A 116,842-nucleotide genomic window follows, 5' to 3' on the forward strand; every position below is an offset into this window, starting at 1 on the left:
GAAGGTAAACTTGGATGTCAATTTAGAAATTGAGGTGATTATATAGATTTTCTGTGCTGTCAGGATTGAAGTTGTGTGTGAATAGCTTCTTTGCAGCATTATCTATACTAGCGGACCAGTTGCTGCGGGAGCCAGAATTAAAACTTCTTAGTGATGATCAGGAACATAAAATCTGATTGATCTCTGTATACTTTCATTAAAAAAAATGGCAAAAAGCAAATTGAACAATCTTGAGTAATACCTATACGTTACCGTGTGTGTGTGCGCGTGTGTGCGTGTGTGTGTGTGCGTGTGCGTGTGTGTGTGTGTGTGTGTGTGTGTGTGTGTGTGTGTGTGTTCTCCTCAGGTGTGACGCTCACAGCAGACAGTCTGATGGAGAGGTTGGATAACGACGTTCTCCTCTGTCAGCTGGCACAGCTGCTCCAGGAGAAGATGATTTACACCAACAACAGCAAGGTGCTACAACAACATACAGTAACGCACACACACACACACGCACACACACGCACACACATGCATTAAGAGAGGATTAATGCTAATGTTACAAAAACACAAACTAACTTAACTTAAATCTACCAAAGGAAAAAACTAAAACTCTGTTGTTCCACTGTATGTCATAATAAAGCTGAAATATTCAAAATACTTTTTTTTTAAATGTCAGTTTTGTCCTAATCAATTTACTATATCTTAAAAAAAACAAAAAACTGTTTCCACCTAGTTGTCAAGAATAATTGAATTGTAGGATAGTGGTGTCATTGAAACTTCAGAGGTAAAAGCCAGGTCAGGTCTGAGTTTGGCAGTTATCAGGTGGTGCATTCAGTAGTTGTCTTTGCCTGTTCATGTTTTCTTTTACTAAGCCTCACCTCGCTACAGTTGTGTTTTGAAAAGATCATGTTGCTGATATGTCCTCCGTGCACACAAAAAAAAAGCGTGGTGTAATTGAAGAGGATGTCAGTTTGTTTATATTTAAACAGTGCTGTAATTTGAATCTGTATTGTTTCTCTTTACACGGAGGCTCCTGCCCTGAAATACCGACCAACACATGAACCAGCATTCATCCATTAATGTGGTACTGCAGAAACAGTTACTTTTTTTTAATATATTTTGGATGACATGCTGTACTCTGACTTTTTTGCCATATTTTGGACGACATGCTATTGTATGACTTATTTTTCATTTTCTGTGAAGTTTTTGTAAGCAGCTCGCTGGCTCCCCGACTCGCAGCATGCGAGGGCTGCATATCACTGCTTGCAGTTTTAATTGTATCTTGTCATGCTATTTTATATTTTTTCCCTCTGGTTAAGTCTGCATACATGCTGTTAGGCATAACTGGAGGTGTCATGTTTACGGTTTGCCTGTCCATCTGTCCGTCCGTCCGTCCGTCCGTCCATTGTGGAAATTTGGACTCACAGATGGACTGATTAGAATTTGGTCAGAGCTCAAAGGTCACTGTAACCTCAAAGAAACACGTTTGTGGCCCTAAATCATGCACTAATCATGATAACGTTTCACTCAAAATGAAATTTGAGAAAATGGTAAGTGATTATATTTTATGTCCAAAAAGCTTCTCTGTGACATCATCTTTCTGTGACATCACTTTTCTGACCATTATTAAACAAATCGAGTTAATTCCAGGAATTATTTTTACTACTGGGCACATACTCTTTAACATAACACTCTAACACAACTTTTTTCATGCGAAACTTGTAACAACATTTTTAATGCGACATTTAACACATTTCTAACAGAACATTTACGACAACATTTAAGACATAAAACACAATTATAACAACATTTAACATAACATTTCTTAAAGACAACATTTAAGACAACATTAACACAACATTTAAGACAACATGTCTTAAAGACAACATTTAAGACAACACTGAACATCACATGAAAGAGGACAGATCTGTTGTCAGTGGGCGGCTCTTGTCTTCCCACTTCTTCTGGATGGAAGAGAGAATCTACTTCTGATGAGGCAGAAAGTCTTCGTCTTGCAGAGTCTTGTTTTTTGTTGTTCTATTTTCTTTTGAAGATCTTCCACGTTCTCCACGGCCTCCGTTTCATCGTCCTCCGCCTGGATCCTCAACTCTTTTTCTTTGTGAAGGATCTTGGTGAGCTCCTCCATGTCTCCAACCAGACCGTCATGCTTCTCTTTCTCCACTTTCAGTTTGTCAGCGAGCGTCTTGCTTTCAGCTGACAGCTTCTCTGTAATTGTTCGGGCCTCCTCCGATCTTTGGAAGAGAGCCTCGTTGATTTCATCGGCCTCCAGTTTCTTCCTCTCTGCCTCTGCTCTCAGCTCCTTCTCTTTCTGGATCTGCTGGTCCAACTCTTCCCTGACGTCCTCTATTATAGTGAAGTGCAGGAGGTTTTCAGCCTCGGCCTCGTCCCTCCGGTCTCGTCCCTTCAGTTCTCAGGAGCTCCTTCAGTTCCTGGATTTCCAGGATCATGGGCTCTTGTTCCTTCCTCTCAGCTGGTATCTGACTTTCATAGTTCCATTTCAGCTCCTGGTTCTCCAGCTGAATGGTCTCGTTGTCTCTGGAAAGGACACTCACCTCCCCCTCATAGATGGTACAGAGGTCAACCTGCAGATGTTTGGCACTCAGTTTCTCCAAAAAGACTGAAGAACATTGTGTCTTTTGAACATTGTAGAATTCATAGCTGCACTGCAGCCTGCTGAATGAGAAGAGGTTTCACATGTCAATGCTAAAATAAATGTTTGACTGCAGTGATTACACAGCATCATCACTATTCCTCTTCATTATGCCGAACCTCATCACAACCCTACAACTGGAACCTTCTGTTGTGAGAATCCTGAGAAGAACATCAAATACGGTGTGTGTGTGTGTGTGTGTGTGTGTGTGTGTGTGTGTGTGTGTGTGTGTGTATACACACTATGGTGAACATTGTAAACAGTGCTTGATTAAACTCATCAGTAAGTGCTGCATGCTATCAACATGGAGGTCAAAGTTCAGCCTCACAGAGCAACTACTGTGGCTGTAGTCCCTCGGCCTTGTTATACAATGGGTCATTGAACACAAGAAGAAAACCCCTTGTAATTGCTATGTGTTTCTGGTCTCTTGGAACACCTCATCTTTAAAAAGGGCTTTCTCAATGAAAGGTAATCAGACACGGCTGCAACTCATGTTTTGCACTCTGAGCCAACAACAGTGCTTGGACAGGATGATGATGGATGTCTCACTTGCCAGCAATGAATATGCGACTGGGCAAGAGCCCCAGCTCAGGCCTGGTGGCGCCTGGTTGGCGGTGCTGAACAGGACTCCTGCGGTCCTTCGAAGGTGTGTCTCTAAGAGGAAGCAGAGGTCAGAGGAAGAGCAGACTTTCCGTAGGGAGGCGGAGGGTGTTTGTCCCTCGGTACAATGTCCCAGCTGGCTTGTACTGGGAGCAGGTGCAGAGCTGCAGCAGGCCAACATCTGGGCAGAGCCTCTGGCACTTTCTCTCCATATTTAGCCTTTTGCTCTGGGTACGGAGATTAGGACCTCTGCCTGTGAACAGAGGGATGCAGCGGAAGTTATCCAGCAAGATTGTGGGGAATGGCATCTTAGGAATCATTTTCTCCAGAGATAAAATTGGCACTTTTACTGGACAGCCATTTTTGTTCCATTAACAACTCCACATAACTGTGTTCCTGTGTGATCCCACCATATTCATGTAAACTAGTTAGTAATTAGTATGAATGTTTTTGGAGATGAAAAATCCCTGCTGTTACATAAGCATAACATAAGTCAGGGTTCATTACTGCCTACTCTAGTTATTTCCTCGCTGTAGATGGATTCCTGATGAAAGCCTCCATCATCCTGAAGAACAGCAGTGTTTTCAACGCATTTCTGTGTTAGAGTTATCTTGTGTAACTTGGCGACATGTTTCTTGTGAGTTCAGTGCGATTAGTCTTTGTTTGCTGGACGCGTGCTGCTCTCAAATGAAAAGACAAATCAAATCAAAAGCAGTGATTGAGCAGTCTATAAAGTCAAGAGTGCTCGTATCTGTTGGTTTTAGATCCGGTGCTCTTCATATGCAGTCACAGCTGCAGTAAATGTTGATTGGCCCCCAAAATACTCCAATGACAGATGATACTGATTTATTTTACCGGTCAACCAAATCCTTTTATCCATGTAGCCCTGCGGCTGCAATGAATGCAAGCTGTGTTGCAGTTTCCATTTCCTTGGTGCCTCTGCAATGTGGGTAATGCGAGGGCTGACCCACTGCTGCTGGGGGCCCCTCTGCCTCAGACTCACGTGGCCCCTCAGTGAGCACCTGCTCCAGAATTCAACAAAACACCTCCAAACGCTGATCTCACAGGCTCGACACACTTCATCGAGTCCCACCCTCGAAATCAGGGTGATGTCAGCTGCCGGCAGCACATAGCGGTCTACGTGGGAGACTATCACATGCATGAATCAAGGGAGCTCCAGATGATCTTATCCCGACTCGGCCCGCTCATCCAGGAACAGAAAAGCACAATTAAACATTTGGTTTGTACCTTTAAGGGATAAAAGTTTGCATTAGTGTCTGTTTCTTTGGCCCACTTTGAGTTACTTATCTGAGGCCCTGATGTTTCTCACTTGCCGGTGTCAGTGACCAACAATTCCAGAGACCCAGAGTCCCTTCAACCATGTGAAACACTCGGAGCTGTGAGGTCACTGTGGAAAGTCATCTGACCCAGAAAACAGGCATCTGCCAGGCATTTGTTCACCAGCAGACAATCCCTTAAAACGGTCCAGTTTCAAATTGGTTTGGATGAGGATGTTTTGGACGGGAATCAGATGAATTGGTTCTGGGCATTAGGGTACTTCTCGGACACATGGGGTGAGGGTGAGACAGCCTTAAACGTGGAATGTCGAGGGCTTTTGCAATTTAGCTACGGAGATAAGAAACTCCTAATTCTGAGAATAATCTTTGCAGTAAATAAAAAAATTTTAAAAAGGCGCCACATTTTTCTCAGATTCTGGGATATAAATACCTCTTATAAAAGAAATGGGAACAGCAGATCTGTTTATCGTACATCAACTTTTCACAAACACTGCAATGAGAAGGAATCAGTTCTAAGAAGAAGTGGCTGTTTTTGGAAAACTTCTTCATTGTATTAAAAGCTATCTTGGTACTTGAAAGGAGAGTCTGTGTTGACGACATTATATGTTTTCATGGTAAACCACATCCCTAGTTACAGTGTTAGCTCAGAGATTTTAGGCGATCTGCCTCTACATCTGATCGTATCAGTAACCTGCTGGTATAAAGAGATGTGCCGACTGTTAGATCAGAGCATGAATGCAGCTTCTTATCTCATCTCCTACTCTGACAACTCTGAACTCAAGTGAACTCTCTCTGACCTCCCAGTTCCTCTCTCTCTCAAAGGATAAACTAAGGTGGACTGAGAGTTTTTTACATCAGAAGGTAAAAACATCCAAAAACATGCACCTCAGGTCAGGTTACCTGGCGCCGCGCTAGTGGCAGCCTGCTGCAGCAGCTCCCCCGAGAGCCCCCCTGCTGTAGTGAAGAAATTTCCCCTCGGGGATTAATAAAGTGTATAAAATCAAAATAAAATCAAATAAAGACACTCATTGTGCAGGCAGGTTGGCAGACGTGAGACAAGCAAGCACCCAGTTTCACCCAGTTTCACTGTTTCTGTAATATCGTCTCTCTCTGTTGAAACATGAAGACGAAGGCGAGGCGTGTGAGAACACTGGTCCTTTGTTGCAAGGAATGATTTGTTTTGACACCGACACCTCACTGCTTCATGTCGCGTGCATCAGGTGATTGATCTTGTTTTGCGATTACTGGAAGAATGAGGTCATATTGTCAGACACCTACAGGCCTACAGACCAGATTAGGCAGGTAACTAGGGAACGCACTGATGTAATGTTTTCTCTCTACAATATTGATTCAAGAGTCTTGCTATGAGGACGGTAATGATGTGGCTGATCCTCGAGCCACTTAATCAGGTTATCATTAACGTTATCAATCTGGCAAATCTGATCAGTGCATTCATACTGAAATTATTTTAAAATATACATATATATATATTTATTTATTTATTTTTTAAATGAGTCAACCCTCCTGACTGACAGGATAAAGTCTGAAAATAGTCCCTCACGAAACTGATAAAAACAACAATGTCCTGCTGCTTTACAAAATAATTTAGCCCATCTTAAAAGTTCATTCATGTACCCTGCATGTGACCTGTTTTGATGCTTTTTTACATCTTCAGTTTGAACAATAAGCTTTGAGGTTGAGTCCCACTAACACGTTAGATAACAGTATTGACATCTAACACTCAGCATCCTCCTCTTTTAAGTCTGGCGCCACCATCAGTGCAGGTGATAAAATGAGGCTCCTCTAACATCCGGAAATATTATTTTCTTGTTCTCATGTTTGTTGGTGTTTTGGGATTTTGCTGTTGGAAGCTGCCACATGAGCCTAAAACGGCAGCAGAGACTCCTGTTGCTAACTGTCCCTGTGGTGACACCTGGTGGACACTGTGTTCACATGCGTCGTGATGACTGGAAAGTCTACACAAACCAATAACACAGGAAAGGTGAAGCTTGATGGATTCTTCAGCCACAGTTAGATGTCTGTATTTAGAAAAACACTCTCCTCAAATTATGAAATGATAATAGCCATCCACTTTCAGAAAAAGGTTTTTACTTTGTATTATGTTGGTTATTCAATCATCTTGAGATAATAAACTGAGGCAATACAGAACACTCATAATCTGCTAAATATCAGTAAAAATCAACGTTTTCCTTCATTTAAGTTACAGTAAGTTCATATCAAAAATCAAAAACGTGAAAAAACTGCAAAGTAGTAACATTAAACACGGGAAAAAGGAAAAATTCAAATAAATCAAATAAAAAGTGAATGAGAATATTAACTCATGGACACTTACTAGCCTTTTTTCTTTGGCTTTCAACTTCACCTTTTCTTAACATTAAATTCATTAGTGGGTGAAGTTTGCTTAGTTGACATAGTTCACGGCTCAAAATCACCATCTCCATGGCAACTGAGTAAACTCTGTATGTGTTGAATAAGACGAAAAGCGCCAGGAAAAAGCAAATAAGTGGACCTTGATTTGTTAGATTGTTAGAGAACAAACTTCTAACACCTGAATGAGATCATTTTTGTTAGAGAAGAAACAGATAAAATGCATTCAATTCAAACTGTAATCCAAATAAAATCAGTGCAGCAGTTTGTGCAGCCGTCATGTCGCTCAGTTCATGTTGTTAAACTTCTTCAGACCTTGAACATTTCTTTACAGTCGGTGTTCGAAATCGTTGCTTATCCACAAGGAATATAGAGTGTAACTAAGTGCATGTAAGTACTGTACTTAAGAACAAATCCAGTATTGGTACTTCATCTGAAAATATCCATGTGATACTACTTTGTGTTTCTACTCCACTAAATCTCAGAGGCAAATACTGACAGCTTTAGGTACTTTTCAGATTACAGTTAGTAATCCTGTGCAGTGAAAACCATAGAACTCCAAAATTTGTGATTAGGATTTTGAATTTTTCTGATAATATGTAGAATCAAATGCTTTTTTTTATGATTAGAAAAAAAAATCTCCTACTTCCTCATTTAAATAAACAATTTAAAAACCCTCTTGGATTAGAGGAGAAAACCATTTTTTTCACAAAGCTGAAAAAACGATACTTTTTAGAGATGCATGGTTCTCACAGGACAGTGACACGACAAACATATGATGAATTTATAGATATGATGCAAAACTGTAGATTAAGCTACCCAACAGTATATGAATATTAATCCAAATACAACATATATAATTGTAAGACAGTAACATTTTCTGCAGAGATGACTTTTAGTTTTGATATTTTAAGTAAATATTGCTGATAATACTAGCATGCATAGCATTTCTGCTAACAATGCCACAATGCAATGCGCCACATTTCACTAATGACTGACAGTGTTGGAGCAAAAATGATGACAAACAGGATGTGTCCCAACTGTTAATTGTGATTTGGGACACAGCCAGAGTCTTCCTGATCCATTATGTTCACTGAGCCTGAGCTCCCTTGTTCTTACTCTCCTGCCATATCTGCTTCCTCAGCTCCAGCTCAGTGTCGGTGAATGACGCTGGACCCCAGTTAGTCATATGCTGAGGTCCTTTATGACCTAAGAGAGAGACGGTCAAAAGACAAGAGATGAATTACTTTTACCAAGAGGGATTCACAAACAAATCACTGACACAAAACTGTTGACGCAGAAGGACACGGCTCTCTTTGTACGCCGACCTAATCCAGTTTCAGGATTGACTGAGATGGTTCATTAATCTGAGGCAGGACATGAGACTGAGATTGGGCTAAATTTCTTTGTTTATTTAGATCCCCATTAGCTTTTGCATAGCAGCAGCTATTCTTCTAAATGAGCTAAATTAGTCAGTGTGCGTGCGTTGCTGCAGGTTTGGATATAAAGATCATTTTGTGAAAAGACCTTTATTCAGATTGTGTAACACCCCAGCTTCATAAACACTCCAAGAAGCCCAGATGTTATGAACATAAATGTACCACCTGTGGTTAAAAGCCTGTCCAGACATACCAGTAGCTATCTCACTATATGAGGGAAAATCAAACAAGAGTAAGCATTCCAGGTTTCATCAGCACCTGAGTTACACACATTTCAGTGGCCGCTGGTCTTGGCCCAGCTGTGATTTCTCCAAGCAGCTAAAACTTGAAATAAGAGTGCACATCAAATACAAATTTTGGGGAACACAAAGAAGCAGCAGGAAGCCAAATCCAGGAGTATGGGTGGTGGGAAAGACAGTCTGTGCTGCTGTGGGTGAGAAACCTGTACGTTTTCATCGCGCTACAGTTCAGGTTGTTTTCCTTTAGCAGCTGACACGGTCTCAGTAGGACTCGGTGTTGACAGTCTGATCCTGGTCGACAAATTCACGGAGCACAACTCAGTGAATGCCAAACAAATCCCACCTGGTTACACTCCTGACCTTTTGCACCTTTTTCAGTCTTAAACATTGACGTTCTGCCCCTCTTAAACACAAATGTCACTCAAAACAAAGCAAAAGCTCCTCCCTGACCATGTGCTCAGCCCTTTAGTGTTGGAAGCTGGACAACAATCGCACACCGTTTTCTTCTTTATTTTACAATCTCAATATCAGTTGCTAGCGGCAGAATTATACTTGGCCTTAGAGTTAAATTTATTGGTTTAATAAAAACATGTTAAAAGTCATTATGTACTAAAAAGCCATCACTTGTTATTTAAAATGTTCAGCATCTGTTGATCTACTGTATGGATTGAAGCATAGTTGGAAGTGTTTTGATAAAATAATGTGTTTTTGTTGTTAAATTTCTCAACTCTGATCAAGTGTTTTGATCTGATAGGTCAGATTGAAATGGGGAGGCAGGCCCAGTGCTTTATATATATATATATATATATATATATATATATATATATTTATATAGGAAGAAAGAAGGGGGAGGAGCCTGGTCTGTAGGAAGCACAACAAAGCACTTAACTATGTGACATGTTGCGAGTAACGGTTTGAAAGTTTGACCTCCAGTTTTTCCCTTTTGTTTGATTTTGGAGGCTGTAATTTCTGTAAATAAATGGCTACCTAATTTTTCAGCTGCCTTCTTCCAGCGTGATGTTTTGTCCTCCTCATAAAATCTCATACCTTTCTTTGCAACAAAAACACCTCACAGGTTTGACACAAACTTTGCCATGCACCCTCTTGGAGATTACATATGTGCACGTACCAGTGGTCACAAAAGCATGTATAGTTCGGGTGCTGATGTTGATCAAGTGACAAAGCTTCATTATATCTAATAACAAAGGCTATAGCTTCCTGCTCCATGCACACATCTGTGCTGCGTACTGTTCACACGCAACAGGAGCAATCCTGGAACCTTTTGATCATACATTTGTAAGTTAACTAATAACCTGATTAGCGTCCATCGGCGTCACCTACCTGGCTGGATGAGTCGCACCAGCCCCTCATGTTTGGCCACTTTGTCTTTCCAAGTCTTGGTCTTGTTAGATGCTCGCACAAGTTTCCTCGACACCTCCTATATCCGAGGAAGAAAGACAGAGACAGAGTCGGATCATAAGAACTTTGAGGAGATGTGAGGGCAAGACTTGTTCAAACATTTTTAAAGATTTTCTTAAATGTTTTAACTACAATGAACTGATCAGATTTTATAGATCCTGGTGACTCAATATTTTTGGAAGACTTTATGGATCGACAGTGTTTGTCAATGTAAGAGATAAATTGTATGGCTTTAGTCTAAAGTTAGCACAGCTTTGCCAGGCAGAGCTGGCTGATATGATTGGTTCAGGATGGTGGAAGGCCAAATACTGTAATAAACTTGATTCAATGGAAAGGAAAAAATACCAGGTATTAAAAACTACATGACCGTTCCCTTCAAACAAAAAGAAAGAGTAGAATGAAACCATTTCTGATTCAAACGTTAGATTCCAAAGTAAAGTTACTCTCAGTGTTTTAGGTCAGTGAACCACTGTAAGCCTCCACATGTGTGCCCGGACCTCATACTGCTCCAGCGCTCCCTCCCGCTCCCTCTCCAGTCTCTCCAGCTGCAGCGTGGCTGCCTGCAGCTCTTTCTCCTTGACCAGCTGCTCAGCCATCAGCTCCTGCTTCTCTTCCTCGGTCTGGGACAGCGCCCTCTGCTGCTCCAGGTGGATTTGCTCCAGCTCTGCCCTCTTTGTCGCCTCCTCCTCCAGCAGCCTGCCAGTGAACACACAGCAAGGAAACTTAACATTTCTCTCAGTCGCTCTCTTTCCTCACTCAGGATGTGGACAAGTGTGGAGAAATGTGTGGACAGTTCAAAACAGGAAAAGACAATCACATTTAAAACTGACAAATTTAGTGTTGTAGTTTGGAGACTCTGTGTTATTAATTTAGTTTTTCTCCTGCTAACCAAGCTGGCCTTGTGTTGCTGATACAACACTCAAAGTGGCTGTTAATTTAATATTTAGTTCATGTTGGTCTGAGCAGATCAGATCCTGGGTGCGTGCGCACCTGCTGCTAACAAACATGTTAATGACAGGTCTGAACAAGCTCAAAGTGCCCGCTTGGAAAAGACTGCAGGTCTGTTAATCTGTTGTTCATTATCTCAAACAGGGGCTAATGTTTCAGAGACCTGCCCTGCAGCTTCCGCATGGCCTCCTCATCCTGCTTGGCCTTCCTCTCGTCATCTAAGGCCTCCTCCAGCCAGTGGTACATTTCCTCCAGCTCTCGGACACGCTGCAGGTACTGCTCCAGTTCACTGGACTTCTGAGCCACCTGCTCCTCCATCTGCTGACGCACCTGAACGAGTCCACACACACACATCTGCAGTGTCACACTCGATAGCCTCTTTCACACAAGATTTGACCTACAAATCAACAGTAAATCCACATTTTATTGTCTATTATGACTTTATTTTAGCTTGCCTACATCTGCTAAAGTGTTGCTGCAATGATGGAATCTCACTGGAGCAAACAATAACATCTTTCTAATTGTATGAAAGCATTTATCTGTGCAGCCATTCAGCTAAAAGGAGGATTAATACACGTCAGCTCATCTGACACTCAGAACAAAGATGATTCAACATCATGGGATGTATCATTTTAACTGTTTTTAGCCTGTGTTTCCTGAAAGGACGACGACACAGACAGGTCATGGTGACGTTATCTAAAACAAAAAATGAGTCGCGGTTTTAAAGGCGCATTATTTTCCTTTCTGTACTTATGAGAAACCCATGTATCACCACATGATCTGGACAAAGGAGCAGAGCTGTGGGAGGCAGCCTCCGGCACAGTGGTTACCATTTTCTCTCTCTCCAGGTCCAGTCTGTAGCGATCCTGCAGTTCTAACTGAGACTTCTTCCTCCTTTGCTCCTCTAGTGCTGCTTCAGCTGCCGCCTCTTCCATTTTCTGTGAAGCACAAAAGAGGAAAGAGCTGTTACTTGTCTGCTTGACTGTCCCCCACTTCATGCTGCGAGGAAATCCTCTGAAGACAAACCAGACTACGTAAAGAAACGTAGGTTTGGTTGAGGAGGAATCTGTGGGTTCTTTAGGGGAGTAATTTCAGCCTGTGCTTTTTCCTTAAAAGCTCTGTGATAAAACATTTTAATTTGTAACACCAGGGTGTAAAGTGACTTTTCACATGATTAGTAACTGATCTTAAAGACATACACTATCTTTTGGCTTTAAAAAAAACATCTGTCAGGGTAAAAAAGAGAAGTAAGACCTTATCAATAAACTGCTGCAGCAGTAAAAGAAGTTCATTTGGCTGGCAGGTGTCCCTGACTAACACATGGTGTCCTTTGCATTGCTAGTTTCATTTCTCCTTTCGGTGTAAGTGGTCTCCTGCTGTGAGCTATTTTGAAACAGAATATGTGAAAGTAGACAGAAGTAGACAATGAGCAACTGACTTGTCTTACTGGTAACTGTCCCACTTCATGACCGATTGCCAAACTTCATGACTATCATCATCTATAAAAACACATTTGAATACATTATTCTACCATCTGAAATAGAAAATGTAAAACTGTGGATGAAATTGAGGCTGTTTCCAAAACTACACATGCTGACCGACTATAGCTCCGCTTTTGCATCTCTTATTTATAATAAAGCAAATATTCCCCTCGTTTTCAAGCTTGTTCCAAGTAATCTATCTAGTAAAAAAAACAAAACAAAAACACAATAAGGAACATGTTTGTTACGTTTATGTTGTTCGTAGAGGCTGCATCAGAGAGGCCTGGATTTCCATTGCATTGTTATGCACAAAAAAATTAAAAACATTTAAATAATTGAAAGTGGGTTGGATATTCCTGCAACTGATTGGCCCCAGTGGAGCACTATTGCTCTGTGAGGGTCAAAAGTTCAGGTATCTGATTAGGATGCCCCCTGGCCACCTTCCATTGGAGGTTTTCTGGCCATGTCCAGCTGGTAGGAGATCCTGGGGTCGACAATATGCTGAAGAGATTATATATCTAATCTGACCTAGGAATGCCTCGGGATCCCCAGAAGGAGCTGAAAAATGTTACTGAGGAGAGCAATGTTTTGGCTAACTTGCTAATGTGACCTGACTCCAGATAAACCATAGAAAATGGATGGATGGATGGATGGATGGAAGGATGAATGGATGGTAAAACAGAAATAACAAAGTTTAATGTAATATATCTGAGACTAAAATGTTCACTGAAGGCAGTGTGACTTAATAACAGACTCTACCAGTCAGTTTTAGTAGAGTTAAGTACAAACCATCCTCATGGCCTCCAGCTGTCTCTGTTTGCTCTCATTGACCGCCTGGAGCTGCTTCATCCTCTCTGCCAGGTCCTCTTCTTCTACATGCTGCCTCTGCCGGAGCTCCCGGCGCCTCAGCCGAGCCTCATGGTGAGGAGACGACTGCCCTAACCTCAGCAGCTGGATGCACGTTTGAATGGCTGCCACAAGACAGAGTGAGAGGAGTCATTCACTGATTTACCTCCACAATAATCTGGGTTTAATTGTGCTGCTGAGTCAGAAACTGGTATTCAAAAGTTCAAGACACAACGATAAAAAAAATAAAAGATGGTGATGACGCGACTCTTTATGATGAGGAAGTCGGTACCTTGCATCCATTCCTGCTTCTTCTTTTTATCTGACACACTGATTTCAAAGCTTTTATCAGTGCACTTGATAATAAAAAGGCACTTCTTCCCATCTTTATCCAGCAGATTCTGCAGCAAAGAAAAATGTCATGGCACGCTTAGTCACATAAATGCACAAAACCATACAAGTTTAGCAACTTTTAAAAGTCAAACAGTATGACGTCATATAAGAAGATATCACAGCGTAACGTAAAACTACACACAGTAGGACAGTTTACCTCCACACAGCAGCTTTGGTCCAGGATTATGTCTCCCTTCATTTCCTCGAGATCCTCACAGATGTAGTACGACAGCGAGGCGGGCCGGAGGACAAACCAGCGCTCCGTCCAGTTCTTCCTCTTGTGGCCCTTTTTCATCATGTATCCCTTCAAAAAACAACGTGGACGTAAACAAAGACACTTGTGTTATCAGTCTGCCATAGTCAGTGTCATTCATTAAACAGGACAAGTGAAATACTTAATGAGACAATCATTGATTCATTTTCAAAAACACATGGGATATATCAACATCACACACTGCTGATATGACACATACTGAGTTATAATGTGCGTTACAGTTCGGCAGGCCTGACTAAATATAAATACGTATCGAATAGGATTACAAGCAAAAATCCTGCTTTGAAAATTCAAAATGCAAAAGTATCACAATTCAAATGTACTTATTATGGAGAGTGGCCAACTTTAAAATCATATATATCATATTACTGGGTTATAATTATGGATTCATTAATGTGCACATCACTTTAATGTTGCAGCTGTAGCCTGTTTTGATTACTTGATAAACTGCTGGGTAGCTTAATCTATAATAATACAACATTCTACAACATAATTCTATTTCATATTAATAATCTGAATCTGCAAAATAACTAGTAAAATAAATAAATGTAGTGAAGTACAAAGTACAATAGCTGCCTCCAAAATATAGTAGAAGCCAAAAGTAGAATAACAAGGAAATCACGTAGAGTACTTGAGTGAATGTAGTTGGTTATCATCCACCTCTGACTGTATTTACAGGCATGTAAAGCATTTTGCTGTGAGTGCAGTTTAAGACATGAAGCATTCTCCATTTTCTTACAGTTCAGGGCTTTCTTTCTCAATAGCAGCGATACAGTGAGAGTAAACAGTCCAGAGAGAATAATGCCGATGAATCAAACTGAAACTGTAAAAATGTGGGGATTAAATGTGAGAAATCCACAGATCAACAAACAAGATCCGCATACTGTTCTGTCAGACCTGCTTGAGCACATCCAGTATGAGCTCCATGTAGACCTCATTGATGCCCATGGAAAGGGTCTGGCGGTCCGTGGTCCTGCTGAAGTAACTCATCCCCACGAGCTCAATCAGCTCCCACACAGTCAGGAAGTTCTTTGTGTTGAGCTGCAGCTTGTAACCTGCAAACTTCTCCTCGCTCCATCTACTCGCCATGGCCTCTGTCAGCTTTCGCAGGAAGTACTCGATCTAATGACATGAACATACATAAAAGTCGTGATAGAGAGGACGGTTACACGTTTTCCAGATGATTTAGTCTGCCAGAGAGAAAGCGGCTGCAGAGATCTTCCTCACCTCTTCAGTGAGAATGACTAGTGGGTATTTTTCCTCTGACAGAAAGTTGAAAATGCACCAGACTTTGAAAGCATGGTTATCTGAGATGAGTAGGTGTTTGGTGAATATATTTTTCTTGTAACACAGTGTCCAGCACATCCTGTCGATCTCCCGTACGTCAAAATCCTCCTGTACCTGTGAACAAAACAAAAACAAAAAACCTTCAGTCAGAGTCAGAGTGAAGCCTGCCAGCACCAGTGAGCGCCGTGTTTACAAACGCTAAGCAGGAGACTGGTGTTTGTCTCCTTTCAAAACCTTAAGTCTGCAGAATGCGAGGTACAAACGTGATGCAATTAAATGCCTCATTTTTATTCAAGTCAGATCCCACGAGAGAAAGGCGAGAAAACAGCTACCAAGTGTAAAGAGTGAAACTCAAGCAGCTCACTGACTGACATGAGAGTTTGTTTTATAAAACTTCAGCAGACGTGTTCGCTGTGTGTTACACTGTTACACTGTGTTACACTGTGTTACACTGTTACACTGTTACACTGTGCCTGCTGCGCTGCAGGGCCAAGAAACACAAAGACACTTTGGTAAAGAGTGTACAAGGATGCAGCCAATTTTATCGACAAATATCAGTAACAATAGTAGACAAAACACACATTATTACACTGATCACAAAAGAAAAGTGATAGCAGACATTCATTCTAAACAGGTCATTAGTCATCCTAATGACAGCGAGGAAGTCCTGAACACTGAAGAAATGTTTGTTCGTGAGTTTTTTATTTTTAGGTTGTGTGTGTAACTGATTACTTTTTAAGCTTTACAAAAAGGTTTTGAGAAGCGTTGCTGGCAAAGTGAGAAATTCAGTATAAATACGACCTGGCACTTTTTGGTGACTGACTGCAAAGAGTCGCAGCACCATCTATCTCTGATTTTTAATAAGAAATTGGATCATTTGAACAAATATTGAAATAAAACTATGAGAAGTTTAGAGGGGAAAATCATTATTTGATTGAGGTGTTGACAACTCAGATATCTGAAGTATGACCCCGACTACTCACTGCTGTTTATACAGTTGTAAGACGTCAGAGGACAAACAGGTTGGAAACCACAGGTGGAATCTTTCATCTTTAACAATGGGTTGTATTTATAAGCTTGTTATATTGTCTATTGTGTCAAAACTTTATCTGAAAAGAAACCAGTGGTGGAAACGAAGTAAGTTTACTCAAGTACTGTACATTAATTTAGAGGTATTTGTACTTCACTTGAGTATTTCCATTTAATGTAACTTTATACTTCTTTTCAGATCAATATTTAATACCAAAAACATATGATCAGTTGCTTTTTATGCATTAATATACAGTGGTGTGAAAAAGTGTTTGCCCCCTTCCTGATTTCCAATTTTTTTGCATGTCTGTCACACTTAAATGTTTCAGATCATCAAACAAATTGAAATATTAGTCAAAGATAACACAAAATGCAGTTTTTAAATGAAGGTTTTTATTATTAAGGGAGAAAAAAAAATCCAAACCCACATGGCCCTGTGTGAAAAAGTGTTTGCCCCCTCCTGTTAAAACATAACTTAACTGTGGTTTATCACACCTGAGTTCAATTTCTCTAGCCACACCCAGGCCTGATTACTGCCACACCTGTTCTCAATCAAGAAATCACTTAAATAGGATCTGCCTGACAAAGTGAAGTAGACCAAAAGATCCTCAAAAAATAGACATCATGCCGACATCCAAAGAAATTCAGGAACAAATGAGAAAGAAAGTAATTGAGCTCTATCAGTCTGGAAAAGGTCATAAAGCCATTTCTAAAGCTTTGGGACTCCAGCGAACCACAGTGAGAGCCATTATCCACAAATGGAGAAAACATGGAACAGTGGTGAACCTTCCCAGGGGTGGCCGGCCAACCAAAATTACCCCAAGAGCGCAGCGACGACTCATCCGAGAGCTCACAAAAGACCCCACAACAACATCCAAAGAACTGCAGGCCTCACTTGCCTCAGTTAAGGTCAGTGTTCATGACTCCACCATAAGAAAGAGACTGGGCAAAAATGGCCCGCATGGCAGAGTTCCAAGACCAAAACCACCGCTGAGCAAAAAGAACATTAAGGCTCGTCTCATTTTTGCCAGAAAACATCTTGATGATCCCCAAGACTTTTGGGAAAATACTCTGTGGACTGACGAGACAAAAGTTTAACTTTTTGGAAGGTGTGTGTCCCATTACATCTGGCATAAAAGTAACACCACATTTTAGAAAAAGAACATCATACCAACAGTAAAATATGGTGGTGGTAGTGTGATGGTCTGGGGCTGTTTTGCTGCTTCAGGACCTGGAAGACTTGCTGTGATAAATGGAACCATGAATTCTATTGTCTACCAAAAAATCCTGAAGGAGAATGTCCGGCCATCTGTTTGTGACCTCAAGCTGAAGAAAAACTTGGGTTCTGCAGCAGGACAATGATCCAAAACACACCAGCAAGTCCACCTCTGAATGGCTGAAGAAAAACAAAATGAAGACTTTGGAGTGGCCTAGTCAAAGTCCTGACCTGAATCCTATTGAGATGCTGTGGCATGACCTTAAAAAGGAGGTTGGTGCTGGAAAACCCTCCAATGTGGCTGAATTACAACAACTCTGCAAAGATGAGTGGGCCAAAATTCCTCCACAGCTGTAAAAGACTCATTGCAAGTTATCGCAAACGCTTGATTGCAGTTGTTGCTGCTAAGGGTGGCCCAACCAGTTATTAGGTTTAGGGGGCAAACACTTTTTCACACAGGGCCATGTGGGTTTGGATTTTTTTTTTTCTCCCTTAATAATAAAAACCTTCATTAAAAAACTGCATTTTGTGTTTACTTGTGTTATCTTTGACTAATATTTAAATTTGTTTGATGATCTGAAACATTTAAGTGACAGTCATGCAAAAAAATAAGAAATCAGGAAGGGAGCAGTCACTTTTTCACACCACTTTACAGATTGGACGCTTCACCAGTGATGATAATCATCTCATTGACTGTTACAGATGCAGGTGTGAATATTGTCTGTGTGTCTGTGCCATTTTAAAATGTGTTACTTGTTTACTATTTCCCTTGGGTTTGTACAACGACGTGTTGTGTTTGTGTATTCTGATGAGTTGAATGAAAGTGTATCTTCATATTGTCACTATGTAAATTGTGAGGACCCCAAAAACAATAGCTGCTGTGATGCAAAGGCTCATAGGGATCTAAACAAACAAACAAACAAACAAACAGTATTGTGTTTCAATTAGCTACACCATGACAACATTAAATGTTGCTCACATGTATATTTCAATTAAGTAATATTCCAGTAATTTATATATGATAAATATAACACTAAACTGGGCCATTTTTGTATTGAGTGCTTTTACTTTTGATACATTTGTTCCCACCTTGTCCAGAATGAACCGTTTGAGGTAAGGCATGTAGCCCTGGTTGGACAGAGGCCCTTTATCATCGTCTTTGAAATGCTCCTCCAGGGTCACGGGGTCAATAGGGATCTTCATCACTGTGCACAGGTTGTGAGACAGCACCTACACAAACACAATCAGTGAAATAGATATCACCATCAAACATGAGTGAAGGTACCTACATTCACTGAAGACACATTATCATTAAGTTCCTGTTAAATGACATGCATGAGTGTGCGATAAGGGTGAAGCTCAAATTCAGTCTCAGTTTCCAGGTTTTGCTGCCAAGCATTACTGGCCAAGCATTACTTTCATTCTTCAAAGTGAACATTCACCCCTTACACTAAAGGTTCAACCAAGTTCAGCCGGAATAATGCATGGACTAAAAGTGTTTCCATTAAATTGTACAGCATTGAAGCTTACAGGTTCAAATAAACCTCCAATTAAGCCTCTGACAGGCGAACAGTGATGTCACCGTGATATATAGGGACTGTTACAGTTTTCCTGGCCCCTCTGCAGTGTTGAGAGATGACCAACCCTGCAGGAGCCTTAAAGTCAGACTGCGTCTTTGTCAGGCTGGGCACACACACACATCAGAACCAGCAGGCCACCAGACATACAGAAACACCACCTCTCTCTCTGCAAACAGCCGGGAACCACTTTCTCCCTCCGACAACAACAGACCTCAATAAAACATAAACCTTTGGATAAGCAGCAATATGAGTTAATAAGTGGTGCAAAAATATTCTTACTACCATAGTACATTTTAATGTTCTAAACCTATTTCATACTGTATGTAAAATCACCAGTGCAACTTCTTTACAAGCAAAAGTCCTTCAATCAAATTTGACAAAAGTAAAAGTATCAGCAGAAAAATTACTTCCGTTTTTTTTTTTTTTTAAAGAACAGAACTTATAGTTCTGGGTCATTAGCGAGATTCATGTTTAAACAGTATTGTAATGAAAGTGACGCTAAACTAGCGGTACTTTATATAACTTCGCTGCTGTAACATAGGCTGCATGATATTTCATTACCCTGTATTTTTTTTATGTTTGGGTAATAACAAGTGTGTGTACTTCTGTTGGTTGATGTAACTGTCGTTTACACCAACTAACGCAGTGTTAAGTACAGTGAGTGTGTGTTCTTCAGGGCGTCTAAACTTTAAGAAAAAAACAGAAGTGAAACGCACCTTTAACTGGGATTTGGAAACTTTTCCCCGATGGTCCACGTCCAGGGCCGTGAATGCGTGCCATATGGCCTTCAAAATCTCCTCTCGAAGCCACATATTGTCCCTCAGCAGCAGCACAGCAGCTCTGCGTGTCTGTCAGCGCGTCTGTGGTTTAAAACTATCCACCTCTGACATGGGCTGGGGTGGGGGTGGAGGGGGGGCGGGGCTGGGGGGAGCGCCACCTGACGGTTATTTTACTTCTGCTTGTTGTGGGCTTCAAATGTAAAAGGGGAAAAAAAAAAAAAAAAAAAAAAAAACAACAACAACTATACAGACGATTTAAAAGCTCCCTATCTCTTTACTTAAATTGTTATCAGTGTCTAAATATGGATGAACAAGTAACTTTGTGGAGTGAAAACTGAATGAGACCATCAACTGATAAAAACGAGCTGCTGAGCTCTGCTTACTGTCTAATGTGTGCAATATTTCTAAGCTACAAACCTACCTGAACCACTCATTACTTTGTTGTCATTAAACTGAAGATGAACCATAGACTTTATACAAATACGGTTGCTGCTTGTATAGAACACATATATTTAGAAAGATTCAAAAACACGTGCATGAAGCTCTTAAAACTACTTTTGGACTCTTTAAAGATGTGACCTCATAGGTAACACAACACAATCTAACTTGTTTGTCCTAAAAACTCAAATAAATGCTTTTCACACTGAATTTAAATCGGTTTAGTTTTCTTTTAGGAGTGTATTTTTAATTAGAGTGAACATTACCTGTTCATAATTAAGGCCGTTGTTACACTTAGAATATACACATATGTAAATCCAAATATATTTTCCAAGTTTTTAATATATATTTGGATTCAGTGAGTAAAACTACATACCAGTTTTTTTTTAAACGGAACATTTGTTAACCAGTGTTAGCAGAACATTCCTGCAAAGACCCCGATCATTGTCAGTCGATGCCGAGCTGTAGTAATGTAGTGAGTTGTTCCCACACAATTTCAGTGAAACTAGTACAATCCAGTTTGTAATCTTTGATTTTGGCCTTATTCATGTTATATTAAGTTTGCTGGACAGCTCACTGGACTGACCCTGTTAAAGGGAAGGATGGAAGAATCAATAATCAAAAGGACTTGGTGTTCATGAATAAGCACCACCACACCTAAACTAGACATTAGCCAGTCCCTTATTGTTATGAGACACTGTCAAAGAGTTCCTGCTAATTACACTGATTCAGATTTGATCTGAAGTTGTTGTAGAGGTCTAACAAAGTATCTGTGGACATTCTCCATGTGGTGTCTAACAAAGCAAGAGTCTGATTGTGTGTCTAAAACAAGTGAAGTTATTTACCAGATGCTTATAAAATCGTCACTAAGCAGGAAAAGATGTGTGCCTCTACAAGTAAACACTCATGGTCATGAAATCCCTTAGCTTTTTTTTTTTTTTTTTTAATATGTTGTTGTATATATAGATGGTTCATCCATACACCAACCAAAAGCTTGAGACCTTCACGATAAGTCCAATTGTACATGCTTCAATGATGTATCCAATTGCACTTTCAGTGCTCACAAACACTTGTCCTGTAGCCATACTGAACACCAAGAGCATCCTCTTTTCCTGAAATTGATGTTTCCGAGTTGCCCACCGATCCACTCTGTAACCAGATGCATTACGACCAGCCATTACAGAAGTCACTTGCAAAGTAACAAAGTTACAGCTGTTTTCATTTTAAATAGTCTTCAATTTAAAAAATTTGCAGTCTGATACAGAAGGCTAGGAGACCTGAACAATATGAAAGTGCTAGTCATTAATTTACAGAGATCAGGCATCACATAGTGCTATGAATTATCCAATATGCTACATATGAATACAGCTGTTGATACCTTACAAATGCCTCTGGTTGTTTTTCAAGGCTACTTGAAAAAGCAATAACCTTGGCTTGAAAATACATAAACAGGTGTTTGTTTATGTAGAAAATAATGTAGATTTCACCACTACCAGAGGTATAATCTTATTACGACCACTTGGCCACAACAGTGATAATGAAATATTTAGTCCCATTATCAATTCTATCTGTTAATCCCCCAATTTTGTTTAAGTGGGAAAAAAAACGATAAACAAAAGAGTTGCTGTCATGGTATCCCCTCCGCTCTGGGCTCCAGAAGACAGCGTTGTTCAGAGCTTCTTCTCTTGCATCGTGCTCAAGTTCTTGGTTTGTTTTCCCCAGCCATTGGTTGCATTTTGGTTGCTTTCCCACATCTTCTGGTGCTATTTCCCATTTGACAGATTGAAGAATGACTGAGAAGAACCAGTTCTGGAACCACTACTTAAGGGAACAACACAAGCTTTGTTTTCACTTCACTACAATCAGTCACAGAGTAATAAAAAGTAGAACAGATGACTCAATTCATCCCTGGAGCAGTGCCTCCAAAGTTGAAAGTAGATGGCACCACTGGCGCTGTGAACTTGTACCCGCCGTGTTTCTCGATCATCTTGGATTCTGCAATCAGACAATAAGCAACAGTACTTAGCCAAATAAGCAGTAAACCAGGGTTTACTTAAGATTTACTGCTGCTCACTGTTCGTTTGTCATTTTAATAAGTTAGTGTGGAGCTCCAAGACAACTCTCATTTTGTCATGTGAAAAATAACGCTCTTGCATTTTTATTCCCTGTATTATTATCATCATCATCCACAGAACAACACAGGATGTAGGTATATAATGTTAAGGCAAGAAAATTTATTGTTAATCCAACAGGGAAAACAGAAAAATACAATGGAAAGAGGGACAAGCATGATTAAAAGATTAAGTAACCCCAACATACACTCATCTGCTTTCTTCACCCTCTGATGCTCAGCTGCTGAAGTTTTTTTTTTTGTTTTTTTTGTTGTTCGTTGATAATGAAGACGAAATGATGAGATAGAAATGAGGACCAACATGCAACAAAAGATTCCACAGGGACAGCAGGGACAGTTTGGTTCATTAAATCCAGGGACCACTGCTCTGCTCAACGAGCAGTCAGAAATCATACAGGCAGGTTGGGCTACAGTGTACACAATGTTTACTGTTGAACTGGGAGTGCACACCTATCGTCTTATATGGAGGTGCAAATCTATATTTTCATAATCATGTAGATTGGTTGTATAATGGAGTTTTTATTTCACGTAGAACTACATCAATAAACAAAACAAAACAAAAAAGCAGTAAATGGTACAAAGTAGAAAAATTGCTTTATTGTCAGCCTGAAGTGAAGCGTCAGCATTTAATTGGAAAATTGAGGAGCCGTCTTAGCTGGCGCTCACCGTGTGCTGCCCGTCTCTGGTCTGCAAGTGTGCCAATGTCCTGAAGCTGTTTGCCCTGTTCCTCGTCGAGGGCTTGTGTTAGTGCCTGGTACCATGCCGGGTCACGGGTCTGGATATCTGCATCACAGTGACGTGACATCAGTACAACAGGGACACATTTATTTGACTGAAACATTCATTTCGGATTTGCAAGACAGTGATAAAAAGTTTGTTGCCTTACTCTGTAGTATGGCTTTGAAGATCTGATACTCGTCCACCAAGTTATCTTCGTCGTCTACAGCTGTAGTGTAGCCCTCGAGTGCCGTCTCCTCAGCATCGTCCTCCTCCCAGTCTTCATCATCTCCGTCCTCCCCTGCATGCTTTGCCAGCATCTCCAGGTACTCCTGACCCTCTTCATCGATGTCGTCCTCATCACTGCCAAGTTCGGCTACTTTCAGAGTGAAGACAAGTCCTTTCAAAAACAGTTCACGTCTTGACTTGCAGCGTGACACTAAATGTAGCAGGAGTGACACTTAATACATCAAATATTTATGTCTTACCGTTGTCATCCTCATCTTCCCCGTCTTCATCGTCGTCCTCGTCCTCATTCTCATGCTCTGCTCGACAGGCGTACGCCCTCTTCAGGCCACTGAACAGTAGGATGGCTGCTGGGAGAAGCTGACCGGCCACCTGGTTGACAGCCTGAGGCCTGTGGTCGAGGTCGATGAGAGCGCAGAGTCCCAGAATGCACATCTTCCTGTCGTGGAGGCTGTGAGCAGAGCAAGGGGAACAAAACGTTAGTCGCAGTTCAGTGAACACCAGATTAAAAAATAGCAACGACTGATTAATGAAGATTTAAAGTCAGCTGTCTTTTAGGGAAAGGCACAACATATTTGTGCTGTGGTTGGGCAAGATGACATCAGTCAACACCTGACACCTGCAGCTCTAGCAAGGTTGGACAGTCATCAGTATTTTAATAATGTAATATTGTCATTACCAGCTATTACAGACAGACTGTCGTCCATCATTCCATTTTAAATGTCAGTATGTCTACTCTCACAGCAAAGTGCTCTTAAGTTGTATTTTGGTTCATTTTAAATCCAACAATACATCATACAATTTTTTTTTAAAGTTTGTCTGCACCAAAAGCTCGATCTCCTGAATTTCTTCCTCCCTCCTCTGCCTCTGGAGTGCGTGACTCTAATTACACACTAAAAACCAATTCTGCTGCACGCGTATTAAGACATTAAATGGAAAATTCATCAGCATTTTTGTCTCCGATGGTCAATAGTTCATCTTTAGCTGGAACATGCATTAATAAAAACTTGAGTCTTACCCAAGGAAGCAATCGACATCTTTCAGCCACTGGCTTATGAAGTGGTTAGTGATTGGCTCAGTGTTGTTGGGAAAGCGAAGATTCTCCAAAGTGTTGAGGAGAAGAGGGGGGCTGTAGTAAAGTGCAGCGATGGCCACCTGCAGGCACATAGTCCTCAGCTCACTCGTCTTCACCTCCCGCGTCAAACGCTCCAATGCAGCAGCCACGAACAAGGGCACAACCTGCAACAGCAGCAGGGTGAGATAGCACACATCTCATCAGGATGACAAACATGATTTTTAAAAAAAAATACTACACAACTGCAGGCCTTCGTGCATCCTGTACATGTTTGAATAGTCACTGCGAGGTAGGAGTTACCGCTTTATCTGAGTGGCTCACTTCTGTTAAATGGAAAATAGGATTAACTTCATTCACCACTGACCTGATCAATGCCACGGCCTTTGCACTGCAGAATGATCACCTCTAAGAGCTTAGCTGCATGGCACTCTGGATCCTCACCTGGATCACCTGTCAGGACCTGTGTAAAGTAACAGGCCATGGTAAACCTCCTAAAGAGCACTCCACAAATAATTCAGCCTGAATACATAGACACTCTTGCAACATGTTTCGTCATGCTCGCTGTTACCTTCTTGCACATGCTATAGATAATCTCTAGGTATTTGGTGTCAGATAGGAGGGTGTCTGTGTCGACTGTGACATAGTTGTGAAGGAGAGGCATCATATCTGAAACAGAAACAGTTGTTATTCCCACTTGTTCCTCTTTCAATGTCTAAACTCAGGAAACTGGCTGATTTAAGAGTACAGGCCTGGATTTCATTGAAAAGTCTACACCCCTCACTGAAGCATCCCAACATCAGCGTGAAGAGTTTTCCTTTCATGCTCGTACCTGTGAAGTAATCAAATCCATCCTGCTGGAAGACTTCATACACAAGTGGAAGAAGCTGCCACATCTGTGGTGACACCTGCTGGCAGGTCAGACTGTGAGCCAAGGACAGGATCTCCTCATAGAATTCTGGGAAGCAAGTGAAAGACAAGAGAGTCACTCTAGGTAAATCTGGTCTGTAAATAATCAGTAGGTCAGACAGAAACAGTGTTAGTGCAACATGCAGGTGGAATGTGGAAGATCAGGAAGAGGCGGTCGTACTTACCCAGTACGTGTTGTTGCAGCACAGTGCCAATCACCTGCAGACAGATGCCCTCCAGCTGCTGGGTGATCTGAAACAGCAGCAGGGTTAAAGGTAATGAGGATTTCATCAATATATAATAAAGCTGTCAAATCCAAAGTGTGTAGTTTAATCTTAACAGCATGTTCCTGACACTTCGACTGTCAGGGAGAATCATTCAATATTTTCTGGTTCCTTTAGTCCTTCATGATATTATACCAACTATCTTCAGGCTGTGGACTGTTGCTCGGGCAAAACAAGACATTTTATGCTGCACCTTCATCTTTAGGAAACACTGGTTGACATTTTTCATTACTTTCTGACATTTAAAAGATCAAACAGCTGATTGATTATTCAAGAAAATAATCACCAGATTTATGGATTATGAAAATCATGATTTCTGCAGCCCTTCTTTTAATTGTGTAAAACAGATTATGCAGGGATATTTAAATGTAAATCATAATTTCAGAAGGGATTTTTTTTTTTTTTTAAACTGCAGAATGATTCTGTAATTACTCACCTGACAACAGGATTAAAGATCAGTGTAAAATATGGACAGTGTCAAACTAGAAGCAAAGAGTACAAGCAATTCATCATCCAGTTGAAATTCACACTTCAAATAAAAGTACTTCCACTTCTGAGCAGCTAAGCGACGTACATTAAAATTAAAAAAAAAATCTTTAAAAAAAAAATAAAAATATTTTTTTAAAGACTGAAACCTAAACTACTGAACCATTACGCAATCAAAAATCCAAAAGGCTTGGTCAAATCTAATAGCTTCTTGGCTTCAGGCAGCAGTAGTCCTATGTTTCAGCAGACATGGTGGCAGCATGCCCCGGCACTATTTCTAGCGTCTGCCTCAGCCTGACTCATTTTGAACATGGCGAGTACAGAGCGTGTTCCCAGGAGTTGGTGGGTGGCTCAAGTGTGTTGGCAGGAAGGCTGCAGCAGACCAGAGCTGCTTCTACAGAGGAAGTGGCTCCGAGATGAGTGATCAGCCAGGAGACTGTGTCTGTGCGTGTGTGCAGCGCACTTAATAGCTATGCTGCTTACCTCTTTGTGGTCCTCCACCACACTTAGCAAGGTGTCAATGGTGTTGAGGATGCCCATTGCCGTCACAGCCTTGTCATCCCCTCCCTCCTCGTCAGGCCCCGTCTGAATCACCTGATTGAACGTCATCGCCTGTCAAAGAGCGAAGACATGGTTGTGTTTCTATTAGTTTCCAAATATCTTAACGGTCATTGTCGGGCTGGAGATCTGATAGATTTCCCCTATCAGGACTCCTACACAATATGAAAAGGAAAAGTTACCAAGCAAATTTGACTGGATGTTTCTCTTAAAAGTAACAGAGGGTTCAAACATACAAGCATTTGGGAACTATTCACGTAGGAAAAAAAAAAAAAAAAAAGGACAACTTTGATGTTGGATAATAGTTGATGATGCCAGCAAATTTGATGAAGCAATCACAATCCTGGTACCTTAAAGTGGATTTGCAGTTGTCTTTTTGTCAGGCACATCACAGTTTTGGATAAAAATCTGCCCAGTAATACTTTTATTTATTTTGCCTGCTTTCTATTAGAATAAAGTCAGTTTGGAAATAACACAGATCATCTTCAAATAGTTATTGTCCTCTTGGAAATCACAGTTCTCCTCATTCATAGCAACCTTAGGGAGAGAGCTTATTTGGCCAATCTGATGGTATCATATCAAAATCATGACACCAACAGATAGCCTTCACACGGATTGCACTCACCAAGTGCTGTGTCATCTCCACTGCAATTGGAGTGACCTCCTCGCTATATTCACAGATCATCTTCTGGATGACATTGGTGAGGTCATCATTCTCTGTCTCTCTGACAATGTGCAGGAGTGCCTGCATCACTGGCCGGATGAAGGGGGTGATGTATTCTTTGGCTAAACAACAAAATACAAAACTTTAGACATGACTATTAAATTACACTATTGAATAAACAAAAGACCCAGACAATTACTGTATGTGGTGCAGTCAGCAAACCATGAGCTGCATGACTTTACTTGCACACCTTTCTCCTGGTTGCTGATGAGAACCTGCAGGGCAATAGCAGCCTCTACCTTTACTGGCATCTCATTGTCATTGATTAGACAGAGGCGGGTCAGCTCAAGAGCTGTCTGCAGGTTCTGGTCACTTTTGAACTTCACCTCACAGAAGTAATGCAGGACCCAGCAAGCCTATATGAAAACAAGAGGGGTTGAGAGAATGAGACAGGACAGATTAAAAAGGTCCTAAACTAAAGATACATGCCAACATTGTAAGTCACTTCATTCAGTGCTGTTATCACAGAAGTCTGAGGTCTGCTGGTTGGGTGATTATCACTCACTCTGGCTCTCATGTAGCCCAGTTCACTGCGGAACAGGGGGAAGACATGATTCTGCAGCATGAACTCCATCTGGTCCTTGTATACCTTTTTCTGTGTAAAGACATAAAGGAAAAACTGTGAAGACCATCAAACACAATTTACACAACACTTTTCCTGTATGTGCAGTTTGTACTTTACCAAAAATTCATGAATGACTAGTTTGGAACTTACTAGAAAAAAGGCTGTTCAAACTGAGTTTAGGTAAATGGCTAATTTCAACTCTACAGTTTTGGCAATATTTGGACCACAGCTATGAAATATTAAAATGGACTTCAACTAAACAATTCCAATCTAAAACCAAGTAGGCACAGTAGTTTTCATCATCTCCAATAATAGATATCTAAATCACTTCCTGCAAAATCATCTCGTGTTAAAAACGGGGGCTGTCAGAGCAGTAGTGCAAATAAAGCCGCTGGGAGCAGCTTACCTTCAGCAGGATTTCAGCCAAAGAACCGATCATGTGCAGAGCACCATCCTTTTTCCTGGGGTCCGAGCTGGGATCAGTGAGAATCTGGTAACAGAAGCCCATGGTCTTTTGCAGCACCTAAACAAAGAATGAACAACACACTGTATTATTCTTTAGTGAGAACTATATTTGAATTATGGGACAGAGACAACATCTGTTTCTTGCACACAATTGTGGAAAATTCCCAAGAACCTAATGTCAACTCACCTCTTTCCTCTTGTTGCAGGCAGTGAAGAGGAGCGTTTGAGCTGCTGTTGTTGGGGAGATGAAGTCCTCGAACACGTCTAAGGGACATGGCACAAATTGAAGGGACAGTTAGTCATTACACATGCACTCGATTCATTTTAGAGTCCAGGCAAAAACTTTGTCTGCTTACCAAACTTCATGCGGATGTACTCATATGGATCCTCCTGCCACAGTTCCTCATCGCTATCTGTGTAACACATGAGGGGGAACACCACATCCTGAATGATGCCCTGAAAAGCAAAGGTTACAATTAGGAAAGGTTAACACAGTAGACATCAGGAACTCGACGCGAGAGCTGTTGTTGTCGCGGAACAGGTTCTACACGCTTTCCAATTATTCCAAATACTAAGCTCCCACTGCAGACTGTTAAATCTATAAACAAAAACACTATTTGGTTTATTATTTTGTTAGCCAAACAGCATCCTCTCCATGAGGTGGTAACATGATAAAATAGGAGACAGTATTGCTTATTTTAGCTGCAGATGAACTAGGACTGATTAGCAGCCTGCACTTAAATCTTCTGCCAGTGACCAGTCCATCAAAACAAAAAGGGTTTCACAATTTTGTTGATGCACAGTTAAACATCTGTCATATACAGAACTGTGAAATGTTTACTGGCCATTCAAACATGTTGTATGTTTACCTGGATGTGTGGTTTGAGGTTTTTCCACGTCAGAGCGTGTGCTATGCCCTGGTTGATGTAGTTGAGTGTCTGTTGGAGTACTCTGGGAGCCACGTATTGCTTTTCCTTGTACTGGTATAAGACTTTCAGCAGCACCTAGGAGACAAAGGCACAAAAAAACTCAATTTATTTGTGATGTTCTCTCAAAACAAAGTACACTTTGGTCTGACTGGAGGGCCACTGTAAATACTTTTTGTCTTTTAAACGTCTTACCTGCTGTGCAGGAACTGCATATTCTTTTAGGAAAAGTTCAGCAAACTCTGCGTACTCTTTGGTTGTGTTGCCTGGACTTCCATACCTGCAAACAGGATTTAATATAGTGAATGATCATTTTAAACATGTTTGTACGATTTATTCAGCGAGTCAAAAGATGTTTTACGGGACTTTTACCTCTCAAACAGCCGAGCCAAGATGTGAAGGGCCCACTTCTTACACTTCCACCACGGCAGCTCAGGCCGCTCATCTTCATCTATCTGCATCGTCTCCTGCACAAACAAAAGCATTGTTAGGACAGTCTGCTTGTGGAGAAGTAAAATGTGCACACCTTGTAAATCTTTTTTTTAAAGTTTTGCCATTATAAAAGCGATACAAATGAATTTTGTCTTCTTACCGGAGGTACATCTCTGTCCACTACTGTCTTCAGGATCTCCATCCACTCTGTCAGGTTCTGTCTGTTGATGAGCTCCAGAGGGAGGTTGTACTGTGGGGACAGACAAGACAGTCAGGTTTTCTCTAAAAACTGAAATCCTACTACAACGACAGCACATATTTCTATTATGTTCATGTTTTCTATATATTTAAGAATAAACATTGATTTCAATGAAAAACATGTATTTTAATACTGCTTGTTCTTTTTTTAACACGGGTCACTCAGAGCTTTAGGAGTTGTGACATCACCTGGAAGAGGGCATAGAGGATTTTGAAGATCTGTTTCTGTATGAGGACAGAGTCACTGGAGTGGTCAGGCAGCAGCTGGATGAAGCGTTCTTTCAGCATGGGCATGAAGATGTGCATGGCAGCCACAAGAGGTTGACGCTCTTCTGGTTTCTTGTATCTGTTTCAGACAAAGTTTACATCAGCACCACGAACACAATGTTTACCTCCCACTTCATGTTTTATACGAAAATATAAAGTATTGAAGATTGAAAACTGGAACTTACTCATAGTTTTTGACAAGCTGGTAAAGACAGAGCAAGATGCCCAGCCATCCTGCACTGTTGTCTGACTGCAGGTAGAAGCCAATCTTGTCCACGATGGTCGTCCACTTGCCGGGGTAGTCATGCTTGATCATGTGGTGGATACATGTTGTCAGCTGAACCCTGTCAAGTTTAAAAGGGCAGTTTTAGAACAAGGAGATTCAAAAAGTGACAACACATTAAGTGGAGTGGACATGAGGGATTGGAAGGAAACATGGATGGATGAAAAAAAAAAAAAAAAAAAAAAAAAAAAAAAAAATCCCCTGTGGTCCTATCGCTCCGATCAGCCAGCAGGGTTTGCGTTACCTGATGCGCTCGGGGGAGTGGATGATGGCCTCCACTATGTTGTCTCGAATGAACTGCCTGTCCTCATCCGGGATGTTATTAACAGGCGTCTCTGTGCCTGAACCGTCTCCATCACTCCAGTGCTGGGTTATCATGTTCTTAAGGTAAATCACACCTACACAGAGAGAGAATACAAAAGGTCAGCCATTTAAAGCTCTTTCAGAGCACATCCCAAACTTCAAAGACCCAAAAACCTGATGGATAAATGTGTCCTAAAAATATTAGTATTATATTATGTTTCCCCACATTAACATAGTGGTTCAGTTACTTACCAAAGTAACTGAACCACTATGTATGGGTTAAAAAAAAATAAATTAAAAAAAACCCCACCATTATGCAAGTCCCAAACTTGCACCCATCACACTGACTGCATTTACATCTTTATAGCTGTGTACAGCACAGCAGTGTGAATTTAGAGCCACCTAAAGCCTAAGCTACAGAAATAAATTCTTCCATCTGTAGTTCAGTAGTTTTGAATGTGGCACCAGGGTGTCAGCTCGGTTCATATCGACAGTGTGGGGCCCCACTGAGTTCAGTGGCTCGCTGGGAGAGGCATCTGAGGCAGCGGAGGAGTGAGGGCTGGGAGGCAGACGTCAGACTGCTGACACAAATGTCTACACTGCTGGCGAGGCAATCATAATCCAGCCTATCAATGCTGACGGAGCATTAACCCCCACTCCCCTCCACCTATGACCACCAAACCACACAGCATTGCAAAGCCACCAAGTCCGTCATATAAATGAGATTCATGGACATGAGGGAAATTACATCTCGAAAATGTGTAGATTAATGAAACTACTGCAAGCTTAAATATATGACCAAAAATGGCAACTAAAATAACATGAAGCCATTCTCTAACATCACAGCCTTCTTCTTCATAAAAGTTGAAATAGTCCGAAATTCAATATTAGAAATAATATGAACAAGGCCAAAGGGGTACAACTATGATGACTCAAAACTATCATTTCACATCACAGAAATTCTCAATTTCCCCTTGAAGCATTGAGCTGAGAAGGATTCAGTGTGCTTTATATGTTGAGCTTTTTAGTTGCTAACACACAAACACATTTGAGGTGAATGAAATTTCATTTGTGGTACTAAAAATAAATAAGATTTAAAAACAAATATCACATCTAAAAACTCAAGAACAATATTATTTTAACATGCTTTGAGCACCACATATGAAATCTTATTTACCTGTGTTGTCTTAATTTGGTAGCAGGAACCTCAAGAACACAGCATCATACTGCCAACTCTGATTCAAATACAACTCAAACCCACATTCAATCGTGCTTTCCAGGGACGTGAGGGGCTGTGAAACAACTACTATAATTTGATCAATCTAGTCACACAAAATGATGCAAGAACTGTCAATCACAAAGTGATCACAAAAGAAGCTGTGTATTTTTCCATAAAAAAGAAAAAAAACTAAACAAAACATGACAAGTGTTTTTATGTTGGACTGCCTCCCAGCTTCAAACCAGACAGCCTCTAAACAAATAACAATCTGGCCAGCCTAAGTGATTGACTAAGTGCCAGCATATAAATTTAGACGTATGTACGTTTGTAATCTACTTTTCTAATCTAATTTGAAATTATTCCAAGATCTTCAGTGCAGTCTGGAGGAGCTTTGCCTCTATTCTGCTCTCAACACTGTCAGACATTTCTTTTCTACAGCTGGAAAAGTAATTTATTGCACCAAAGCCCATCTCTATAGCAGCTCAATTTGCTAGTAGAGCTGTGAATACTTGAGAGGTGGACACACAATGATTCAGATACTGTCTGTGTACTTTCTGTAACAACTTTGGTCAAGACTTTAACTCTGAAAACAGATTCCCCCCCCCCCCTCGATTAAGACCTTCCTCACTGAGCTGCATTTGACTGAAGCAAAACAAGCTATATTTAACCAACTCCACGTGTACACTGCACTTGAGCGTGGCACTTTAGCCTCACAAAAACACAAGTGTGAATCACGTATCGCAGCTAAATTATCCTTTTTTAAAACCATTATGTAAGTGACCTGTTTAACTTGGGATCATGGAGAACCTCTCGTCGATTTCTCATCTAATGCAATCCAACAAATTTAGTCAGATGCAGGATAAAGTGGTAAAGTCATAAAGTCACACAGTAGCAGGGTTTTTCAGTAACCGTGTGTGGTTCCAGTTTATACAAGAGGATAAAAGCATTGACTGCATGTCATAACATTGTGTTAAAATAACACTTCTTAACGAGAAACAAAAGTGTTGAAAATTGTATTTCCTGAGGAACTGTTATTTTTCTACTGCCCAGAAAGACTGAAATAAATAGCTATCAAAGTGAAAAACAGATTTACATATGCAGAGCAACTGCAGAACCATTCTTTACATGTCAAAGTTTAGACTCACCTGCTTGCCTGACAGGCAAATCCAGCTGATCGGTCATGGTGACACGCAGCAGGGTGGACACAAAGTTTACCTGGGTGTGACCCTGTAAATCACAATAGAAAAGCTGAATGTAAACTGTTCATAAAAACACATAACATTTGGAATCTCCTATTTTTGTATATCATAAATTGTAAATTATATATGGTATTTTGTGTGCAATAGGTTTTGTGCCATTTTTTTTTTTTGTATTTGTTTCATAAAAAACTATTTTGAGCTTTCACAGCAAACTTGGGTCTATTTTTTGGACAAGGTAAGTTGAGTACACATTAAGTTTGGCATTAACATGCTTTAAGTCATACTGGCACATCAACAGTGTTGCTAGGCAACTGACAAGGACAGACAATTACTTGTCGGTTCACAAATATTAATGAGCAATTTGGAGCATTTTTACATAATGTACAATAAACTGTGTTATTTTCCAACATCAGCATTTGTCACAAGTCAAAACCCGAGTTATGAAAAAAATGTCCAAATCTGTAAATATCATGAGTCTTCCATTAAAAACTAGTTTCATAACAAACCGATGCTCACAATAACCAGCTGCGACCCAAAATATGATTAAGTGGTCAAGTAACTAAGGTTGAATTCTGGGTAATTCCCTCCACCAGAAAAAAAAAAAGGAGCATTTGGCTGGTCCCGGTGAACTTGTAAACCTGATAAATAAGGAGGTATCAGATATCTGCATGGGTCAGACTCAAATATGCTGCCATTTACAGATATCAAACTTGTGAGAAGTGCTCCACATCAAACAGCATTTTCTGTATATCAGTATATGCTTTCATCCAACATATCAATATATGTTCAAAACATGCATTATATTACATTTTCATCAGGCCTTATTCAATGTTTATCTAGCAAATTTCCATGAGTCAGTTTATGACTAAGGAAGGAACTGTATTTAGAAACTACAGATTTACTCCATCCTCCTCCAGAAGACATGATTTCTTTTGTTCAATACAGAACTCAAATAAGTCCAGCCAGCTGTGTCAGAATACTCTCCAAGACCATTCAAGTCAATGCATATGTGGGTGTGAACAAAAAAAAAACAAAAAAAAAGCTCCTACTGCCAAGAACAAAACAGATGAAGTTCTTCTTGACTGGAGCATTACAAACTGAATGTTTCTGCCGTGGCTGAATGAATATCACCTGAATATCAGACAGAAATAGGCCTGTGATTGTGGTAAATGTCAGTGACTTACATTAACACGGGCACAAAGGACAGTGGAGCTTTTATCACAGCGTTGTGATCTAACTGTTCAGCGTAACTTCATCAAACACAAACTGGCTTCTAAACCATTTTAAAGACGTCATTCCTGCATATAATCTACATAACAAATGCAGCTCAGTGAGCTCCAAATGTATCCTGGATAAATCATCTGAAGCTATGATTTAAAGGCTCCGGGTTGTTAAAAGGAGGAGAGAGAGCCGTGTATCCTATCCAACTAGGAAACGCACAACTATTTCCTCGGACCTGCACATCAGACTGGCCTCAAATAAATCAAGACTTCATGGTCTTCAAGTTACAGTGAAAGTTAAACGCAATCACAGTCATGTAATTAATGTATCTCAGTCTTGTATACCCGTTAATTCGATTTGATAAACATAATTACAGATACACGCACAATTTAAAAGGCCCGAAGTGAAACTGATACGTGACGTACAAACACAACTTTTTTTTTTTTAAACTACACAGCCCGGCTGCTGCTAACTTTAGCTTACACGAAACTGCTAGCCGACAACTCTTTTATTTTAATGTACGTGTTAAAAAAAACAAAAACAAAACAAAACTAGATTTACAGACACCGGTAAGATATCAAGTAAAGGTGAGACAACCGGCAGTAAAAGGCTGGATAACGTAAATCCCGCTGCGGTGTTAAACATTGTGCTCAGTTCAGGGCTTGTCACAGTGACACGTGAGCAGCTATGTAGCGCAGCTCAAGCCAACAAGTAAGCTAAGTCGGCTAGCTGACGTTAGCCGCGCAGCTTGACATCAATATCCAGCTGTTAAATACCCCAACTAGCACCGTGCCCCACGTCCACCCAGGTTCACCCGAGGTTTAAAACCCGCCGCCGGTGTTAGTCTGATGTCGTGTCAGCGCCGAAATGACTCCTACTCTCAGCTAGGGAAGAACGTGCTAGCTCGTTTAGCATTTTTAGCGACACAGCTGGCTCGAGATGAAGCTAACGTTGACGTTGGTTTTTTTTTTTTTTTTTTTTTTTTTCCTGGTTTTTTTTTTAATGGCACGAGAGAGAAAGAGAGAAAGATGACGGGATTCACCTTTATAAGAGTAACGGCCGAAACAACTGCGACAAGGGACGAGGGCGGTAAGACGCGGAGTACGGAGCCGAGCGGAATAATCCACCGAGTGGATTTGTCGAGGTAAAAAAAAAAAAGCCAAGCGGAGTCCGGTTGGCGTGATCGCACCGTCTCGGTGTTGTGAACGGCCGAGGCCCGGTGCCCGGACCGCGCCACAACTGCCATCACCGTTAACGGCTAATCTCAAACGTTTTTTACCTCGTTCAGCTGTCGCTCCGCGGCCTCCCGCAGGTTGGGGTCCATCGTCCCCCGAAGGGCCTCGACCAAAGACTCGGGATCCATCGCGAAAAACTCTGTTTGCGGCTCGGATTTTAATATTTCAAAAAAAAAAGGGGGTCTTTCAGTTCCCAGTCACTGCGCACATGGACGCACGGCTCTCCGGTTACCCGGCGCGAAAGGAAGCAGTGGACGAAGTACCCGGATAGATCAGCGCCAAATTTGTGCAGCACGAACTTCCGCGCGGCGATGGGAGTTGTAGTTTCCGGCGCAATCTGCGCGTGTACATGTGATTCACTGAGATAGTGAAGGTGACCCACCTACTGGTTGTCTTCATTACAACAACCAAAACAACAACAAAAAAATCCGTTATTTTGGATGATTTCATTTCTTGGTATTCTTCTAATAACAAAAGGACTTTTTTTTTTTTTTTTTTTAAGTTTTAAAGACTTTCCGTTGTATAGCCTGTGATACAGTTCAATTATCGTTTCATCATAATCCAAAATATATACTGTGATCCTTCCACAAACTACTGTAATCTGACCTTCAACTACATCAGAACATGTTACAGATAATAACTATCGCCTGCGGACTTCTGTTGACCATTATACATGTCGTGCAAATTGTTGAATAGAGGGTAATAATACAGTAAGTGTTTTAGCACCATTAAGGACAAAACAATGGATATCAGCAGTGGTGGAAGAAGTATTGAGATCATTTACTTATGGGTAAAACTACTACAAATACATCAACATGAATAATGAATATACTGCATTACAAGGCATTCACAGCTAAAATGTAGTTAAAATATTAAAGTACTGGTTTGGTCCCTCTGACTGGTATATCATTATATAAATGACATCAAGATTAATAGTGAATCATTAGTGTGTGAGCAGCATGTTACTGTTGTAGCTGCTGCAGGTGGAGCTAGTGTGAACTACTAAATATCCAGTTTTATAAACAGGCACAGAAGATAAATCTGAGGCTTCGTCAGATGATTACTGGTAGAGGAAAGAAGAACAACATTCGTACATTAACATGAAAGAAACATTCTCTTCAATATAATTCAATAATACTAAACACCACTACTCCAACATTTTATTAGACTGCGGGTCCAGATAGAAAAAAAAATCGCATAAAACAAAATGATTAGTATCCCATTAAGAGACAGCTGGGTCTCCGTAGCTGTGATTGGTGGTGTACAATAGTTACTAAAGGGTACGTGTGATAAACCTAAGATCATTTTATTTTCAGAGTCATTCAGTCAAAATACTAATTTATCAGATTGTAAAGTGTTCATTCCTGCAGCCACAAACATTTCACTCCCACACCATCCTCATTATGAGCTACTTAAAGTATCTGTTTCTGTAGTTGGCCAACAAATAAAATGTTGATGTTGATTTAATTTTTGGTAAAGTTTACCACACACCTAGTGTTTGCCAGTTTAATCTATATATCATCATCTTTGTACCTTTGTCTGTAAAACCAAAAATATTTACACAGATACTGTCAGATGAGGTGTATAAAATGTAAAATACTACAAGATCATATTTTCATTTCATTGAGGTCCTTTTTATAATCCCTGAAAATGGGATAAATTCATCCAAACAAATGAACTCTGGCAGTGGAGACAGAACGTCGCTGGAGGGCGTTTTCTGAAGCTGCCGCTGGGGGCGCTGTTGTGGATGGTGCTCGGTGGGCTGCTGGATCGGAAGGTTAAAGGTCAGCCGGTGTAACGAGTCAGCAGACGATCACCAGCACACCGGTGTCACTCCACCCGCCGGCTGTTGCGGTTACTTACACACACACACACACACACACACACACAAACGCGGTACCGTAGTGAACCTCAAACGTCGTCCTAGAAAATGGCCAAAAAGCGGAGAGAAAAACGAGAGACGGACGGTTTGTCTTCGACGCAGGAGGACATGAAGGCGAATACGACCGACTCTCCGTTACTGAAAGGTGGGTTCACGGTGGCGGCTTACTGTTAACCTGAAGGGGAAAGAAGAGGAAACCAAACACCCGTTGGTGGTACAGAATGATGACGCAATAGATCCATTTGGCAACGTCGACTTTTTTATTTATTTATTTATTTATTTATTAATTAATTAACTTTGAAGTACCGAGCAGGAGCTAATGTTAGCAGGATCCAGCTAGCTTAAATTAGCCGACGACCGTTAGCTTCACAACGCTAAAGCTCATGAAAATTTACAACGCAGAGTCATCTGAAATATGTCCCTGGTCTATTTAGTGTTCAGAGACAGACTGGTCACTATTATGAAGGTGAAACCGAGAGAAAAACCTTAAATCTCTGAACGTTTTATTACCAAGTGAGGTCAACGAAGAGTGCTGACTGCGACCACACCGCGTGGGAAGCGTTCAAATCCTCTAAACTAAGCTGTACAACACAACAGAGAAACTCCCTGTAAACATGATGTTAAAGGTCACCAAGCATTAAAAGTAACATATAAGTAACGGTACTCCTTTATAATAAAATAACTCTTGTGATTGTTATACATGATTGGATCGTTATTGCTGATAGAGAAGTATGTAATCAGTGTTTTATTGTTGTTGGTGGACGTGGAGCTGTTTTAAATTAAAATTAGCAATGGTCTATATTTCACAAGAGTGTCGTATGTTTGTATGTGACAGTCTTAAGTTGTAAATTAACTACTAACCGCAGCTGTCTGATAAATGTAGTGGAGTAAACGGTACAGTATTTGCCTCAGAAAAATTATGTAATAGATGTGTTTAAGGGGCATGAAATGGAAATACTCAAATAAAATACAAATACCTAAAAACTCCTTCAAGTACAATACTTGAGTACATGTACTTAATTACTTTTGATCACTTTGTCCTGGACATTCCTGTCTAAAGTGGCTAAGTTTGAATAAGGATAACGGAGAGTATTACACTTTAAAGATCCCTTTTATTTTGCCCTACGACTGGGCTGGACATTGTTATTTTATTCATACTGTGATATGAGATCACATTGTCTTTAGAGTTTGAACTTCATATTATTGATATGTCATCATCTCCTGTTTTTAAAAGCTGCATTGCAGTAAGTCATTTTGTGAATTTACCACTTTTTGTTGTGTTATTTGGCTTTATCTCCACATTACTGATGATTATTAGTCCAAAAATTGTTTTGAACGTACCAAGAGTCATCCCAACAATATTGTAGCAATAAACATCAACAAATCAATATTGAGATGTTTGTTCAAAAATATATATGGTGATATCTGATTTTGACCATCTCGCCTAGCCCTAATCAAAGGTAGCATACAGCATTTAAAAATAGACACATCTGTTTAAAGATAAAACCATGAACAACTAAATTAAAAGAAATCTGTTAACTTTTCAAATACATTTAAATCAATTATTTTGACACGTAATGTTAGACCTCCATTAACTTCCACTGCACATAAAACATCTAGAGCCCATTTATACCCGAGTATCTCCATACATCCAACCTTCAACCTTCCTCCAGCCCTGTGTCAAAGTGTGGTTCCTCCCAAACTTTACTCTTTCTTGTTGTCCAAACCACCAGCTCAACAACCCTAGATAAGAAGTTTACCAGAACTCGTATATCCATTTTTTTCTGTAAAAACAAAACAAAACACAGAACGCTGCTTGATATAAAATAATGCGATGTGGGTGAGCATGATGACAGTGGTGTAACAGAGCCAGAAAAACCCTCCAAGCTGATGACAATACCGTGTTATGAAGTTGTGCTCCTTCGTGTTACCAGCATGATGACACGAAGCCCAAACTAGAATTTGTTATCTAAACCATCCAGTAAGTCATTGAAATATCTTAGATTTTACTCTCAGCTGCCAGTTTATCAGGAATACATTGCTAAAACTAATACTGTAAATTCTAACTTCACAATGGTTACAATCACTATTTATTTACCCAGGATCAATACCAAATAATAAAGTGGCATGTCAGTTTTATATTGTTATAACAGTGTCACTTTTGCTTGACTTGACTGGACCAGGTCCAACCTGAGCCAGAACTATAAGCTTTGGAAATATTTTTCAGTGTCAGCAGCAGTGTAATGAATATGTGTGGTTGGGATGTGCTTTCCGTGTCAGTTTGTTAATCAGTCATAAATAGTGTTAAGTTGTTATTCATAATTTGCTATTGCCTACCAGGTTCTCCCAACATATTTCTGAAGTGCTGCAGTTGGTTTGACAAATAAACAAACAAACAAAACAGTTCACTGCTAAATGATTAAAATGTTCTGTTAAATATTGCAGAATATCTTTAGCTGACATTTTAAATGAATAAATGTTACACTGTTTCCTTGTTATTATGTGTTTATTGAAAGCATTATGAAACAGACGGTCTTAGCAACAGTCTGTCTCACTGGGGAGACTCAGTGCCCTGTAGGGCTTGAACAAGTGATGCAAAACACAGAACAAATTACACAAGGCTCCCTGTTGGCTCGTTTGGTTAAATGGTAAACTTTTCATTTTTGGGATAAATTTCTTTCTTTTCCCTCAGAAGCTGAATATAGTGTAGGAGGCTCAGCACGCATGTCTCTACTGATTCTGGTGTCCATCTTCGCCTGCTCGGCCTCAGCCATGTACCTGGTATACATGAACTTCCCAGAGCTTCCTGAGTAAGTTGCTTTATCAATTATTAAACTTGATTAAAAGTGAGGCATGACAATGTCCATATTTAGAAAATTTTTGACCTATTATGTATTAACAATAATTGTGTTTAAAATTTAAAAAGATAATTTACATTTTTTTTTTAATATATATTAATAATAATATAATGATCTAAGAAAACTTTTACAGTTACAAAATGCTTTGCACAGTGCAGTGAAGTCAGGGTGAATTATCTGGTTTGCTTGTTTTAGTATTAGGTGTAGTAATGAAAGCTGTAACCTGTTTTCTTACCTAAAAACACTATAATGATCAGAGGGAATTTCTTTTCGGGAGACTTTTATTTTCACAGTTCTGCTGTGTGGGATACATGACTTTGTGATGTTCAGCATCAGCAAGGCTCGAAAAATAAGTGGTGATGACAGAGTCACGTGTAAATGACACTTAATACAAAAGGAGTATAACACAGACTATTTGTGTGCAGATGGGTTTGACTGTGCATGGAAAGTATTGTCTGTAAAAAAGTAAGTCAAAGAGTTAATAGGTCACCAAACAAAGAGAGGTAGATGCTGTTCCTTGTTAGATAGGCATGACGTTGTTAGCCAGGAGGCTTGTGGGGCTCTGGACCAGTCTGAGTTTGTTTCTGGCAAACTGGCTGAGACTGGTAAACGCACCAAAGGAGACAGGACAGCAGTGGGAGGAGCTTTTTCCAAGTCTTTCAGTTGAATACTGTGAGAATGACAGTGTTATTTTTCAGGGGAGGTAAAACTGAGCTACTAATTTTGGCATACTGCTGTTGGACTTGGGCTCCTGCTAGTACAAAGACAATATGTGTCAGCCCCCAGTCCTGCGTATTCTTTCAATGAGGCAATAGGAGAAGATGTCAGGCTTCAAGGTATTTATTTAACAGCCGCAGAATAATCAGTTTACAGAGCTCTGGGTCCAGACTATGTTTCCCTGACCGCAACAGAGTATGTGTCAGTTCACGAAGTCTGACCTCCTGACTTTCCCTGACCCAGTCTTCTTATAGTACAGGAACCAAAAAGTCATGTGTGATGATGTCCTTTGTTGATTGGTCGAGGTGGTGGTTGTCTTCCTTCACACCCTGGAGTTCTCGTGACAGCAGTTTGTTCCTGTTTATGACTCAAAGAACAACAGTATGTGACCCCAAAGGTCACAGACATCCCCCTGTGACCTTTTGGTTTTACACAGCACTTCAAAGAGAAACAGAATATGACCCTAAAGGTTGCAGACCTCCCCCTGTGACCTTTTGGTTTGGCCCAGCAGTATCACTCTCATTCACAAACACAGCCTTTTGTCTACACCTTAGGATTAATAGTTGATAATACGACTTTATATATAAGTAATATGATATGGCATACATATATGTTGTATTATTGTAAACATAGCCTAGCACAGAATAGCACACTGCTCAAAATGCAGAACTGAAGGAATACAATTCACAGTGGTATTGTATCTGATTGAAACAGTATATAGGCCAATACTTATAAATATCTGTTTCCTCATAGATGTTAGAGAACATTTTAAAATTTAATGTATATGTGTGCATCTGCCAAAACAATCAATTATGTAATTTTTTTTTTAAAATATGTATCTGAATTAGAGCAAGCATTAACTGCTGGGGCACATTATATGTTCAACAGGTCAGCCTCTACACTCACCCTCCCTTTATTTGGAACAAACCTGTCGCGAACCATATTATTCTAACCAATGTCAAATGAAGCGTGGATGTTGAGCAGCAGTGGTACAAATTAATTAAAAAAAAAAAAAACCCGTTCTGCTTGCTATATTTCTATGCTACATTTGAACATGTCAAAAAACATGGAAATATTAACAGAATTATTGTTTTTTTTTTTTCAGTGATGAAATGGAGAAAATCAAGATCCCTAAAGACATGGATGATGCCAAAGCATTGGGAACGGTGCTGTCCAAATACAAAGACACCTACTATACCCAGGTGTTGGTGGCCTACTTTGCAACATATATTTTGTATCCTTTGAGAAAATGTGTGCACCTTTTGGAAAAATATATCTCCGCTCTTTCTGTTGAGAATGTTGTCAAAATTGCCTTGTTTACTTCAGGCCGTGGTCGACAGTCTGGTTTGCAGCGATAGTTTGTGGCAGCAGTTAATTTATCGTTAACTGAGGTCAGCATTTTACTTTTTTTTTTTTTTTTTATGGATTCCTTGTCTCAAAATAGTTTTTGGGCTGCAAGTTCATGATCATTGGATGCCACCATGACAAACCGTGTTTACAGCTCCATCAGTTATTTCCTTGATTGAATCTTCTGGTCTGTACTCCTGACACGTTATAAATATCTGTGGGTTAACAAAACCTGCCCAGGAGCATCTCTGCCACCTAAAACGCTTTTTTTTTTTTTTCTTCACTTAAATGTACAGTATGAAATCAAAGATTCAACAGAGGGACTGCAGGACAGAGAGGAATATACCTTAGTCGTATTTATTATTGTTAATCGGTTTACATGGCTACACCTGTGTGTTCACTGTATGTTTTTGCAAAGTCGTTCACCTTGACGATTTTATCAGCCTTCAGACATTTGCAATCCCTGGATCGATCTTCCTCAGCATCCTGTCTGGATATCTTTACCCTTTCCCCCTGGCTCTTTCCTTAGTCTGCTTGGTGAGTAAGAACAGGATCAAACATATATGATTGAAAACAAATAATGTGTTGTTATATGATTAACTGGGGACTTGGTTGGGAAATTAAAGATTTGAATACTCATCTGTTTTCCAAAGATGGATTTTTCCTCTGTAAACTTCAGATTTCAGTGAAATTACGGTTGACAATTTAAAGCTGGTCAACACAAACAGCAGTGTAAATTTTTTTTTTCTAAATCGGTATTGGCTGTGCTTATGTTTTTGTAAAGAACTAAATACTATTTGGGAATTGTTGAACATGCTCAGCAAGAGTTCCATTTAGATTTCATAAAAGTTACCAGTTTGACAGCAGGACTTCAATTTCTAGCAAGTAATGTGGCTGCGTTGCATCATAGTCAGCGTTATGGCCATTCTAGGTTGGACTTTTTTCTTTTCTGCAACAGCTGTGGTCCCATGTTTGTTTAATGCTGGTAAGATTACAATGTGTGCAGTTTTTCTTCAGACTAAAACATGATGCTTTTGCAGTTTCAACCAGGAAGAGTTGTGGTAAAAGTGTAAAACCACCAAAACCCTCAACCTCTTCTTTGAAATAGTTGCCTGTGTTTTTAACACATCTACAGTGGTGTGAAAAAGTGTCTGCTCCCTTCCTGATTTCTTATTTTTTTGCATGACTGTCACTTAAATGTTTCAGATCATCAAACAAATTTAAATATTAGTCAAAGATGGCACAAGTAAACACAAAATGCAGTTTTTAAATGAAGGTTTTTATTATTAAGGGAGAAACAAAAAAATCCAAACCCACATGGCCCTGTGTGAAAAAGTGTTTGCCCCCTAAACCTAATAACTAGTTGGGCCACCCTTAGCAGCAACAACTGCAATCAAGCGTTTGTGATAACTTGCAATGAGTCTTTTACAGCTGTGGAGGAATTTTGACCGACTCATCTTTGCAGAGTTGTTGTAATTCAGCCACATTGGAGGGTTTTCCAGCACCAACCTCCTTTTTAAGGTCATGCCACTGCATCTCAATAGGATTCAGGTCAGGACTTTGACTAGGCCACTCCAAAGTCTTCATTTTGTTTTTCTTCAGCCATTCAGAGGTGGACTTGCTGGTGTGTTTTGGATCATTGTCCTGCTGCAGAACCCAAGTTGGCTTCAGCTTGAGGTCACAAACAGATGGTCAGACATTCTCCTTCAGGATTTTTTGGTAGACAATAGAATTCATGGTTCCATTTATCACAGCAAGTCTTCCAGGTCCTGAAGCAGCAAAACAGCCCCAGACCATCACACTACCACCACCATATTTTACTGTTGGTATGATGTTCTTTTTCTAAAATGTGGTGTTACTTTTATGCCAGATGTAATGGGACACACCCCTTCCAAAAAGTTCAACTTTTGTCTCGTCAGTCCACAGAGTATTTTCCCAAAAGTCTTGGGGATCATCAAGATGTTTTCTGGCAAAAATGAGACGAGCCTTAATGTTCTTTTTGCTCAGCGGTGGTTTTGGTCTTGGAACTCTGCCATGCGGGCCATTTTTGCCGAGTCTCTTTCTTATGGTGGAGTCATGAACACTGACCTTAACTGAGGCAAGTGAGGCCTGCAGTTCTTTGGATGTTGTTGTGGGGTCTTTTGTGAGCTCTCGGATGAGTCGTCGCTGCGCTCTTGGGGTAATTTTGGTCGGCCGGCCACCCCTGGGAAGGTTCACCACTGTTCCATGTTTTCTCCATTTGTGGATAATGGCTCTCACTGTGGTTCGCTGGAGTCCCAAAGCTTTAGAAATGGCTTTATAACCTTTTCCAGACTGATAGAGCTCAATTACTTTCTTTCTCATTTGTTCCTGAATTTCTTTGGATCTCGACATGATGTCTATCTTTTGAGGATCTTTTGGTCTACTTCACTTTGTCAGGCAGGTCCTATTTAAGTGATTTCTTGATTGAGAACAGGTGTGGCAGTAATCAGGCCTGGGTGTGGCTAGAGAAATTGAACTCAGGTGTGATAAACCACAGTTAAGTTATGTTTTAACAGGAGGGGGCAAACACTTTTTCACACAGGGCCATGTGGGTTTGGATTTTTTTTTCTCCCTTAATAATAAAAACCTTCATTTAAAAACTGCATTTTGTGTTTACTTGTGTTATATTTGACTAATATTTAAATTTGTTTGATGATCTGAAACATTTAAGTGTGACAGACATGCAAAAAAATTGGAAATCAGGAAGGGGGCAAACACTTTTTCACACCACTGTATACATCACTGCTGCTAAAATTTTAAATAGCAGTCACAGAGATTTACATAATGAGACACACTTTTAGGTCAACTTGCAGTTATATGTTTGTGGAAGTAAGCAATGATTTTTTATTAATTGCAGCCATGAGATTGTTGTGGGTTTTTTGTGATCCTGTGCTTCATGCAGTAATGGTGTTTTGTGTGTCGGCAGTGTTCTGGCCTCGGTGCTTCTTTCTGCTATATGCTGTCATATCTGGTGGGCAGACCCATGGTCTACAAATATCTCACGGAGAGAGCGCAGAAATGGTCCCAGCAGGTAAGAGCGTTCACAGTAAATGAGAAATCTTTTCTTTGAGATGTTTGTTTTCAGCAGGTTTTTATTTTTTTTAAAGTTATATGTAATCACCAGTACAACTGTGCTGTACTCCGATTTTATTGATACTTTGAGAGTAATTCTATATGGGAATTTTGGGGGCTAAAGTATGTTTTTCCAAAAAGAAGTACTGTAAAATGACTATAATGACAAAGGTTGGGCTTCAACTAATAATATTCTTTATTGACTATTCTAATGATTATTTATGTGATTTAATAGTGAATGAGTTTCCCAAAGCACAAGATTATTTATTAAAATTAGCTTCCAAAATCCTTATATGACAAAGAAAAGTTGCAAAGCAGCAAATGGTCACACATGAGAAACGGATGATTACAATTTTGTTTTGAAAATGGTCAAAAACAATTAATTGATTAAAATGGTTGCCAAATAATCTTCTGTCAATAGACTAACTGATTAATTGACTGATTGTTGCAGCTCCACACAAAGACACTGAAGCTGTTTAATGCCATTGTTAATGGATGCATCAATCTGACTTTTTCCATCCCTGTACTGATAGCTGGGCTTTGTGAATCAGCCGGTACCGAATCCCGATGCAATACCAGAGTTTAATGATTAGCTGTCAGCCTCCCTATGTGGAAGAGATGTCTTTTAGGCAACGTCCGGCTTGACCTCACAGTGTGAAATGCCTTCAAACAGCTGCCACTTTGTGGTTGGCTCCCTTCATGCGTGTAGCTCCCGCCCTCTTCCTTTCAGCAAAATGGCTCGGTCTATTGGCTGACTGCTGATGCATGACATTGAACGAGCACGTAGACGTAAACTTAGAATTGTATTGATCAGCCCCATTGTCACTGATACTGACCCAGCTAAATGAGTCAGTATGGACTGATATACTGTTCAATATCAGTATTGGAACGGTGCATCCTTAGTTAATGGTGGTGTTGTATTGTAGTCTGAAATGTAATCTTAATATTCCACATGACAATACAAACCTCCCAGAGAGGATTTATTGCAGAGCTGTTGTATTGGATCACAATGTTTTGCACCAGTGTAACTTGGTTCTGCTCATGACTTTTTGCTGGCAGGTTGACAAGCATAGAGATCATTTGATCAATTACATCATCTTTCTGAGGATAACCCCCTTTCTTCCCAACTGGTTCATCAACATCACCTCGCCCGTCATCAATGTGCCTTTGGGGGTTTTCTTCATTGGTACCTTTCTCGGTAAGAATGTCTATCCCTGCTGTTTCATTTTATTTTCATATTATTAATGTCACTGTCTCACCCTTTTTTTTTGCTCTGGCTGATTGACAGGAGTGGCACCCCCATCCTTTGTAGCGATCAATGCTGGTACAACACTGTACAAGCTGACAACAGCTGGCGAGGCTGTGTCCTGGAACTCCCTGGCTGTACTTGGTGTTCTCGCTGTGCTCTCGATCTTGCCAGTCTGCTTCCAGAAAAAGCTGCAGCAGAAACTAGAGTAGAGCACTAAACACTGCAGCACCTCATCTGCTGGCTGATCCCAACATCCCCTTCCCTCGGCTCAGGAACATGCAGCTGTCACTCAAGGTGCTCTGCATCGGTCTCATACACAGCTGCAGGTGTGAATCTCTGTGCACAACAAGCACTCACTGAACACAAAATGCATGCAGTGGTGGGTTGTTCCTGATGTTAGGTAAAGTATAAACTGGCCGCTGCTTGCACAAGTTTGCTTTTGGTTTCTGTGACTCATGTTGTTGATTGTGGCACATCTTGTAAATAAGGGAAATTGTGTGGGGGGTTTTTGTTGGATTTTTTTTTTTCAGTTTAAGGCATTGATCATTACTTTATATTTCTTGTCAGACAGTTAAAGGTGCTACATGTAGGATGCTTTATTTGATTGCAAGTACCAATTGCTCCATATAGTCAACTTTTTCTTATTTTTTAAGAAACTCATCAATACCTTGTTGATGCTCTTGTAAACATCTTACATTACTGCAACAAAAGTTTGCTTTGGCAGTAGCATATCAATTACTGCATCCTTTTGGTAGCACCTTTAACTCCCATTCCCTTTTTGATATTTATTTTAACATGCTTGTGTTTAATTTCTACCTATTGAAGTGTACCATCACAGCAATAACTGTCACTAGTGTTGAAAGGGGATGTTTGTTTTTTTGTGAAATTGTGGTACCTGGTTCTTGCCTTGGTAAACATATGCAGTAAGAAAAAATGAAAATTGTGGAGAAGAAACAAGTTCATCATTTGTTGACATGTTCTTCCTCAAAAGGTGCCTGGACCCACCGCCACACAATATACCCTTTTGTTTTCATCCATCTCTGTCCATATTAGTAGCCTAAAGCAGCACTTTGTTACTGCAACTTGTAAATAACAGACAAAACTGATGTAATATTTTCTCACAGGTCTAAACTGCAGAATGGCAAACTCCAAGTTGGATTTTTTTTTTTTTTTAATCAAGTAGTGAATTTAATGCACATTGATTTGTGTGTGGAAACTTGCCTGCAACCCAGAAAGGGTTGTGAAAAGAAAAACTGGTTTGTCTTTGTTTGTAAATTTGAAAAATCAAAGGGTCAGATGGGTTCTCAAGTTTTGGATGAAGTGCTAGTAATGCACTTCCGTGTGTCTACTGTGATTATATGTGTTCATCTCTGCCCCCATGATGTTTGCTATGCCAGTATAGAACTGGTGATGTTGTCCATACCAGAGGTGACACACCGATGACCTCGAACAGACTGTGTGGTATCCAAGCCTTACCTTGCTTTTACTGCTTTTAGTTACTCCATTCTTCACCTGGGGAAAAATATTATGAAGCCTGATTTATGTTGCTAGTTTGTGTTCTTCAAATTTTTTTTTTGATGGCTAATTGTGTCCTCTGATAGCAAACCTTACAGATTTTTTTTTGTGTTTTTTTTTTTTTTTTCGGTATTTAGATGTGTTGCCTGTGTACAGGGGGTAACTTATTGCTGCTGCTTAAAACCTTTCTGGATGGATACCAGAGACATTAATGCAGTGAATGTACATGCAGGTAACAGTTCTTATACAACAGACGTATCCATAATTTCTTAAAATTGCACATCTAGAGGTAGTTGTGCATTTTGAGGTGTTCTGTTTTTTCTTTAATGTCTTAATACACAACGGACTTACTGAACTACTGTAAAATCATTAACCTCTCAAACGCACATTACAAATGACTACATAAACATTCATTGATTTAAACACAAAAACAATACTACATTATCTGTGTTGTTTTTATGGTTCTTACTGTTTTATGAGAGCTGCAATTGTACACCTGAATTACACTGTTGTCTTGGAAAATGGACATTGAGTAAATGGTTCAGTAAAGCAGTAAAATGTTAGAAACTGATTCCTAAAAATGTTAATTTTTTTTCTTCATATTTAAATAGAAGCTATGATTCATTTGTGTTATGTTTTCCTTGATACTAAATCTGCCAAGAAATATAAACTTGTAGATTTGAAATTATTTTGTTTCTTCTTTCCTAAATTATTAAAACATTTACCTATTCTAAACTTCATGCTGAACATATCCTCAAATTGGACATGTTATTGGTGGTTTTCATCCAGCTACCCAATCAAAGTTTTAAGCTCATTCTTGTGTGACCTCCTGTTAAAATTTCTAAAGGCAGTATTATTTTGTACTGAGAAGTAATGTATTGTAGTATGAAGTGTTTACAGATTGCAGCTTTCTGTCCTATCTAATCTGTTTTTATATTTATTTAATCATTAAAATTATCTTTATAGAATGTAATTGAGTTCTGAGAATCATCTGTATAGAGAACCTGTTTAATTATTGATGATAAATATCGAATTCTTCAAATTTGGGGTTTCCTAGCCAATATGTATCAAGCTGGTAGATAAATCTTCTGCTTTTTTTGAATGTCATAACATGCAGTGAATTTATATGATTCTATATGATATGATGCAAACAAAAGCATTAACTGCTGTCGCCCATACAATTGTTAAGTGTAGCTGAAAACTTAGTGTGCTAATTGAACTGCAAACACATGTTAATGTAAATACCGTACTTGACACAGTAGCTGCTCTCACAAAACTAAAGTGAGAGTTTAGTGCCACCCGGTGGTGACATTGTAACAAACCTGCTGTGCAGTGGTCTGCTAGCATGATACGACTTTCACCTATTCACAGTAACGTACTGTAGTGTGTGCTGCAGTGTAAATGTTTTATAAAATGTGTTAATCAGAGGAAGTTTAGTTTAATTTAATAGTAAAAGTAAACATTAAAAACACGTCCCTGCATTAAAAGAGATGACAACACCATGATTTTTCTTGATGGAAAAAGAAGAAAAACTGGATCAGTGTGTAGATTTGTAAGCAGGTTACTATATTTTTCTTTGATTACATGCTGGTGAAATGGCTTATCTAATGATAAAATAAAATATACTTTATGGTGGCAAATAGATTTTCTTTAACATTAAATTCAGATTAGCAGCATAGATTTTAAAACATTTGAGCTCATCAATCCATTTTTTGTTGTCGAGAACCTTAAAAATATGTTAAATGTGAAGTTGCTGTTTTATAAAAAAAAAAAAAAATCAGCCCAGTATGATTTTGCAAACACAAGATCAAAAGAAATTAACCAAAAAAACCCAACCAAAAAACATGTCACTTTAAGTCCTATCAGCACCCAACTTTTTCCAACAATGTTCACAACATAAAGACTTATCTGAATAATGTATGCAAAGAACAAATGAAAAACCTTTCCAACACATAAAATCAAAGCATGAAATTCGGATGTTTTTCTGGTAATAAAGAATCACCACCTTGCGGTTGTTTGCCTTCGGCGATCAGTCAAGTTGCACTTTACATCCGTGGCTGTACAGACGCATATGATGGTATGTAGGGTACTTAAATGTGTTCACATGCTTGCATTGCATCAATTTGGCAGGACAGAAGATCAATGCAATCAGCACAGATTCAAGATGACACCCAAGATTAGCGCCACCAACTCAGTGTCTGGCATAAATATAAAATATGGTCACAGTCTCCTCTTCTGTTCCTCAGTTATGGTGTTGAATAATGGCCGAAAAAGACATAAGATCACAGTGACCTTTGACCACCAAAATCTTACCAGTTCAACCCTTATAAAATTGAATGTTTTTTCCAAATATAAAGAAATTCCCTGCAGTTGTTCCTGAGATATCCTGTTCACTAGAAAGGGGTGGGCGGATGGGACGGACATGAGGTGACTTCTTTCGTAAGCAACGGATGTAGAATCAGGTCAGCCTTGTATAACAACATCTTTTGTGGGACATATATCAATCTCTCTCTAAACTTTTCTGCCACTTGGGCTGACAATTGGGAAACCCGGTCCCCCCCATTTAAAGGTTTTCCAAATGTATCCTCTCTGCCCTCCTCTCCTTTCCCACTTTCCCCTTCCCTTTGTCTCACCTACAAAAGATGGTCAGTCGTTGGGTCCATTACTCAAACTGTGTTAATGAAAGAAGAAAAGAGTCCAGGACTTTCATTACTGTGCAACTAGAGCTCACTTTTTAGACTTAAACCACTGCAGATTAGTTGACAATTTAGATTATAAATTGAAGGTGAAGTGTGACAACTTGGTGTCAGTTTTGATCCTCAAATGTAACTGTTGTAAAGTAAGTTTGACTTAAATTGACTTATATTTCTTCAAAATACTTCTAAATTTATAACAAATTGGTAGTATATACTTTCCCTTAACTCAAAGTCATTCGATATATTGTTTCTACATATTAATCATTTCCAATAGATGAAAACTATTTATATTTTTATTCTTTTTTATTTATAAATTGTAATTTGTTATATGTATTCTGTTGTGTATTTCTCCTTTGAATTGGTCTTTTTAAAAGCCTTGTACAGAGATTAAATGACAGGCAGGAATTATTTCTGGTGATTTTGTGAAGTTTGACATCAAATTAAAGTTTATAGTGTTTTTGGATTGGTGGAGTTGACGTTTTATTCTGAAGGACGCTTTCTTCTTCCGGACGCTTTATTATGAAGGCTCGGGCCGGATGCGTCATGGCCGTTGCTGTGAGCTAACTGAACAGGTTAGCCGAGTATCGGTAGTGATTTTCAGGCTCCGCAGTGAACGCATCATCCGTAATGGCAGGGAGAAATCACTTCTCAGAGTTCCTTTAATATGCTCCCTGTTGAGGGGATAAGGGTACCACCGGACCAGTCTCAAAATGACCACCGGCTTCAGCTCGTGTTCCTGCCGGTTCGCAGATTATTTGGTGATCTGCGGACTCGACACCGAAAGCGGGCTGGAACCCGACGAACTGTCCGGTAAGCACGTTAGCTGTTGGGGGTAAATGTCGGGCTGACGCTGGAACAAACAAGGGACGAAGCGGGTGTCGTAACGATGTTATTCAGCCTTTACTGTGTCTTAACGTGCTCGTGTTTTATTAACTGGTAGGGCATACGGTGCTGGTCACGGAGATGAATACCCAGCGAGCGTACCGTCCGGCCTAGCCCATCTCCTCTCATCCTGGTTGTTTGTAATGCTCGATGAGCGGCGAGGGGGATTACTGCCTTGTTTTTCTACTTGAACGCACTGACATTCATTTTAAGGTCGTCCCTTCTCATTTTTATTCTCCATGTTTGCTCAGTGATCGGATGTTAGTGCTGCGCAGCGACACGTATTTTGATGTGGGCAACACTTTATCGTCGGTTGTGGTATAACCCTGATGTAACGTATGATGAGGATGTCACACCGGCTCCTCGCTGTCAGTGTTATGTGGAGGAGATCAGGTATCGAGGTAGCAACACGCGCGGGCAGATTAACCTGTCAGATGCCCCAGGCCCAAAAAAAAAAAAAAAAAGCCCCCCCTCCCACTCCCCCATCCACCAGAGACCCCCACTGTGCATGTAACCCTCCTCTTCATGTAAGCCCCTCAGAGGGCACACCCTTCCCTCCACAAACAATTATACAAACAGCTGAAACATCTAACAAGAGTACAATAGGTCGTGACACAGCCTGGATGCTGTTTGTTTCAGGGACTTCGACTCAGTCATTGTGATTTTTTTTTTTTTTTTTTACCCCCCATGAGCATGGCATGTGATTAAATGAGAGGGAATCAGCAAATATCTGCATGTGATACTGTGGCCTGAAGGTCCCTGGTACAGTCTGAGCCCTGGTGTTATGTTGACAGCATCTTTCATTCGGGTTGGGCAACACATGACACGGTGAGGTAATATCAGTTGGTCTACACCCAGAGCTTTTACCAGATTGTATATACTTTAGATGGACGACATGGATATTTCTGTGATAATGATATTATTGAAGATATGACAAAATACTGAAAATGTGTTCAGTTTCAAAGACATACAACACTCGACCAAATAAGTGTTCTAGTTTTATATGCCTGCATAAACCTACATATCAGTGAATCATGAATTATCTTAAAGCTTGTTGATGACTGTGTTGAGTTGTTGATCAGGTCTCTGCTCTTTACAGCTTCAGATAGCAGTCTGATTAGTTCAGACATTTTTTTTACTGTTATTTAGTCTTATCAAAAACAAAAAAAAATCTTTAACAACACAGTTGACTTCAGCGAAGAGTTAATTTGATCTCCTTTCTTTTTATTTTCTGTCCCACATCAGTGATTTATTGTGACTCGGCAGGTAGTGAGAGGCCTGATGTTGTAGCTGAACGAAAGTGTTTTTTTTCTTCTTTAAGGAATGACTAAAATCAAAAAAATCCTTTTTAGTTTCCAAAGACTCAACCTCTCTACTTTCTATTTTTATTTCCTATAATTAACTTCCTGTTTTCCACTTTTATTTATGAAATGAACGGAAGCCCCAAAACATGCACTATTCTGTTTAGTTATTGAGAACTACCATGAGCAGAACCAAAGTATGTGAAATTACCCAGACTAAATAACTGCCTATAATAATGCAATTAAATCTGCTTTCCATTCACAGTAAGCCTGAATTTTTTACTTCGAGAGCGTTTCCTAAATGTTCAAGAGAGCGAACATAATGTTTGTTTTTGACATGTATATAGATTTAATAGAAAATAGTGTTCTCAAATGACCTGTCAAGTTGGCTTTGTGGCTTAGAAATGCATATTTCTTCCTGGGTGAGATAAGATTTCTTTTAAAACACTCTGACATGACAGAAATGTAACCACCTGAAACTGCACAGACGAACAAACTGGGGTTCTGAGGTCAAACAACACTGAAGCTGTGCTACTTACTGCAGGTTGCTGCTCTTTACTGTAGAAAGAGGTTAGGGGCTTGCCCCTATCGTCTGTTTCAGTTTTGAGTTGAAGAGAGGAAGTGCTATGGAAATTCCATTTTTACACGCTAAATATGATTAAATCAGCTTAACGTCTGCTGTAGGTTAGTGTACGTTAAAGTCTACCCTTTTATTATGTTATTCAGAAATAATAAAAGAAAATGATGAGAAGCTTCTCATCTTATACTTTCTTATACTTGTGATGGATTCTTTTTTCTTCTTTTTTTTTTTTTTAACCAAGAGCTCCCACACCTTTTCACTGTGAAACCAAATACTCTCGCTATTGCAAACTCCCATAATGTTTCTGTTGTCATTTATGAGGCCATCTGGATATTTTGGTAGAAAATGTAGAAGGTGGGAAATTCTGCAACAATTTGATTGTCAAAAATGGGAAAAAAAATGTTCACATTTTCAGTTGGTAGACAGAAATTTAAACTATATCTATTGGTTCAACGATAAAGTAATTGAAAAATGGTCAGTGTAAATTGGCTCCACCTGCTCAGTAGTTAAAATTTTCCTTTGGTCTTTGTCATAGGATGGTCAAATTTATATCTTTGGGTGTTGGACTGATCGGTGGACAAAATGAGACATTGGTAAACAAGACCTTCGGCTTGAGGAAATTGTGGCAGTCATTTTTTAGACCAAACAATTAATCATGTAAATTTAAAAGACGAAATATGTTAAGAACTTAGTTGTTAATTGCAGCGTTTCATTTTGTATTATATCTTGACTTCCATAGATGATGCCAGATATTAATTGCCAGAGCTAGAAAAACAGCCAGCAGGTTAATTCATGTAAAAAATAATCATCAGTTGCAGCCCGATTAAATACTGTTAGAACTGTTATTTCTAAATAAATGCCTGTAATCTAAGATCAGTTTTGGTCATCATAAAACATCTCTTAGTAATTATTGTAATTACTGATCAGATGCCTGTGTATTCAGACACACATAATGATTTAAATGTTTTCAATGAATTAAAGCCTCAAACTTTGCTGGCAAAACCGTTGTTAGATAACAGGTGCCATGAATGAAATGGGTCTAATCAGATTCTCTGGTGGTTTCCTTCAGGGATATAACACAACCGATGTATGTATATTTTTTAATATGACGCAGTGGTGATTCGTGTACAGTGAAACACAAAGAAATGACCCAAACTTTCTCTAAGCACAGTGTTTGTCAGCACAGTGAGGATCAGATTAGAATATGTATGACCCTGCTGCCTCACAGGCGACACTGGAAGCACAGGGAGCGGAGGGACAGAAGTACACTTGCAGACGGCCTCCACTTATTCAAATGCTAAACATGCTTTTGAATCTCCCAGGCAGCCTCGCTCTCCCCCAATCCCACTCAGCAAACAAATGAGGATGAATGGCTCAACATGAAAGCTGGCTTTAAATGCATAATGTGTGCTTTCATATTTTCACCCGGAGTTGTTTATTTACGGGCCTGTAACGGGTCTGTGTTTTAAAAATCTGTTTGAAAATGTATCGGTATAATTTTGGATGCAGTTTGAAGATTGATTAGATATCTCACAGCCCTTTGAGGGCCAAGTGTATCATGATCTTTACATCCAGACTCATTCACAAACGGAGGACCTGGCCGCACGTTACCTCATTGAAGTTCTGGCTTATAGGTTTGTGATTTGGTGATCAGTGACTTGTTTCATTATAGATACAACTATCAGTCTTTTCACTAATCAATTTATAAAGTAGTTGCGAGTTGACAAGTTGTTTGTCGTTCTAATTCATTTGTACCATGTAAGGCTACATGGCTCACAGCTGGAGGCGTATGAAACTCTCCCAGTTAAATCATCAGTACCAACGCTAAAAAAAAAGAAAAAAACTGCATTTGAAAATATTTGGTTCTTTGATAAAAAGTTGTCGGTACAAGCCTGCGTACATAAATACTCTGGGGAGATGTTAACGATGACTCCCATCGCGCAATTTGGCAAGAAACATCCAATCTTAGAGTTTAAAATTAGTGACATGCACCGTTAGCAACAGTCAAGAGCGAAGGATTACAGGGCTGAGAAAACTGACTGCAGAATCTACAGCTTCAATCAATTCACTTTTCCATTCTGGTTCAATTTGGGATTAATTCAGTCTCTGGGGCTTTTTCTCCATGGCAACAGCAGCCAAGGCTCATGGGTATTGTAGTGTCTACTCCCTCCACCATGCCAAATGATGAACAAAACACAATCTCTTAGGAACTAAATTGAAATAATGAAAACTGGTGGAGTAAAATTTCAAGCTGTTGGATTGGTATTCTACTTCTTTCTTATTTATTTCATGTTCAGTAAAATTTTGGGTATCATTAAAATACATATTTGCAATGGGAATTCAAAATGGGGACAGCTACTCCCTATTGAACATAATATTACCTCGTGATCTGGTTTTACTTTGGTGCTTTTAATCTTTTTCCACATAACACAAACCCCAATAACAGATTTTATTTTCACAATAATCTTGATTTAGGTACCAAATACATTCAAATGTTGGTCATAAAACTACTTCCACTGAGTGTTGTGTTGGGAAAACCTTGACTGAGGGATTTTCAGGGGTTGAACGTTCTCTCGAATGGTGAATGTTTACATTCTTGCCCGACAAGGCAGAGTAATTAAACCTGCACAGTTTTGTCTCGGAGACATACAGTGTTTTCTGCAGGTCAAGGTTCTCTGCAGTCCAATCCTGTGAGCTTCATTTTCAGACTGCTCAGTTATGTCAAAACACTTCATGATGTAGAGATTTCTACTTGACAACAACTTCCTGTTAGCTGCAGATAAGATGTAGACATTGCTTTGGCACAAATTTATGTTTCATATTTCAACATCATTCATTATTAAAGCTCTAATCTGTTTTGAACATGTTTGAACTGATGTTTACCAGCATTTGAAAATGTTAACTTGGATGTGTAACTTGGGATGTTGGGCTGCAGCATGTGAACGTCACAGGGCTTTATAGGTGAACTGTTTTTACAGCAGACATCGTGACCTGTCAAAGTGGAAGAAGCACAGGTACAATTTATACAGAGATTATTACTGCGTGATGTTTGGACGAGACAGTTCCTGGCTCCTGGATTTGGTTTAATCATGAAAACACACATCAAGGAAATAGTTTGATAATGCTGCTATACACAAGTGTAATTTGCATGAAGTATATAAATGTTTAGTGATGGTTGTTTTACTGTACAGTTTGACTTGAGGGTTAAGTACAAAGACATATCAGAAGAAAACAGTTGTTTGGATACAATGATGTTTTTAACCTGAACACTGTTTACAAGTAGAAAGCTGGTAATTACACTAACTCCAATATGACATTAACTGAAACTGTAATCAATCTAGCATGGATATGTGGGTAAAATTTTAATACTTGGAAATAAAATGATATATTTCTTGGTATAAAGTGAGATTCAGAAAAGCAGCTGGCATTGTTGGTGGTGTTGATGTAATCTAGTTATAAAAAAGATAGATTTATTGACTTTTACTTTTGATCTTGTACCCTTTCCTTTACGTTGTCTGCAAGGTGTTTTGTTGCAGGTTGTCTGGCCAGAAAATGATCTCCAAGATTCTGCCTATTTGTATTTCTAAATGAGGAGAGGAGAGCAAGATAAGCATGTAAAGCTCCTGTAGTGTGCCAGTATGTTGGTTTCCATCAAGTCCAGTGTAGTCAAATTAATTCTTTGACATTTAAGCACATTTTGTCCAAAACCGAACCAGGAAACAGCGTGCCGGTGTTAACCATCGATTTGAATTAGGAAAGACACCGATGTCCGTGTGTTTGTTTTCAGTAAGCTGCCAGTTTAGAAATCTTGCCACACTGTAACAAAAAAAAAAAAAAAGAACATTTATCCTTAAAAAAAACCAACCCTCATTGTCTCAGTGGGGACTATGAGCTGTGAAGGCGGTGAGTTTAAGCTGTGAGTGAGCTATCATGTTCCGTCAGAGCTGCGTCCTCGAGGTGAATAAGTGTTGATGTTTTTGCTGCTGAGCTATTCTGAAGCGTCAGCAGTCTGTACACCACATTCTGCTGCGGGAGGTCGAGTCGTGCTCGACTATAGCTTTGAGCCACTTCCCTTTTATGTGTAGCGTAGTGGGCCATGTTACAGTAGGTGTTCGGGTGTCTGAGCTGTGGGTGGTCCCTGGCTCACGGGACGAGGAGCCACAGCTCAGTGACGCTCTACTCCCACTACAGCTCCACACTCTCACGGCATCACGGCCCGTTTGTTGGAAAAATGTTCAAAATGCAGAGGATGTTTACACTGTTAAGCCTGTGAGAGCTCACGTCCATGAAGTGTCCTCTCCAGGTGAGGCGGGTAGCTTGTAGTTAGCACTAATTGTCAGATGAAGGTGTTGGTTCAAGAGAACACCTGTGTTGCACCGTAGTAGAGAGATTAATAAGGTCTTCCTATTTAAAGTCAAAAGGAAATGTTTACATTTTAATTTGTAATGCTGAGACAAACAGGCAGGAGGATAAATTTACCAGGTTTACAATCCTCACAGGAAGTGAGGATGTTGGTCGACTAAAGCAGCATGTCATCTCTAATTTACTCCACAGCCAGCTGCTTCCAGAAGTTTGTTGTATTACTGAAAGAGTTTACAAAAAGCCTAAAATCCCATCATTGCGCTCCATGTCTGCTACCTCTTGAGAATTGACCCACATTTACAAGCACACAATGGAAATCAGGTTGTTATTTCAGCTATGCAGTATTTAATCAAATAATAATTCTTTTAAAAATGGTGGTTTAACATTCAAAACATCATCATAGTAGAATAAAAAAAAATTATAAGAGAATGAATGATTTTGCCCATCCCTACTATATATGATAATCTCACTGTCTGACTGGTCTTTGGTTGGTGACATTTTTGTCACTGTCATTCCTGGCCTGGTTTCTCCCCTGTGGGCAGTTTGGATATGAAAGTAACCCACAGATTAAACCACTTAATCCTTAAGACTTTTAGTCCAGTGCCAGGATTAGTTTATTTGGTCTGAAGACGCTGATGTGAACATGTTTGTTGCTTTGAATTACTGTTGGATTTGTGAAGAATAAGAAAATAACATAAAGGGAGTACATTCGTGGCCCGATATTGTCAACAATTTACCTGATAAAAGGATTCTCAGTTAGTGCTTACTAATATAAGCACTGACAGAAGGTTTCATTGTAATGACCTGGTTTGAGAGAGGTGATCATTTCTTATCTGTGGATGTGTGTCAGCACTGAGTCATATTATAAATGAGATGAAAATGGACTTTCCTAACCCCTGACTACATTGTCCACAAAAAGTCCAGCGAGGAAAGTCCTGGTTTCACATCTCATAGATCACATTAGGCTGAGAGCAGCTTTAGTTTGAAGCTGACGTGGTGTAGCTAACAGAAAAGAGTAGATGGCATGGCCTTTGACATGCTGCATGAATGTGTTTTTGTGCTGGCAGGGCGGTTTCATTGGGGCTTGGCAAATGTCATGCTCGAAGAACACGGCAAATAGCATTGCCTGGCTGCAAAGGGTACAAAGGGTCTTTTTTATGTAAAATGTTAGATAACCTTACTCTGCTCCAGGGCTGCAATACAAGAGCAGTCATTCACTGGAATCTAACTCATGACTGTCTACTGATGGGATCCACATATTATATCTATTTGTCAAACCTTGAAATGTTTTTTCAGCATTCAATTAAAATGTTGAAATTTATTTCATTATATTTCTCTCCAAATATTTGTGCATTACATGCTTCAATATGTTTTCAATATTTTGCAGCCTCCTTCCCCTGTCAGCAAACCTACAAATAAAAAATTTTTTTTTTGTCTTACAAATTCTCAGTAATTTCCTAAAGAAATTGGATACTGCAGTTTTTTTGCAAAAGCTATTAAAAAAAGAGTAGAGATTTTTTTTTTTTTTTTATAGCTGCAGATTAATACACATTCAGTGTGCTTGGTGAGTAATTACAGCAGCATTAGGGCATATTTAAGATCGAGTCCAAATAAACTACAGTAACTGTGTGCAACAGTAATGAAGGAACGTGTCTCCCAATTCAAAGCTTTGGCTTGTTAAAGTGTTTATTTATTGTTTTTGGACAACAGTGGAACTCTATGACACGAAGGATGAGCTGTAACCAGGTTGTGGCTATAGACAGTCATTTTTTTTTAGTTAGATAAATTAATTGTTCATTGATTTTGGTCACTTATTGGATTTATTAACATTAAGAAAGATATGACTGCTGCTTAAATAGCAACATTTATGATGACAAAAAACGATATCGATATCGTAAACATCACACCAGTTTAACAGCAGCATATTAGCATGGTTCATATGGTACATGTTAGCCTGCTAAGATTAGCATTTAGCTCATATCTGCTGTGCCTATTTACAGCCTAACAGAGCTGCTAGCATGGCTCACTGTTACAGTGTGTTTGTGTTGAATATAATTCATGGCAGAGCGATGGATTTGCATTATCTCTAAAAGAAGAGGAAACTATGACAGAGAAATGATGTGTGTGTGTGTGTGTGCGTGCGTGCGTGCGTGTGCGCGCTGCTGATTCTCAGAGCAGAGCTGCAAGGACGTGTTTGCACAAACTGAGAAGTGATGCCCTACCCATTGCGAACCAGGCTTTTAATTATATTTTTGTTTTATTTGTTGTGTAGCTTTATGCCAGTATATAGAGGCTACTAAATTCAGAGATGGGGCCAGAGGAAAATTGGCGGGGGAAAATGAAGGTAACCCTCCAACCACACACACTCCTCTCCCTCCTAACCTGAGCTCAGCTTTAACCCTTCAACCTTAAGCCTGGTGCACTTTGTGTTTTATATTTTTCTTAGCAGCCCTGTCTTTTTGAAAATCTTGAGTTTTCACAGTTATTTTCTGCACAGGTCTGGGGACTTGCCCTTTTTGTTTTGTGCACTCTTGACTTCTCCTGGTTTCATGTTTCCCCTCCTCCGTCTCCCTCACCTCCTTCAGCAGCAGCTGAACAATGATCTGATGTTTGACAATCACTGCTTCTGTTTCTCACACACACACACACAAATCCAGAGCTGCCTGCGCTGGCATCGCTTGGTCCATGTTTACTCTCCCCCTACACTCTGAATGACTGTTCAGTACTGCCTTGGTGTGTGCATCACTTCTGCTTTACTCTGGGTTTAAATCAACTCAATTTGTGCTTCTGTGACTGATTATTTTGTGTATCCCTCTGTATTGCCATTAAAGCTGTCTAGAAGCATTAAGATCTGTAAAGTTAGGGTCATTTTTTCACTTGATAAAACATCTATTTTCGAGTATTAGATTCTGCTATTTGAGTGTAATATTTTAATAACTTTCTGGAGCAAGATGCAGATGACAGCTTTATATGATGCAATACAATCTTCCGCTAAAGACAAATATGCTGATTTGCTTTTTCCTCTGGAGTTGTGCCTGGCACTTAAAGCCTGCTTCTGATCAGACTATTCTCCTGCTCCTTTGTTTATACCTGGAAACCCCTGCTAACTGTTTGTCTCTACTTTGTTTTGCATCGTCTCTCATTGTTTGACTTACAGGTGAGAATTTTGAGCAGAGTCCACTGAGGAGAACCTTTAAATCCAAAGTCCTAGCACACTATCCAGACAATGTGGAGTGGAATCCATTTGACCAGGATGCAGTTGGCATGGTATGATCTTTACACATTTCTAATATAACGACCTCATATCCTCTAATGATAATAATATAACTGGATTAAAGGGGTGGAAATTGGTCTTACTAAATTACAATTTCTGCTTTGCAAATGCATGCAAAACCACAGATAAAGTTGGTGCTAACTGCACAACTAAGTTAAAGGCATCTCCCTTTAGTTTCAGTCTTTATGATGATTCCTTTTGTGTGTGTCCTCCCACAGCTGTGTATGCCGAAGGGTCTGTCGTTCAGGACGCAGATGGACTCTCGAGAGCCACAGTTCCACTCCTTTATTATCACCAGAGAGGACGGCTCTCGGACCTATGGCTTTGCCCTCACCTTCTTTGAGGAGGTGACCAGTAAGCAGATCTGCAGTGCCATGCAGACTCTTTACCACATGCACAACGCAGAGCAGTATGACATCTTGCACACTCCCACGTCCCCGCAAGGACCCGAGGACCAGCGGCACCAACGCTCCCAGCCTCGCCCGGTGCTGCACGCTGCACCCGCCATCTCCCGTCTGCAGCGCTTCAACTCTTACGACATCAGCCGTGACACGCTGTATGTGTCGAAGTGCATCTGCCTGATAACACCCATGGCCTTCGCTCAGGCCTGCAGGAAGGTGCTGCAGCAGCTTCACCAGGCTGTCACTTCCCCACAGCCCCCACCCCTCCCGCTGGAGAGCTACATCTACAACATCCTCTATGAGGTGCCCCTGCCACCCTCTGGGCGTTCCCTCAAGTTCTCAGGCGTCTACGGCCCTGTGGTGTGCCAGAGGCCGAGCACATCTGAGCTCCCGCTCTTTGACTTTGCCATCGGTGAAATGTTTTATCTGCTCGGGGTGGAGAACGTTCTTCAGCTGTTCACCTGTGCCCTGCTCGAGATGCAGATACTGCTCTACTCTCAGCGTAAGTAGTGGTCTGCTACTGTTACACTCTGTTCAACCCAGTCCCATTACGGTGCATTGATTAAAGGTACACAAGCATCTGGCTCACATTGCAACCATCTTAAAAACATAAAGACAAGTTGCAAAGCTTTCATTGAAACCCTAATTAGTATGGGAACATATACATGTTTTTCTAAAGAGCTGGAAGCAGTAACAAATCACAGATTATCTCTGAGAATTGTGAGGTCATGTGATCCTGTTTGTAAAGGTGAGATCTCTCTGGAGCTGGGAGACGTATCATTGTCGTGACATGAGACTAGATATTGTCAGAGGACCTGGTTATCGCACAGCTTTAAGACTTCATGGTTTTTGAATGCTCCCCGTCCAATCTGACATTTGAAGAAGTTTGGTTGTCGGGGGTTTCCATGGCTGTTGGACTGTCGGGCACGCTCCTCTGATGGAGTGTACCGGCTCATTAGGGATAAGGTTCTTCGTCCTTCAGGAGCTTAGAAAAGTGACATCCTTGAGAAGGGTATTCATTCAATAATTTTTTTTTCTAGTGGTAATCTTTTGATTTTGAACAAAAATGACCTTTTTGGTGACATTAATTTGTCTGGTTATGCTTTTTATTCCTTTAGCAAAACACACTACAAGAATCTGACAAGTCATTTCCTGTTTTCAGTGGAGCTTTGATGAAAAATACCCTCTAGCACTTCTAAAATGCAGGAGCTCAGTCCCTGTTAGCACCTATTGATTAGCAGGAATTCTTCAGTAAAGACTCAATTCATTCATATTAACCTTTGCTGAGCAGAGGTAGGTTTTTTTTTGTGGAGAGAATGTGTGTTTTTTTGGAGAGAATGTGTGTTTTTTTGAAGAGAATGTGTGTGTGCTGCGAAACAAGAAGATCACGTAAGGATGCTCTCTGGTGTGTTGATTGGATCCATTACAATGGCAAGAGAAGGCAAATGGTTTACAAAACGGCAGGGGCCGGGGGGGGAGGGAGCTCTTAAGGGGGAGAGCTGTGGTGTTGCTAGGCAACCTGGAGACTGGGAGGATAGCAGTGATCCAGCATGATTATTATTGGCTGGGAATGACATCATGCCTCTTTTCAGCCCCATGAGGCTCATCACTGCAGAACATGTGAAGGGAGTTGTGTAGAATTAAGCCCTGGCAATCTTCCACTGAGAAGAAGCGAGGGATTGTTACGAAGAGACACCACACACCGAGGAGAGGGATGCTCAGCAAATACGAAGAGGACTGTGTGCCGTGCGCTAAAAATAGCACAGGAATTCATAACTCTGATTAAAGAAAACAAGAAAGGCCCCAGCCAGCATCTTTTCCGAGAAGCCATAAAAGAAAAGATGCTCAAAAGCTTTCTGTTCCTTCTGCCGTCATTGTCAAACAGGAAGCTCGTCATGTGTCAACATGCTATAATTAAGCCATCATTTGTTATTATTATTCATGGGCATTTTCTATCTTTCTGTGATTTGTGCAGTTCAGAGTGACAGGACAGGCAATTACACATATACACATAGTTGAGGCACAGAGATGGAAATGAAGTTAAGAAGCACAGCTTTGAAGCTTTATCTCTGACAGCACAGTTTGTTCAGCTGTGGCCTTAAGATATACAATCAAGCACATCTTTCAGCCATCCACAGATGACCATTATGGAATAATATTATATTCTGGCAACTTTCAGATGCATCTTCTTGATGGTCAAACTTTACATGGACCTGATGCTTTAGTTTTTTCTTTAGGCTGCAATATCAGTTAGTCTAATTTATGTAGTGTAAGACGGAGCTAAAAGACTTAATTGGTTGGCATGATTCATTTTTTCATTATTTATCAAGGAAAATGCAGAACAGCTTCTGGTTCCAGCTTCTTCAATATGAAGATTTACTGATTTATTTTTATTTTGTATAATTTTCCATTGGAAAATTATATCTTGAGCTCTCTGATAGCATCATTCAGTATTTTCAATGTTAAAGATAAATCTCTTCATTGATTAATGAATAAAGTTTTTAGCAGCTTATTGAATAATTAAAATAGTCATTCCTTGCATGTGTGTCAGGCTGTTATATGCAAGAACTGGACATCTGAACTAACATAAAGACAAGTCAACGTCAGAAGAACCACATCTCTGCAAGAAGCACAAAATACAGTTTACGACTCAGGCTTCTTTATTCACTTCTCACAGATTGAAAATATGAATGTATCAAAATCAATAAATATCTGCCATCACAGTCATGGTACCAACTGAGGATGTTGCAAGTAAAGCAGATCATAAATATACGAAACAAGCTGTGTGAGGAGATTAATTCTCAGATGTCAGACCTGCAACAGTTTCACTTCTCTGTCACGTGTATTTTTAACCTGCTGTACTACATAATTTCCATTCAGTATGTAAACCGAGTAGATAAAGCATCGCTTATCCAAACTGCTACCAGCTCTAAATGTTCTAAAAATATTCATGCCATGCAGCTGTGTGCATAATGAGCAATACTTGACTCTTTGTTTAAGTAGCTTCTTGTTATGGTGGCCTAGTTTAAAAGGAGACGGGTGATGTTAGTATTCCTGTCCCCATCCTGGGAGAGGAAGCCTGGTGAGAAGAGGGATGGGGGGGGGAGGAGGGGCATTCTCAGTCTCAGTCTCAGTCTCTTCCCATGGACCCGCACATGACCAAATGAAGGAATGGTATTTATTTTGGCACCATAAGGGGAGAGGCAGAGCTGCTGCTGAATGTGCAGTAGGTGTCAACGGGATAGAGCAGGAATGCAGATGAGGAGGGCTGGTCACATATTTGCATGTATACCAGTTGACTCAAGTGTGAAACCCTGAACGTGAAGGAGTGTTGCTGTGTGGAGTCATGATAAAGGAATTTAACGTTAGCCAGAAAGCCAGCTGGCTGCACCTGTGCGTCACGTTAGAGTCTGGATCCTTTATCGGACCACAACGGCCCGTCAGAGGTCTTCCTCCACAAATTACATGGTCGAACCTCACGGAGACAAAATCTAATGGTGTGATCAGCCAGTCAAGAATTTAAAAAATGTGCAGCCTTATCACTGCTATGGTGCTCTCAAAATGCCATCAGTGTCAAACAAGGGCATGTTTAATGCTACTAAAGTACAGCATCAGGTTAAAGAGTTTACAGTGTAAGTTATGACATTTACGGTGGAAACATTGCAATGTAAAAATGCTATTTTTGCAAGAAATACTCTTTATACTAGAGCACTAGGGGACGCAAAAGATATACAAGCATTTTTTGACCCATGTCTTGGTCTTGGGACGGGCCCTGTCATCATGGAGCAATGATTCACAGGATCCACTTTCTAAATTTGGACACAGCTTTTGTGTCGACAGCTTTTGTGTCGTCACAGCTAATTCCTTTTATCAATCCAATTCCACTCCTACGATTAAAGAACACTGAGTAACAAAGAAAATGGTCTTAAAGAGCTGCATTGGGGTTGGGTGCTTCCTTTTGTATTTCTTGTTAGTCCACTTTGTTTTCACTGGGTAAAGTCTGTGCTCTCAATACTGAATCTTGAATCCCACGGGGCAGCAAACTGTTACTGTACTGTTTCCTGTATCAGTCGTTTCGTATTTGCATCCAGACAATCAGTGGTCTTGCAGCAGGTGGTTTCTAGCAGCAGGTTATGTCTGAGCAAAGTCATAAATCACAAGATACCATCAGCTACGTTCGCTAACAAAGCAAGTGCTAATGTTTTAGATGAATCTGTGTGGTTACGCTCCTGAAACTGCAAACATAGCAGGATTAGCTATCATGTCATGTGCTGCAGCTGATAGACCTCAAAATAAGAGCAAACAGAGGAGCTGGCTATCAACAAGGTCATCCCATTAGAACAACAGACAAACTGCTCTGCTGTTTACAGGTTCAAGTGTTGTGTGTGGGAAGTGAAATGCAGGGACAGAGTTGTGCAACCTGCTTACTTGTTTGGTAAATTTAGCATGCCACATCATCGAAAGAGCAGTTCATGTAGTTAACCTCTGGATGGCGCTCTCGAAATCAGTCCAGAAAAAAAGTATTGGAACTCAAAATCATTACAATCACCAACTTTTTTTAAAAAGTGGGTTTGTAAAGCACACCAGGAAATGAACCTGAACACAGAATTGTTCATGCTGCTGGTCCATATCTTTTATATAGGAGTAGTGTTTCCTTCACCACAGTTTACTCTTGTGTGTGTGAAACAGATTACCAGAGGCTGATGACCGTGGCGGAGAGCATCACGGCCTTAATGTTCCCCTTCCAGTGGCAGCATGTGTACGTTCCCATTCTGCCTGCCTCCCTCCTCCACTTCCTGGACGCTCCTGTGCCGTATCTCATGGGCCTCCACTCCAATGGACAGGATGACCGCACCAAACTAGAGCTGCCACAAGAGGTACAAACTCACGACCTAATGATTACAAATCAACATTTACTTCTTATAATTTAGTTTAACTCTTAATGGAGTTTGAAAACTTGTGTCAGCACCGATAACGTAATTTCTACAAGTTGTTTGTGCATTAGGATTAATATTATTATGTTCTTACGTCACTGTCGTCTGTTCCTTGTCTTCTTCCAGGCTAACTTGTGTTTTGTGGACATTGATAATCACTTCATCGAACTGCCAGAGGAGTTGCCCCAGTTTCCCAACAAACTAGAGTTCATTCAGGAGATCTCAGAGGTGTTCATGTCCTTCGGCGTGTCTCCAGAGGGAAATATTCACTCCAGCGACAGCCAGGCCAAATACCACAGCTTCCGATCTGTTGACATGGTCTCTGACAAGCGTAACGGGAACCTGGCCTCGCCCCTCAACTCCTTCCTGCTGAGAGAGAACGAAACGATCGCCAGACTGCAGGCTCTGGTCAAGAGGACAGGTGTCAGCCTGGAGAAAGTGAGAAATGAGCTCATCTCATCAGTTGAAATTGGGCTGCATGAATGATCGCATATCATGTTCTGGGGTTTGACTTTTAACAGAAAATGATATAGTTACTATAGTGATGACAAAACTGCAATATGACAATGATGCAATTAATTAAATATGCTTCATTATATCACCAAGACTGATAATTCAGTGGTATCTCAATATTAGCCATCAGGTCATCGGGCTTCTCATAAACATGCAGAGTTCATTAAAACACAGATGTAGACTGTATGAAAAGCCAACTGAAAATTAATAAAGAGAATTTGAATTTGCAAGTAGAAATAATATTCAAGGACATGATGTGTAATGAATATGTATTAGACCTGTTTATGCCTGGAGCTCATTTTTATTCCTAAATTTTGCGCGTTGACTTGTTTATATATAAATATTGTCACACAAATACATTTTCACCTGGTATTAATGTGTTCATAATTTTTTGCCAATTTTTAAAGGAGGTCGTGAACAACAGTGTTAAGAGGTGCAAAATAATGAATTGAAATGAGTCATTAATCGATACTCATGACCTAATAGAGCATAAAGGTTTATTGCATCCTCAGTTATTACTGTCATTATTGGAGTAAAGGACCATTAACAAATGGGGGAGCTCCTCTTATACCACTAACTGAACTCACACATGATACATCAACGCAGAACAGGAGGAAGCAGATGTTTGTACATTATTTGATATTTTTCATAAAAGAAACTGCGTTCAAATGGGAAACAGTATTATTTAATGTTTGGCCAAAAGAATCTTACAGGAGAGATACCTTTGTAATCAGGTTATGCACTTGTGGCCAGCATTAGCTTTCCGTGAATGGATGAGTGCGTCATCTCTGTAGTTTTGCAGCTATGCGGTCTGACTTTTCCTATAATTATTCTTAACTAAACACACTGCTGAGTCTGTATTAAAGAAACAAGGCAGTGATTAAATCCATTCCTGGGTCATGTCAGTGGACTGCTACATTTCTTTTTTTAAGCGCAGATACAGTGGTTGGCCTGCTCTGTGTTGTTTTAGCCCCCCAGTGCAGGAATCTGTCCAGCTGACCTGCTGACATGCTAAAAAAAAGAACTTGTGTTTCAGTTTGATTTGGGTCATAAATCAACACGCGTCCTTGACTTCCTTTCCCATAACCCCGCTGCTTCATCAGTAGCCTGTGATAACAGTCGGATAAAAGCTCATGAAAAATAGATGGTGTTCCGCTTCTTTTCATCTGCTTTCTCACACGCTTTTCCCTTTTCTCAGGCCTTTCTTTGTTGTGGTATTTTGTGTTGTAATTTATCAAAATCAGCCATTCCAGAGTGCTTTAATGGGTGTTTGTGCTCCTCAGCTGGAGGTGAGAGAGGATGCCAGCGGCCCTAGGGACGGGCGCGTTCAGTGTGACGATGAGGAGCTAAAGATGCACCAACTCAACATCCATGTGCGCGAGGTCTTCGCCAACCGTTTCACCCAGATGTTCGCGGACTATGAGGTGTTTGTCATCCAGCCGAGCCAAGACAAAGAGTCCTGGTTCACCAATCGAGACCAGATGCAGAATTTTGACAAGGTACGGTGCTGTTTGTTAATATCAAAGCATAGTGAAGGCTATTATTTTCCATAATGTACGAGATTGAATTCCCTCCTGTATGTGTGTGCAGGCCTCCTTCCTGTCTGACCAACCAGAACCCTACCTGCCCTTCCTGTCACGTTTCTTGGAGACTCAGATGTTCGCCTCCTTCATCGATAGTAAGATCCTCTGTCATGATGATGAGGAGAAGGAGCACACACTGAGGGTGTTTGACTCCCGTGTGGACAAGATTCGAATGCTGAACGTCCGCACACCCACACTGCGTACCTCCATGTACCAGAAATGCACCAACATCGAAGAAGCGGGTAAGGATAAAGGATAAGTCCTGAAAACTTTGTGGATTTCAGAAAAATAAAAAGGGCAGTAGGAAGTTTTGGTACCCAAGTGGTTTCTTTTCAAAGCTCCAATATTGTGTGCTGCTTGAGCTCTCTGGACTCGTCTGTAACACCTCTCCACCTGAGGAAAACTCTGTGGCTGGTGTATTCTAGTAAAGCTGCAGGTTTTACTTTGAAAAGGAATGGAATCACCATATAGGCAATAAAAAGACAATAAAGGTGGACCTCTGTACGGTTTAATTATGACCCTGAGTAAAGCCAAAATACTTGCAGTTTTGTGAATGTAAATAAAGAAAGCCTTAAAAATCCTAAAGAAGTCGTTTCATTAGAAGTCCAAAGGACCCTGAATTAATCTGAAGGTGTCAGCTGACGGACCTGAAGGTCGACTCTCTTAGGTTAGCTGACTGGTAATTGCTGTCTTGTTTGCAGACAACCTGTTTAAAAAAATGCTCACAGAGGATGGATTGGCTTCCTTTGACCTTGTGTTCATAATAACTCATGATAACAGAGTTTAAGAGTTTAATGCAGAAAATCTTCTATCTTAGAGATGCTAAATTGGTTTTGTTTGTACATATTAATGTAAATTTGAAGATTCCTCTGTGCAATTGCATTTTTGACTGTAATGATCATGTTCGCCAAGCCTGGTTCAGTATTAAATGCTCTCTCATTGATCTTTATTAAGGTGATCGGATAATTTCCAGCATGCAGGTGAATGGGTGATGAGGAATTCTTCTCTGTGGATGAAATTTCTGTGAATTGCAGCTTCAGCCAGTCTGTACTTATCCACCATTTTCACATTGCTTTTTTTAAACCCTTTATATATCTTGTGTTTTGTGGCCTTTCATGAAGTACTTTCCTTATTATCAATCTACATTGTTATTCTCATCTCGTGGGTGCTTTTGTTAACACAACCCATGTGTGGGTGTGTTTTTGATCAGGCATCAGAAAATCACAGTCTAAAGCGGCTTTCACTGATGACTTCTTTTGAAGAAAAAGAACATCTATTCTGGGCCTTTTTCCTCACTTCTTTTGTTTTTGTTGGTGTTTGGGTGAAAATGTTTGTTTTTATTTCTTTTAAACTTTCTGTTAAACTCGTTGCTCAATTTGAATTTAATGGTTCTTTGTCATAGTTATCCTGATTTCTCAATAAAATTTTGCTCCAGAAAATATGACAACATTAGTAAGATGATTGGTGAGAAGATATTTCAAGTCAGGATAGACCCCTATATATTATTTTTTTTTTTATCTCTTATTGATTGATGCTTAATTTGTATAGATGGCTCCAATATTTATTTTTATGGTGGTTATGGGATTCTTTTACGTGAGAACAAAATATTTACCTGGTAAAGTAAGAGTACAGAATTTCTTCCTGATAATCATTCCTCTAAAGTCTCCCCTCCTCAATCCTAAAAGTTGACTTGTTTGTGTGGATGCTCAGAACACATGCAGAATTCAATTGTAATGCTTAATGTTTAGATTTAGCCTAAAACCAGAGACATGCTGTCATGCTAAGGACACGCGTCTTAATAATGAGAGCACTGGGACTTTTGGAAAATCAACAAAATGAAAAGGATGAATGCGTCTCGTCATCTCAGTCCCACATCTCCTCCACAGAGAAAGCCATTGAGATGAGAGTCACTAAGATCGACCACACTGCCCTGCACCCCCACCTGCTGGACATGAAGATCGGTCAGGGGCGCTACGAGCAGGGCTTCTTCCCCCGACTGCAGTCTGATGTGCTCTCAACTGGGCCGACCAGCAACAAGTGAATATTGCACATTATTGCCACCTTGTGCTCTATGTTTATTTTAATTTAACATTTATTTTCTGTATTCGATATGTGTTTGACGGCTGTTGTACGTTGTTTTCCTATGAAACTGATCAAAGGTATGTGGTTTTGTGCTACAGATGGGCCAAGAGGAGCGCTCCTGCCCAGTGGAGGAGGAGGGATCGACAGAAGCAGCACGCTGAGCATCTTTATTTGGACAACGACCAGCGAGAGGTGAGAGGTCCTCACTGTGTTTTCTTTTCTCAGCTCATTCATACAGACTGACCGCCTGAGCTTTGTTGTCTTTGTTCATTTTGCATGACCTGCGCTCTGTTTGCTTTATTTTGAACTCTGCTCTCATCATCTTGTCTGCTCTCCCACCTCCCTCTCACATATCTGGTCACTGTTTTTTTTTTTTCTCTCTTTCTCTCTGTTTCTCTGCCTCTTGCACTCATGCTCGCTCACTCTCAGCATGTAGAGTGTTTGTTTCCGGAGCTGCAGCTCCTGCTGTTTCTTGACTACTACTGGCTCTCGCAGTCCTTCAAGCCCTGTCTAAAGTCGGTGACTGTGGACGTGGTATGTGTTGGTAGTCCACAGACCACATGACCTGTCCATGCATGTGGTCTTTACCTGTCTCTGCCTCCTCAATCATCAGTAGCTCAGCTTAATCTGATAATCCATGTCACTTTCTAGGCCATGTCATGTTTGAGATAAGGATAGGTGCAACTAATAAATTTAAAGTTCATTGAAAGTACAATTTCATCCATAGAATTTCTCCAAATTCTTAACTTGTTTTGTTGAATATCGATAAGATTTGAGGTTTTATTTGATGAACAGTTTTATCGCCATCATCTAACTAGTTTTTATTTCAGTTACTTCATCACTTCTGTGTCAGTTTTTTTCTTCTTGACAATAATTAAAATTAAAAAGATTATTTTGTCAAAAGTAAATCCATTACTTTTTACTGTTGAACAAACAAACACTCAAGTTGTTCTGCTGTTCCTTTTATCTGTACAAGTGTTGTGCTGTAACCTTCATGAGTGACACGAGCGCACCAATTTACTGAGATGATTTCTCTGACAGCGTTTGTTGTTTTTGCTAAATTAATTCTCTGTCTTTCATCAGAAGTACATCCAGGAAGCCCGAAACCTGGGCACGACCATCAGACAGCCAAAACTGTCCAACCTGTCACCGTCTGTCATCGCACAGACCAACTGGAAGTTTGTTGAGGGATTGCTGAAGGAGTGCAGAAACAAGGTTTGTGTGTGAGCAAGCTCCGGTTGATTGGAGCTGATTGGTTTTGCTGTATTTGCTGCGATCTCTGCCTCTGCCGTAGTACTAAGTACTAAGTACTAAGTACTAAGTGCTAAGTACTGTAGTGGAACAGAGTTAACAAAGAATCAGAGGGATTTGGTGCTTTGGCAAACTTTCTTATGTGTACATTTACTTTTCAATCATCAATTGTCCATTATTAATTTTAAAAATGAATTTTATGGTGATAACACGTGAAAGTTCCTGCCATCTTAGAATTTAAAATGAATGAATTTGTTTGACTGTTTCCTGGCTAAGGTTTAAATGTTTCCCTCTATTTGACAGTAGACTCGCTGAGCAAACTGGGCACGAAATAAAACTCCAGTAATATGAGTTTGATTTCTTTGTAACAGTATGGATGTGTGTGCGTGTTGTGTTTCTCTGCAGACGAAGCGTATGCTGGTAGAGAAGATGGGCCGGGAGGCTGTGGAGTTGGGTCACGGAGAGGTCAGCATCACCGGTGTCGAGGAGAACACTCTGATTGCGAGCCTCTGCGACCTGCTAGAGAGGATCTGGAGCCACGGGCTGCAGGTTAAACAGGTCAGGAAAAAAAACAAATCACTGCAGTCGCTGTGCACCTGATTCATGACCCAACAGCTGGGCAGTAATGGCACTCGTGTGTTCCCTTTTTCAGGGTAAATCTGCCTTGTGGTCCCACCTGCTGCACTACCAGGACAGCAAAGAGAAGAAGAATGCGACTCCAGCTGGTTTGGGACCTCCAGGTAAATGCTGTAGTCACTTCACCCAGTGAACAAAATCAATTAACAAACACTTGACGTTTTAATTACACTTCTTTTATTTTATACCAGGTTTCATTCATGACGCTGAGAGACGGAAATCTGATGGGGGGGTGTCGGCCATGCCCCCTCTGAAAGTCTCCCTGATCCAGGACATGAGGTGAGGAAGACTGAGATAATGTGCACGTCAATGGAAGAATAAAGGAGGAATTCCCTTGATTTCATCCTGTGTTCCTCAGACTGTTTTACAAATATATGGCTGCTGGTCACTAACAGAACAATGTATGTAATATAAATACTGCCCCCTTGTGGTAGACCTTCAAACAAAACCTGCCACAGTACTATGTTCCTCTGATTGATAGTAAGTTGGGTCCATGGATTGTCACAGGATCAGAATGAGTAGTAATTTACATTACCTCAATGAAGTCACACATAAAACTGACTGATAATATTGTGGGTTACATTCCTACACCAGTGTCTCCACAAGAAAAAAATTCCAGGTCAAATACAATTTTCACATCAATTTTCTTCCAGAGAAAATGCCCCAAAATTCTTTGGTTTGTGACTACTGTGATTCACTCTTCTGTATGCCCGAGCTATTGGCCACAATTTCATCAATTAAACTAATGTATTGTTACAGAAACAACAAAAGCACCACAACAACCAAAGAAAACAAGTATTACAGACCATTAGTATTTTAAGGACAATCATTTTTCTTTATTGTACAGGCTTAACATTTTCAAAACAAGCACACATACCTGGATACAGCTTCTCTTAATACAGCTTTAACATTACTTACATAAAAAAATAAAGCTTAAAGTGTGACTGACATTTTTCTAGTCGTATTTCTGTAATTGTTTATCTGAATTGAACATCTAAGTAAACCACCGCTATACATTTTATGAGCTCAATATTTTTTAATAGTAATAGAATTGAGTTTATCTACAGGCAATGATCAAAGTCATGAATTACAATGTGCTTTACAAGGGCTAAATACAATGTAGTAAAAAAGGATCAAATAAAGGACAAAATAAAATAACAACTACTCATATACATACACATGCATCCCCAATAAATATGTAGTGTATGTATTCATGCACAGATATTCACATTAAATATGATTATGAGGAAGCCTTACAATGAAAGGGAGTTTCAAGTACAACTTAAAAGATACAAATTTTGCAAGTCTGACATTCTTGGGCTGTTCATTCTTTAGCAGTGATGTTGTTACAGAAAACGCTCTGACCCCTTTTTACAGTATTTGTCAGCACTTTGACCTTCATTAAATTGTGGACAGGGAGCTACATTTACTGCAAATTAGGGGAAGAGAGAGAAGGGAGAGAGCGACTTGCAGCAAAAGTCTGTCCAATTACATGACCACCATCCCAGAGTGCCCCAATTTACTCACAAGGTTTTACTTTAGTTTATTTTTATTCACATAACACCAAGTCTTTTAACGGCACCGACAGCTCCTGCATGCCTCAACACCTGTGTGTGTGTGTGTGTGTGTGTGTGTGTGTGTGTGTGTGTGTGTGTGTGTGTGCGTGTGTGTGTGCGTGTGCGTGCGTGAGTAAGTGTGAATGGCAGCCATCACTGTCATCATGTTATCTACTATAACCAGTCAGACTTGAGGAGTCTGGGCTTGTGTTGCGTGGAGAAGACGCAGAGTGAGTCTGTGTACCAGCATGTTACTTCCAGCCTAATTACCAGACCCCCCGCCAGCCGGACTCAGAGGAGAGGAGGGGTCCGCTTGGAGTACAAACACACTGCTCTACCCTGACTTGATAGTCGGACCCTCCTCCACACTCCTGTAAACGTCTGACAGCACGATTAAACACACAGAAGCAGCCCTCAGTAATGACTTTAATAATTGATCCTAGTCTGAACAGGCAGTTTGTGTGTTACAGTTATATTAGAATGTATTACATTTTAAAACGTATTACAGATGATAGCGGTAATGCAAATGTGTTACCCTGTGGGGTTTTTTTAGGTAAGAGGTAACAATAATATTGCATGTAGCGGATGTTTTACACTGTTGCCATGGAGATAACGAGCAAAGAAAACTGGGTTACTCGGAAAGGGTGGAGACGGGGGGGATGGAAGGTGGAGGAGGAGATGTGAAGCGCGTATGGCACAGGTGGAGTGGAAGGGAATGTGTCTCGACATGAGACATGATGGTGGCTGGGAGCGATGACACGAGAGTGAGTGCTCTGTGGTCCAGGGCGGACTGAGACTTGTGTCTAGCCATAACAGTGACAGACACCGAAGTAATGAACTCCCAAGTCAGAGTAGCACTGGCACCACTGACATGATTAATCACATATCATTAATCGAATGACACAGATTGCACATTTGTCAAGTGTAAATTTTGAAAATTTATAAATCTTTTAGGTAATTTGTGAAGCAAAAAATATTTACTGTTTAAAATGTTTCGAATGTGAGAATTTTCACATTTTGCTGATTTCTTTGTTTGATAATCTCTGACATTAAGTATCGTCCTGTTTTGAACTGTTTTGTCAGTTAAACAATCTAAAAACTTGTGATCGGATTTTTTTCAATTTGTTTAATAATTATGTACACGTGAAATTATACATTTCTTATGAACAATTTAGACTTAGACAACAGACTTGCGCAACAATCTGTGTGAATGCATTCATATCACTGCGCTGGTTCCTCCAAGAGACAATAAACAAAAGGTGCATTCATGCCAGATATCCATTTAGGTGCTCCTTGAATGACGTTATATTTAATTATTGCCCATCCCCCATTTCCATATTAATAACAGAACATAACAATTGCCCCCATCTTTCCTCTTGTATTCATTCATTACTTCTTGTCCCCTGCTGATCCCTCAAACTGTCATTTTATTTTCAGACACATTCAAAATATAAGCGAGATCAAGACAGACGTGGGCAAGGCCAGAGCCTGGGTTCGCCTCTCTATGGAGAAGAAACTGCTGTCCAGACACCTGAAGCAGCTGCTGTCGGACCACGAGCTTACAAAGTGAGCAAAGCAACACACTGCCACAGTTCATACGCTTCTGTCTATTACAGTTTCAGTATTTATTAGAAACAGAACGGTGACATTTTGAAGATCACCCAGCGACTTTTCCCACCATTTTGTTGGTTCTCGTCTGACCTTGTTTCTTTGCTTGTGGAGGAATGTCTGTCTCATATGAAATGAAGATGATGTGTGATCCAGCCATTTATAATACATTAGCTCTTTTGAAATTGCAGTGCATCATACTGGAGTCCACTGCTGCATAAATAATCTACAGCCTTTTTAATAAATGATATCTAAGTGGTGAAGTGGGTCAGGAGGATTTCTGTCTGCTTTTATGACCTTACAGCACACTTTCTACCAGCTGAAGCTCAACACTGTGCACTTTGTTATCCCTTTGCCCCAAAACTGCCCATCTCTCATGCTTATGCTGCTGAGGAATATTCATGTGTTGGGTAACAGAAATCATTTCATATTTGGGTCTAAGCATGAGTCTTTATTTCTTTCTTTTAGGAAACTGTATAAGCGCTACGCCTTCCTGCGCTGCGATGATGAGAAGGAGCAGTTTCTTTACCACCTGCTGTCCTTTAATGCTGTGGATTACTTCTGTTTCACCAACGTCTTCACAACCATCAGTGAGTGCTGTTTTGATTCCTGGCACAGCACAGCCCATCAACTACCAGTTCTGTATTGATGTGAGTTCACTGGGTAACATCTCTTCTCTCTCCCAGTGATCCCCTACCATGTGGTGGTTGTTCCCAGTAAGAAGCTGGGTGGCTCCATGTTCACAGCCAACCCTTGGGTGTGTGTTTCTGGTGAGCTGGCCGAGACCGGAGTTCTGCAGGTCCCCAGAAATACTCTGGAGATCACTTTTGAGGTTCGTGTCAATTCTCAGATAAAGGACAATTCCGCTGTATTACAACGTGGGTTTTAATTTTGTAGTTTAGTTTCTGAGGGTAACAGTGTTCTCACCAAAGTGAATGCTGCAACCAGGGAACATGACAAAGTCTTAACCCCCGTGTCTACGCAGGAAGCGTTCCAACTGCATGTTTGAGTTGTTATTGTGTCTGACAGAACAACAGGCTTCTATGTTAACATGTACAGTTGTCTACACTGCCGTTGTAACAGCTAAATAAAACTGTGCTGGATGTCCATATTTGCGACCTGTGGTGTATTTATAAGCTTCAAGTGTATTGGTCTTCATTTTACTCGTGTAACTACAGTCATTATGTTTTGGACTCTGAGCACCTCCAATTGGTGGATGACCTACGCTCAACGCTGTACCTGAACGCCTCCTGTGTAGACACAGGCTGCGCTTGATACCGTGTAACAGGGCAAGAAACACGATTGACTAAAAGATCAAAATGAGCAAACTGTTTAGCCAGATTATCTAAACTACTTTATTTGACTTTGAAATGGAAACTCTCAAAAATTACTAATATCACCGAAAATGGTGCATCTAGGAACTGTCCAAGTTGTAAACTGTATTGGATGTTTCAAATGGACAGTTTGGTAATCATTTCACTGGTCACCATCGTTTTCTCATCCATAAAAGTTTGGTGAGGTGTTGATTTGCTTAAAAACTTGTCTCGTTATCTGACTCCTTATGTTCCTTTTCCTTTGTGGTTTCTTTTTTTTAGTAAAAATGATGACCAAAACTGTAATAACTGTAATTGTCCTTTAACAGTAGGATTTGATGTCTTGTGTTGTGAATGTAATTGTTGGTTTGAGTGTTTGACATCATGTGGTTTCCTCTATGTCAGTGCCAGAACCTGGGCAAACTCACCACGGTGCAGATGGGTCATGATAACACGGGGCTCTACGCGAAATGGCTCGTGGAGTACGTTATGGTTCGCAACGAGATCACAGGGCACACGTACAAGTAAGCTTACTTCATGAGGAAAACTGACCTAATATTGTGTTGACCAGACGGTTGTCAAAAGATGAACTTAATGTGCTTGTCTAATAGGTTTCCATGCGGCCGGTGGTTGGGGAAGGGCGTGGATGACGGCAGTCTGGAGAGGATCCTGGTGGGAGAACTGATGACCCCCAGCACGGAGAATGATGAGAGGATGTGCCGCACACCCCCGATGCAGCAGTCACCAGGGATGATGAGGAGATTCGTTACCATCTCGCCAAACAGCAAACCAAGTAAGTCTCTCAGCTGCATAACCATTTATTCATCTGTACAAGCTCCTAATGTACACGTTTTGTTATATTCTATCTCTCTGTTGTCTTAAAAGCAACTGCTTGTATTGTCTCACAGCATCCGTGTTTGACTTTTGTTTTTCCCTCATCCAGAGTTAAACACAGGTCAGATCCAGGAGGGAGTGGGAGAGGCCATCAACGGGATTGTGAAGCACTTCCACAAACCGGAGAAGGAGGTGAGAGACTGCAGTCTAGACAGGCCCAAACATGTAGTTCTATTATTTATCACAAATGAAGAAAAGCAGCTGTCTGCTCTGGTGGGCCCTGAACAACCCCACCCCCCCTGTAACGGTACACTACGTGGTACAATTCAGACATAATAAAGAAGAATTTATGCTGTTTTTTGAAAACTGACCTCATTTCCTGATCATTTTTTGTGGCGTACTTGTTTTTTCTCGTGTTACAGAGACTAATATAACATATCACTGATAATAATTACACACTAAGGCAGGTGGAGTTATAACTGCAATTCAGAGGAGATGCCTATTAAGGATTTATAGATGAAACTTAACCGTTTATTATAGGCTTTAATAGTCACTCATTGTAGTTCAAGCACAAAGAATGTCTACAGGGAAATCCCCTTCACTCCTCCTCCTTAATGGACTGTGTGAACAATGGAGGGAGGCTGCTAAGGACAAAACATGTTTTTTTTAAATTGAAATGTGCTCCGTATTGTGTTTTGTGTCTGTTACTATCTATAGAATCACGTATAGTGTTCCTGTCATGTCACACATGATGGCCGGCTTCTCTCAATCACTTTTACGCACAATTTCAAAAATCAACACTCAATGAAATTCTTGTATCTTTTATCACAAATTGAAATGCAGTTTTCTCTCCTCATGATGATTTTTATTTGAAGGTTGTTGTTTTCCCTTGAATTGAAATATAACCTGTGAGAAAGCTGCAAGATAGTTGTTAGCTGGTTTGGTATGTTTTGGATTTTTAGATGAGTGCAGAAAAGTGATCCATTAAATTCTCATTTGCAACAAAACAACAGCTTTTATTTAACATAAAATGAACTAACTGCATGTATGTGTGTCTCCACAGAGAGGCAGTCTGACCCTTCTTCTCTGTGGGGAGTACGGCCTCGTCTGGGCTCTGGAGCAAGTTTTCCAGCACGGTTTTAAATCCCCCCGACTCTTTAAGAATGTCTTCATCTGGGACTTCTTGGGTAAGGGCTCTGAACTCTTACACCATGCAAACTCGAAGGGTAAACAGGAAAAACTATGTGTCTTCATGAAGGACAGAAGCTTTAATGGAATGCAGATGGAGTCATGTTTTAATGGTTTAAAAAAAACAAAACTTCCATTAAAACTTTCACCAGCAGCACGTTGTAGTTCCTGATCAACCAGTCCATACGGGCCCGTATGGACTGGTTGATCAGGAACTATATCGCTGCCTGTGAGCAGGTGTGCTGTGATGCACGACTGGTTTTGGACATCATATTGATACCGGTTTTTTTACCTCTCAAAGAGGGAAACAACAGTGTAAACAATGTAATTTTAACATCTAAACCATATTCGTGTCAGCTGGACAATGTCAGTGGAGGAATGCCTTGAGGTCAGATTAAAAACCTCAGGGAAGTCAAATAAGTTAGACTTTGTGTTGAGATCTTTTGTCAGGCAATACAAACATTTGAAGATCACCTTTTATGGATGAATTATTGCCCCGAGTTGTCTTTTAATTATCTTGTGGTTTAACAGAAAAGGCACAAGTGTACTTTGAAAGTGCCGAGCAGCGGGAGGTGATTCCAGATGAAAACTGGCAAACCAGAGTGCACCACTTCTGCCGCTTTATGCGCGCCATCAACAACACGTCCAGAAACATCGGCAAGGACGGGAAGTTCCAGATGCTCGTCTGTCTGGGTGCAAGGTGGGCCGGCAGCACGCACTCACACTGAAAGCACCTTCAAATGTAATGAACTTTGTGAACATTGGTTGTGGTTTGCATAAGAAACTGATACAGCTGTGGATGCACTGCTCTGTATGCCACCCTGTATCATAGCCTGAACAGGTCAAGTGACAATGATCCTTGAAGCATCTGATTTGATTAGTTCTTCCTTCCTGTTCAAGAGTGTTTGCCTCTTCAACAGGGAACATGTGTTTTTTTTTTATCTTTTTCAACTCATGACTCTTCTTTTCAAAACTAATAATACGGCCAGTAAAGAATCAAAAATGTATAATATTATCAACAGTTTTGATAATTGAATGTTAATGTTATTTATCAACCACATAAAAGGCCAAAAAAACGTATTCCAGCTTCTCAAATGAAAACATTTGCTGCTTTTCTTTGTTTCATACACTGGATGTGTTTGAGATTTTGACTTTTGGTCAGACAAAAAGTAATTTTAAGACATCATCTTGGCCACTGAGACATTGTGATGATATAAGACGGAGACATTTCATTATTTTCTGACATTTTGTCAACAACTATCCATCAGTTAATAAAAAAAAAACAACAACTAGATAATGAATAAATAATTAAAATATTTACAGTGTAACCTGGTCTTCTCTCACTGCAAGTTTTAAATCATTTTAAAACTGTCAGACTCTAGTGTTAAGCTGCCCTGTTGTCTCTAAATGTGTGTGTCTTCTCTCAGGGATCATTTGCTGCATCACTGGATCGCTCTGCTCGCAGACTGTCCAATCACTGCTCAGATGTACGAGGACGCCGCACTGATTAAGGACCGCTCGTTGGTGAACTCCCTGATCAGAGTACTACAGACTCTGCAGGAGTTCAACATCACCCTGGAGGCTTCGCTTGTCAAAGGTGTTGGTATTTAAAACAAACCAACTGCCCACCAGTTATACTTGACCAGGAAGATCACTGGGGACCACTAAAAAGAATAACTGAACCTTTTATATGCAGGAACAAAGGACACTTTCTGGCTTATATTAAAGCTACTGTTACATTTGCCATATATTAAGTGCAATGAGCCTTTCAAGATATGTTGTTATTTTTATCCTCAATGATGTTGCCATTAGATGTTAAAAATATGTTTTCTATTATGAACCATGATTTTCACATTACTGATGATGACCTACTTGTGCTATAATGTTTTATTGAAAGCTAAATATTTTCATTGTTATCGTGAACTGCTGACAATGGCTATATTTAAGGGAAAACAAGGATCAAAACTGTTAATATATTTTCAGAGAAAAACAGTATTATTTTGTTAAGTCAGTCAAGTTGCTTGCTCTGTTGTCAACTCCGATTTCAATGTCATAACGCAGAGCTTGAAGCAAATGATGTAGAAGTATGCTTTATAAGTATGTGTATGGCAAGGAGGTTTGTAGAGTGGAAGATGATTCACCCACATAGGAATAAAAAGGCTGTTACATTTGGGCCTTTCCCTGACAAAAGAACAAGTATGCAAATCTTTTACTTGGAACACCTTCAGTGGAGAAAATGATCCTTCCTGCATGATATTAAAGACTCTGTGGCTTAAGCCTGCATCCAGTGATAGACAGTATATTCAGTGGGATAAAGGACAATACTCCAAGTCTTGTGTTCAGGACACAAGTGTTCCAAGAGATGCTTGACCCAGCTTTCTGTGCAAAGTGGATCACAATGACAGCCTTCATGTAAATACCTGCAACTATCCCTTTGCCCTACCATTATTCCAGCCCTCACACTACATCTGCCCTCTTCTCTGAACAGTGTGATCTCAGTAGAGTCCTCGTGATAAAGGATGATCTCCTGCTTCCTGTTGAGGAGCAGAAAGGACTGCTTTTCCCCCCTCTCCAGATTTTGTCATCATGGTTTCTTGCTATGCAATATCCACAAGAGAAAAATCTAGATATCCCTGGACCCTCCTCTGTTATATACATTGAACTTTCCTGTGCAGAACAACAGATTTGATATGTGATGGACTTCTTTTCTGTGCCAACAATGTCTGGAATGACTGTGTTGTACTCGTTGGTGTACGACCCACACATGAGCATCTTGGGAGATATATATTTTTGTTTTCCAATACAGTTGTACATTTATTGACATAGCTGTGTAATGTAGTGTTTACTAAGTGAGCAACAGTGTACAGTGTAAAAATATATTAAGAATAAAGCATCTGTAATGCATTCAAGTGGACTTTCTTGTATTAGTTGTTCATGAACAAGTTTATGTTATGTGCTGAATGAGCTGCAACATGTCGTGCAGTAAAAATATTGTCTTACACTTTATGGAGCAAATGATTCCATGATGATAAAGATATTTCGACTAATTGTCGATACAACATTGTTCGTTGCAGCCCATGTCTGATCTAAAGTGGCTGTTGGTCAGCTCTTGCTACTTAATAGTAGAAAATATTTTTTTTATATAAAACGTAATAAAATACTTAAAAGTAGCATTTAAAGTAATATATCACGTTAATACAGTCGTAATTTAAGTGCAGTAGCGTTAAAAAAGAAAGAAAAAAAGAAGCTCTTTATTAGTACCTGAATGTGCTTTCTCAGCTGAGAAAATGTAAACAAACTCGTTCGCGCCATGTCAAATGGCCGTTTGTCTTTCAGGCCTCAGTCACGGTGGTTTGTGGGATTTTGAGTTTAAAAACAGGCCGTTAACACTTAACTTGCGACACAGTCTCCCGCTTCTTGACTTCGCTTCCCGTCATGCATGTCTTCCGAAGTGTACGCGAGGACCGCAGTGATTGGTTGAATCCAGGTTCAAACCCAACGGCTGCATCCCTTATATGGTCATCCCACGCTCCATCTTTCATTCCGGCTTTTTATGCAAATGATATTCTAATATCCAGCTGTATGCAGTAGTAGTAAGAGCATGCGCAGTGGGCGAAAAGAACACGGCGAAGATTCAAAGTTTTTGTTCAGTAAGTGCGCTGTTATTTCTCTTGTACAGACGTAACATTTATGCCGATTTTTACTCATTTGTTACGAGCGCCGAGACTCGCGTTGACGTGGTAAGATCGTAAACTGCCGTGTGCGTTTCCAGTTGTTGCGAGCTAAGTGTGTAAAGACTTGTCGACAATGGGATAACGTGTAAGTGAACGAGAGCGTGGCGTGGTAGCAAGTCGGCTAGCTAGCATGCTAACAGCTAACAACAATGAACCGTATTTGGCGCTCCAGCGAGCAAAAGTTGGGATTTAAAGGGAAGGATGTGTTCACTGTAACTTTTTGCATTTTAATAGAGGTTTTTTTTTTTAACAACATGCATAAATTGCGGCGACCTGATAAGGGTGCGTGTTATTTAGACACGCGTAATTTCACCGAATAGCCCGGTAGCTTTTTGTTTCTTCACTTCACAAAAAGCGCCGCTTGCCCCGCTTTTTGTTTCGACTTTTTGCACCGCGAAACAAATTTGCGCCCAAAAACAACGTCCGAAAACAAACATCTTCACGGCAATTGCGTTTGAAAAGGCGCCAAAATGTCCAATTCCGCGCACCCGTGCGGAGAAAACCAGCGACTGCCCGTGAGTTGAACGGTGGTCCCGTTGTGGGTGTCGCGTCACGGTAACCTGACGGACGGTCTGAAGTTCAGCACGCAGCTCCACATGCAGAAGTTCAGCCAGCTGCTCCCTAAACTCTCTTGTTTCTGGGATAACAAGGTTACGACCTTTCGAGGGGACGTCGGTGTTGTTTTGTTTTTGCGGTGTTTCGGTGCTCCCGTGACTCGGCTTTAAATTCCTCAACATACTTGAATGCGGCCGTTTCTTGCGCCAAATTTAGTTACGGTTTTTTTTTTTTTTTTTTCCCCTTCCCCCCCCACGTATATTTGTCCACGTATTTGTGCACTGTTTACTTAATGCACAGAAACTTTAAAAGTGTGTTCTTGTAGGATTTGTTGTAGTTGTGGGTTAAGAGCAGTTTGTGTGTGTGTGTGTGTGTGCGCGCGCGTGTGTGTGTGTGCGCGCATTAAGGGACCGCCCCCCCCTCCCGTCTGCAGACACACAACTGTCTGCAGACATCCGCGGTGCTTATTACCAGGACAATAAACCCACCGTGTCTTTTCCACTTCCAGGGTTTTTCTTTTGCCATACCATCGACCCAACAACTAGACTATGTTTGGCTTCCACAAGTCAAAGATCTACCGGAGTATCGACGGCTGTTGCATCTGCAAAACCAAGTCCTCCAGTTCACGTTTCACAGACAGCAGCCGATATGAGGAGACGTTCAAGCTGTGTTTCGGGTAAAGCTCTGATCCATTCATTCATTCATTCATATCGTGCGTTTGTGTTCATCTGTGTATTATTGCTTGTGTGAATGATACTGGATTTCCATCTGAACTTTATTAGTGACACTTTGCATGGTGTCTCGTGTGCTTAAATTGACGTTTAGGCTCTCGGAGGACCGTGTTGGAGACATCTGCAACGCCTGTGTGTTACTGGTGAAGAGGTGGAAGAAGCTGCCTCATGGCTCCAAGAAGAACTGGAACCACGTAAGTAATAGTGAGAATCATATTTGTCCCTCATACTTGACGTGCTGACCGTTGTTAACTGGTGTTTGGACCGACCTGGCTCTCAGGTGGTGGATGCCAGAGCTGGTCCGGGCTTTAAGATGACAAAACCCAAGAAGATCAAGAACAGTGATGGGAAGAAGAAAAGCAAGCTAAAGAGGCTTCACAAGTTAAAGAGACAAAGTAAGTCTTTTGTAAATATTAACTGGTAATGTGCATGTGCTGACAGATTAGGAATGTATTTTTAATATCTTAATTTTTATTGATTTAAAGTGAAAGTGTAGTGAATGCTCATGAAATGTGTGTAATATCACATTAAAACAAATATTTGTAATTTCATTGTCAATTTTGGATTTGGCCTTCTTTGACTACCTGTTCAAAAAGGTCTATGCAGCAGCATCTTGTGTCTCTCTGGGTTAGGACACACACTGTCTGCAGCAGGTAATGGTTCAGGAATAAAATGGTCAACATGCAGTCATCTCAACAACTCATCAGTCATCATTCAAATTAATTGGGAACTTTACAGATTGAAAAATATTATTCACTGACTCCAACTTTTCAAATGAGGATATTAGATTTTTTTTTTTTTTTTTTTTTTTCTCGTGATTGTAAGTTTAATACATTTATTTTTTTGGTCTGTGCATTGAATGAGGTGGGCAGATGAATTCCTGCCTTTAATGCAGGATGACAAAAAGCTGCAGATTTGTACATTGAACTTGGAAGTGTTTTTGGAGTTTTTATTTGAAAATGACTTATTATTCAGATAGTTGCTGATTAATCTTCTCCAACATTTTATGGGATGAATGCTGGATTTCTCTTTTTAAGAAAAATGTGCAGATTCATTCATAATGGACATAATTGGTAGTTTGTATGTAGACCATTCGTTGTTTTACTTCATACTACTTTGGATTTATTTAATGCAAAACTTTACAAAAAAATATTAAATGTATGTAAATTTTCCAAATAAGTGTTAGTTGAAAAGTAAATCTCGTGATGGTGTTTAACTGTCTCCTTTTTTCCCCCCAAGCAGACTCCGATGCCCACAGCACAACCTCCAGTGTCTCTCCCGCCCAGTCTCCCAGTTACAGCAACCAGTCAGATGATGGCTCAGACATCGAGTCCAAACAAAGACGCTCAACTCCCTCCATCTTCTCCTTCTTGGACCGTTCCTACTGGAAAAGGTGAGCTACTGGGTTTTAAAACATGACGGGACAAATTTATAAAAAAACAACTTGTCCCGTTTGAATATTATGAATAATTCAAGAGTGGTTTCTCTTTAGGCAAAAGGTGTGCTGTGGGATTGTCTACAAGGGTCGGTTCGGAGAGGTGATTATCGATCCCCGACTTTTCAAACCCTGCTGCAGCCCCAAAAAACAGAAGACACTGACGTCCCCACAAGTGGCCGCGCACTTGCCGGACACGCTTCCTCCGCAGCTCCCAGAAGACATGAAAGAAACCTGGTGAATGCTTTTGTTGACTCTCCCTGTAGGGTTATCCACGGCATCTGCCTGGATTTGTCTCCAGTGGCAGACCTCTCATTTCCACTCCTTCAATTAGAACACTTAGTTAGATGTTTCTTGTCTACATAATTTTCTTTTTTTACAAGGGTATTTTTTAAACTTTTGTATAGAATTGATTTTTTTTTTTGATTTTTTTTTTTTTTTTATAGAAAGCTAAAAAGGAAAATGAAAAAAAAAAACCTTACGGGCATTAGTTTTATTTATAGGATGAGGAGACCAATTTTGTTAGAGCTCCATTTTTGATTCTGAATTGTTTGTGATTATTTTGTATCAGGTGATCTGCTTGTTGTACATATTTTGTCACTTTTTCATACATATCAGGACTGTTCTATTTGTTTTCACAATTTGTCAAATTGTAAGTGCATATGAAAGACACCAGCTATTTCTAATACCAGCTTTTTTTTTTTGTGAGCATGGGAGTGTCTCTCCAACTGCGTTGTTTTGTCCCGTCTTTTTGCTCCACATGTGCAAATGCGTGATACTGTAAGATTTTATTTTTTGGGGGGTACACCAAGGGCTTTAGTAAAATGATCTTCAATGACTTAATGATATTTTAATGTTTAATATAGATAAAAATACATTATCTCTTGGACATGTACACAACTTAAGCATGCCACAAGTTTGAAACACTCCATTTTCATTTGTTCAGCAGTTTGTGCACATTGACTCGGGTAAATGTGTTTAGACCATGCATGCAGTACGTCCCTCTGCCTTTTGGAATGACAAAAGTGATTTATTTATTTATTTTATACAGTTTCCAATTAAATGGCAGTGCATGATGTAAAGCAAATGTTTTTAAAATGCATTTTGTAAATACAGTGTTTTGGCTCCTGGTACATCCAAACTTTTTTAAATTACAGGAATGGCAAACCACTACATTTGTTAAGAACTGCTTTTGTGTATCTGAAAGGTGCTGGAAACTTACTGTACTTTTTACACTAGGCTAGTTTTATCACATTTTCACATCTCATTTCCTCAGACTCATTTCTCTAAAGGCATACATTGCTGTACTTTACACTCTGTACAGAAATATGTGCAAACTGCAGGGAAAAGTAGAAGCTGAATTGCAGTATTCCTGCTCAGAAAGGGGACATACAGGACACACAGTTACTCTCCATTTTAAATCAGAACATTGCTCTTAGAGAAATGTCTTTGTGATTGTCATTATCTTTAGAAGCAATTGTCAAAAGTTCAAACTATGCAGACATTTTGAATGTGATTAGTGCTCTGGGGTTGTCTATCACTTTTGCTTTTATAGTTTTAAGTGATAGATATTTATTCAACCAAATTGGCTTGTAAAAAGCAACCATTATTTCAGCAATAATGTTACATTTTCATTAATCATTAATGTCTCAAGATAATTATTATGTATGTCATGTTAAAATAACGCTCAGATTGCACAGTTTTTGCCTTTGTGCATACTGTCTGAAATTAATACTGTAGTGACAACGGTTGCTTTTGTTTTTCAATATTGTAACCAATCTCAAACTAAATGAATTGACAGGCAACACTGTGTAAAGTTGCTTGATATTTAAACTTTTCTGCAGCAGGGTAGTGAAATGCTGAACACGTTTATGATTCTTATTAAAAGGAGAAATGCTGCTTCCTTTTAAGCTGGAAAATAAGCTTGTTTTATTTTTTTATCCTTAGGGAATTGCCATATTATTTTTGCGAGGTACATTTTGGGATGTGAGATGTGCCTTAATGAATTTGCTGACGTTTCCATTATAATTCTTATGTAATTTATATTTATTTATTACAAAACCTTTTTAACTGCAATTTTGAGATAACTGGTGTAGAACCTTTCAGAGAGTCTGTTTTTAATTTTGTGCACTTCTTTTGAACATGCAATGTATGTTTGTTTTTTAATGCTTTTTATACTGTACCACAAAGTAGATCTGTATTATAATAAAAACAAAATTAAAGAACGACATTTGCCTGTGATTATTCACCTACACCGGTAGGTGGCGTACAAGAGCTACAAAGCAAACAATATTTAACGAACGAGGCTCCGTCCGCTGAACATGTGAGTTTGCTGTGGTTTTAGTATTTTCTCACTTCGGTTGTAGGTGTCTACTGTTGTAACCCCGTTAGTTGTGGTTGAAGGTTGATTATTGAATCTAATAAAAAATCCACAAGGTCGCAAGTTTCCTTAAAAGCGGTGTTTTAATAACATCAAAGCACTGCATGTCACGAAGAACGATAGAAACGTCATCATGTAAAACTGTAAAAAAAAGATATTAAAATACATTAAAAACAAAAATCAATATTAAGCTTGCTACGACAGAATTGAGGACATCTGTTGAGGAACCTTCGTACTAACACTTTGATGAGGATAATTTCATCTCTTTCAGGATTTATTCACTGTTGGGCCTTCTTCATATGTTTAACGCTCACGCGCTCGCCAGGTCCGTTGAAAAGTAGAACCGAAAAAAAAAACAACAACAGCAAAAACAAAACAAAACAAAACAACAACAACAACAAAAACCTTCTGTTGCCTAGCAACCGTGTTGTTTAACTAACGGTAACTGTTCCGTGACCAGCTCGTTAGCTGACAGCCAGCTGAGCTAGTTAACCGCTGTTATTGACGACAAATCCTCTTCTTTTCCTCCATACTCGTATTCTTTTGATTACGAAGATGCGCTTATAGTCGACATTAAAACGCACACGAAGAACCTTCAAAAGAACTCCCAATAACTTCACGTTTACCGAAGAACTTCCGAGCCCGCCTTTCAAAATAAAATCCTCTTCTGCGCGCTGCCGTTGTAATAATTTACGCACGCTATCGACACTTCCTGTTTTTTTTTTATTGTCTATCTGGTCTTCTTGACGCAAAATCTGCTTCAAAAGCGGGTTTTTTTTTTTTTTTTTTTTTTTTTTCTTCACTCACGTGTACGCGCACGCACGCTCTTATTCTCACTCTCTTTCAGACACCCACACACACACACACACACACACACACACACACAGTCACACTCCTTTCTCTTTTCAAAAGCCCCTTGTGAAGCAGATTGACAGGCTAGAATGAAAATGAGGCGGACGCTCGGTCACGACTTCAGTGCGTACGCGTCCTTTTGAGAAGACCTCTAAACTTGGATCATATCACCATGGGAGCTATTTGGGCTGCAAGGGACTTTTGTTTGTTTTTGCTCTTGTTAAATAGTCGCCAAAGCGCAGCGCTTCCAGAGATTCGAGGTGGGACTGTAGTGAGTGTGAGATGTGTGTGTGTGCGTTGTGTTTTCCAGTCGTGGAGAGTGCTACTTTACGCACGCCTTCAGGAGTGCGCTCTTGTTGTTTCCCCCAGCGATGACTTTTACATTTTCTTTTAGTTTCGAAATGCGTCTATATAAAATAACTGTTTCTGCGGCGGTTTATGTCCCCTATGTACACGTGAATCTACACAAATCTGTAAAAAAAAAAGAAAAGAAAAGAAAATTGTAGTTCACAAGTTCCAGTTTAGTTTCAATGGATTTTTCTAATTACCTGCTGTAGGCTATTATCAACGGGGACGTTTATGTCGTAGTGCTTGTCAGTTAAATCGGCGTTTTCTCTCTTGTCTTCTTTAGTATATTCTCACACACTTTAAAAGGGCATATATATATATATGGTAAATTTCTTACTGTTTGACTTTTTATTTTGACTGTTTCGGCAATAATGAGTTATGCACATGGATTTCAACAGATCCATGCGCAGAGGGAAGTGATGGCTGTCACATAGATGCTATTTGTCAGACTACCCAAGGCTCATACAAGTGCACTTGTAAGGCAGGCTTCAAAGGAGATGGAAAACACTGTGAAGGTAATCTGTCTCCTTTTTGTTGTACTGTTACCAAAACCCTCTGAACGTCAGACTAGAATTATAGTGTGTGGGTGTTTAGCCACACATCTGGATAGGATCAATGTCTTTAGTACTAACTACATGATACATGCCTCATTCTTTTATCTATTGTGGCATGATGTCTAAATTCTAGTAGTTTATCTTTATCCATGTATTCCTCCGATTTTCTTGTATGTATTCCGTGTATCTTCCTTTTGCACTCACGTCTGGTTCTTGCTTGTTTAAAGGCTGAAAGGTTTTTGCATTTGAACTTTTCTGATCATAATGTGAACATTTATTGATGTTTACCTCTCAGATATTGATGAATGCGACTTGGAGTACAACGGTGGTTGTGTACACGAATGCAACAATATACCAGGCAACTATCGCTGCACTTGTTATGATGGATTCAATTTGGCACACGACGGACACAACTGTCAAGGTGAGACGATCTGCGGTAGACCGAGGGTTTGACAGAAGGCTTGAATCATCAGCTCTGATGGTGATGGAGGCATGTTTGTGTGGGCAGTATGTGAAGTTTCTCACACTCGTCCAGGCTTTAAGAAAGCATCAGTCACATCTGCAAAGTTTGTGACTCTGATCAAAACAACCTCATTTTATGTAAACAAGTTAAAGCTCATTTGTGGATATAACAAATACGTTTCCAGAGTTTTGTAAGCTGTTTAATAATGCAATCGAGCCACTGTCCTGTAGATGTGGATGAATGCAAGTTCAACAATGGTGGGTGCCAACACACTTGTGTCAACGCCGTGGGCAGCTACGAGTGCCGCTGCAAAGAAGGCTTCTTCCTCAGCGACAACCAGCACACGTGCATCCACCGCTCTGTGGGTGAGTACACAACATGCGCACTATGTGAACGTTTAAATGGTGCCCAGGTCATCTATGAATGAGGTTTGGAGTTTGTATTATTTGTATGTGTGTCGGTGGATACTTGTATGTCCTAATTGTATTAAAACCATGAAAAAACCATGGAGAAAATTCTCCCATAGTCACCTACAAATCAGAGATTGATGGCACAATGAGGGGTGACAGGTTCAAGCTGGCTCCCGTCACTGAGCTTTTATCTGCAGCAGCAACATGCTGTGGGAAAAAGGATCCCTGTGTCCGCGAGAACAAAATAAGTTAATAACTGCAACACTCTGGTCTATGTGGTCTGTGTCACAGATTAGTCTGAAGCGCCTTTGTTTTGTTTTTTTGACTGAAGTCAACCTAAATACAAGTACTTTCCACTCCATCGGGTCTTGACAACCCTTTTAAATCCCGTGAGTCTATACACTCAGCTGTGACCCAGCTATGTAAATGGTGCTACATCTCATCTCACTTCTCAACTCAAGGCTTTATAAAGGTTGTTGTAGGCAGCAGAAGAGTCTGTGGAGCTTTGTTTTCAGTGAATGAACTTTTGACCAACTTTAGCTCTGGTTACGGAATATTCTTTCCCTCAGTGGAAGTGCTAAAAATAACACAGCGGTGGATGTTTTTGGATTGTGTAAGGCGTGAGAACAATCAGTATCTTTGAGGATGCCAGACTAATCTCTCAGTATGTGTGCCTTTGTGTGTAGCCGGTCAGTCACTGTAGGAGAGTTTCATTGTGTACCTCTCTCCCTCCTTCTATCCCAGAGGGCCTCAACTGTATGAATAAGGAGCACGGCTGCGCCCACATCTGCAGGGAGACACCCAAAGGGGGTGTGGCCTGTGAGTGTCGTCCAGGGTTTGAGCTGGCCAGGAACCAGAGAGGCTGCATCTGTATGTGCTCCAAACGGCATGGAAGCTAATATCACACAACACACCTATTAAGACATGTAAACACTTCAACACAACTGGTTATTTGCCTCATGGTCTGTTTATTGTTTACCCTGCAGTAACTTGTAACCATGGCAACGGAGGCTGCCAGCACACCTGCGAGGACACTGAGAATGGTCCCATATGCAGGTGTCATGTCAGGTACACTCTGCAACCTGACAAGAGGTCATGTGTAGGTAAGCGCACTGTTTTTAGACTCCGTTAACACAGTCAATGTAAAACCATGTGAGCAAAGAGCTGCAGTCGAACATCTTTAGGTTAGGTTTAGGGAGTTACTTTATTAATCCCCAAGGGGAATTTTTTTTTTTTTTTTTTTTTTTTTAATTTTTTTTTTTTAACAATGTCTGTCATCTTAATCTTCATCACATTCACTTCTAAAACTCCCCTTTCAAAGCACAGTTTAATCCTGCGGTGGGTGACGCCATATATTGTGTTTCAATCCGGCCGACCTGCCAGGAGCTCAGAGCTTTAAACTCATCCTGTGCTGCCAAAAAGTGTTCAAACTCAACACCATGTTAATGTAAATCATCATCATGTATCAGACATCATTTTTAGGGAAATGTATCTAAAATTATGCACGAAACATCTCTCACATTGATATAATGGTGCAACCATGATAAAACATGGAGTCTTAAATGACTGTGAATTTTCTAGCTTTTTCTACATCGGACTGTTGTCCTCAGTGAATTAACAACTGACTTTGCTCTAATAGTGATACCTGAAAAACCATTGTGATATGTGGTTGTAAGCTGGGTAGTGGAGTTCGAGTTATGATTGATTTAATAAGTAGGGGTCATGAGTTCGAAGATGCTTACAACATTTTACAGCTCAAATGACGAGATGAAACGAGCAGATAACGTACTTTGTTCTTTAAACAGAATAAAACTAGACCTCAGCCCAAGAAGAGTACATTCCCAGATGAGTTTTGTTTCTTTAGTAACGCGGAGGCTATCTTGATGAAAGGATGAAAACACTATAACTGCAAGCATTTCTCTCTCAGTTCTCCTGTTAGTCAGTGTGCATTTTTCCACACAATGGTTGTGAAGGATAAGGATCAGCTGTCAGGTAGTGGGTAATATCTCTCCTTCCAGCAGCAGTGTGTGTGAGGTCCGGGCGTATAACGGTCATGTTGTCTCCAGATTCACTTTACTGATCTGCTGTGTTATCTGACTCACGCCAAGCTACTACAAGCTGAATAACTCAAGTGCAAAAAACGCATCTGGTTTCTGAAAGGTGACACAAACAGCAGAAGTAGTGCAGCAGAAGTCAGTAGAAAAGTCACCGCTCTCGTGTTATTTAATAGATCTCGCTCTGTTAATGATTGCTTTTGTGTGTCACAGAGCGCGATGAAGCCACCGCCGAGTCCTCAGACCACAACGCCACGTCCTTCGCTGAGGTGGACAAACGGGTCAAACGAAGACTGTTAATGGGTAATGATTACACTCCTCACAGGCCAACAGCTTGAACTGGTGTTTGACATGACGGTGGGCTGAGCCGCCGGGAACCAGTCAGGTGTGGCGAGCGGAGTAATGTCTAGTAAAGCGATACATTCCTCAGTCTTTTGAGCAAACTGTGAAATGACTACACACTCACTTTCTCGCCCCCGGCTCCCCCCCTGAAATATATGCATTTGTGACAGTGTGGTACATTTCACGTTTTCCTTCCATTTGGGAAGAGCAGCGTGTGAATCTTTTCCTGTCTCGTCAGTATTTATCAGTGGTGTGATTCTGGGCCGCTCCATACATGTAAATCACAGCATCTTTGGTGCTTTGTCAGGTACATGGCTGACACGTGAGCTTTGTCCTGTGTCTCGTCCTTTGTCGTGAATCGTGCATGTTGTTAACGTAAGCCCACATGTCAACATGTGCCTAACAAGTGTGTGTGTTCTCTGCATTCAACCATGTAGCTGTAGCATACCAACCTGCCCATTACGGCCTCATTCATCTGCTTCCATCACCATTTCTATCTGTTAAACATTAATGAGTTTAATACTTCAAAATCTATTGAACAAATTGTATATTTGTGACATGACATGGATGTTAAGAAAGTCATGTTTTACTGAGGCTCTTATATCAGACGTTGAAGAACTCTGCGGTATCTTTCACCTATGAGGAAGGTTGGTGACATACAGTGATGCGCATTGTGTTGTAATTTCAGAAACCTGTGCGGTGAACAACGGAGGCTGTGACTGCACCTGTAAGGACACATCCACAGGCGTGCGCTGCAGCTGCCCCGTCGGCTTCACGCTGCAGCCCGATGGAAAAACATGCAAAGGTCAGACCACCAGTCCCCAAAAAAATAACATCTTCAACACTCCTTCACGGAGAGGAGCGGCGCTGATTTAGCTGCTAAAGTGTTGTCAGAACATCACCTGTTTCCCACAGATATTGACGAGTGTGAGCTGCACAACGGAGGTTGCGATCACTTCTGCAGGAACACCGTTGGCAGCTTTGAGTGCAACTGCAGAAAAGGCTTTAAGCTGCTGACAGATGAACGGTCCTGTCAAGGTAGAAACGGATCCTCAATTCTTTTGTTCAAACTTGGTCATCAATGATTGAGTCAAGATTTGACTTGAATAAATGAGATAATAGGAACATGTCACAATGCGTGCGGACATTTGCGATATCCACTGCATTTCAAGCCCAAAAAGCTTTTTCTATGATTTTGAGACAACATACATTTAGCAATAGTCACATAAATAATGAGAGATTTTTTTTATGGGTCAGATTATTGCAACCATGTCTTAAAAACATCAGAAAACATGTACAACTTAATTTTGCCTTTGGAATTTGGCCGTCCTTAGTTTAACAGAGGTTCCCTTTTGTTTACCTTAGATAAGAGTTTAAGAAATAATTCTGATAAAGGATTTCAATGAAACACTCCTTTTTTTTTTTTTTTTTTTAACCTGTAATTACTATCAAAAGCCAATATTTTACCATCGGGCACTTGTCACTTTTGACTGAGTGGGAAAATGTGTGTTTTTGGTTGGGAAATTCCTGCTGATGAAGATTGCAACTGATTGCCCTGCTATTATGTCATCTACCTGATTTTGATTACAGATATAGATGAATGTTTTTTTGAGCGCACATGTGATCACACGTGTGTGAACTCCCCCGGTGGTTTTCAGTGTCTGTGCAACAAAGGCTATACCATGTACGGACTGGCCCACTGCGGAGGTGAGACTAAGTTACACATAGCAACTGGAGCGTTACACACAAGTGCTCAATTAAGAGATGTGTTATTCTAAAAAGCATACAAATGTGATTTCTTGCTCACTGATGTTTTGCAAGTTGGAGCCTTTAATTTTAAAATTTATTTCCCCTTTTCGTCCCAGATATAAATGAATGCAGTGTGATCAATGGCGGCTGTGAGCAGGGTTGTGAGAACACCATGGGTGGATTTGAATGCTTTTGCCGTCCTGGCTACAAGCTACACTGGAACAAGAAGGACTGCATTGGTAAGTCAGTTCCTCTTCCTACACAAGAAGCTCATTTGTTGAGTGCTGCTGTCCTTTCTCTTTGGAAATTAAAAGTGTGTGACATCCCACATTTTGGACCAAACCTTGGGGGATAAAAACAGGAGATACTTTGAATTGTTCTACTTTTCTCTTTAATTCTCTGTCACTTGTTTTTCTTGTGCTTGAGTAAAAGATCCAAAATGCTACAATGCTGTTGGTGCTGTCAGGGTTTTGGACTTTTTGTGCCTCATCTTCACATGCATCTTCCTACTTGTTACAATCAAACATGTTCTTTTTTACCTTTGAGTTTTGTTGTGGTTTTCATTTAGAGGCTGAGGGTTTACCACCTGCAAACCCCCCCTCTAAACCCACCTTGAACTGTAGTAAGCAGGAGGGAGGGGACCGCTGCTTTCTGACCTGCCAGTCCCAAGTTCATATCAGCAGTGGTGAGTTGGTTTAGCTAGATCTCTGTATTGTTTGATTGTCCAGTGCCATTATAACCTGGTTTGATTGTCAAAAAATCTCCCCTCTTCTGTTTGATTGTTGTCCTGAACTAAAGCTGACCCATAAAACTACAGTACATCCATAATGATGGAGTCACTGTCAGTTTTGTTTCGCTCCTGCACTTGTTCCGGCTCTCACTGTTCTGCTCCCACCGGCTGCACTTGGTCAGAGCTGTAATGAATTCAGTTTTGATATTTTGCAATTTAAAATTGCAGAACATTCAAGATTTTGCATCAAATTTGCCTTTGATGGCTCAACTTTGTGGCCTCCTCCACACTAGACTTAAGTATTTTAGATTGAATGCCTTTAAAGATTCCCTTTTTAATCTTTTACAGTGTTTTTTCTTGTGAGATATATTAATGGTTTTAAATACCAAAAAAACATCACAATTTAGTTTTACATCTCCTCTCTGAAGATCTCTCTAGAGCTCCACCAAATACAGGCTGTTTTGTGGCACTTTTATACCAATGACCCTCTACTCTGATCGGTCGATTCTTTTCAGAGTGATGTATGCCCAGACCAACCACAGGTTTTCTTCAGTCTTGTAACTTGCTAGCTCCAAAAAGGATTGACCGCTCAGTGTTTTCTTCCAGATAAAGAATTTGGCAGATGAGTGACATCACAAAACTCACAGAAGTTCAAACAGGATTCACTTTCTTCATTTAAACACCAAAATGTCATTAGACAAAAACACTGAGCAGGAACTAATAGCTGGTATGAAGTGATGAGGTAGCGTCTTCAAGGCTGTCAGAGTGAAGCGGCTGCAGACGGTATTCACTAATCCACCTAGCCTAGCCACTAGTGCTAACGCTACACTTGATAAAAAATTGCATCTTTGGTTCACATGTTAGTTAGGGATGGATATTTAGACTTCAGTGGAGATGTGACAAAGCAAGCAAAAAAATAAGAGAAGGCTACAGTTTACGTGTCAATACCAAGAAAAGCCATTTCTATGATCCGAGCAGTCAACATCACATGGAGAACAATGTCAAATGCCCCATTGTGTGCACACAGGTGGAAGGTGAAAACGCACCTAGTCAGCGAGTCAAGCTGTTGTATATGTAATATGTAGTTGTGTGAGCAGTCGTTACCATCAGACTACAGAGCGACTCTTCATGTTCCTACATGCTTCCTGTTTGCTCTCTTCCGTGGCTTTTGTGGCCCTAACTTTTGTCAGTGTTGGTCTGTGTGTCATGGCCTCTTGTGTGTTTTCAGGGACGGAGGATTCCTACACGGTGACCTGTGGAATGCCTCTGCCCTGCTTGGCTGACGCACAAAAGAACAACAGCGGCTTGTATTGCTTAGGCAAGTACAAAACTTTACAGATTTACATCTATCTCTCTGCTCTGCCACACAAAACAGTAACTCAGGAACAAGTCGCGCTTCCCTTGTTTTCAGTTGATATAGATCAAAATGACAAGATTTTCTCGTCCTCTGTCCTGCAGGTCCAGAAATGGCCGGTGTTCCACGCATTAAAACCACGGCCACGTTTAAGTCTGGCACTGCGAAATGCAACTTAAAACGAAGTCAGGAGAAACTCAGGGAGAGCTTAAACTCAGCACAATCAGGTACAGAGGTTGCCACACAGCCTCACAATGCCTCCAAACACAAGACTTAGATGACAGATAGACGGGCATTAAAATCACAGCTCCTTCATGTTCCTGGTTAAAAAACATTTTGGGTTTACCGAGAACTGCCAGCAGCTGAAGAAGATAAAGCAGACATGAAAGCTGCTTCAAAGAAAACCAAAAACCGAGGGCAAATGTGAAAGAAATTTGTGGGGAAAGTGATGTGGTTTTGAGTGTCTTGAATGTCTCAGCGCAGCACTTCGTCTGGCAGTGACAGGGGAGGATGTAATTAACCATAGCATGCCTTTCTGTTGGGTCCGACCCAGCCATCAATCATATAGCTATTTGATTGTAGGATTATTTTGCTTCCCCAAAGGGGCTCAGTGTGGTCTTTTACATCCCTCACACTTACTGAAAGGAAGCATAATTGTTTCAAATAAAGAGCATTATATCAGTGACATCCTTTTTGAGCTTATCAGTCTAGATGAAAAAGAATGATCACATATTGTACATTGTATATAAGTTTGACGTCAGACAGTCTGTGTATTGGGTGGCATTTGTTCTCAATGTTACAAACATATTTCCCCTATTGTGATTTTCTGTAATATTTTTGTGTGCTGTATCTGTGTGTGTGCTGGCTGCGGTGTGGTTGTGGGGGTGTGGTGTTCTCCCGTGTTCACAGATAGAGGGTTCCTCTTCACTGAAAATGTCCAGTTCAGCTATGTGAGCCTGCGCTGCACCTCATCCGGTCATCGAACCCGCAGCCGCCACGGCAGGAGAGCCGGCGAGGAGGATGGCTCCTCGATCACAGCTGAGTTTGAGCTGGACGTGAACCTAGAGGAGGTAACAGGTTGGTCTCTCTGCGCTTCCTGCCTGCCTGCCTGTGACCTTTGCTTCTCATTCTCTGTCTTTCTTTTGCTGCTGCTATCTGTTTGTCACTAAACAAACCAAACTGTTAAAGTATCTCCTGTTTTGACTTGGCTCTGGTGGTGGTGGGCTTCAGGTTTTGGGCACGGGGTCGAGGTGTTTTTGTTTTATTTCTTTGTTTTCTACATGAATGGTGTCCAAGAGTGTTTTTGATGTGAGGTAAGCAGCATGTGGGAGTTTAGGCATGAAATTACTGGAGGTGTGCGAGATTAAATTTGACTCTGGAAACAGCTGTATGCTTCTCTCAGCAGAGAGCTGTGACCTGAACTGCGTGCGTCGACGTTCAGAGAAGAGGCTCAGGAAGACCATCCGGACCCTGAGGAAGTCCATCAACCGGGAACAGTTCCATCTCCACTTTGCCGGCGCTGACTACGAGCTTTCCAAGAATCTGGGTCAGGCAGCAGAGCTGCCAGGACACTGTTTGGCAGGACAGGTGCTGGTGGGCCACAAATGTGGTGAGTTGAGTTCATGTGTTCTTCGGTGCAGAAGCCAAGTCGAAAATCAGGACGTACTTCATTCACCCAGCCAGAACTCCTACTGGAAATACTGGTGCTTTTCATCTTTCCAACCTCTTCGTATTTAAGCTGTGAGTGTGCCCTCTACACACAGTAGACTCATAGCCATGTCTTTAAGTAATTGAATTGGCCCACGCCAGTGAGATATATTTAGACGAGTGGGTTTAATGATTGGATTTGGAGCAGGTGTTGGCCAGATGAGTGCCCTATTTGGTTTGCAGACATGCCGTAATGAGCTCTTTGGAGGGGAGAGCGAGCTTGAGTGGAAGAACAGACCGACTGTTGTTTGGCCCTCCAAGCTGTGAGATCTTCCAGCATCTCCCTGGGATAAGAGTGTAACATTAGGTCTGATGGCAGGTCTCCTGGTAGCCGTTGCCTCTCGGTTGAGTTTTATGTACAACCTGCGATGGAGAACATGTTCATTAAATTAGGCCACACTCTGTCAGTGTTGGAGAGCGGAATGCTGGCTTATGTTTTCTCTGGCTGATGCGGCCGTACGCCCCATTTTCAGGCCTCATAGCAAGTTTTCTGCCTGCTGGACATCTTCTTAGCGGTGCCTTTCCCCGTTTGAGATGTGTAAATATTTATTCAGACAGTTTATTCAGCCAGTGTTGAAGATGTTTGAATCTGATGTGCACCCAGATCTTTAACCCCAGATCTGAAGAATTGGGTTGATGAAAGTAATATTCATTTTATGGTCTTTGCTCTTTAACTGGAGGCCTAAACTTGAAATCAAGGCTATCCAGTAGTTTTTTGAGATGACGTTTGTTTAAAGAAAATCGTCAGTTGTACTTTGTGCTGACGTGACTTAAAACTCCTGTTCTTTATTTTTATCTTTCAGGAATATGGGTCTTATGTGTCTTGATTCCTTAACTCCCCCGCTATGCTTTCAGGTCAACATTAAGCAGTCTATTGGCCATGGCAGGGGTGTAGACATGTAATTTGGGAGAGGAGAGGAGGGAGGGGGGGTCTGAAAGGCATTCTTCTTAACCTCCAACTCTTTAAAGGAGCTATATTTTCCCCTCCTCCCCCATCTCCCGCTCTGGCTTAGCTCGGAGTGCAGTTTAGTCCTTTTCAGTTTGCCCACTCCATTGAAAACCCCATTTGGGGCTCGTTCTCACTCCTTCAGAAGATCGACAACACAGCCTTCTGTGAATCTGGAGAAAACACTGTGCACATTTAAAGCATCTCTCCTCTGATTCTGGGGTATGTTTGGGTTACTGGTAGCATAGTTTATATTCCACGTCATTGTTTTTGCTTAGATAACTTCTAGAATTAAGTCATTACGTTGATTGTTTTCTTGATTTGTAGAGTAGATTTGGAAAACTACAGGATTTGATTGCAATGTCATCTATTTTTAAGTAAAAACTAAAACATTTATTGTGCAGGTCCATTAAGAGGATCCATAGACGCCGTAAATGCTGCATGTCGACGCTTTTAAGTCTATTTGAGTGTTGAAGTCAAATAGTTTGCGTATTTGTTTTAACATTGAAGATGTTTAGGAAGTGCTGTTGATTCAAGCTGGCAGTTTGAGTGCTGCGTCCCCCCCTGCCCCCCAGCTGGGGCCACTTTGCATGACCCCCAGCCACTAAACTGCTAAAGAGAATTGACTTCAGCCACACCATGGGAATCAATTAGCATCAGCTGTTTAGGCCTCTGCTTGATGGGCGCAAGCAGTGATTGGGCCAAGCAGAATGGGGGGATTCAGAAACCTGACCCCTTTTATTGGGTTCAGCTCCTTACCACTGTGATACCGTAGTGTTTTCCTATGTCATCAAGTAGGCAAAAACTGGGGACTTGAATAGAGGTGAAAGGTCTTTTAAACCTCTTTGGGGCCATCAATTCGAGGACTCTATAGAGCCGTTCTTTGCATTTGAAAGGCTTCAAGGTTTTTTTTCTCTTTCACTCTCACTCTCTCGTCCCTCACTGCTTCCCTCTGTCAAATAAAAGCTGTTAGAGGACAATGCAATGATGGCTCCTCATGGTCTTTCAGAATAAACAATGGGCTTCAAAAAATGAACTGCTCTTGATAGAATTACATTTTCTTTCTTTGGAGGAAAATCTAACAATTTGCCGAGCCACGTATAATGGATGTCCGTTAAAGCTTTTGTGTGTCGAGCTTTTAGAGATAGTGGTTCTTCACTTCGCAGGCAGCTTGAAGGCTACAACTGAGGCACATTTTGCTCCCAAGGCCCGGGCTTTTAATTGATTTATTCTTGTGAGGGATCAGCTTCACCTTTTAAGACGATCAGACAGACACAGAAATTCCCAAATTAATTACAGGCATCACTCTGAATGGGAGGAACCAAAGCAAAATGGTGTGTTGGTCCCTTTAATCAAGCCCTTGCACTTTTGTGAGATAAGAGGGAAATGTTCTCTTTGATTTGCTTCTGTGTTTGCTTTTAAAAGAGTGATGTGGGTATTAAACGTTCCTCCCTGATGCACAGCCCTGTTATATTAAGTATTAGGGCATGTCAGATATAGGGCGTGAAGGCAGCCGTGGAAAAGGCTGGTGCCCTTTTGTCTCGATGGCTTTGTGTTGCTGCTTTAGGCTGGTTTGAAAAAGAATTTCAACAGCTTTATTCCGTCCTTTTGGGCACATATGTGTGTTCCTGTGGATTTGTTTACAGTGTGTGTGTGAGTGTCTTGAACTAAATGACAATGAAACCTTTTGGCAGCCACAATTTATTTAATAGTTTTACTATAGCAATGTAAAACTCATATAATCATTTTTGATAAGTAAAAATAAATAAGTGTGATATACTTAATTACTATCCTGTAAGACTGTGCTGGTAGACTTGTTTTGTTTCTCCTTCAGAGTTTGGTTTAAATATACAAATTTATGATAATGAACTACAAGTACATTTAAGTCTAATTTTATTGTAGTATCAAGCCTTACTTTGTTTCATATCAATAGTCAGAATATACCCTAATGAAATGGCACATAATTAATAAACATACTCTGTCTTTGAAGAGTGTGAAGTTATCTTTAAATGTGAACATTTACTGTATTTTATGAAAATGTATTAATATTTACTAAAGCTCTACCGATACTGGATTTGTGGGTCCAAAAATATCATTAGATGGAAGAATGATATTTTACAGTTTGATGACCTTTAGTGTCAAAATGAGAATGTATTCAATTGAAGTAATTATGCAACTTTTTCTGCATTATGTTCTGAAAAAAAGTTTTCATATCGGACAACATGTATGCTAATATATATATATATATATATATATACACAATATATCTCTGATACAACCAGACAGTTTCAAGGCTGCTTCTGTTGCATGCGAGCAGAGAACAGTGCAGTGATGTGCAAAGAGCAGGAGGAAGCTATAACCTCCCTGAGTAAATATTCCTAGTTACGTCGCTTTATCAAAATCAGCACCCGTGTTACGCATGTTTTTGTGATTTTCCTATTGATCCCTGCGCTGTATCTTAATGAGAAACTGGTTGAGAATTACAGGTTGTAGGTACTAAAGGCTGTGGTCCTGAAATAGTAGAGGTTATTTCAATGACATGCCAAGGTTGTCTGACAGAAGGCAAAAGCTAACCTGTCAGAAATATGCAGACGATGCGTTGGCAAAAAGGAACAACTGTGCAATCAGCTTTGATTAATCATCAAACAGAGTGATTTTGTACAAGATGCCCAGCTTCATGCACTTGATGCTAAAATGCAGCTAGCTCAGTGGTTTCTTTTAATGTTCATCATCATTTAAGTAAAACCCTCAAACTTGTCAACAGATTGATGAATTGATTAGGCTTAGGCAATGATGCCTTTGATGCATTTCAAGTATGTACATGATCCTATTTGATTACACTTGAGAAGCAGCTAAAGTCAGAGTTACTTTAATGGTCTTGTCATTCTGTTTAGCTGCTGTGTTTATTCTGCATAACAACCCTGTGGTTTTGACTATTTGATGATCTATAGCCACAAGGCAAACTGCTGTATTTGTTGATTCATGTCTCCATTTCACATTGTCTTTCTCCCTTTTTATGGTTTTTGTACTGGAGCGCTACCTGACCCTAATCTGCCTGCTAAATTGATGTAAATTACAAGTTCAGACGCAGCAGTCTGTTTGGATGTCTTAAGTGTTTGTTTTCAGTTACTGAGGAAAATGATTGATTTCGTCCTCCTTGCACAATTCACTTTGTTTAAACTTGATTCCATGTGACAGTGTTCTTCTTGAGAAAAAAAAGAATAAATGTGTATTTAGTATTCAGTAAACATGAGTAAGACGAAACTGCCAGCACACAGACATCAGACAAACAAGCACCAGCTTAGCAGCTCTGTGAAGACACTTTGTGGGGTAAAATTTGCTTCATGTACTGTGCAGTCAGGGAGGCTCTGGTATTTTTCTACAAAGAAATCACAGAAGTAATAGCTTTTAATCTCTCGTCCTGCCCTTCCCCACGTGTCTGTTAGTGAGCTGCAGTGTTGGGACGTACTACGATGGTGACCAAGGACGATGTTTGCTATGTCCAGCTGGGACGTACCAAGATGAGGAGGGACAGATGTCTTGTGAGGCCTGTCCTGGACCTGAAGGAAGGGAAGTCTCCAAGGTGGCTGGAGCTCGAAACATGTCAGAGTGTGGAGGTGAGACACTGTTCGACCAAACAACACAATCATCCTGTCTCCAAATTAAAAAGAAGTAACGCATCAGTAATACTGTCATAACATTGAGAGTTCTATTACATGAATAAACTGATTGGTCCATATTTATGTGATTTATACAAAAATATACTGTAACTCAGGTCACTACAGATTCATTAATATTTGTGTTACCTTTGAATCAATGCATGTTAACTGTTTCCTCACGTTTTCAGTCTTTTGCGTTAAGCTATTTTCACCCTTCGGTTATGGTGTTGAAGTGTAAGAACTTCTCTCCAAAACTATTCAATTCAAAAAATAGAAAGATTTTTTTCAACACTAGTGTAAATTGTGCTTTTTTGAACTAAAAGCTCAGACAGTCACAAAATATACGTGCGTGTTTTGTGAGCCTCACAGGAAGCACCGATAAAGATCTCTCCTAGGCAGATGTTGTGCTTTGTATAAACCCAAAGAAGCTTAAGCTCAGATGTTAAAGATGTATTTGAATTGTAAAGGTGAACTCGACTTCTTTCATCCATGAATAAAAGATGAAGGAGCCACCATGTTTTGTTCTCCTCCTTGTGCTGATATCAGAGTCACTTTTTGGCTGAACCCCAGATCCCATCTCCTCTGACAGCCGAAACAAGAGGAGCTATCGGCAGATTCCCACTGGCACCTAGTTTGTATTAGTCATCCCGGAGTTACACTTTGTGAGGAGATAAAACATGGCATCATTCCATTAACATTCACTTCAGCTTTGTCATATGTGATTATCTCAATGAAAGAGGAGAATATTTGATCTCATATTTCACATGAAACATAATAAAGAAGGTTGACATTGAGCTAATTCCCGTGGTGCAGCTCTAACGGTTCACAGTCTGACCTGACCAGATGTTTGTGTGTGTTCAGGTCAGTGTTTCCCGGGTCAGTACTCTCATGATGGCTTCATCCCCTGCCTGCCCTGCCCACTGGGAACATACCAGCCTGAGGTGGGCCGCACCTCCTGCTTCCTTTGCGGAGGGAACCTGGTCACCAAACGCAGTGGAGCTGTCACCTTTCAGGAGTGTGAGACCAAAGGTGTGGAAAGCATGACGTCTTGATGAATGTTGTTGCAGCATAAACACCAAACAACTTCTGTTCTTTTTAGATGAAGTGAAACATCTGTGGTTGTTGGGATTTCCACATCAGTATCATGTATTTGCTGAGTCTAAGGAGCTCTTTCCGGTGTTGACAGGAGCGATGCTGCCCTCTGCAGTTGTTGTATGGTCTTTGCAAGTGGAGAAAGGTTTTTGTTTTTGTGTGATAGCAATGTGTTTGTATGTAAATATCCACCTTTTTTTTAAAAAAAAAAAACCTCATTCCGTTGCATGTGAAATCTCAAGTGACCCCAAATCATTTACAGCACAGATTTACAGATGCAAACTTTTTACCCAACAAGATATATCTGGAGCAATATATCATCTAATAATCCTGTGTCACTGTCCTCGGCTCCTCAGTCCAGTGCTCTCCGGGACATTACTACAACACCAGCACACACCGGTGCATTCGTTGCCCGATGGGCACATATCAAGGGGAGTTTGGTCAGAACTACTGTGTCTCCTGCCCTGGAAACACCACCACCGACTTTGACGGCTCTACTAACATCATGCAGTGCAAAAGTACGTATGTCTGTACGCAGTGATGGCTCTGAAACATGTACATATTTAAAATGTAATATTGGAGGTCCAGATAATTCACCTTGCTGATCCATTAACAAAAATAACCCTATTTGTGACATCTGTGTTACTTTACAGACCGGCAGTGTGGAGGAGAGCTGGGAGATTTTACGGGCTACATCGAGTCCCCCAACTTCCCCGGCAACTATCCAGCTAATATCGAGTGCACTTGGACCATCAACCCACCACCCAAACGCAGGATCCTTATTGTGGTCCCAGAAATCTACCTGCCTATTGAGGACGAATGTGGAGACTACCTGGTGATGAGGAAAAGCTGTGAGTTCTAACTGTGTGTTAACAAACAAATACAATGCCACCAATTCTAGGTAATCTAAATGATTTGGAGGCCGGCACATCTGGATGTTTGGACTGATTCACAGCCCTGTTTAATCCCTGTGGTCGACGACTTGTGACGGATATTGATGAATATTTTTTAATATCTTATGATTCCGTAATTTACTCTTAATATTTATTGTAAATAGCAAAACATACGGTATGTCAGCACCTCTTTTAATTTTGCGGACGCACTTTTAAAAGAGATATTTCATTTCACTTTTCTTGTTTAAATAAGTTCGGTCATGCTTAGGTTTGGGTATCTTTTGGTTAAAATTGTGGTCAGGTTTATCCTTTTTTTTAAAGAGGGTGTGTGCGTATGCAAATCAGAAGTAATGTAATTTTACATCAGATTGGCCCAAATTATAAGACCCACATTATTTTATTAATCAACAGATTACTAGCATTCATGTTGTAAGTTATTTAAAGATGCTTTGTATAATTACTTCACAGCTCTTCCCAACTCTGTGACAACCTACGAGACGTGTCAGACATACGAACGCCCCATCGCTTTTACCTCCCGCTCCAAGAGACTTTGGATACAGTTCAGGTCCAATGAGGGAAACAGTGGGAAAGGCTTCCAGGTTCCATATGTGACATATGATGGTAAGAAAGAACGTAATGTTGGAACCTCTCTTTGTTGCACCAATTTGGTTTGATTTATCACACTAACGAGCTCATTATGGACTTTATTTGTTTCAGAGGACTACCAAGAATTAATAGAAGACATAGTCAGAGATGGAAGATTATATGCTTCAGAGAATCACCAGGAAATTCTCAAGGTATTTGTATTTTATGACAGCCTCATACAGATGTTTAACCAAAAGTACTTCTGCTTTTGTGTTTTGAATTCCAGCTAGAAGAAATCTAAAACCTGCCACACATGTGGTTCAGTATAAAAATATTCATATGAAATTTGTTGTAGATAGAATATGTTCTGTTACAAAATACAAAAGCTATCTATACAAATTGTACACATAAAAAGTTATATGTAAATATGTTGTTGATATAAAATATACAGTATATGTACAAAAATCGACAAAAAAAAGAAAGAAAGGCCAGAAAAACTAGTAAAAGGGGTATTTTCAGGCATGTTTAGTTTGTTAGAGAGCAGGCAGTAATTATTAAACTTGGTCCACCAAAGTGTCCCAAATACATTTTTACATATAGATTTTCGTTTTAAATCAATACCTCCCTTCACTTCTTGGTTTGTTTATGTGTTGATCCTGTATTTTGATCCAGTAAGCATGCAGCGCCCTCTTTGGGAAACACGTATAAATACAGGCTGCTGCTCTCGTTGACTTCGTCACCTTCTTTTATTCAACGTATTCACTTCCCATTAACACCGTGCATTTTCTCATCAGGACAAGAAGCTCATGAAGGCGTTGTTTGATGTGCTCGCTCACCCACAGAACTTCTTCAACTATACGGCGCAAGAATCAAGAGAAATGTTCCCCAAATCCTTTATCCGCTTCCTCCGATCCAAAGTCCTGAGATTCCTCCGTCCTTAAAAAGCGTTGACAGTGGGTGTTTGGATTTTTAACGATAAACTTAGATTAGATACTGGCCACAGTATCTGTTTTATCCACTGGCACCTTCAAGAGTATTCTGTAGTTACCTATTTTCACAAAGAGTGGATCACACACACACACACACACACACACACACACACACACACACACACACACACACACACACACACACCTGATAAAACTGATCCTGAGGTGAAAGTGGACAATTCAACTAAGTGGACTTTCAACTGGAGCTTTAAGAGGGAGAGCTGAGGTGATACAAAAAGCATAGACCTGCATGGGCATCCTCAGAAAGGAACCAGCATCTCTTCCCTTTGTTTGGATTTTTCTTATTAGCTGAAGAATTGTAATGACTTTATAGCTTCCGTTAGATTTTAAAGTCACGACTTAAATCCAAAGTGCACCTCTGTGTTTTGGAATAATGCTAAATACTGACATTGCCGACAATGTGGGACTTTTGCTAATAGCATCTTGTTGAAAAACAAATATAGTAGCTAAACAGATATATGCTGAATGTCAGTGATACTGTATATACAGTAGAGTGTGTATCTAGTTTTAACATAGGCTACTGTCACAAATAGAGATGAATTTTTGACAGAAATACTGCTAAATGTCAGAAACAAATATAGCACAAATGATTTTCTGGGAACATTAGCACTACTAAATAAGTAGTTCCATCACAAAAGCAATTATTCTGATGAATGTTTTGTATATGATGTATAAAGTTTTAGGTGAAATGCTAATGTTTGTAGTAGCTACGTACATTTTGACTGTATAGCTTTGCTGCATTTGCTGGTGAGCCGTGCATTTGGTGTTAGACACTGTGTGGATGAGAGTTACTGTTCTTAAAAAATCTTTCCAAAAAACAAACAGTGGCTTTTATGCATTCACGAGACATTGACTATTTCAGCAAAATAGCACCTGTATACATTGATACCTTTTTTATTGTCAGCTATAGCAACCAAAGACAACTGATCACTCTGCAGACACACAAACTAAATGATGTGATGCTGGAGTACATAAAAAAAGTAAAATAAAGTAAAATACAACGAGCTATTCACCTGTCTTAGATGATACATGTATGTATATTTTTATGGTTTGTACATCTAATATGCTGTAAATAAAGATAGGAAACTTATTTAGTGTTTTTATTCCTGCTATTCACTTTTATTTGATTTGTTTTGTTGTGTAATTGTTTAAGTAGCATTTCATTCACACACATACACTACGCCTGCTCTATGACCAAATAAAGTTAAAATCTACTCATCAGCAAGACTGTAATTGGGACACAAATTCAATATTCCATTAACTTGTTTAAATATAAAGGTATAAATGACAGGGATCACTGATTGTCTGCCTGCAACTAGGTAGGTAGGTAGGTAGGTATGGTAGGTATATACTTTATTAATAACTAATGATTTTGCAGCAGTCACTCTGATTTTAGATGCACACCAAGAGGTATTTGCACATTCTTTCACATTAAATGATCTGGATCAAAACAAACTGCACCATTTTTTTTTATAGGCCTACATTTCATTTATGTAGACTGGTTTGGTGTGTAACTTGATTTGTTATTTGTCTACATATGTTTACACTGGCTACATTGACTAAGTGATCTACTAAGTTTATCTTATTTTGTACAATATGACTATATTTAGCATTTCATCATAATAATATCGATATCACAGAAATACCTTGAAACATAGTGACGTCATTGAGTTACCTTGTGTGCCGCTCTTTCGCTTTAAACACGGTCCTCTTGGTGTCCCCCGGACCACAGTTTGATAACCACTGTTTACAATCACGTCGAACCAAAGGGTGCGCTCGATTCTTATACTCCTGGTGCTTATCTGCTCGCTTGTATGGCTTTAAAAATAGTAATTAAAAAGTAATTCATTCATCCAGGTTTATACCATAGACTGTGTGGTTCATACACAAAACGAGAACCGGCTGGTTGGTTACACGTTACATTATCAGACAATCACCGCTCGCCAGGATTCGTTTGTGCACTAAATCAAACACCACCAAGCTGTCGTTCCGGGAGCGGAAGCTGACCACCGCCATCTCCGGAAACCGCAAATCAGCTGTTGGGAAACTGGAGCTGTTTGTGGTGGAATTAGCTCGATGGCTATCGTCTTCTCTTGTTAGGGTGCACTTCACACCGTTGAGGCTGTTGAGACAGAAAGAGTCGTGACCTCCAAACCGGACAGTGAAGATGAAGTGTGTGCGTGTTGTCCAGGCTCTCTCTGTGGCGTGTTTGGTTCTGTTCAGCCCAGTGACAGCGAAGGTAAAGCTAATGTTAGCCGGTTTAGCTCGCGTTGACCATAAAACGGTGATGGCGGCCCGGTGAACTGAAGCACGTTTCTCTCTAAAGCTCCACAAAAGAGGAATCTTCTCCCTGTTGTTGACCGTCAGCTTAACTTCAGCGTGTCTGAGCTACTAACTCGTCATTTCTGGGGACTTTTGAATGACGATCAGAAGCATCGCAGATGTTGTCAACACTGTGAATGCTGGATTATGAGGATATAGCGAATAAACACCCTTTAAGTTTAGATTTTAATGAAAAGGACATTAGGTTGATGTAGCTAATATACTGGAAGCTGTTTACTGTGTAGGGATCAGCTGCTCTGCGACAGTATGGTCGATATATCAGAACAACGCCTCTGAATTTATGATGATGATGATGATCATGAGACTTTATTGTCAGATACATTTTTCTTGAGTCACAGCAGCTCCATTTACAGTATCACAAAGAATCCACACGGAGACGATACACACATTTAACATTATAACCCTAAAACCTCATTGTGCACTTAATTAAATGTTATTTAATGTTAGGATTGACTGGTATATAAAAGAGTGCTTCAGTCTCGCCGCTTTGATGGTAATAATTTGTACTCACTGTTCAGGACCTGAATGGGATCAGAGAGAGTTGTACTGACCAGCCTCTATGTTATTATGGTGGGCTGAGTGGTATAAATGTCTTCTTACACCAGTGAACTCTTAAATGTGCATTTATCTTTGCAATAAGGGGTTTGTGAACTACAACCCTGATATTGTGTTCGTTTTTTCCCCTTTAATTTTTCACCCTTTCATTCAGTTCAGTACTTAAAAGTAATATAGGAACAGAATATGATTTTTTTTTTAATGTCAGAGGGGTGAAAAGGAAGGAAAATAATATCATGAAATAGGTAAAAGCTTTAAACAGTAATTTATGTAATGTGTGTTGTGTTACTGGTGAAAGATGTGGGATGATTGAGAGGAAGAAGTTTGAAGACAAGAACTCTAAAAGACAAGGAAATATTCATGGTTGATGTGATGAATCTGTTTCAGAACTCTGAAGACATCCGCTGTAAATGCATCTGTCCGCCTTACCGAGATATCGAGGGCCAAATCTACAAACAAAATGTATCCCTCAAAGACTGGTATGTTAAGACACGTCTCACTTTACTTCCCTAAAAGATATGAGCTGTCCATTTCCTGCTCACCATCAGCTTGTTAATCCCGTTTTCTTTTCAGTAACTGTCTCCATGTGGTTGAACCGATGCCGGTGGATGGGAAAGACGTGGAGGCGTACTGTTTACGCTGTGAGTGTAAATATGAAGAGAGGAGCTCGGGGACCATTAAGGTGACTTCATGATTTACTATTTGTGTTTATTTTCACCTGTCTTGTCAGTTAGTTTCCCCAAAGTGCTACACCTTACGGTTATATTCATTACTTATTAATTCATTGTTCTATTGATCATTTTCACTGTAAGATGCCTGAAAATGGTGAAAAATAGCTGTCATACTTTCCCTTAATTTGACAGTAACACGTTGCTTGTTGTGAAAACCGACCAACCCTGAGACTCACCCGTGATTACGTCATCGATCAACTGACTGAGTAGCTGACTGTTATTTCATATGTTCAGGTTACAATCATAATGTACCTCTCCATTTTGGGCCTCCTGCTGCTCTACATGGTGTACCTGACTCTCCTGGAGCCCATACTGAAGAGACGTCTGTTTGGACACTCGCAGCTCATACAAAGTGATGACGATGTTGGGGTATGTGCTTCTCTTCATTTTACAGCGCTACAGCCATGTTTTATATTATTGTAACTGCTTCACTCTCTCTGCCCAGGAAATTAGTTACTTTGATCGCTCTCTTTGAGATAATAATTTTGTATGGGTGCTTGAATAACCTCACCTTGCTCAAAATGTCATGTGGGAGTCATCCTTTGTGGGTCAAATTTAACACCATTATGAGTCCCGGCAATCATTTTCAAACCCTTGTATGTGAGGAGGTAAATAGGTGGAGTTGTGCCTAAAATCTATCACCCTTTTAATAGAAATATGAAAATCAGACTATAGTTTCTTACAGTGGCTGCTTCCATCTGAACAGATGCTTCAAGAAAAAAACTGGATAATACATTAGTAACTAAAATCACAAGCCAAAGTCTGCAGCAGGGAAGCTCTCAACAATATCCAACCATTTTCTCACAACACATTACACGTTTTTGGCATTAATGTTCTGAAACATCATGAAAATAAAAAACAAGGTTTCTTTTTCAGGATGAAAGAAACTTAATCAGAGCTGCTTCATTTCTTCTGGAGAAATCCTGATTGCTTATGTGAACAGGGACAGAGGAAGATCTGTGTCTGTGGCAGGAGTACAGCAGGATGAAATCACTACTCGTAGATGGATGTCATTTCAGCAAAAATCCTTCTTAAACTGAGATTCTGAAAACGTAATTGTAAAATATAACTTCTCCAAAGGCCTGTGTGTCATTCTCAAAGTTCAACAACAGTCTGTTCATGATGTTTGTTCAAAGCAGCAAAGACCGCTCACTCTGACATCATTGCAACATGTGTAAAATTACTAGTTTTGTTTCAGTAAGTTAAATAATGTGCATTTTGGTTACTGGTTGCTGATATAATTGTTATTTTCTAGTACTGATTATTTGATATAACAAAAACATCATTTAAATGCTCAAACTGAAAACAGGAAGCAAACCATTTGAGCTACTTTAATAAGACGCTGTGTTTAGATATTAGCAAAATGAAACGGTGGCGGCCTTTTCTTGAGGATGAAGGGAGAACTGCTGCTTTGCTGAGCACGCTCTGTTATTACTGGCAGAGTTCACGCAAGAGGAAGTGTTACATCAGAGGTTTCTCTGCTGTACAAAAACCTTAAAGGTTTTAAAGGCCTTAAAGGAGGTTCTTTACTCCTCATAGTCTGTTTGAAGTTTAATGGGTTTTTAGTGCAGCTAGCATAACACAGGTTTGTGGCTGTTTTCTTGCTAAAAACAGAGATAAGCAAGCTATAATGTAAACTATAGTCTTAACTGATTACCAATATTTTAGTTGCTCCACGGCCAGGTCAATACAACCTAACTTAAAAACAACTACAGACCAAGATGATGCAAAATTAGGCCAAACGGCTGAAACTGTGAGAGCCTGCTGAGGACTCTACTGTGACCCACTGCACCCTATAAAGTTAGAAGATGGGCCTTGTGTTTTACACGTTGCACCTTTAAAAGCATTGGGGGATTTTGTTTTGTTATTTTATTTTAAAGGCGATCAATGAAATTCACTCTATAACTGCTGTTGCAGGAATGCTAATGCTTGTCTGCAGTATTATAAGATAGACTTGTGTTTGACATATGTGACACCTTTCATCATCTTTTCTGTGTTTTCAGGACCAGCAGCCTTTTGCCAATGCTCACAATGTCCTGTCCCGTTCACACTCCCGACCCAACATGCTCAACAAAGTTGAGCACGCTCAGCAGCGCTGGAGGAGGCAGGTGCAGGAACAAAGAAAGTCTGTGTTCGACCGCCATGTTGTTCTCAGTTAAACTGCCCTGTGAGTTACTGGTGGAGCAAAAAAAAACAAAACAAAAAAATTACAAAAACAACAAAAAAACAACACTGTGACCAAGCCCTCAATTGAAATCTCTTCCTTTTGTCCTCATCCGTGGTTTAAATCTCATCAAGTTTGGCTCATCTGAGGTAAACACAGTGAGGAGAACTGGATCTGGAGAGCAGAAGTTATGGTAGACACATAATCAGAGCTGGAAAGTCGTACTGAGTCTGCAGGCAGCGCAAGAGATTACAGTGAATTCATTTTTGCACAGTCTTGAACAAACACACACAAAAAACAGAATTCACTCCTCGACTCATAAATGCGAGATGGAGTCCCATTAGTCCAAAGCTGTCCAGTCTTTCCATGTCACAAGCTAAACCGGCTTTCTGAGTAAAATGTCCAGGTGTTGGTCGGTGCCCCTCATCATGGCTGGATAACTGGACTCGTTGCAGATCTGCACTCTGTTGCCATTAAGCTGGCGGGTATTTCCACCTCAAAACAAATATAAACACAACATAACTACTGCTCTCACCACAGGAGAAAGGAACTAGTGTAAAATATATATATCGTTTCAGCCTTCTTTGAAAATGCATGTTTGATAATACATCTTTTATAAACGTGTTTCCAATCCTTCATTCCTACAATGATGTTTAATGTCTGATAATTGGTGTGCAATTCATTATTTCATGCATTAATTTAAATTTCATATTTGAAAGTAGTTCCACTGAATCTCATTGCAGAAATCGATGCAATTTCTTGGTGATGTCATAGTAAAGGTAGCCGGTCTATTGATCCTCATCTGTTACTGACCCTGTTAAAAATCAGTGCCCTCTTCAACTGCCGGACAAATGTAATGTGTAGTCTTTCATTTGAGCACTTTGTTTCTGTGGTTTGTCTAACGTCAGTTCTATAAAGTCCTTGTTGTCCTAACAGGCAGCATTAGGCGCATTAGGACCAAACAGTTCTGGGGACTTCCTGAGAGGAACTGCCCACTGGGGAACTCCCCAAAGAACCACGCACCTTCAAGGGCTTTTTGATGTTTGCATCCACACCATCGAAAGGAACATTAAAACCACGTCTCTTCTGCACGACATATAACCACAGCCCATTTATCCGTCTTTAGGTCAATTTTTGAAAGCTAAGGATAAAGGTTTGAAGTGAGGTTGAATGAGGTACGTATCCATTGTTTGTGTATTATCTGCAGAAGATGTGGGTTGGTACGTCCACAGTTTGGAGAAGCAGCCAGCTGTACCGGCATGGAAACTAAGCTGTATACTACTGCAGTTGGAGTCAGCAAGAAAATTGTGTTTAAAATTTTAAAAAAATAAAAACCTTTTTAAAATGTATGGTACATTTTCACCGCTTCACTTTCCGACATTACATTGCTCTCAAATTGTTTGATAATTTGACCTCGCAGAACACGGGAGCTGATCTGCTGCTGTCTGGATCATGTAGTTGGTGTTATTGTGTGACTGGTGGTTGTGTGGATCTGGGCAATAACACTTTGAAAGGAACGATACAGCAGCTTCATTTTCCCCATGTGAAAGGTCAGTCTGACAGAAAGGTTAAGCAACGAACTAATCAACGTACACTTACATCTTTATCGTTGCTCTTCTGTTAGGAACGTACCTACCCTGACATAGGAGCTAAAAAAAAGTCCCCCAAAACAGCAGTCCAAGTTGGTTCTCAGTTCCTGCACTGTCGGCACAACAAAAGGGGGCGTACTTCCTCCAATAGTTCTCAGAACTGTAAAAAAGTTTCTCTGGTCCAAAAGCGCCCGGTACTGTCACACTAAACTCAAAGATGTTTATTTTGTGTATAGTTAGGGTGTGTACAAGACAGAGAGTGGCTAAAGAACCACTGTTGGGAGACCTATGAAAGTGTTCTTAACTATTGTATGTGATACCTTTAACTTTGAAATAAATTTATGTAATATTTGTGATTCTGAATGTGTTGACTACTGTTGACTCACTACACTGACCACAGACCTGACAGCCTGCTGTGGGAGCGCAGCTCTGGTATATTGGGGTTTTGTGGTGATTAGATGCTACGCCAACATTTCTCACCACTGCTGTGAGAAGTAGCTGCTCCTTGAAAAGACTGACACAACCCGGCCTCTGCTTTTACTGTGATGCACACAAGGCTAGAATGCACTGTTAGAATATCACTAAGATGACACACACACACACACACACACACTCAGCCAGATTCAATAACCATTATTTCTACACCAGACTACTGTCCTGTCTCTGGGCTTCTTTTTGTGTTTTTATAATCACAACTGTGATTGCACACCACGCGAGCATGATATCCACAGACATTTTTAGGGATTGAAACTGGATTTTGACATAAGCCCCACCAAAAATCCAGATTTCATTTTACAGCCCTCATTATTTCAGTCTTTTAGCTGTGATTTTGAGGTGTCATTGCAACTCTCAAACCTTGCCATGTTGGGGCTCCAGGATTGGATGCACAACTTCAAAAAATAAAAAGGTAAGTTACTTTTAGTGTGGGATGAGTTCGCGGCTCAGTAAATGTCTTTACTGTTTTGATGATTTGTGTTCACTGTGTTGGCAACAGTTTTCTATCATAAGGAAAATACTCATTTAAGACTCAACTGGACTTGTTTGGTCAATACAGAGTCCAATAAAAACTCCACCAGGTCTGTTTACAGATATGTGAATAACCCAGCTGGTCCTGACATGATAATTTCTCACAATCAAACAGAAAGTTACTTTAACTAAAAAACAACTGGTAACAAAAGAGAAAAGTCAAAGGAATCTGTTAAACCACACAGTGACTGTTAATTTGTAGTTGTCTGAAAATGTTTGATGACCCTAACCATCTTCTTTTCATTTTACAGACTGATTTCCATACAGCAGCGTCATCATTTCCTGCGCAGTCCACTTTTCCCTTTTTTTTCTTTTTTTTTTTCCCCCTCATCGCATGCAGTTATACGGAGGAGACTATTTCCCCCCAGAAACAAAAAAATCCGTTTTCAGGCTGCACAGAGAGAAAGCGACACAGACTCCGTTCAAGAATGGATCATTGACCAAACACTGCAGCAGCACAGATTAACGGGTAAGCTCTTTGTTCCACCTCCTTAAATGATGCGTATATATAGAAATCTAAGAAAATTGTAACTTTTAAAGTAAGTGTCACTATTTTTTGCATTGTTAAGACTTCCCTCTTCTCATGAGAGAAGAGGAAAGTGCCTCTGGATTTGTTGACACAATTACTCAGTTTGAAGTAGTTCACAGACACTGACTTTGATCGATGTTGGTTGACAGTCTCGTCCACTGTTTGATGTGTAGGGCGACAGTCGTCCTTCTCAGCTTTACTGCTGCATTTGCGTTGGTTCGCCTACAGGGGGCGCCTCAGCCTTTGAATTTGATCCATCCATTAATTAATGGCTCTTTGCACTCATCTGTTTACTTTTTTCTTCATGCCCAACAAGCCTGAAGTCGATTTTTTTTAATATCTTTCTGAGACATTTTACCAACTCTACCCCACACACACACATGCACGCACACACGCACGCACGCACGCGCACACACACACACACGCACACACATTGTTGTGTTTCTGTCACATAAGAGGACATGACTTGAACTTTCTCTAACCTTAAACCCAGCCCTCACATTAAAATGTAATAATAAATGTATGCTTTTTGTCCCCTCAATGTGATTGTACAAACAGATTGATGTCCTCACAACATCAGTAATAAAAGTACACACACACATTTTGTATGAAACGTTACACCACAACACTACATTTGTCTTCAAGGTCTCTTGAGTCAGGCTGATGTTATGTCTGCTGTGTGGGGAAAATCTGAAATGCCATGAGATAAAGGAATGTCCTTGTACTAAACTGCTCCTGGCTGCATGGCGTGTTGTGAAACTTCAGCTATTCAAAGCGTTAAGAAACAGGAACCTTGTGTTGTTTTTTGTAATTGAGAACATGGACATTTGGGGTTTTTAGACAAAACACCCCACTTT

At 40.3% G+C, this 116,842-nt stretch overlaps 7 protein-coding genes across 15 annotated transcripts; 5 read left to right on the forward strand and 2 right to left on the reverse strand.

Annotated features, from left to right (window-relative positions):
• Positions 1-6,646: 6,646 nt before the first annotated feature.
• swap70a (switching B cell complex subunit SWAP70a) lies at positions 6,647-19,930 on the reverse strand. Its single transcript, XM_069174363.1, has 12 exons — positions 19,810-19,930; positions 18,603-18,743; positions 15,209-15,382; positions 14,879-15,103; positions 13,865-14,011; positions 13,607-13,715; positions 13,258-13,439; positions 11,818-11,925; positions 11,151-11,317; positions 10,537-10,735; positions 9,962-10,058; positions 6,647-8,151 (listed from the first exon to the last, which is right to left on the reverse strand). Exons 1-12 carry the CDS (start codon positions 19,903-19,905, stop codon positions 8,033-8,035), a joined length of 1,764 nt encoding a protein of 587 aa, XP_069030464.1. The 5' UTR covers positions 19,906-19,930; the 3' UTR covers positions 6,647-8,032.
• A 2,202-nt stretch (positions 19,931-22,132) lies between these two features.
• ipo7 (importin 7) lies at positions 22,133-36,070 on the reverse strand. Of its 2 annotated transcripts, none has more exons than XM_069173528.1 (25): positions 35,855-36,070; positions 33,301-33,382; positions 30,878-31,031; positions 30,536-30,694; positions 30,273-30,429; positions 29,986-30,075; positions 29,766-29,860; positions 29,589-29,673; positions 29,337-29,471; positions 28,824-28,923; positions 28,655-28,731; positions 28,409-28,525; positions 27,943-28,032; positions 27,628-27,793; positions 27,339-27,499; positions 26,639-26,767; positions 25,571-25,637; positions 25,309-25,434; positions 25,048-25,145; positions 24,844-24,939; positions 24,423-24,643; positions 23,647-23,855; positions 23,328-23,534; positions 23,108-23,224; positions 22,133-22,305 (listed from the first exon to the last, which is right to left on the reverse strand). In XM_069173528.1, the coding sequence occupies exons 1-25, from the start codon at positions 35,936-35,938 to the stop codon at positions 22,208-22,210; spliced, it is 3,120 nt and encodes a 1,039-aa protein (XP_069029629.1). In that variant the 5' UTR covers positions 35,939-36,070; the 3' UTR covers positions 22,133-22,207. The 2 variants fall into 2 exon arrangements, with proteins under 2 accessions (XP_069029629.1, XP_069029628.1); XM_069173527.1 differs by having other exon boundaries at positions 23,328-23,537; positions 35,855-36,069.
• Positions 36,071-37,603: 1,533 nt separating this feature from the next.
• On the forward strand, positions 37,604-49,444 carry tmem41b (transmembrane protein 41B). Of its 2 annotated transcripts, none has more exons than XM_069174135.1 (7): positions 37,604-37,837; positions 40,385-40,502; positions 42,373-42,501; positions 43,058-43,151; positions 45,562-45,666; positions 46,767-46,905; positions 46,996-49,444. In XM_069174135.1, exons 1-7 carry the CDS (start codon positions 37,741-37,743, stop codon positions 47,163-47,165), a joined length of 852 nt encoding a protein of 283 aa, XP_069030236.1. In that variant the 5' UTR covers positions 37,604-37,740; the 3' UTR covers positions 47,166-49,444. The 2 variants fall into 2 exon arrangements, with proteins under 2 accessions (XP_069030236.1, XP_069030237.1); XM_069174136.1 differs by having other exon boundaries at positions 40,388-40,502.
• A 2,283-nt stretch (positions 49,445-51,727) lies between these two features.
• Positions 51,728-82,369, forward strand: dennd5a (DENN/MADD domain containing 5A). Of its 4 annotated transcripts, XM_069173418.1 has the most exons (24): positions 51,728-51,977; positions 60,565-60,636; positions 61,450-61,559; positions 61,785-62,469; positions 66,657-66,844; positions 67,028-67,339; positions 68,698-68,913; positions 69,005-69,239; positions 70,884-71,034; positions 71,178-71,271; positions 71,509-71,613; positions 72,163-72,294; positions 72,736-72,888; positions 72,983-73,070; positions 73,158-73,245; positions 75,960-76,088; positions 76,599-76,720; positions 76,817-76,962; positions 77,849-77,967; positions 78,055-78,236; positions 78,387-78,469; positions 79,341-79,464; positions 79,997-80,165; positions 80,893-82,369. In XM_069173418.1, exons 1-24 carry the CDS (start codon positions 51,878-51,880, stop codon positions 81,074-81,076), a joined length of 3,987 nt encoding a protein of 1,328 aa, XP_069029519.1. In that variant the 5' UTR covers positions 51,728-51,877; the 3' UTR covers positions 81,077-82,369. The 4 variants fall into 4 exon arrangements, with proteins under 4 accessions (XP_069029519.1, XP_069029521.1, XP_069029522.1 ...); XM_069173420.1 differs by lacking the exon at positions 60,565-60,636; XM_069173421.1 differs by lacking the exon at positions 71,509-71,613 and having other exon boundaries at positions 51,729-51,977.
• A 698-nt stretch (positions 82,370-83,067) lies between these two features.
• sinhcafl (SIN3-HDAC complex associated factor, like) lies at positions 83,068-88,148 on the forward strand. Of its 3 annotated transcripts, none has more exons than XM_069173726.1 (6): positions 83,068-83,115; positions 84,263-84,430; positions 84,580-84,679; positions 84,766-84,880; positions 85,725-85,878; positions 85,978-88,148. In XM_069173726.1, the coding sequence occupies exons 2-6, from the start codon at positions 84,303-84,305 to the stop codon at positions 86,159-86,161; spliced, it is 681 nt and encodes a 226-aa protein (XP_069029827.1). In that variant the 5' UTR covers positions 83,068-83,115; positions 84,263-84,302; the 3' UTR covers positions 86,162-88,148. The 3 variants fall into 3 exon arrangements, with proteins under 3 accessions (XP_069029827.1, XP_069029829.1, XP_069029828.1); XM_069173728.1 differs by having other exon boundaries at positions 85,728-85,878; XM_069173727.1 differs by lacking the exon at positions 83,068-83,115 and adding an exon at positions 83,213-83,284.
• A 1,098-nt stretch (positions 88,149-89,246) lies between these two features.
• Positions 89,247-108,138, forward strand: scube2 (signal peptide, CUB domain, EGF-like 2). The gene is made up of 23 exons (XM_069174372.1): positions 89,247-89,412; positions 89,899-90,015; positions 90,350-90,475; positions 90,748-90,882; positions 91,672-91,797; positions 91,914-92,030; positions 93,195-93,284; positions 94,012-94,128; positions 94,239-94,361; positions 94,914-95,030; positions 95,189-95,311; positions 95,641-95,757; positions 97,031-97,120; positions 97,261-97,383; positions 98,066-98,233; positions 98,559-98,765; positions 103,256-103,426; positions 104,330-104,497; positions 104,917-105,078; positions 105,214-105,411; positions 105,922-106,074; positions 106,171-106,250; positions 106,833-108,138. The coding sequence occupies exons 1-23, from the start codon at positions 89,325-89,327 to the stop codon at positions 106,977-106,979; spliced, it is 3,063 nt and encodes a 1,020-aa protein (XP_069030473.1). The 5' UTR covers positions 89,247-89,324; the 3' UTR covers positions 106,980-108,138.
• A 932-nt stretch (positions 108,139-109,070) lies between these two features.
• On the forward strand, positions 109,071-114,793 carry tmem9b (TMEM9 domain family, member B). Of its 2 annotated transcripts, none has more exons than XM_069174021.1 (5): positions 109,071-109,287; positions 110,334-110,425; positions 110,520-110,628; positions 110,912-111,046; positions 112,681-114,793. In XM_069174021.1, exons 1-5 carry the CDS (start codon positions 109,216-109,218, stop codon positions 112,834-112,836), a joined length of 564 nt encoding a protein of 187 aa, XP_069030122.1. In that variant the 5' UTR covers positions 109,071-109,215; the 3' UTR covers positions 112,837-114,793. The 2 variants fall into 2 exon arrangements, with proteins under 2 accessions (XP_069030122.1, XP_069030123.1); XM_069174022.1 differs by lacking the exon at positions 109,071-109,287 and adding an exon at positions 109,713-110,191.
• Positions 114,794-116,842: the final 2,049 nt, after the last annotated feature.

Source organism: Embiotoca jacksoni, unplaced genomic scaffold (genome assembly GCF_022577435.1).
Source record: "Embiotoca jacksoni isolate LCO1_2020_lvr unplaced genomic scaffold, fEmbJac1.0.p SCAF_6, whole genome shotgun sequence".
NCBI lineage: Eukaryota > Metazoa > Chordata > Actinopteri > Embiotocidae > Embiotoca > Embiotoca jacksoni.

Bases quoted from the DNA above. Each gene is read 5' to 3' on its own strand.
- swap70a (XM_069174363.1), bottom strand. From the start codon at position 19,905: ATGTGGCTTCGAGAGGAGATTTTGAAGGCCATATGGCACGCATTCACG. The intron at 18,744-19,809 runs GTGCGTTTCACT...GTGTTTGTGTAG, and splicing joins TTTCCAAATCCCAGTTAAAG to GTGCTGTCTCACAACCTGTG. The intron at 13,440-13,606 runs GTACCGACTTCC...GTCTTGTGGCAG, and splicing joins GAAGCAGGAATGGATGCAAG to CCATTCAAACGTGCATCCAG.
- ipo7 (XM_069173527.1), bottom strand. From the start codon at position 35,938: ATGGATCCCGAGTCTTTGGTCGAGGCCCTTCGGGGGACGATGGACCCC. The intron at 33,383-35,854 runs GTAAAAAACGTT...TGTGATTTACAG, and splicing joins CGGAGCGACAGCTGAACGAG to GGTCACACCCAGGTAAACTT. The intron at 25,146-25,308 runs GTACGAGCATGA...TTTCTGTTTCAG, and splicing joins TGGATTTGATTACTTCACAG to ATATGATGCCTCTCCTTCAC.
- tmem41b (XM_069174135.1), top strand. From the start codon at position 37,741: ATGGCCAAAAAGCGGAGAGAAAAACGAGAGACGGACGGTTTGTCTTCG. The intron at 43,152-45,561 runs GTGAGTAAGAAC...GTGTGTCGGCAG, and splicing joins CTCTTTCCTTAGTCTGCTTG to TGTTCTGGCCTCGGTGCTTC. The intron at 46,906-46,995 runs GTAAGAATGTCT...GCTGATTGACAG, and splicing joins CTTCATTGGTACCTTTCTCG to GAGTGGCACCCCCATCCTTT.
- dennd5a (XM_069173418.1), top strand. From the start codon at position 51,878: ATGACCACCGGCTTCAGCTCGTGTTCCTGCCGGTTCGCAGATTATTTG. The intron at 71,272-71,508 runs GTGAGAGGTCCT...GCTCACTCTCAG, and splicing joins TGGACAACGACCAGCGAGAG to CATGTAGAGTGTTTGTTTCC. The intron at 79,465-79,996 runs GTAAGGGCTCTG...GTGGTTTAACAG, and splicing joins CTTCATCTGGGACTTCTTGG to AAAAGGCACAAGTGTACTTT.
- sinhcafl (XM_069173726.1), top strand. From the start codon at position 84,303: ATGTTTGGCTTCCACAAGTCAAAGATCTACCGGAGTATCGACGGCTGT. The intron at 84,881-85,724 runs GTAAGTCTTTTG...TTTCCCCCCAAG, and splicing joins TCACAAGTTAAAGAGACAAA to CAGACTCCGATGCCCACAGC. The intron at 85,879-85,977 runs GTGAGCTACTGG...GTTTCTCTTTAG, and splicing joins GACCGTTCCTACTGGAAAAG to GCAAAAGGTGTGCTGTGGGA.
- scube2 (XM_069174372.1), top strand. From the start codon at position 89,325: ATGGGAGCTATTTGGGCTGCAAGGGACTTTTGTTTGTTTTTGCTCTTG. The intron at 91,798-91,913 runs GTATGTGCTCCA...TTTACCCTGCAG, and splicing joins GAACCAGAGAGGCTGCATCT to TAACTTGTAACCATGGCAAC. The intron at 94,129-94,238 runs GTCAGACCACCA...TGTTTCCCACAG, and splicing joins CGATGGAAAAACATGCAAAG to ATATTGACGAGTGTGAGCTG.
- tmem9b (XM_069174021.1), top strand. From the start codon at position 109,216: ATGAAGTGTGTGCGTGTTGTCCAGGCTCTCTCTGTGGCGTGTTTGGTT. The intron at 109,288-110,333 runs GTAAAGCTAATG...AATCTGTTTCAG, and splicing joins TCAGCCCAGTGACAGCGAAG to AACTCTGAAGACATCCGCTG. The intron at 110,426-110,519 runs GTATGTTAAGAC...TTTTCTTTTCAG, and splicing joins AATGTATCCCTCAAAGACTG to TAACTGTCTCCATGTGGTTG.